Raw genomic sequence first — 122,228 nt, forward strand, 5'->3', positions numbered from 1 at the left:
GATACTTAACCCAGTTATCACCAAAAAAAACCATTGAAACCGGGTAGCCTGAATGTGCTATGATAACTCCGTAAGACGTCATATAGATGTACAGGAGAAAATAAAATCATTACTAAATAGACCGGTGACAAAGAAAACTAAATAAGCAGCGAAATAAAACAAATATGGACGTGCAACTCAATGTTTCATTCCAGTATCTTGCTAAAATAGTGTAAAACATCCGTCAGTCAGGCGTGAACAGTACATGCCCCTACGGCCAGGGTCGAAGAAGGAGGTCACGTGATTAAGTATGAAGAGTCTGTGCAGCAAAAGTAGAGGTCATGGAAAGTCCGGAGATATATGGTTATCACAGGACAGTGACAACGTGTTCCTGAGCTTTTTGGCTCGTGAACCCCTTAAAAGAAGGAATATCTCCTTGGAACGTGTCATGACAGCTTTCATTTGCCAAACAAGTTGTGACTGGTCCAACCACAGGTCAATCATATGTTCTTGAGTCTTCTGAATAGACCTTCGGTGCCCTGAAGAGGAGAAAATATCCTGCAATTTGTGAAAATTACAGTTTGGAGAAATCTCTAAGTATACCTTGTTCCATTTTTAATCATCTCGCAACACCTAAAATATATATTTTGTGGGATCCCCTTTTTAAATCAGTTTTCTCGCTTACATTGTTTGACCAGCACTAATATTGTCATCAAATAACCTTTGTATCTGATAACTGTTCCAACAGACTTCCATGCCTCCATTTTCTTTCACCTTTTCCTACTTCTTTATTCTTAACACAGGCTTTCTCCGCCTTATTTTACTGTCTCTGTATGGAATTTTTTTTAATTTTTGTAAAACCCTGACAAATACCTTTACACACAGCACCAGCAGAAAGTTGGCCCGTGCACCATACGGGTATGAGAATGGATGTAGACATAGAGGCCCTGAAGAGTATCCAGGAAGTTAATTTTGGAGGACTTCCATGAGGCATTCTGGAAAGATCCACTGTCAGCCAAATCAAATTAGAGCCTCCAGAGTTGTGAGAGTTTGCAGCCGAATGAGATTCAGCCCGTCCAACTCCTCCCAGGGTGTCTATTTTCTGTCCATTATCTGCTCATCTCTGAACAGATTGCATTCACAGAAGACCCCATCAATTTGGGCCTGTGATTGCACTTGTACTTTTCCGACACTAGGGGTCTCTCTAAGGATTTGATGAATAGGAGCCAAATTGCTCAGCAAACAAACCGGACAATTAGAAAACCCCCTCAGTTCCAAATTAAGCTCACATCGTCAAGCTCTGGGAGGGCGGGTACCTCATCTGGTGCTCGTGACTCCATCAGTGCAGCATGGAAGCGGTGAGCAAGTTTGTCTTTAAACTGAAAAAGAAGAGGGGTTCTCAATGACATCACCCCTTTTCTGTCTCTCTTTTCGTTTCAGTTTCAGTTTCAGAGGCTTAAAAATCTTAAATATGTTGGCAAAGTATATTGAAAAGAAATATAGCGGCTACAGGGGGTGGGGGGGGGTATGATTACTGCTCCATTTCTCTGTACTGTGCATTACAATTTTTTTTGTCTTTTGTGTGATGTGTTTTAAAATTTCATTTTCTAGTCCTCCATTAGTGAAAAGTAACAAGTTATATGTCCTCAGCTACATTTCAGAGGGAAATACAGTGGTATGTTTACTTTACATATGAATATTTTCTATACAAAATATAATACATATTGTCCTATAAGTTATACTGTACTACAACGTGGCGGTACAAAAAAATACATCGAACTGCAGGCGCTGAGTCTGGTCTCTTTCAAACATCCATTTAAAAATTCATTTTATTTCCCCCCCGCTGTATGCTGCTTTAAAGCCTTTGTCATTCTGTCAGGATTCAAATCTGGAGGGGGAAATACACTCCATCCTCTATTCTGAATCCAGTTTATATATTTTGTTTCTCTTAGCTGTTGGCAGCTCTGCGTGACTGCACTTAAGGCCTAGTGGTGCTTTGAACTAATATCAGCATGATGACGTGTTTACAAAGACAATGCTAAGATGCTGATGTTAAAGGTATAATGTTTACCGTTTTCACCATTGAGTTTAGCAGCTCAGCCCGCTAACTTTTGCTAATTAGCACAAAGCAGCGATGGACAGCTGCTGCTGCTGATGATGATGATGTTAATGATGATGATGATGATGATGGGGTTGGTTTTGCTGATATTGTGTCATAAACTAAATTATTGGACAAAATTAAATTTTTGATCTGATGTTGGTACAGTGAAAAGTCAGAGAATAAAACATTTAATTCTGAGGAGGACATGAATGCCTGTACCAAATACCATGGCAATTTATCTAATATCTGTCTAGACATTTCACCCACAACCACAAATGTCAACCTCATGGTGGCTCTACAGTTGAAGAAAAGTCAAAGGATTGCATAATTATAGTTTCTCTGAAAAATGAATGATAATTATGATCTGTGGCTGCTGAATGTAAAAACAAAGCACCCGTTTGCTGATAAGTGCCTTATCATTATGTCAGGTTTTGTCAACAACTCACTCACACTGCTGCCCCCATATGTCTAAAAAAAAAAATCAGTTCGTCTATTCTTTTGAATCATTTCTTTGTGTTTCGTTGTTCTTATAACTAAGATCTCTGACTACTTCTTCTGCCACTTCAGTCCTCGCAGCAAAGATGCAAAACGATGCCAGCGCTGTTATAACCTCATCAACACTACAATGAGTCAAGTCAAAACACAAAATTAACTTGACAGGAACCTTTTTTAAGAGTCAGGTCGTCACCCAACATAAACAGTTAAGATTATTTTCAAGGACATGTTTTGAATAAATTCACAGATTTTTCAATCAAGTCAGATTTCAGCTTTATCACCGCTGCTGTGTTGTCTGAAGTGCCGAATGGTGCCATAAAAGCGGTCTGTCAGTCTGTTGTATTTGCTTCTTTATTGAGTGTGATCGAGTTTTGGCCAAACGTCTGGAGCCAAACCTAAGCTCAGACCATATTAAGTGTGCGTGTTGCACATATCTGGAGCTTGTCTGACAAAACCACCCGGCACTGGGAAATGTGGGCGACAACAGTTTCTGTTACACAGCTGCAGCTATAAGGCATTGATGTGACATCATGTCTTCAATTATACGGAGATGATCGCGGGCTGACGGGGCCACTTGTCACATTTGTCAAAGGAGTCAGAGCTTTCTATGAAACACTGGGTACTTTTTCCTCCCTGGAAAACAATAAAAAAACAATAAAAAAAAAAAATTCTGCAGGATGACTAATGTCATATATAAAATATAAAAGTAGAAGATTTCTTCTCGGGTCTTCTAACTCTTTTCTTGTATGTACAAAGGACCCCTTTTCCTTATTGTTCTCAATCTTTCAGAAAGCCTTCAATCTCAAGTCTTATTTTAGATTCCTCTCCTCACTGAACTATAGAAACTTTTCTTGGAGACTGAACAAAGTGCACACATTTCTCACCCACTTACAACTAAACAGGAACTTTAAAAGTATAGCCTTTAACTTTTGTATGTGTGCCATGTGTATGCATGTCCCTCCCGTGAGTGTAGCCATACATGGGTGTGCGTTTGCTTCACAGTTTATGCATATATGTGATTTTCTGTTATATTTGTTCCAAGGTATCAATTTGGTGAGCAGGGCTTGACTTGGTGGCCAGTCATAAACTTCTATTCCAGTGCTGCCTGTGCAGTGGCCTTCACCACAGGCAACTATGTGGCTGGCCGCCCGTGCAACCACAACGAGAGACATACATTTGACTGGTATGAGTCACTGAAGGTTTGCTACAACTCTCAGACTCAGGGCCACAAAGAGGTGCATCAAGCTGTCAGGCTTCAAAGTAGCTTTGAGTTTCAATGCGAATTACTTGGTGGTTATTTTTATTTAAAAACTTAAAAGCTAATGTGATGTTTCTGAATGGACCGTCATGGGGTTCACAGAGGACACTGAGGCTGGCCCAGAAATTGAATTATAGTAATTGAGATAATTATTCAAAAAGTTAAAGTTGAATGAGAATAAATGTTATTGAATATTATACTTTTTGGACTGTCTCTGTATTGAAAAGCCACATAAAGAAAAAGGTGTGTCTGCAGTTTACCTGAATTTACAGTGGGTACGGAAAGTATTCAGACCCCTTTAAATTTTTTACTCTTTGTTTCATTGCAGCCATTTGCTAAAATCAAAAAAGTTCATTTTATTTCTCATTAATGTACACTCAGCACCCCATCTTGACAGAAAAAAACAGAAATGTAGAAATTTGTGCAAATTTATTAAAAAAGAAAAACTGAAATATCACATGGTCATAAGTATTCAGACCCTTTGCTCAGTATTGAGTAGAAGCACCCTTTTGAGCGAGTATAGCCATGAGTCTTCTTGGGAATGATGCAACAAGCTTTTCACACCTGGATTTGGGGATCCTCTGCCATTCTTCCTTGCAGATCCTCTCCAGTTCCGTCAGGTTGGATGGTGAACGTTGGTGGACAGCCATTTTCAGGTCTCTCCAGAGATGCTCAATTGGGTTTAGGTCAGGGCTCTGGCTGGGCCAGTCAAGAATGGTCAGAGTTGTTCCGAAGCCACTCCTTTGTTATTTTAGCTGTGTGCTTAGGGTCATTGTCTTGTTGGAAGGTGAACCTTCGGCCCAGTCTGAGGTCCAGAGCACTCTGGAAGAGGTTTTCTTCCAGGATATCTCTGTACTTGGCCGCATTAATCTTTCCTTCAATTGCAACCAGTCGTCCTGTCCCTGCAGCTGAAAAACACCCCCATAGCATGATGCTGCCACCACCATGTTTCACTGTTGGGATTGTATTGGGCAGGTGATGAGCAGTGCCTGGTTTTCTCCACACATACCACTTAGAATTAACGCCAAAAAGTTCAATCTTGGTCTCATCAGACCAGAGAATCTTATTTCTCATAGTCTGGGAGTCCTTCATGTGTTTTTTGGCAAACTCTATGCGGGCTTTCATATGTCTTGCACTGAGGAGAGGCTTCCGTCGGGCCACTCTGCCATAAAGCCCCGACTGGTGGAGGGCTGCAGTGATAGTTGACTTTGTGGAACTTTCTCCCATCTCCCTACTGCGTCTCTGGAGCTCAGCCACAGTGATCTTTGGGTTCTTCTTTACCTCTCTCACCAAGGCTCTTCTCCCACGATTGCTCAGTTTGGCTGGACGGCCAGATCTAGGAAGAGTTCTGGTCGTCCCAAACTTCTTCCATTTAAGGATTATGGAGGCCACTGTGCTCTTAGGAACCTTGAGTGCTGCAGAAATTATTTTGTAACCTTGGCCAGATCTGTGCCTTGCCACAATTCTGTCTCTGAGCTCCTTGGACAGTTCCTTCGACCTCATGATTCTCATTTGCTCTGACATGCACTGTGAGCTGTAAGGTCTTATATAGACAGGTGTGTGCCTTTCCTAATCAAGTCCAATCAGTTTAATTAAACACAGCTGGACTCCAATGAAGGAGTAGAACCATCTCAAGGAGGATCAGAAGAAATGGACAGCATGTGAGTTAAATATGAGTGTCACAGCAAAGGGTCTGAATACTTATGACCATGTGATATTTCAGTTTTTCTTTTTTAATAAATTTGCACAAATTTCTACATTTCTGTTTTTTTCTGTCAAGATGGGGTGCTGAGTGTACATTAATGAGAAATAAAATGAACTTTTTTGATTTTAGCAAATGGCTGCAATGAAACAAAGAGTGAACAATTTAAAGGGGTCTGAATACTTTCTGTACCCACTGTATATTGTACACTGAAATATTGATGAAACGATGCTGTCAAGACACTTTTTAACATTTCTACCGTAACAAAAATTTGTCGATATACTTTATTTTTCGTATTGTCAACAAATCCAATAAAAGGATTAAAACAATTGTTATCTGTGTCGATAAGGCCAAATATAACGTATTCCCGTGTGGCCTGAAAACACTTAAAAAACACATGAATGAGCTCCACTGTTATTCTGTGTGACACGTTTACTCAGTACAATAAACATGGATACTGCAATTTACTGCAAAGCCACAAGCACATCCTGCTGCTGTAAATACACGCTAGAACACCAAGTCCATGGCTGAAAGTGTTTCCCGGCAAATTCACACATTACTCCTGTTTAGACTGCAAAAAGTTGTGAATTTTTTTTTTTTCTGTCAAAAAATGCTTTGTCTGTTTGTTTTTTAGATTTACACCTCCAATTGGCACGTTTGGCCTCGGCTGATAGGATGAGGAATTTAGAGAGTATTGAGAGAACAACCCATTGTTGGCTTTGAAGGTGAAGGTGTCATCAGAGTTTCTGCTAATAAACTACAAAGCTGTTTTACTGTTGTATTTCTCTTCCTAAGTCTCATTAGTCATCAATGAAATTTCTGAGATCACAACAGTCTTCCTGAATCCCATCCCAGGCCTTTTGTAAAGAACTTTCTAGCTGACAGGAAAAATGAAATATATTGGAAAAAATGCTACCTGAATCATGGTGAGAGCAAAGCTGTCTTTGGAAACAATGACACTCCTATTGGGAGGAATGATTCCACATGTGGGAATGTGCTCTCACTCTGTTTAAATGATTCCAGACACGCTGCTCTCCCTATCGGCTTGACGCGGGGTTCACAGGCAGCAAGCATCCACGTGCATGAGGACGCACAAAAACTTCACACATACACCTCCCTTAAATCCCTTCTACACTTACATACTCGTAGTCAGACATTTTAGCAGTGCGCCCTTCTGAACTGCAGAGGTTTGTGCTGTAGCATCACTTGTCATTGACCTGTTACGGCATTACGCATCAGAGATCAAAGGGCTTTACGGCAAATGTAAACCCAGCTGTTCTGCCACCTCTGTGTTTGAGTCTTACTCCAAGTGTAGGTACCTCCACCGGGAAGGGGAATGGATCAACGTCACTCAAAAATGTTCATAATGGCCTTATATGTTATTGCAGGTCCACCCAGCAGCTTCCTTTCCTTAAAGCTAGGATTTGGTATTCTTAGACAGCCAGATGTTGGACTAAGAAAAAAGACTTGGGTGGTGCCAACCTCTGTTATTAAGAGGACCTGAATATAAATCTGTTTTAAAACTTTATTTAAAGTGGCTTGGGGCCAATCAACATTTTTTTATATCATAAGTTACGTGAAAGGGGTCACTGGTGGTAACGAATCCATAGAGAACAAGACCAATAGTCAACTCAAGTCGGCAACTGCAACCACTATAAAGACTATATGAAAATATATGTGTGCCAAGCTGAAGTCTTACATGTCAGCTGTTATGCAGGTCCCAGTTTTTCCCTGTGAAACTACAGTCCCTGAGTGCCTCATGACGCCTGCTTTGAGTGAGTACATGTGTATCTTAAAGGATTGCTGCTACCTGGGAATGTGGATTTAGAGTCATTCTAGGGCTGGCCAATGTTTCGTCACTGTTGAACTCTACAACCATCAACTGGAGTTAAGATGAATGGCATTTAGTCGGACAAATGCCCTTTCTTGTAATGTTAATGAACGTGAAAAATTACTTGTGTTTCACGGAAATCGGGCCAGTAGTTTTTTTGCATAATCCTGCAGACAAACAAACAAACCTCACCAAAGACTAGTCTTCATGGCGGAGGTAATTATCTCCCAGTCCCCCTTAGCTCTACGGAGCATTTTGTCATCTTTAAACGTATTGTTTTGGTTCACTCATAAGCTTCATTAATGCAAGCAGCAGTTTAGACCACTTTACCCTGTTAGCCCATCGTCAAAGAGCACACAGATAAGTTAACAACTAGATGTGGGACACAGTGCAGCTATTAGCAGTTAAAAACTCCAATGGGTTCCTCAGAGCTAGTGTTGAACGGAGTTTTTTTTTTAAACTGTGAGGAGCAGGAAAGTTAAAGGGGCGAGCCAGGCGGCACGGAGAAAGACTAAGGTAGAGGTAGCGTGAGGTGAAAGGGACAGATGAAATATAGTGTTCACCAAACAATAGGAGGTTAGCTCTAAATGGCTAGTTCATCGAGACAGACGCCAGCTGGAACAGCTGGAGGATGTGACACAGCTCAAAGAAGCTAGTTAAGTCCTTGTTCACAATTGCCGAGCAGTTTGCTTCAAAATAATACTCCTTCCTGTCGTAATAATTCTGTCTAAGCTCAGCATATATTATTAATATTCTCATTCTTAGGTTCCGTGTGATTTGGTGTTCAAAAATATTATTCAAAATGATTAATAATGTGTCTTTGTTTGTAAATAGCTGTTTGGTAGTTCACCACATCCCCTGTAAAGGTGATAATATGTCATGTTTTTCTCAATTATCAGCAAACAAATAAATTAATGCTGGTTTGAGTGGAAAATGTTTGCTCTTGTTGAAGCTATTTTTATATTCATATTGAGCAGCAATGCAGACATGCTCAGAGGATATGAGAAATAAACTTTGAACATACTGATGGAAAACTAAATATAGTTCATCTGCTCTCTACTCTTCCACCACAGTATGTCTTTAAGAATAAGGGCTTTAGATTGGCTCATTGCAGAAACTTGTGGAGGGACGCATTGGCACCGCAGATTACAGACACTGGAAAAAACGCTACATCCAGCTGGTGGTTACAGTAACCCAAAACCACCATGTTGGAAATCACCCAATTCATACACTGTGGGAGGTGACCATGGAAAAAAGCGAGCTACTGCTGCTACTGCTCTTACCTTTTCCACTATAAATGTCTGTTTTAATGCTGTTAACAATCACCATGGAGGGAATATATAAAAATAAAAATACAAAAATCGTTTTGCAAAGATGAATTAGTCTGATGTAGGCTCGTTTCCAAAATTACTCATCGACCAAATTTTATGGTACTTTACTCAAGCGATGCATTGTTACAGCGCCATCAGTGAAAGATACTGAACAGTCAGGGCCTCATTGCAAGTGGAACAAAACGGCCCATTCATATTTTCAGAGATGCGGGTGATATGAGTGCAGCACTCTATAATCTTCTTCATCTGTTTTTCCATATCTGCGGCCACAGTTGTCTCTTTGGTCCTCCATGGAAGTACACTGGTGTAATCAAGGATTTACGCCAGCGTGGTTTGCATTTTAGCCAATTTCTACTTTGACAACGTCTGTCGGCCACAAATCTTTCAGTGCAACAAATTCGAATCTTTTGGCCTCGCTAGGACAGCCTTTTATCATTTTACAGTCACATTTAATAGCCTTCATTACCCATCTTCATGTATAACCCATGGCATTCATTAGATAATCTGTCAAAATCAGAAAACGCTCTGAAGCTGCAGTTAAATGAACACTAATCAAATGGTGAGCAACAGTAAGATAAGTAGAACAGCTTTTAGTAAAGATTGTAAAAAGTGCAAGAATTATTTCAGCAATTTGATCCTCAATCTGCAACATTTTCCTTACACAGTTAGAGTTGGACAGCCCAGCAAGATGTGACTACGCAGAAAAACGTGTGATCCAGGCTGTGTAATTTGGAGGCCAATTCAGGATTTTAATTCTTGACAGTTAAAAGGACTTAAGACTTCAAGCTTTGACTCCTACTGTTCCTCACTTTTTTCTACTCTATTTTATTATTTTTCAATGTCTTTTCAACATGTAGTTACAGTGTGGATAAATGAAGAGTGTGCTGGCCAAACATTACAACGTTAAAGGAGTAAAACAACAACAATTAAGTACAGGCAGGATTACAGGATAAAAGTGAGTAATCAGGATGCCAGCAGCAGCAGCAAATAAATTATTTCAGCACAGAGCTCCTTGTTAATAATGTCTTAATTACAAATTCTGTTGAGACATAGTCTTTCTTTTTATCCTGTTGAATTTTATTTCGAAATTAATCCAAGGAGCTGAGGGATTTACCACATCCTCACATTGCTTGATAAATTGACTCATATAATTGTGAGACGATCTAATCGATGATTCAGACGTGGAATTAGTAGACAGAGTTGTGAACTTGAATTCCTCTGCATCACACTTTCCTCTTATTTTTTCAGACAATAAAAGCGATATCCATTCATGAGAAAAACGGAACACACCGAGGCAGGTTTTCGCCGCGATTAAAGAGAACACCTGGAACTCAAATTGTTACTAGTTTCATTCCTAGTATTGAGTTCAGAATGTCAGAGTCCTCTTTAACAGCTTATATGTGTCAAAACAAGCTAAAATTAGCCAAATACAGTGAGCCAGCTCAGCGCACAGTTGGTTTCAGTAAATATGACTATATACATTTATGTGGAGCTATTATCTTAAAAAGGTCAATTGCTGGTTGGAAAAGGAGTCTCCCCATTGACTGCTTTTATGACTGGAAACCCCGCATGGATACTCCCTCATTAACATGTCAGAGGGAATATACCCGTTAAAATAAAAAGTTAGCCAGCAGACATTTGCTTAGTCACTAAACTGTGAGCAATAGTTTGTGAGTGAAGTGATCTAGATTCCTGCCGGGGCAGCAAAAATATAATTATGTTCATTATTGATTAATATGTCAATTATTTTCTCAATTAATCGATTCGCTGTTTGTTAAAATGTCAGAAAATGGTGAAAAATGATTACCAGTGATCCAAAAGGTGCAGCTTGAAATGTTATGTTTTAATATCATGTTAATACGATAATACTGTAAATAATCCAGTCAATTAGACATGGAAAGTGCGTGTCATGATGAAGCCATCACTAAATCATTGGTTTACTTCAAATTAGCCAAAAAAGAGAAGGAACACAGAATAAACAAGCGTAAAGATGAATTTCACTGATAGCATTATTGTTATTATTATTATTATTATTATTATTATTGTTGTTGTTGTTGTTGTTGTTATTATTACTCTGTTCAAATTATCTATAGACATCACAATAATATTTTTTATCCTGAATTCCTTTTGCTACCATAATCATGTGGTGAAAATCTGATACGGTAACAGACCAAACACGTACATATTTGCATGTATGTTTTTTTAAATGAACTTTTCCTTTAAAGCTGCATTAATAGATTTTTAGCTGATAGGTCATACAAGAGCTCCAAAAGAAGTTGCAGACACAACAGTGGCATATTATCACTTCCAACTGATGTGCTAGCAACTGTCTACTCAACCAGACACAGATCACGTTTGCCATCCGAACAAGAGACATATTTCTGGCTGTAAATGTCCAATATTCACTCACGTTTTAGCTCCGGTTTGGTCTCCACCATCTACTGAGAGAAATATTTGGGTCTTTAGCGAGCTAGGTTTGTGACTCTTCTGTCACTAGTTGCTGGTCACAAGCTATAGATATTTGGCCCTGGGTAGAAGAAGTGTTAGCAAGCACATGTGGCACACCCAAAAATATGACCACATTTATGTTAATTGGTTATTTAATTTATCTTTGATTATATTTCCTTTTTCCTCTTACCTTTATGTTGGTCTTTTTTTATCAACAGTTGCCGTCAATGTTCAGTGTCAACAATTACTGCACAATGTGTTTGGCAGAAATGCTTTGCTGAAATTGGCTCAGTGCTTCTGCACAGATTTGTTGAGAATGAATACATTAATCTATACCATGAATTTGCAAGTCACAAAAAAAATATATAAATCTGAAAGAGACCAAAAAGCTCAACAGAACCGTATAGTTAAAGAGAATTCATACTCTATGTAGTCATTTGATTTAATGTATTAAATACTGACTAATGCATATTTAAGGAATGTTGCTGAGCTGCATTCATGTCAGATGATTTAACAGATTTTGTGATTTACTGTTTGTCAAACAGTACCCAATTCCCAGACCTCATCCTTCTTTAAAGATCGGTTTTCATCCGGACTCACAAGTTTCTGAGAATAACCTCATTGGAAACAATCGCTATTGTACAAATGTCAGGGCGAAACTGAATTCTCCAAATAATACTTTTAATGCGGCACATCAAAGATGACACAGAGATTTATGTTTAACCACAATAAACAAAAGTAATGAGGAACATTCATGGCCTATGAAAACAGCAACTCCCAAAGAGCCCTAAATCCAATATGGTTCACGAGTTCAAGCGTCTTCAATGAACAAGCCCTGCGTCTGCCAAGTTCCCTGCTTATCTTTGTTTTTGCTCTTTCTCTCTCTTGTACTTTCATTTCTCTCGTCTTCTTTCATCTGTTACAGCATCGCTTCACTTTATCTCTCTTATTTGTTGTTAGAGTGTAAAATCAAAGACCCAAAAGTTAGTACTTCTTAAGTAGACCGGGCTTTGATAGCTTTCATTTCGACCCCCGCGTACGATAACGAGACGCAAGTTTTGTCTTTTCCATAGAAGTCTGTCAGCCTCCACGTTCAGTGTCAGCCAGTCCCTCTCCACTATCAGTTTTTACTGCTGACAGTTGGAGACAACGCTCGAAGAGACTTTTTGCTCATGAAATACGAGATGCTTGGGGCATGTTTAGATTATCACAGACCTCTCCACTTAACTCGCCATAACACTCTGTTCACCACTGAATGGAAAGGCATTCATCACACATACTTGACAAGAAACATGAAAATAAGACGGCCTCCCTTCATCTATGTCACACTCGCAGGATGAGCGTTGCGATATCGGATCTCTGTTGGAGTAACTTTACAGACTGTACCTTTACCGCTGTCTGGAATTTACCCGTTAATCAAGCAGTTTGGCTGTGTTCGTAATTTATACGTTTGTTTTTGTATATTCTTTACTGTGCACAGTAAAATATGAAATATCTCAAGAACTGTGTACAAAACGTCAGCCATAGTATCAGTTCATCAGATATTTGCCGTCCTAATGGCTTTGGTGACTTTTTTTCTTTTCGAGATTGGTACAAAAAAAGTGTGTACGCACACACACACACACACACACACACACACACACACACACTTATGTATGTCATTTATCTTAATGGCTTTGGGAATCCTCTGAGTTTTCTTTTAGCACCACTAAGAGGCTTGTCATTTGTGGTTTTGAGTCTCGACAGTTGAGGCCAATATCATATCAGTGTTTGAATTTGTTTATGATCAATTATCTTTAAAATCAATGCCATTTATATCAACCTCAACTGTACTTTGTTTGGTGCTAATTATCAACTATTAGGATGCAGATATTCTCAACATTATAGCTGCTAAACAGCTGCATGTTTCTGCTCTAAACACAGACTTTTCTAATAAGTATATAGGTCTAATTTTGTTTAGAAATTGTTCCGATTTTTTAATGTACGTATTAATTCTTTGATAATATTGACCGACACTTAGTGGCGACACTGCTGTTTCCCTTGGTGTTGTTTGATGTTGCTCGTCTCTGTTTTGCACTCGTGAGTTGTGACCTTGCAGTATGAAACCTCACAACATTTTGAAAGCGAGAGTACACCTTCCCACACCCTAACAAACTCCCACTAGGTGAAGCTATCTGGGTACCACATGCACCTATAATGAGCATGCCCAGACAAACATACATTCCACTCGGTGGTTATGTGGTCTGCAGTGTCTCGTACACATCCCCCTCCACCCCCATCCAGCTGCACAGTGCTTTCTGGCTGGATAATTCATAGTAGCGAGGAGCTTTTGAGGTTGTGATCTGGGAGACGATGTCTGAGTTCACGAGAGTTGGTTGTAACTTTGTTCTGAGTGCAGATTCTGTGGGCGCATTGATGAAGGCGGCCATCATTCAATTAGAAGACCAAGGTTCAAGGGCTCCCTGTCAGTACACGTTGAACTTCCCACATGCTCCAAGGTTGCTGACTTACTATGTGGCAGTTGCAAATGAGATTTCATGAGAAAATTTTGTTTTACATTTAGTTAGAAGACATTTCCACAAAACTGAAACTTCATACTACTGACACTAGAGCAGGGGTGTCAAACTCATTTTAGTTAAGGGGCCACATACTGCCCACTTTGATCTCAAGTGGGCCAGACCAGTAAAATCATAGCATAATAACGCATACATAACGACAATATTTCTCTTTGTTTAAATCATTGGTGAAGGTTTTTGGATGATAAACCCTATTTTAAGGTCTTTCTACAATAAACTAGAAACATAAAGACCAAAAACTCAGACATCAGCCCACTGTTTATCTGCCCCGGCTCTCCTCTGCAGATTCCCTCGCTTTGTGATGCGTTTGACGTCAAACTCGTCACAAAGCGAGCAGCGAGCGCGGCTGCCTGTGGCAACGAGCGCTTCTTCCTCCGGAGCAGATGTCGCATTTACGCTGTTTTTGAAGCAATTACTGGATTGATTAAAAAAAAAATTACAAAACGTTTGTACTCATAAACCTCCATATTCTCATAGAAATGTAATTTATGTCTTTCTATAATTTTCACACTTAGCAAAGTCATCCGGCGGGCCGAGCTGGACCCCCTGGCGGGCCGGATCCGGCCCGCGGGCCGTATGTTTGACACCCCTGTACTAGAGCCACCAGGTTTTTCAGATGGTAGTGCCAGAACCAGATTGTGGTGATGACGTTTTTTGTGTCATGATGTAAAAAAAAAGAAAAAAAAGAATGTGTTCTTTCCTGTAAATTGTTTTACCATCAGATCGAGTAATAAAGCATCAGTGCAACCAGGAGTTAAACTGGGATCAGTGAGCAGGAGCTCAGTGTGGCTGGGAGTCACGGTTTCTTAAGTAGATGGTTGTTGTGTAGTCATAGTGTAGGCATGGTGCTCTGTGAATGTTTATCTGGTTGTTTAAAGAGATCTTGCTGTTTTCTAAAGGTCATATTTCAATGCTGTACCGCAAAGAAATTCCATTCCCATCCACTGTATTCATGAAATTTCAGAGTCAGATGGCTCATATTAACTCTAACTACCTAGTTACCATTTGGGAGAAACCATTTGGTAATTTGGGTGAGTCAATCTTTCAAATGAATTTGAAGGAAAAAAAAAGTTCAGTGGTATGAACCACTGTAAAGTCCCAAAGGACAATAAAACACACCAAATACACAGGACTACACTAAAATACACAAAATTGCCTGAGTATAGTAACTAGTGGTTTCATTTGCAGGCTTTAGGTTCTGTTGTCTTATTTTTATTCACCCCAGCATTTTTGATAGGTTCCAAGCTTGCAATAATTGAATGACTGATAGTATTGTGACATACATTTAAACTCAAAGCTTTCCTATAATAATCTGTGACAAACCACAAAAAATATTGTGATTCTCCAGAGAAAATAATAGCATTACAGAGTGCTTTGTTTCCAGTGATTTTACTGTACATTGTGTGCATAGATGTCCCGTGTTTGCTGTGGCGATTGGCGTTTAGATTCGGAAGGCTCCATAAAATCGCAATGACGTATCAGATGGTACTGCATGTGGCACAGCATGAGAGTTTTCAGTAGGACAAATTTTGATTCGCATTTAGTAAATCCACGACAATATCTTATTGCTAAACGGGAGACACTTTAGCGGTGAGTGACAGTGAAACAGTGTGTTGAATTTGGCGCACCGCTGAGGTACCTCATCGCCAGACGAGTGTCGTCTTGATTCTGAAAGCTTGTGGGAAGAGGTAACCTCGCTCGTCCACACTACTGCTCACAGTTTTCTTTGCCGTGAAATTTTGGCTCAGCGACCTGTTAGAGTGCGATGCGATGAAGTTAAGCGTTTTTGTTTTTTTCTAAATGTAGTTGCAACGGTGACGACGATTAGTTAATGGTTGTTCCAATTGTTTCAAAATGAAGCCGAGGTCTGTGCGAACCAGAATGCAACAGAGCGTTTTTTTCTTTGGAGAGTTACCAGACTCATACAGGCATGTCGGAAAATTAGGTCTAGTAACAGCAGAATAGGGAACAGGAGCTGCTTTACAGTCTCATCGTAGCCTATGCTGCATGCTGTCAATGTTCAGTTTTAAAGTTGTGTGCTTTATTAGTAGAGGCGCTTGCAAACTTTGTGTTGCCAGTCCTGGTCACAACACATCTGGCACAATTTACACAGTGCAGTGTGTTCTTCTCTTTATTGCATCTCAGCCAAGGAAACTCCACTAACCAGTCATGTCAAAACGCATCCTGGTTTCTCTGCAGCAGTTTTGCATGAGCTTGATACAAAATAAAACTCACGCCCTTCACCTTCCATTGCTAGCTTGTACTATCAATGCACAGAGGCCGCTATGTCAACACAGCAGAGATGGCATTGTTGCCTATTTGCCAATGACTGACTCTACCCTGCACTTCTAGTGTTTTTTTTTCTAAACTCATTTATTTTGAAGTTACACCAGTGCAAAAAAAAAATCTTGTCCACCAATCATGACCATATTAGCTGTGAATCATAAAATTGCGCATTTAATACAAATTTATGTTCATTTGTGAGAACATTCATTCTTAAAGTAAAACTCCAGAACTCCAGCGACTGTAAATCTGCAGAGAACCATGCCAGTCTGCTGTTTCTGGAAAGCGAGAAGAATTTTAGTCTGAAACTTGAAAGCTCACTGATTATAAGTTGCTTCCAACAGAAAAAACAAAGCCACTGGGCAACATTTTCAAGACATTCTTGTTTTTATAGCTGCTCTGGGCTGAGCTGTGCATAGAGTAGACACTTATTATAGAATAATTATACAATGTCATCTCAGTACACGTTGGTAGTAAATGCATCAGTTGTAATCATATGCTTCCAACTACAAAGAAGGCAGCTCCAAAGCCAAGCCCTCCTAAAATTGCAGACTGTACAAGGAACATGTATCTATAAGGAGTTTTTAGACGTCTGTCAGTACATTTTGTCGGCTGACTTTGCCAACCTGTTTGAAAAAAGGAAAATTGAAGACTGTACTTTTGAGATTTGTTCTTATGTCCCTCTCTGCCAGTGCAGGTCTTCTCCAATTCACCCAAACATTTTGGGCTTCAGTCCCAGGAAGCAACGTGAACAAGAGGTTCTGACGTTCTCTGCCAAATGACTTGAAACAAAATAATCCCCAAAAAAAGCCAGAAAGAATCTGCCAGAAACCAACATACGTAGCCAGGCTGCTTTCAGGAAAGTTTTCTACTGCTGAGCAAGCACAATACCATCGAAGTGGATCATAGATGCATATTGCAAACATTTCAGACAGTCCATCATCACTAAATTAACCACAGAGCTAATTCAATCTCACTTAACATTTTAAAAAGTGAACCTTTCTGCTCATGTCGAGTGTGATTGCAAAAGCATCTGCTGCAAAGACCAGGATCAAACTTTTTTTTAACTGCAGCAGTCATTTTTTACATGCTCAGTCATTCCTCTACTTTAGTCCAGACTTGAATCAATTGATATCCATGACATTTTGTGGAGTCATTCATAATCCCCAGAGGTTGAAGCTACAGTAATTCCTCTACTTTTAGTGTCAGTACCTCGCCAAACTTTCCCATTTATCTGGTGAAATATATCAACCAATATATTCTACCAGATAGATTGCCATCAAATTTTGTGTTGACATGATTAGTTCCTAAAATTACCTAAAAACTTTGACTGTTCCTCCAGTTACCATGAAGTTGACCTTTGTGGTTCTCAGTGAATTGTTTTGGCAACTATTGGAAGGATTGCAGTGAAATTTGGCATCGACATTCATGCCCCATTTCAGTGACTTTTGATAATATTGGTGATCTCCTAACTTCCATCTCATTAAATCATTTGATCAAAGCTACCAAGACACTGTTTGTCCAATACACCAGCTGAGGATCGAACACCTTCAAAATTACTGACATGCCCATCAGCCTCAGTTGTACTGTTTTTTTGTGCTAATTAGTAAACGTTAGACTGTTAACACATTCACCTGACATGATTAACGTGTTTAACATTTCAGCTGCTAACGCATGCTACCCTGTGACATTAGTATGCAGACATTAGCACCTCTGTGCCTAATTACAGACAGAGCCACTAGCTTGGCTTTGGACACCTCCTCTTGTTACAATCATCAGTACTCAGGTTTATTCCCAATCAGGTAGGAAAGTTGAAAGGAATTGAGAACCATCCTTCCCTTAACTGCCGCCAAAGTGCTCACGAGCAAGCGCTGCAAAGCGGCCAGCAGTACAAAACTGTGGTTTTACAAAGCTGCAACCAGATGTGAACGCATGTAAATATACAAATGCTCAGCAAATTTCTCTGAGTAAATACATCTTTAAAAATTATGTGGCCCTAATAAATCAGACCGCTGGTCCTGCACAGCCTGGAGTCGAAAACTACTAATCAAAGCCACACTTCTGCAAAACTGCGTCTTCTAGGCATGTTGCCATTGATCTGCATAAGTTTTTATTCTTGATCCCTATTATAGGGGATCCAAACCATTTCTATTTAATCAGTTACACCTGCACAGTGCTGTGGAAAATCATCACCTCAACGTACTAAATCTGCTCAGCCCGTGATTCTAATTTCTGCTTTGTGATAAAACATGTTAATGACAAATTATCTGAAATGTGGTTTGGCTTTGTGTGACAATGGCCATTACACTGTTAAAGCCGTCTTTCATTGTACACAAGGAAAAACAAATCAAGGGCTAAACTCTGTGTAGTTAACACCTGTGCTGCCATTATTTGTTCCAGTCATCTTTTACCATTAATTATCGTTAGACGTCAGAAGCCCTGCTGTCCTAAAAAAAAAAAGAGAAGAAAATCCAAGGGCTCCTTGAGGAAATTCCTACATTCTGGAAAACATTTAATTTTGGCCACTGAGGCATTTATATTAGCCCTTGCAGGGACTATTCAGGCTCTCATTTCACATTCTTATGCTGTCAGGAAACTTCTAAAATAACAGCTCCACCCCACCGCTTAATTTGCATATTCTGTCTTGCATTTGGTTTCGTGCCTCTGCTTCTGTATCTCCTGTTCTGTTCCTATTAAGCTTGTTTATCTTAATGTTTAGGGAATGAGACACTTTCATTTATTTGTTGCGTTAATGTATTGCATATCTGTGTCCTCAGCTTGATAAGTCAACGTAGTTAAAGGTGCTCCCAGGGTTCTCGGAAGGATACTGCTCCGTGTCCTGTAATTAGTTTGTTGTAGTGATGCTCCGCTTGATGCTGTTTAGACCTCTTCCAAAGCACAGGGGGCGGGCCCCGAGAACTTTCCCGACTGGTGATTTGATGAGCGGAGGATTTTCCAGTGTCAGTATCTTACAGTCGGTTCAGGTTCAGTGTTGCGGCGTTTGTCCTGCCTCCTCACGGTGCGCAACTCTCAGGGAGCGGAGTGGTTTGCGCTTTTTTCATGAGAGCCCTTTTACCATCAGTGTGAGAGCTGGGCTAAGAGGGGGAGCGGATCTGAAGGGCCCAGTCTGGCTGTGAGAGGCATCCTTATACTTTCACACATGGCGTTGTAGTATATAAGTACAATTTCTGTGGATTGTGGAAGGGACCGAATTTTAAAGAAAGTCGCCCAATTTTTGTATAGCTGCGGGCGCTCATCATGGAGATGGGAAGGTGGACCACCAGGTGGAAAACGAAAAGATGGTTATGGGATTCAACGCTAACCGCTGTGGTCACATTAATTTTAATCCTACAAACTGCCAACGTCGGAGCAGGTAAGAAGCTGCATATTGCTACACACACCTCAGTCACTGTGCCAACTCCAGGGCATCCCGGACAACTTGAGAGAGTCCCAAAGGCTGGCAGACAGCCCGCAGATGGCAGTAATCTTAGGAGGTAGCCAACGACTGGCTCTCAACTTTTATTTCAATTAATGCCAGATGCCGTCAATTCAACTCACCTCTGTACAGATTTTTAGTTTAGTAGAATTTACGGAAGTTACTAGATCTTTTTTTGTTTTATTATTTTTAATATTTGGAGTAATTATGATAATTTTTTCTTTTCCAAGTTCGTTGTTGGTTGTCACCAATTGAGGCAAAATCATGTGACTGAAATTTGATCCAAGATTTAATAACCTTTAAATTGGATTTGCTGTGTCATCACAAGTTGTGTCTCTAAGCTTTGTTGGTGACTTTGACGTTATTAAATTGAAACCTGTCTTAAACTTTCATTTTATACCATGACGTCGAAATTAATGTTAGATTTGAAGTGATTTAAAGTTTATTCTTGGCACAATCAGAGGGAGATGCTGGTCTCTCTTTCCTCTGAGTATCTAAGTGGCTAATGTCTGCCATCCAGGTGTGGTCAATGAGGAGAGGGCTGACGGTGTTGATTTCTTCTTGACACAAATAGCCCTGAGCTCTGCGTAAAATGTGTGCGTAAAAATTATCAGTGAGCAATGATGACGCTCATTAGTGGTATACTCTACACTCAGTCTGCTGCATAGTTTTGGAAGCTGGCACAGATAAGTTATCACACAAACAAATCCCTTGTGTATTTATATTCCACTCTACTTGCAAGTACTGCTGGAAACCGTTAAGGTTTTACGCATAACTTTTACGCACGACATTTGGTAATCTAATCAGCAGCCCACAGATAGTACATCACTTTTTTCACAAAATATCAGTATACTCTGAGCCCAATAGTTAAATCAAATTCACAAAGGCTATAAAATAGACACTAAACTTCACTTTTTGTTGTGATTAATAGGTCTGTGGGTTGCCTTATTGTTATCATCATTTGACAATTGTCAACAGAGTTTACGGTAGAACAGTATAACTTTAAACAATGACATTTTGTGACGGATTTTCAAGGTTCATATAATAACTGGGCTCCAGACTGGGGACCTCTGGGAGTGAAATTCATATTCTGGCCTGAAGTATCACCATCTTTCCACATTATCCAGGCTCCCACTAATTCCAAGAAGGGGCGTCGATGGAAAAAAGAAAAAAAAAGAATCTGGAGTATTTTCTCTGCTTTAAAAACACATATGTGGGTCACATTAAATTCTGTTATATTTCCTTTGTCTGTGAAAGGATAGAGACATCCGCACTGTACTGTAGGCTTTTGCCAGGATAAGTTTGTCTGTTTCAAAGTTGTACTTCTATTTTAATGTAACTTTTCAATATCTGTGGTTTTGAAAGCAGATCAATTACTATACAGACTTCCAAATACTTGAATTATTTTATCAAAGCCTTATTTAAAAAAAAATGGTATCCAATATCTCTTCATGAAAATGTTAATCAGAAGGTAATTATATATACAGCAGTTGGTCATTTGTGTAATGTGTCCTACAGAACCATCATCTTCCATTGTTTTTAAGTGTTGTACGCTTCCTATGATACATGAAGAAATAACTCAGCAGAGGGCAAATTGCAAAGGTGCCAAATGAAAAGATCATGAAAGCAAATACCACAATGGCATGCCTTGCCCATTGCCCATCTTTCTTCACTATGACAGATTTTTAAACTCACCATAATTGCATGATGTGCTCGCACACATTTACAGGCCTTCCAATGTACTTTAATTGCTGCCTATGCTTCCAACTCTCAGTAGATGGCAGTGACACGAAAAAGACCGACAAGACATCCCAAGATGCTGCTTCATGACCACAAAGCTACAGAAACATTAAGTCAGAATGTCATAGATTGAAATGTTAATCATAAGTCTAAACTTAAACATCAAACTGTATGGCTCCAATAAGTTATGGGATGGGGGGCTGCTGGAAATTGTGCCTGTTCAGCTGAAAATTGTATTTTAATGTGCTAGGGTCTGCTGGTGAAATTGCTTTCATGATTTTTCAGAGGTCTCTCGTGTCACTACATGCTTCAGTGCTTCAGGGGAAATCACACTTCTTTGTCATGTTAGTGCCTTGTTAACATGGCAGATAGTATATCACAAGTCCCCTAAGGCAGCCAGAAAGATGTGTCATTAAAAATCAGAGAGACTGACAAATTACCACTCAGACAAGACTGCGGAGAGTCTCTGACTGCTTTTGGTACCTTTAGCTCGAGAGAACTGTCTTCTCTCTCTCTCGTGGTTTTACATCCTTATCATTAGAATATGGTTTATTTCTTTTCAGGGTGGAAGGATATTATTTTTCATAGAAAAGTGTTCAGGGCATAGCGCGTTGGCTCGACCTCCTACGAGGCTGAAAAGTTAAAAAAAAAAAAAAAAAAGAAAAAAAAAGCTTTGCCTACTCATTTGGGGTCTTTAATGGTTTTGGGATATTGCCTGTTTTTCAGGGCTTCTGTGAAGCAATGGTTGTGGGAGGAGAAGGGGCTGAAGAGTTGAGGGTGCTGGTGGGTGGGTCTCTCTGTGTGTGGAGGAGGGGAAGGGGGGGTTCCTGGCCAATTCAGCACATCTGGAATATATGAGGCCTTGAGGTATGCAGTAATGCAGAAAGGCATTCTAAAACTCACAAAGAGACCTTTAGTCCAAGCTTTCTTTTTTTTTTTTTTTCAAGAACCAGTAGCTCTGTACTCGGGACAATATTCAGGAGAGCCACAGCCTATTTTCATTTTTATGAGGTATTTAGCGTGATTTGGTTCCTCACATTTGGATTTTATGCTGTCTGTGTTTGAGTCAGAAGTCAGTTTGGTCGTCTGTGTTAAATTGCTCGCAGTGGCAGTCACAAAGCCTTTTTGTACTCCTTCTCCCCCATCAGTTGATAAACGTTACTTTTACATTTCTATCAAATTCAGTCCTGTAGTACAGACATCCAACATTGCTTGATTGCAGAGTACAGCGCAGCTTGCTTTGTACTCTCAGCAAATCAAATTCATGAGCTGTGGCATCTGATTTTCTGCACCAATAACAGCATAGATGACTCCAATCAGCTCCGTCACTTAAAGAGCGGATCTGGACAACTTCATATGAGCTCAAACTCGAGACCCAACCCCCGAGCATGTGCTCAAATCAGGCGGGTTTGATTCACCTCTCAAGCTGTTATTTTTCTGGCCACAGGAGAAGTAGCTACAGGGATGGGGCCTTTCTTACTTTAGTCTCATGTATTATTTTAGTTGGGGGAGGGAGGTGGAGGGGGGAGTGGTGCCAGTGCCATAATGGTTTCAGCATGTGGACTTGTGGCTCCACCGATCAGACCCCCTCCTGGTCACTAAAAGCGAACAGGAACTGCGCAATCAGCACTTCCTGTCTTCCTGTGCCACATGACTTAGAAAATGGCAACTATTAAAAGGGCAAATATAATTATTTTAGTATCAACTATAGATATTTGTTGAAAGGTTTTAAAAAGAGGCACTGCACAGTTAAATGATATGGTAAAACTGTAGGCTAACACAGGCTAGACTATATTTTGCTTGAAATTAAAGAACATATGGTTCTTCCATTGATGTGGAAAAGGTTTATAGCATTACATTATGTTTCTTTAAATTTTTTGGTCACCACCAGCATATGTTATTTTAGTTAGTATACTTGTCTGTACTGCCTTCCTGTCTTTCTGGCCCAGAGAGTTTAGGGCAGTTTTATAAGGCCAATGAGGAGATTGTCTGCCGTTTAGACTTCAGGAAAGGCTTTTGTCTGATCCCTTTAAATAATTTTCCCATAAGGTTTTCTTGCGGTATCAAACACGTGAATCTAGTTTTTTTTGTGTTTTTTTCTTGGAAGGGAGATTTTACATTAAGCCTGTTATCTGCCTTCCTGTAAAGGCCTTATTGTCCCCTGTGGGATTTTAAGCTGAGCGTTCAGACACTGTTTATCATTGCTGGGCCTTTGAACAGGATACATCCTGCCTTTGACTCGGTGAAAAGACAATGTCAGTGAAATGTAAAATAATGTGATGACTGGACACAGTTGTGCTGGCTTTTGTTGCTGTGGTTGGTCTAACAGTTAAACTACCAGCTTTTAATACTTTGGGTGCACTGAGTTTGGTTTGGAGTGATTTTATTTTGATTTGGAGAGATTTAACTGCTCGTCATTTTATTTTCTGCATTTGACCTACATTTAACTTTTTATTTTCACCTTTTATTTTGGGGGAGAACACGTTTCTGGATGGTTTAGTCATCAGGCCAATACTGCAGTCCTAAAGTCTTTTAGTATGTTGCTGTTCAACAGTAGATACATGTACAGTGTTCATAAAGTGGTTTTGACCAAATAACAGTATGTTAGTAGCAATTAAAACACAAAATGTAGCGCATACCAACATGAATATAAGGTAATCAATCCCAATTTTATTGCAGACTGATTATTTAAAGTTAAACTATGTAGCCTAACTTTTGAAAGAGGACACTTCATCCTCTCAAAAAGTTAAAGTTTTATTCATAAGGAATAAAACCCAGCCTTTATTATTTCACTACATTCAGGGTTTTTGTATACTGTCCTGGTATGACTAGTAACTTGGTGATGGCTAATGCTAATGTAAGCGTAAAACCCATTTAGCCAAAATTACATAATCGCTGTAAAGAAGTAGGTTTGAAATACATTAAAGCGACACAAGAGCCAGACTGATAGATTGTTTAGGGTAATTAGCTTATTGAAAATTTTCAAACTCCCCAATATTAGCTTTAGTGGCAAAAACCCTCTATCAGCAACACCCCTCTTGTTGTTTTCATGGCGTCAGATAGCCAATATTGTATGCTTATGTGTATTTTATAATAAATGGATCGCTTCAGTTGACACTGAACGTACACATAAGTAATGAGACCTACAGTACTCCTTCTCTGTTGTTTTTCCTCGTGACTAATTCTGTATGTAGGTTTACTTTTGTATCCACGCCAGCACTCATAATGATCTTGAATTAGTGACCTCTGCTTACTGTATTTTTTTTTTAAGTAAATACCTGAGGCAAATCTGCATTAAATCACAAACGACGCTTTACTGGACGTCAGCGCTCCCAACAGTAGTCTCAAAACATACCCTATTAGGCCTTCTGTATTTCCCCCATAATCTCACTGTAACTAATGATGCGCCTCGAGCAATGGGAGAGACAGACGTTTAAGATGAAAAACAGGTACAGAAGGAGACGCCGAGGGAAAGACTAGAATGAAGCAACAGCAGGAGGGAGAAGAGCTGAGAAGCGGTGTTTATGACTGCACTGCACAGTAGTTTTACCCCCGAGTTCCAGGTCCATTCATAGAAAAGAAGCTTAGTAGTGTTAAGAAGCTTGTAAAGCTGCCCCCCCCCCTCTGTGTTCTCCTTATTCCAAGGAGCCGGTGATCAGCAGCAATGAGTTTTATCATCCCATAGGTGCTGTGGTTTTTTTGGGCTGAGGGGGAAGCAGTGGAGGTGAGGAGGGGGCAGGCCAATTATGTCTGCTGAATGGTTCCTAAGATTTTTTTTTTTTACTGCTCCTCTGCCAAGGCAGCTCATAAACGAACAACTGGTTGAACTGACAGATTTGGCCAACAATCCCTCCACAAGCAAAGGAGTGGAATGGGTGTCCATGTTTATTTATCATCAACATGCCATGTCCACTTACATTTTCTGTAAACTACTGAATTATGCTTACAGTGTACTCTAAAATTACATGCAACACACACGTTAATAATATAAAACAATAAAAAGCATTTTAATCCAAGTTGTATAACCCAATCATTTATATTTCATCGATGTCTGTATTTTTTTTTACTTTAAATTGAATTAGCTTAATCTACATCGTGGGAGCACATGCAGCTAAGATGGCTTTAGCAATCAGTTTAATGTTCATTATCTGTGTACATGAGTCTGAGTTTCCAGTAGACTAAGAATTTACTCTGACTTTTAAAAGTTGACCTTGAAACAATATCTCATTTACGAGCTGACACCTGATCAGAGTAGTAGTTTTCCCTAACTTTACAACTGCACATGAATGCAGCATCAAAGGAGAAATTCCACCTATATTTTCACATATACCTTTAAAAATGTCATAAACAACAATGACATAACATTAATATTTATAACAACTAATAACTACAAAAAAGCTAACCCTCACAGAAACCATTTTTGTGGTTGTGAGTGCACCACCCAAATAAATTCCACATCTGCGAAACGGTGACAGAGCACTCAACTTTGGACAAATGCATTCTCCAAATAGCTCATTGCTACGCATCATGTTATGTAATGTTGCTGCCCATGTAGCATTTGGTGATTTAATCACTTTACTGTTCTGCCTCCACAGCTGAACCAGTGGATGTACTGAAGGTGCTAGACTTCCAGAGCACTCCTGAAGGAGTACGGAAAGCCCCGGGCTTCTGCACAGTCCGGAGAGGATCCAAACCCGACATAGCTTACCGAGTGGGAAAGAAGGTTCAGATCAGCGCTCCAACCAAACAACTCTTCCCAGGTAAACTAACTCCGCACCTCTCACATGTTACCAGCATTTTCACTGAATCAGGAAGCTTTGTCTATTGCTGTTTCCAGACAATCAGTGCCTCTCACAAAATAAATAACTCAGTAATTAGTTGATATGCAAGACTTAATGGTGTTGGTGGATGAATAATTGGAGGATCATCATGAAGTTATTTCAATTCATCCAGAGGAGAATCTGACTCTTCAAAACATAAAGGCAATTCATGCCATGTCGGTTGAAGTCATACTATTTGAATGGCTGCTCAAACAAATCATTGCTCAGATGAAAGTATGACGGATGCTTTTGTCTTGAACTACTAAATGGCAAAATTTAAAAAAAGAAAAAAACATCTTAAAGAAGTTTCTATTTCACAATGAAATAACAAAAAGTAATAAAATGAATAACTTTAATGGAACCCTTCCCTCTAAACATCGGTGCTCCAAAACACAATGACATTCAGCCGTTATTTTCCAGAGGATCACAATGCATTTCAGTAGAGTTTTAGTTGCCTCCAAAAGCCCTGAGGGGATGAAAGTCACTCAGCACCTGGCGTATGAATTGTTATGTAAACAAAAGTAAAGAGAGCAATGCAGGATTGTTGTTATTTGATATTTTGGGGAAATCCACCATCTTTTCAGAAAAGTTAGATGTCGATTGATGTTTTGTGGGCTGATCTTGTTCCATAAAGTGTCTTTCTTCAAATTTGATTGCTGGCAGACTCAAGTATGCAAAATGTGGTTGACGTATTGAAATCTAAAGGGCAGTAAGTGTATTCCCTGACTCATAGTCTGTTGCCCGGCTGTTTGTCAATCAAAGAAATCAGAGAAACAAGAGAATGAGCTCATCTGAATGTTTGATATTGAACCGTAAAGGACAAGACTTACAGGAAAACCAATCGGATGAAAATTATAAATTATTTTGTGTTGTTTGTTACTTTTCTTCATCTAAAATATTGGGAAACAAAACACCCTATTGTGCAAAATACAATACATAATAAATTAACTATAAAATTCAATTATTTCTTTATGACTGGAGCACAGTGTAGAAAGAGCTCCCAGTTGCTTTCTTACTCCAAACTGACTTGGCAAGAAAGTGTAGAGAAATTTATTAGGATCTGAGTCCTGTTAAATAAATTGTCTCATTCTGTGCAGTGTGCGTTAGTCTTTACGGATTTGGGTGAGTTTCAAAGAACAAAAAGAAAGTGCAAAATATTTTAAGGCATGAGAAAGCAAGTCTCTGTAATTTTTGGCCCAAACCGCCAGCACACCTTGCATGTTCACTTATGGAAATTTGAAGAATATAATTAAGCCTGAGAGGTGAGGCGTTGGAGGTGCCATGAAGTAAGGTGTCGAAATGTCCTCAGTCAGAATAATTGGACTTTTATTTGATCAGGATTAGTTATTTTTTCATTGAACCGAGCTATTATGGTTTTAAAAATGTGACATTTGTTTGAGTTGTTGTATTTATAGCCCTTGTAAAATTAAAGTGGCTGCATCACCGCGACTGTGTCCTTTTTTGGACACGCCACGGTCTCTTTCTGCTTCCTTAATAAACACTGCCTCAGGTCCAGTTGTCTAGACTTCAGGGTTTAATGTGAGAAGAGAAAGTTAGAGGGCTAATAAACTCCTCATTACTCTCTTTAACAATACGATTGCCCTTGTTTATAGAAGTAGAAGATGCTTAAAAGACAGGGTATGAGGTAAAAGGGAGTCTGCAACACACAATGCTTTGCAATGTAATGCTTTTCATGTCAGTTATGCTCAAATACAAGTGCAAGAGCTCTCTATCAAGGCAGAATGGCTTTAACATTTGGAGAAATATGCTTATTTGCTTCCTCACTGAGAGTCATGAGAAAATTGATAATATACTTTCATGTCTGAATAATAAATATTAAGCACCAGTAATGAGTTAGCAATACGGCTAGCCTGGCTCTGTCCAAAGATTAAAAAAAAAAAAAATCCTGTTTAGTAGCACCTCTAAACCTCTCTGAATGTGCTATGGCTCTTTCGTTAAAAACTGTATCTAACTGTCAGAATGAATACGAGTTTTTTTTTTACAAACTTTTCCTTTAACTTAAGAAGGAAGTGTAGATCAGGAATGGAGAAAACACTCCCTGGAAGATTTATTTCATAACATTTAATTGAAAATACTGTTGTTGTACTGTGTGTAATTGTATTAATCTGACGCGGAGCAATATTGTAAAACTTGTACATTGACCAGAATTTACCATAAACCACGTATCTGATTTTCTTCACTAACATACTAACCTGCTTGCCTGCTGCTTGTTCCACCTTCAGGGGGGGTTTTCCCAGAAGATTTCTCTATCCTGTTTACCATCAAGCCCAAGGCTGGCCTCCAGTCCTTCCTGCTGTCCGTGTACAACCAGCAGGGCATCCAGCAGCTCGGCGTGGAGGTGGGCCGGGCCCCCGTCTTCCTGTACGAGGACCAGCATGGCAAGCCTGCCCCGGAGGAGTACCCTTTGTTCCGCTCCATCAACCTTGCTGACGGCAAGTAAGTGACTGACTGCTTCTCGAGAAGGCTTTAACACGCCGGAGGTCGGATGTGGGTGGCTGACTATGGTGCCTCTTGGATCTTTGCTTCTCTATGCCCCATTGCGTGGTCAAATTAAATCTAGGATTTTTTTTAGTGTTGATTCCATTTTTTTTAGTTTGATTTATGTGACATCAGCTCCAAAACAAAGCAGCATGTTTTGAGGTTCATTATGACCATTTTTTTTTATCAAGATTTATATTTAATGCAAAACAAAACCGATCTGCTTAAAATTATTTTCTCAAGCACTCAGAACATACTTACCTCTTCAAGCCTGGAAAACAGACACACGGCTCTGAATCTATTATTATTATCATATGTTTGTTCAGTCATTAATACCACATGTAAGAAGTCAGACACTAATGGCAATACATTGCTGGCAACAATTTAATGACAGCCTTTGCTTTTGTAGATTATTTACAACAGTGATACAGAGTGATGAGCAGGATCTTCATAAATCGCACAGCTGTCCAATGAAGCTGATACAAATCACTGTTAAATGTCGTCATCAATCACTGACATAAACGCTAACAGAAAGGCCTTGAAATGATTCCATGTGTTGTTGATAGTCTGCAGTAAATTATTACAGAAAAAGTGCAGTCATTGCTTTCAATTACAATTATGAGAAAAATGTAGCTTGAAGTAGTTTGCAGTTTATCCTTTCTGACACAGCTGGAATTCACCCTTTCCAAATTTGTACTAATGAGCTGCCTCTGTATTTTTGAACAAGATAAACCAGTGTTTTATCAAATACTGATGATTTTTAAATCAAGGCTTTTGCTGATTTACTTTGATACAGTCTTTCACTGAATGTAAATATTCTGTATTACCCTGCATACTCAAAAGTATGGAACATACTTTATTCAAATCAAAAGTCCAACATGTTGAAAAGTACACTTACGTGGTTTTGTGCCATGAGTTATGGGATTTTCGCATCGATGCAGAGAAGGAGTATGCCAACAATTATAATTTGTTGAACTTTGACCCAAGCTGTGCTGACCTTTATGTGCAAACCCAATCAGTGTTGACCACTTGATGAAAAACTAATTAGACAATTTGCGTTTCTGAATTTGCAGAAGGGTAAAACAAAACAAAAAAAACCCTCCTTCATATTGAAACCAGACCAAAAAAAAAATAAAAAAAATCTAGATTTGAGGGGAGATTTACTTCCAAACAGAGGAAGGTTCGCTCTTTTTGCTGCTTCCAGTCTTTCAGTCAGTCACGTTAGGCTAAGCTAAGCTAACCAGCTGCATGCTCTAAGCTTTTACAAATATTATACTTGTATCAAGAGAGAAAATAAATGCATTTCCCAAAACATCAAACTATTCTTTTAACCGGAGGTGAAAGCCGCTCTGTTAAATAGGAAATGGAAGAGCATTTTTCTTGTATTTCTGACCTCCTTCTTTGCTGCACAGATGGCATCGCGTAGCTATCAGCGTGGAGAAGAAGAGTGTTACCATCATTGTGGACTGTAAGAAGAAGGTAATCAGGCCGCTCGGCAGAAGCGACCAGGCCGTCATCAGCACAGAGGGCATTACTGTCTTTGGCACCAGAATCCTGGATGAGGAGGTCTTTGAGGTAAGACGACCATATTGAATCTCTTCTCACCCAGGCTATCTGTGTCGTGATGGTTTTAGCGTGTTTTCTGCCCAGAGGTAGAGGTAGAGGTAGAAGATGTTCTCCACTTGGGTCTGGTGTGTGACTGTTACTGAGTCAGAGCCAGGAGGCTTTTTCACTGAGGTTTGCACAATGCCTGGTGGCGCTGTGCTGGACGCCAAGAACCATTTAAAGCATGTAACTACCTATAAGACTCCAATTTGTTCTTTTTTACAATTCTGCCTGTATTTGGATTAAACAAACAAGCTACAACGTGTCAATTAGTGAGGTGTAGGTGTTGGTAGGTGTGATAAGTGTGTTCCCAAAATGTCAAACCACTGCTTTAATGTTCTTCTAGGTTGCATCAGAACAGAAGACTGAGTTTTATCATGACCTGCAGCAGTTTTTGAATATGATGCTCTTGTGGAGGTGTGTGCGTACAAAGTTTGAATGCAATGCACCTGTAACACTGAAATCTGTGGTAAAAATCTGCAAAAAGATATCTTTATCATTTACACAGGAGTGTCATTCACAAATATAAAGCATACATTCACCATTAGGTTGGAGTTAGTAGGTTTTGAGGGAGTTACAGAGAGCGATCTCTCCAGCTTGGACATAATTGAAAGCATACTGTGAATCTTATACTCAATGAATCTCATTGTGAAAAGGGACAATTTTAGTTTCTAATATTTTAAGTCCAAACGTTTTGGGGGCCAGACATTTTATTTGTCTTTCATTGACTTGAGCATAAGGTAGTAAATAGTGAATTGTATTGGCCAGTAGTACAATATTGGCTTTGTGTTCTTGGCGAGAGCCAAGGGTAATATCTGTGGAAAGGCTACTTACACAATGTGTTGTTCAATGTGTTCTTTTTCTCTCAACACTGGTAGGATTTGTTTGAATAGTCGTCTGAAAAATGAAATGACAGAAGTCTATTAGGCTGCAGTTGATTATACAAGACATGGTGTTGTTTGAGAATCACTCATTTGGTCACTATTGGTGTGAGGATTTCATTTTATCCGCTTTAATAACCATGACTATCAGACAGAATCAGACTCCACAGGTCCATGGAGGTCATAGCTACCAGGTTTAGCACAGGTAGCTTTGCGCTCAGTGGAAAATGTCAGCTGAAGGGTTGCACAAAAGACAATAGCCTCTCTTTGATGTCTCCGTGAGGAGTGCTTGCTGAGTAGAACAGCCTGCAAAATGTTTGCCTCCAGGTCAAAAAATTACTTTCTACTGTGAAGCCACTTGAAAATGTCATGCCTCTTCTCTTCACTGATAGGTTTCTGGCAAGCATATAGCGTTGTTGAATGTGCAGGTAAAATGTGCAGCCAATCAGAGGTCATGATGAAGTGAGTCCTGATTTACAGCTTTAATTTCGTACATTCACTATAATAAAATGATTTGGTTTTATAGCATTTCGAACGGAAGAGTGAATGCCACAGTGATTACAGTTGTAATTAAGATAAATAAAAGTGAAGAGGATAAAAGTAGACCTTTCACCAAGTCATTTCTATTTCTAAGCCTGGTTTAAAAGCAGCCATTTGGCTCTTTTAAGAGCTCTTTGTTTGAATGTATATTACACTAAATGGTGTTGAATTACAGAGTAATTTGTTTTGCTCTCTTTTTAAAACCTAGTGAAGAGAAAATGATTCCTTTTGTTCCAAGAGTTTAGGGTTTTTGCACATTGAAAGGTGGTTTTAATCAGTGTATCACACAATAGCAATGCTGTGGTGGCCCCAGCTCGAGCTGCAGCCATATCTTAAACTGTAATTATTTCCACTTCAAGTTTAATAACCTTAGATTTCTTGATTGCAAAATGGCTGCTTGTGGGCAAGCTGTACCGCTGATGGCAACAGTTCTCTCTGGCCACAGGGGTGTTGGTTAATTACTGCATATTCATATAGATAAAAACAGGTTTGCAAAGTAGATGTAAGCCATGTGTTTGGTTTAGGGTTTGCTTATGGGATTATACTTTGGCATCCTTTGTGAATATACAGCTGTTGTAGGTATACAACAGTCAGACGATCTCGGAGGTGATGGAAACTTTTGGAAGACTGCTGGCTGTATTGTCTCAATAAGTGCATTATGAAAATCTGAAACATCAGGTTCTGAGTCTTCCACAGTTTCATATGGAAAGAATGTATTATTGCTGTATCTAAATCTTATGGAGAAGCATCCAAACTTTGTTTAAAATCTCACATGATTAATTTATTTTGATTCACTGGCTCTGTATCCACACATTGACAGCTAATTATCAGATTAAAATAATAGCCTGACCTTTTGGGAATAGGCTTTCTGCCTGAGAATAAGTTAGAGGAGTTTTTAACTTTGCAGAAGGCCAGACCTCCTTCCCTCTTTCCCCCCCTTATTTCCAGACATGTTAGGCTATGGCTGTCCACTTTTGGGATTTAATTCTCCTCTGTAAGGCTATAACACTCACAAACATATCTTCTCAATAAGTAGTATTTCCCAAAATGATAAATAGTTTCATTAAATTCAAATGTTTGGGTCCCCCTGACCTCTTGACTGCTGTTATGGATCCCAGTGCAGTTACAGGTAGACAAAAGCCTTTTATAGTTTCTCACTGGCACTTTAACTGCAGCAAACCTTACACGTACCCACAGTCATCTTTGAACTTTGCCAAAGCAAACAGTCTTTATTTAAACCTGCGTTCTTTACGGCATATACCTGAACCTATCTTGGTAAATGGATAACCAGGAGCAAATCTAGTGAAGCTTTTCCTCCAAAGAGTTTACATATTTTTTCAATTTAATAATATACAATTAATTATAAGAAAATATTGTTTACCTAACTAATATAGAAATGGTGGGTTTTTATCTTAAACTTCAGTTTAATTACTGAGGGTGGTGATGAGTTCCCTCACTAAAACTGCTGTGAGCACATGGCTACCTTACTGCAACAGATTGCATAAGCAGGTGTCAAAGCTGGAAGCTCGGGGAAGAGTGAAGGCTAAAGGAAAATATGAGCAGTGTGTGCTTAGTCTTGGCTGGGATTGCACAGCTGTTTAAGAGATATGCTCACTGACCGGGTCTCCAAAAGCCTTTTTTTTCCCCCTTCCCTCTCTCTTTCTTCTTCTTCTTTTGAATAAAAGCCACAAGATATCCAAAAGTGAAATCATCTTTCCTTCTCATTTTTATGCAAATCCGTTTTTCAGATTTTAGAGGATTGAGTGGGATTCTTTTGTTTGTGCCGAATGTCAGCCTGTGTTTCTACAGTGGGTGGTGTCATGTCTGTGCATGCATTAAATAAAAGTGTGTGTGTGTCTGTGAAAGCCGGAGAGAGAGGTGAAGATAGTTTGTTTGTGTGTCTGTCATAGCAGATCTCTTCCAAAATGCTGTCCCTCAAGCAGCACAGTCTTTGGCAGAGGACTCTAGCAAGAGTCTGATGGGCTCTCAGTTTTAAAGTGAATCATTGTTTATGGTTGAGTTGGCAGGACGGGTTCTCATCAGCCTCAGTCACAAAATGCTTTAGTTAGGGTTGTGTAATAGCACTATTCATATTTAGTATTAGTGTTGCTGAAAATCTCATCAGTCACTGCAATTAAGATTTTTTTTTTCAACATGAAGTCAAGAAACAGATTCTTAAGTATGTTGTTATTTAACATTTATCATTATAAGCTAGTCTTACTTTGATAGTAAAGACTTTGATTACTTTGTCTTTGTACTTACCTCTTTGTCCTTTGCACTTTGACCCTCACTAAATGCTCTCTGCGCAGCCAAGAAGTAATGGACCCAAGTTGATTCTTTAAAGCTTTTGCTGATGGAAAAGAGCAGAGCGAGGAAAAAGAGACAGAGAAAGAAGTGAGGAAAGGGCGGGCAGACAAGCAAGCAGATGGTTCAAACAGTTCAACAGTTTTGTGAGCTACTGGCAGGCAACATGTTTTAATATTCGAAGGGTGCAAGACATTTGTATGCCCCCAGTGTTCAAAAAGAAACTTTATCCCGTGTTCTGGCCACAAAGTCTGCGTTTGATAAAAACACTGTACTGAAATCTGGAGAGTGTTAAGACATTTTTCCTCCTCCGTGCTTCTTGGTTAATTGTTGTCCTTGTACAGTTTTGAAATTCCATCTGTCTGTTTGTTCTTTCAAGATGTGCTTCCCTCCCAAAGTGTGGAAAAGCAGGCTTTTTTAGATGATATCCCGAGATTGGTTCAGAGGTGTGTGTGCAAGAGGTAAAGTAAAAAAAAATACTGGAGTAAATTATGGCAACAAAACATAATGTAAGGTGTGCACGGTATCTTTTTTTAAAAGGGAAAACATCTGCAAGAGTAACACCCATGAAACTGAATGCCTGGTCTGACAGATAGTGCTCCTAGAGATCCAGTGTCACAGACAGGTCACAGTGTCACTGTTAAAAGTTTCATTTGAACTTCTTCAGCACGAAGCAATTCAACGGAAATATGTTTACTTTTTTCCTGCGTAACTCGTCTCAGAAAAGGCAAGATGTCAGTGTACACCATGCAAACATGATTTGTGATCGTGACCCCCTTTTTTCGCCATCATCTGCATTTGTTCATTTGTGTTTTACTGGGTCAAACTGCAGATCCTTTGGGCATATTCATAAATGTGTGTTCCAGGTGTATTAATATCCCCCAGCTGTTCCTGGAGGCAAAGCAACGTGCTACACCTGGACACAGACAATAACCTTTCAACCATGTAATTATTTACTTACGTGCTGTTTTTTAGGCATTAGTGGAACGTTTGTGTGTAGAGTAGTCCTGCAAAGTGGAATCATTTGTTTTGTCTTTAGATTACTTAAATTGTCCAATCAACAGTGTAAAACCCAAAGATATTCATGTACAAAAATGTAAAAGAAGGAATGTTTGGCATTTTTGCTTAAAAAGTATTAAAATTATGAATTATATCTTTAAATTAATTAACAAGTAATTTTAGTTCTAGATTTGAGGACATAGATGCAGGCCATTTTTAATTATGAAATTAATTCAAATAAGTTTGTATTTCTGCTGATTGTAAAACATTGCAGTTCATTCTAAATTGTACTTTCTCGGGATTTTGACAAGTCCACTTCAGGCACTAGCAGAGCAATAGGGGTTTATGCAGGCAACTGTGGATATTTTCTTTGAATTTGCACCAAATGTAAAAATACTGCTGCATATTTCTAAGATCACTTCTGCCTGTCTGCGTGCTGACTAAACAAATTCAGTTCAGTTCAGTTTAATCCAACTTTATTTTATCCTCAAAAGCACAGATATACACAGTGGATAGGTAGAAAAGAGGATCACTGTTTGTTAAAAGATTAAAACCATCTAAAATATAAAGAAACAAAGTATATAGTTCTATTGCTGGAGCAACAGATTATTGAAGGACCATATATCAATGGTTAAAGTCAGAGCATCAATGGTTTTAATTCTTGCTAACCCCAGCAAAAGAGTTGTGGCAAAATGTCTTCAGGCTTTGAAAAAAAAAAAAAAAGCCTGAATCAGGGTCGTTTCCTCCAGAAATCAACACTCTGATGTTGATAAACTTTCTAAATGAAGTATGGGTTCAATTTTCTGGAGTCAAAAACAAACTACATCTTTGTTTATGTTTTCAAATTAGTTATACAAAGGCAGGATGGGAAAACCCCTGCGCCTCCTGTCATCTCTGATCCGGCGCCAGCAGGAGCTATCTGCATATAATCAAAGTCATGTCTGAAGTTTTGAGGCCAGTCATGTTCCTGATGCTTGTGTATGAAGTAATGCGTGCTCATAATCAGACGACATCTACTTGCCTGATCACAATCTCCCCCCGTTGTACCTGTCGCTCTCTGAGTGGCAATCAGACACATATATTTGACTTTTTAATAATAATACAATGTCAAAGGCGGATTTTATGGTCTGCTGAGGACTAAGCGGTAATCTGTCTGCCAGTCCATTTTTTAAAGTGATTCCTGTTCCTTGTGGATCAGGGTTTTGTGTTGGGAGGGATACTCCCCACAGCAGATGTTATGATCACAGCAGTGTCTGTCTGCTGGTTTAAACCTTTTAGTTTAAAATCAAATCTGCACGTTTGAGGTAAAAGCAGAACTGTGTGTATTTCAAATGTGTTTATTCACAAAAAAAAAAAAAATGGTTTGCCTGTGGGTGAAATGTTAAGGGGCAGACTTTTTATTTTTCAGTTCGTCTTTTCATGTACTTTTCTCTGACAAATGGTTGTTGTTACGCTGTGAGATGAAGGTTAACATGTGTCGAGGCGTGCTGTATTTACACAGACACACACACACACACACACACACACACACACACACACACACACACACACACACACACACATGCACATTGTACACAGACCCATTAATAGACTGATTGTAGTATTGCCTAGCCCGAAACAGATGATTTATCCCACAATATCTGTGCCAGCTCTGAGCAGGTCCAGGGCAATGCAGTAGATCATTCCTGGAATTCTGAGAAGGAACCTCAGCAGATGCCAAAGAGATGTGCAATACAACCCAGACAATAACATCAACAAGAGCACAGAGATGCAGACAAGGAAGACGGAGGGTAAAAGTAGAGGTGGAGGGAGGGAATGAGAAGCCGATCAGGGAGTGTGGGAGTGGTTGAATCACTGCCTGGCTTTATAAATGAGGCGAAGTGTGTGTGGTCTCTTGACGAGCTCTGTGTGACGTTTCTTGGACTCCCATGCATACTTTCTTGTAACAGTCAATGTATTGTTGCTTTATGCAGTACCCTTTATTTTCTTTGTGAATACGCACACAAACTAAGCTAAAAATGAAAGAGTGAGAAAGAAGGAGGCTGAAAAGTTACACAGGAAGAAACAGAGGAGGAGGAGGAGGAAGCAGACGGAGTTCTTGCCAAACGCCATGTGTCTATGTTTTTAACTGTCCTCTCTGTTTCCGACTTCAACTTTGGATCCATTTGTGCTCAGTCATAAAAAAAAAAAACAGTATGGTGTGGCTGTAACACAGTCAACAATCTGAAGTATTTATTGTGGTTTTGTTCTTTTCAGTAGAGAGTTCAGCAGGAGCAGGGTAAACTCTTTAAGAATGATATCCCCCCCCCCCCCCCCCCCCCCATGTGGTATGTGCAGGATAGTGTCTTTCTTAATGAGATCTAAGCTTCATTTTACACCAAGATCCTCAACACTGCATTTCTCAAAGTCCTAGAGCTTCCCCACCTCCGATACATCACAGACACTGTTGGATGGTAAAGGAACATTCACACAGGCTGTTGAATGAAAAACCATAACCGGTGTGTGATCAAAAAGTTTTGAGACTGTTTCTGTTCCCGACGGAGTAAAGCGCAGTGATGTGCATGGAGAAGGGGGAAGCAATGACTTTTGTGAGTCAGTATTCCCGGTTACATCGCTTGATCAACATCAGTACCTGAGTTATGCGTGTTTTTGTGGCCACTGATATGTGAGCATTCATGTTTCAAGACTGAAGAAGGCGTTTCAGGTCAGGAGCGCAACCAGTGGCCTTTATTTGACTGTATATTCATCCCCCAGGGTCAGACTGTCAGCACAGAGTTCTACCGTAACGTTCCTTGGCGTTTAAATTTTAAAAAGTCGATGTAAAAAGGCTGAACCATGTCGAGATGGCAGTTGGGTTCTCCAACACGACAACGCGCCCGCTCACATCGTGCTGAAAACATGGGAGTTTCTCAACCGTAACAACACACTCGTTGCTCCCCACCACCGCTACTCACCAGATTTTGCTCCCTGTGACTTCTTTCTGTTGCCTAAAACTTGGACACAAAATTTGATGCTCAAGTTTCAGGTCCATAATGAAATCACAGATGTACCTGAATAAGTGGTCACAAAAATGCAAGTAACACAAATGCTAATGCTGATCAATTGACGTAACTTGGAGTATTTACTCACGGAGGTTATTGCTTCCCCCAGCTCCATGCACATTACTATTACTATTACTATTACTATTAATTACTATTACAACAGGAACAGTTTTGAAACTCTTTGGTTGCGCCCTGTATGTGTGGGTCTATGTTGGAGGGTGGATCTGCAAATGGACAAAAAGCAACAGATTATATTTAATGGCACAACTTCTAACATCAGTAGGTGGATTGGACTTTACTGAACACTATTGCATTCATGTCAAATATATGTATATCTTCTGGTCGTTATTATTTGGGTTGTTCAATAGCCTGTTGAACTTTAGTAGTTGCATTTGATAGGAGCATAGGAACAGTGAGTACCTAATGTGTTCCAGAGACCTAAGCTTGTACAGATGTTGCCTCCTAAAATTTAATGCAATCTGCATGTATGTGCTTCCTCTTTTGGGGCCACCCTGTTTGTGGCCTCTCTTCACCTTCGCACAGGTTATTTTCCCTGTTTATTTGTCCTCTTTGTTGCTGAGTCCAGGTCTGAAAGAGGTCAGCTGAGGTGCCTATATGGTTGATGGGTATAGATAACATTCTCCAGATCAGGGGCATAACAATTCCCGTTTTAAAAAAAATCCCTCAGGAGACTATCATGGAAAAAAAAACCTTTGGTTGATGGAAAGGTTGGGAGCGGGGATCTAATTTCCTTTTCCAAAGGCTTATGAAAAACAGACGGCCTCAGATAAGTACAGACCTCGGTTATTTATCTGCTGTGTAAGGGGACTTGCCGTCCCTAATGGCTGAGTGAAGGGGACTGTACAATAGTTCTTTTTAAAAGCTAACAGACTCCCCCAAAGCTTGATTCGTTCCATAAAGATATATGTAATTAATAGTCAAGACTCTGCCGCCTCTGGTACTGTACAGCATCTGCCTTGTTGTTTTATTGTCACATTTTATTATCACCACGCTGGTGCAAACCTGGGGCAAGCAGGCTGGAAGGAATAGGTGCATACTTCGGAGTCATTAACATTTGGTTTCTATTTGTAATGATGAAAGAAGAAAAATGGACAGTGTGAGTGGTGTTTGGAGAAAGTGGAAGTATTTTTTGGGGGAGTTTTAGGTGATTGACGGATAAGCTCTGAGTGCAAACATATGACTCCTCTGTCACACAACTACCTTGTTTCTTTGATTTAAAAGTCAAACAAACAAGCCTCCTGCTAATAAAATGCAAGGAGAAAAAGTAACTGCAATCCCCCTTGGGATATTTCCAGTCATATCTAATCACGTAGTTTTAAATTTGTCTCTGAATATGTGCTGCTAGCAGTGGTAAACCGAAGACTTGGCTGTGTACTGACCTGATAGTACAGTTTACAACTGTGCACTTGATTCTGGATTAATTGTGGAGGGCTTAAGCGACTATGAAATGCTGTTTTGTTCCCATCTGCAGCTCTGAAGAGGTCTGTTTAGGTATTTTCCGTACCTCTGATTTGCTTCTCCTCAATAGTAACACTGGCCGATGCTCCTGGGTATTGGAGCCATTCGCCAAACCAAACTGGAAAATCCTAATTTCTCAGAAAACAAGCTGAAATGTATAATACTGATGGTCATAACATAGACATATGGAGTTGTAAATTATCCAGCAAACTCCCTGTTTTATATCGAGGACCACTGAGGATAAAAGAAAACTCTGGCATGGGAATTTGCTTTGGGAAAAAATACTCTCTGTCGTCTGTAAGATTTTGACTTGGCTTCTGCTGACACACTTCTTCTCCTCTTCCAGGGTGACATCCAGCAGCTGCTGATAGTGGCTGACTCCAGGGCAGCCTATGACTACTGTGAACACTACAGCCCTGACTGTGAAACCCCCAACCATCACGACACCCCCCAGGCTCAGGAACCTGAGGACGAGGTCAGTATTTTGAAGGGGGGAAAGCAAGACGGACCGAGGTGGATTTAGGAGAAGAAATCAGATGGGAGGAGGGGTTGTACGAAGGAAGAGGGGAGCTTGGAGGAAGGAGGGGGAAGTTGGGCAGATTTTACAGATGGTTGGACTGAGGAGAGGTAGGGAGGGAGGAATATTTGTAGTGAGGGAGCAAGTATGGGAGCCGGAGTCTGCGATTTAGGAAGGATGATTGCAGGAATTTGGAAAGATGCCTTTGGACTTGGGTGTTTTTAGTGAAAGCGAGGAAACAAAAGATGAAGTAAGAGAATAAAACAGAAGGCTTGAATAGATAAAATATTTGGTAGATCAATATGAAAGACAGGGTGATGTAAGAGTGGAACTGAAACGTCCATTCTCATTTATGCTCAGGGAAATTATTATCTACCAACTGGAGATCGTTATACTGCTTAATCTTCAAACAATGCCACAAATAGTTTTCCCCTTTTTCATCAAGCGTGCATTTGGAAGGACGTGTTGCTGTTAAGTTTGTCTCCCAATTAAAAAAGTTTCATGTTATTTCATGCAACATTTGCTGAGTCATGAGGAGCCTGGGGTCTAACGCTCCTGAATGGATCCAATTGTGGTGACAGTAAATAACCACGCTGTCAAAACTCACAGCAACAGGAAGCTCTGTAGCTTCAGTCAATTTCACGTATTACCCCGTTATCGAATGAGGACACAAAGTACCTCGCAGGGTCACGGCGTTCAGTTTCTGAGCAGAAATTATATGAAGTTTGACATGAAAAAGAAGGTGCAGGTGGTTAGTAGGGTGAAGATAAAGTGAAAAGTGAAGATATGAAACAATGCTAAGGGTCCATGGGTGGGTAGTTGGGGTTATTTGAGTTAAACGCATCAAGTTTCGACAATCCCATTTTGAATTAGAATATTTGCCCTGGTTTAAGCCGGTGCACTTTCAGTCTGCCAAAAAATAAACAAAAGGCACAAAAAACATTTTCTTCAAATTACGTGAATAGTTTTACAAACATTCCTCCAGGCATAAGCACTCAGAAGGAGTGAGGCTTGTATGAGTCTCAATGTCAAATCTAATCTGTCTCTTTCTCTGCTCTTTGTTTAAGTAGTGGGAACATGCTGACATATCAAAATACAAATTTTATTGCCAATGGCTCCAAACCATCGCTTGTTGCTTCTTCAGCCAAATCTCTTAATTGAAATACAGTGCTTTGTGTCAGGGTTTCTTTTTTCTTTTTTCATCCTCACTTTTTTGGGGGGTTATTTTGCTAGTTCAAGCCTTTCTGCCGGCTGACATTTTCCTTCAGTATTTCACTAAATAACTGATGAGCTCACACTGGAAACTTTTCTTTTTTTCCTGCCACGAAGTCTGAGCCCACTTTGGAGTGGCCCCGTGATTTATATCACTAACGAGTTCAGCAGGCTCTGCCCAGACTCCCAAGGAAATTTAAGCTTTTCCTTCCCCATCTAGACTTCCAGTACCTGGAAAAGTAGACTTTAGATCCCTGGTTTGAAAAAAAAAAAAAAAAAATCAGGAGGAGGTTCTCTATTCAAAAATATTGGCTGTACAGTGGGTACCAGTCCTGGAAAATATTGCTTCATCATCAAGTTACTTTTCAGCGCCAATACAAGGAGCTTGTCAATTCTGAATAGACAACAGGGAGCAGTTTGGTTTCAGGAACATTGTAAATCTGGTTTATTCATTGTCGGTTTCTGTACAGTTCTAACAGGAATGTCCTTCCTACATTCCAGCTCCAGCATTTTCAAAAATTATTTACTCCTTCAAAGGACAACTCACTGTTGTAAAGGTCAAATCTCACAGTGCACAACAGTTTTTTTTCTCCTTGTATCCCTCAATATTTTCAAGCCGAACCTCTAAAATCCCCCCAAAACCGTGGCTCTGCCCTGAAGAGGCTCCTTGACCTGAAGCACGCCGCCTTTGCAGTCATCAGCCACAAGTCTGCAGCTGGTTCAAAAGAGGAAGAAAGTGTGATTCAGGAGGAGGAAGGGCAAGCTTTTTTTTTTTTTTTTTTTTCTTCAAGGGCGCACTTCAGTATTTACATCCTTCATCCAAGCCAGTGGTGAAGTCATTCGCCTCAGCCAAGCCCTTCAACCCCATTAATCTTTATGAATCCTTCCCTCATACTCTATCTTTCTCTGTATTTCCTTTTGACCCTCTCCGTCTCTCCATTTCCCCTCTCAGTCAGTCCAGTTGGTCTGGCCAGGGCTTCTCTCCTCTGTGACCTCTCTCTGTCTCTCTGGGCCGCTGAACGCAGGCCAGGCCGGCGTTGCAGCAGGCTGTGGATCTTGTATTATTTTTATGAGCTTAGCAGTTGTCCTGGGACTAATATTCATCCCAGTGCTGATAGAGTATTGCATATCAGGGGCTGTTCTGTTAACTTAATCTACCTCGCTTCTGATCTGACAGTTTCGGGAAAACTAAAAGTAGCTACTAAATTGGCTGAATTGAATAATTTTATGCGGGTTGTGGGCCTTGTGCCAATATGTGATTTAAAGGAATAGTTTAACACTTAAATGCATATTTCCTTTTTTTTTGTCAAGAGTTAGATGAGAAGATTGATAGGAACTCTCACGCCTGTACGGTAAAAATGAAAGACTCCTTCCCGGGATGTTCCCCAGCTCTATAAAGCATTATGGGGAACTGCATTCCCCCCCCCACCTTTGTATTTACTTAATAGGACATGGTCTGTGTGGGTTATCGCCAGAGTTAAATTGATGATTATCATAAAGACTGGAAGCAGTGAGAAACAGCTTTGTAAAGCATCAATTTGCATTTTATACTTAAAACAAGCAACATTAAATTGTTACTCAGTAGGTTTTAGAGATGCTGTCAGGTGGTGTTACTTATTGACCTTTTCGAGATAGCCAGGCTTGCTGTTCTTGTTCTGCTTTTAGTTTTAATGCTAAGCTAAGCTAAGCTAAACATCTTCTGGCTCCAGCTTTGTATTTAACGGCAATACATAAAAGTGTTATACACGTTCTTCCCAAGAGTCGGATGAGAAGATGGATAAGTGCATTTCCCAAGTAACCAGTTCAGTCTTATGAACATTGCGTGGTGTTTATTATGATGTTTCCTCTCTGCTGGGTCAGGTTGAATTCATTCTCAAAAGTAAATAAACAGCTGGATAATACACAAAACAGACCACATCATAACTTAGTGGAATGTTTGGAGATCCAAAAAAAGCCCCATCCTTTTCTTAAAAGTGGTGAGGTATTAAAGTGGTTTTACCCCATGCTACTGTATTCTCTATTCTCCCCAAGATTAACCAACATGCAACGAGTCAGGACAGCTTGACTTTTCTGCTTTGAAGAGCCTTTTAATGAAAGCCGCGGGCCATTGTTGGGAAACAAATTAAGCAGCAGAGGCAGATAAGTTTTCACTGGCGTTGCATTAACCCTCCAACATCCTGTTAGAAGCAAACAAGAATCTTAATTGTTGTTGGCTTGTTTACAGACATTAACATCTTTCACATGAAGCTCGGGGAGTTTGGGAGAAAGGGGAAAGCATCAATGAAGCCATTATGGATGAGTGGTTCATCCATATGCAAAACTGTTCAGTTTTCTAATATGGATGGAAAATCTTCCCCTAAGATCATTTGACCATGTTATTTCCAAAACTGCATGATGACACAAAATATTTGACTGATTTTGTGGTTTAACTTTGAGGTTGAAACTGTTCCGAGAAGCCTCAGTTCTTACACGCCATGTAAATAATGTACATTATGTCTGTCAGACATTGTGCTGGTTTATTTACATGACTGCATCAATTAATCTATTCCCCCCCTAATCGCTTTTCTGTTACAGTACACTAACTATGAATATGGTGAGTTCTATGACTACAGTGAAGGAGAGGTAACCACTGACCCTCCACCAACTGAAAGAGCCAAGACTGAGGTAACACTTAACTAGTGCAGTTATCTTCTGTTGTTCAGCTTTAGTCTTTCATTTTCTCTCTTGCCCTCTTTTTCTCTTTAATCCTGTTTCTTGACTACATGATTTATTGTTATTATCTTTACTGATGCATATCCTACTAATCACAAATGCATCTGCTTCTAAAACAATAAGTGTCCGCAACTGTACTGATGATAGATAAATGGTATTAACCTCTGCTGTGTTGCTGCTGCTGTGAAAGGATGTGCAGTACACAGATTAAACAACCGTGTTTTACCCATCTCAAACTTTCCTTGTGTTGTTTCTGCTCTGATTTCAGACAAATGTTGGTGGAGACTACTACACGGGTGAGTATGACTACACCACAGTGGACGGAAGTCAGCCGGAAACTCCCACTGAGACTGCAGGACAAGGAGAGGTACGTTTTTAGACATGCATACTTTTCAGAAAGATCAAGGGGTACATTTTTTATTTATGTTTGCAGGGTGTGACGTGCATCATGTTGCAAAGTGTTTGATAAAAGAGTTGCGGGACAATGTCCTGAGAGTTATAGGATATCAAATGACAAAGCAGTTTCGAGTGTTTTATTACGTCAGCAGCGGTCAGTGGAGGCCCAGATGCATTAACAATTATTTCTGCTCACCCAAATGCCACATGGATTATTCATACTCATGTAATACGATACGGCACAATGAAGGTAGCAGCTGTCTATAATCAGTAGTTGGTTGATGTTTTTATTTATCCATATCTGGTTTCTTGATTTTTGTGAAATCAAGGTTCGGATAACAGAAGTGCTTTTTCAAACTTGCCCTGTGGGTTACATTTTTTATTATTGTGGAAAGTTCTTTCTGCATCGTTGACTTAAAAATGAACATCCAAATTCCTATTTTAAAATTTCTGATTTAATGGTTTAACTGAAAATCCAATAAAGCTGTAAGGCATCACCAGCAACAAAACATATTTTTATGATGGCGAGGTTGAAACCCATCGAGGCCTCACTAACATCAAACAGCTTACTTCACTCCTTGATTTCCATGTGAAACCGCCTCCATCAAGCACGAGTTTGGATAAAGGCCGAAACAGGAAGACTTTGTCATTTAATGAACCGTGACCGATGGAAAATCAGTCGACAGACGCATCTCCTGCGTTTCTGCCATATCCTGAGTTTGGCAGATCCTGTCTTAATTTGTGCTAAACCATCACATAAAACACAAGATAATGAGGAACATTTGGAGGTTCAATTAAAACAATACGACCGCGCGCTCCGCCAGGCAAATGACTGCCGATTGCATCGTGATGTACCTTGAGGTGGATAACGCCGCTTCAGTTAGCTTGAGACATGACATTCATTTGAAATGACAGATCAGGGGTAAAACCAAGGAAACCAAGCACATGCTGTCCCTATGCTGGAACACTTGTCTGATTACTGAGGACTGTGATGCACTGGATGACATTTTAGACAATGCAATGGAGTCATACACGTAGCCTGTAAACAATTTACAAAATACTCTTGATGGATAGCCCAACTAAACATGTGTTCGACTTTCGTGTTGACAAAATATATTACTACTGCGCCACCTTGATTTAGCCAGTATATTGTGGTTTGTTGCCACGTTGTGGAATTAACTATTTATATTTATGATAGCCAATAAATGCAGTGCGTAATAAATACGATTAAAGAGTGTTTGGCCAGTGGGCGGAGAGAAGCAGACGAGAGCTTTAAAAATGACTTATTACCTATGTGGACATGGAAGCACTCTTGCAGAGTGGTTAACCTCATATAATTCTCTTGCATTTGATAAGATCCCATGAAGTGACGTTTACTTTTGTGAGTTGCTGCAGTTTCCATAACTTCAAGTTGTTTGCAACAACTTCAGCACATTACTGACAAAACTGTGCATGAGAGGCTGGATATTTTCTAATTCTTATTTTAGATTTTCCCTCAAGTCACTGATGTCTAATGGAGCGTTTGAACGTAACACTGATTGGCATCTTGCAACAAGCAGATTTACAAAGCAGTGCCAGTAAATCAAAGTACATTTGTTCCCGTACAAACACTTTTTCCTGAATGCCTCAGATTCTGTGCAAATATTTTCCATTTTAGATAATACTAAACTTTACACGGTTCTGATTTTCACCTCATTGGGTCTTTAACAGTTTAAAAAAAAAAGTTTGTGTCGAACCATTTGATTTTGACTTTTTAACTTTAAGATTGAATAATGTCCAAAATGTCCCATCCGTCCCTCATATTGTAATGTTTCAGTTCAGTGTACAGCTCGAATATATTTTGTTCTATACACCATATTTTTTTAGTTGTACCGTACTTTGCTTTTTAAAAACAGAGAAACAGTTACTGATAAAAAAAAATGTGATGATAGATGGTAATGTTAACACCCATTAACCAAACATATGTGTTTTTTCACATATGTGTCGTCCCAACCTCGGCACATGGACATGTGCACAACTAAGTTGAACCTAAAGGAAGTTTCACTTAGTTGGCATCTGGTAATTTTGCTAAAACAAAGTGCTAAATACTAATGCTTTGACTGTGATTATGAAAACATGTGATCATTGAATCTGCTCACATGGTAACGATGCACTAACCGCACCTCCATGTTTCCTCCCGTATTAACAACCCCTGCCTCATCTTTGCAATGCCTGGATCGATCCCAGAGTTACGGAGGGGAAATAGTGGATGATTACATCACTGGCGTGGAGCAGGTCGGAGTTGAACCCACTGTCCCCGTGGAAACCGCACCCCCAGTGGACACCCTGGAGAAGGTGGATCCTGCTCCTGACGCGTACGAGTTTAAGGAATACGACCTGAAGAACTACGACAACAAAGAGTTTGTAGAGAAACCGTATGACTATGGCGATTACGGGGATTACAACCCCACTGACACCAAGCCTCCATCTGAAACATACGAGGAAGAGTTCGGTCCCGGTGTTCCAGCGGAGACAGACATCAGAGAAAGCAGCGTAAGTGCTGGAGTGGTTAGGAGTGATGGTCGGTGGAGGGGGAGTAAGGAGGTGGTGTTCAGGAATGTGGAAAGATGGAAAAGATTCTGGTATCGGTGCACTTTTTTGTTTGTTGTTTCTAATGGTTGTAGCTTGAAGAATTCGGCATAAACAAACACAAAACTGAAATACACGAGCAAGCACAAACACACACCTTGTCTTATGCGGATAAATAGATGTCGACCCAGCTGTCAGGACAGGCACGCCCTCTTTAACCTCTTGACCCCGGTGACCTCTGCTGTTTAGCAAATACATACTTCTCCCTGGTTATCCCACCAATAATCCGCTTAGATTTGCTGATGACAAATAAAGTCATTGCAAATATTTTTTCACCAGATCCTTGTAGATCGATATCTAAAACCTGACAGAAAAATCTGCTGAGCCAGTGTCTATCGTGGCTCGTTTCCAGCCCTCTTTCTCGCCCCAGAATCCAGATTCTGAGGCAGGAAGTGACACAGCCTCGATCTGGATGTTGGCTGGAGATCTGTCTGCTGTGGGTTCATCTCAACCACTCCATTAGTGCTATGGGCTCTACAATCTCAGGCCGTCTTTATGACTTTCTCATTAAGTCCCGGTTTTCTCTGAAGGCTAAACTGTACAATCGAGTGGGTTTTTGGGCACACTGCTGTTGTCGGTTTGTGAATTCTTCTCATGTGAAGTCATTGTATGGATAGTGTCAGGTAACGACCTCGACATTTGTGCACAGTTGGGGTCTTTTTTTTTTCTGTTTATGGCTTTAAGGAATCTTAATAAATAGAACTCAGACCAAATTCAAAATTATGGCTTCTTCCAAAAATGATTCTTGAGGTTTGATTTTTTGCCATAAGGCTGAAAAAAAAAGCTGCTTTTTGCCATGACAACTACCTAAATCCTGTACGGCTTGCTGGACACTAGTGAGCATTTTGTTGAGCTCTTCTTTGCAGTTTTGTCTGTGTTTTTAAGTAACCTCTACAAAAGAGATGACCTGAGACATCAGGTAGGACATCTGCTGTCCATTGGTTTCACATTTTTGGCATTTAAACCACTGATACTCCATCTTTACACATAACGGTCTGGCTTATTATCGTGTGAAGAAACTCACTTTATCTTTCTAATTTCAGCAGATGGGTGGAGGTCAAACTTACCTGGGAGAAAAAGGAGAGAAGGGTGAACCTGCTGTCATTGAACCAGTAAGTGAAGCATCACTTTCATGTGTCTTAATTCTGATAATAAGCCATTCTGTTAAAGGAGAAACAGTCCAAGTGGTGTTTGATTCACTAAATAAATTGTGTTGCAAATGTTGAAAGTTACATTAAAAAATCCGCCAAAGTTAAATGTAATAGAAACAAAAACACCCACTTGAACTATCATGTGGTTGTGCTGTAAGACATTAGCTAGTTAGATGCTAATGGAATTTTTTTTGTCCAGATCCATTCAGACATTTGTACTTCAACTCACAGCTGATGTTAATTTGATAGCAGAGGTCTATATGAACGTTACTGCTGTATTTCTCTGCACTGGTGTATACTGTATATACTGTACGTCTATCTAGTTGATGTTTTCTATCTATCTTGTCAACAATCAAGCTATATTTATATATATATATATATATACTTTAACTAACAAAATGTTCAGATAAGTGCCTTTCATATCACCTTAGCGCTTTGGTTGCATGCAATGATTTATGAGTCCATAAAAGCCCTGAATCAGATTCTCTGCATATTTTCTGAGAAATATCTCTTTCAAATTTGATTTACATCCATATGTATGTTTTTTTTTTCATTTTCGTTGCAACTGAACTTTAGCTCATGCTTTCCCCTAATGCAAAGGCCGTCAAGGGTATCTTCCCCTCTAATGAGATTTAACTTTCATCTTTCATTTGAAGGCCACAGACAAAACAACTGGCACCGTCTCCACTAAAATGCCACATAAGTGCTTTAGAGAGCCATCCTTTACAATTTACCGCCTCAGAATAAACATGGACTGAAATAGCAGCTGCAGTTACCATCTCTCCTCCCATAGCATCTGTACCACGAACGGCTCTTGTCCAAAACTTTGACCACAGACGCACATTATAGAAAATACAACGTCAGATAGCGGCAAAATTGTTAGCGTGTTGAGTAAACTCCTCAACCTCAAACCCAACGCACCCGCTGACTCCCATCCCACCCCCCCCCACCCCCCCCACCCCCCGGTTCCTCCATTCTTCTCCTTTGCCTGTGGATTTATGGGCTGCCCTATAATGCTACTGTATCCACTTTTTTTCCTTTTTTTAGGGGATGCTTATAGAAGGACCCCAAGGAACCCCTGGCCAAGCAGTGAGTATCACGTTCTCCCACACTCCTGTCTGCCTTCCACAGATGGAGAACAGCTAAAGAGGGAAAAAATGTCTTTATGGAAAGAGCGTCAGCCCTGATCGCCAGTGAAGCTTGAGTTGGGAGAGACAGTCAGAGTGTGTATTTGTGCATGAATGTGTGTATGTCTGCGTCTCCGTATGTGAGAGAGAGAGAAAGAAGCAGAGGGGAGTGTTGGGGGGGAGGGGGGAGATATTTTATCTTGAGGCTTATTTCTTTCAAACCCGTGTCTTTGCGTCTGTCTTTGTTGGCCTGTGCATGTGAAGCAGTGGATAGACTTGACTGTGGTGGGAAGGCTGGTTAGCAGTAGTTGGGGATATTATGATAAGTGTATGTGTGTGTCTGGTTTCAGGGTATTCCCGGTACCCCAGGATTGCAGGGTCTCCAAGGTCCTCATGGAGATCCTGGTGAGAGGGTGAGTGAAGGCCGGCCTCATTTTACAGCTGATTGCAGATGTGTTCAAGAAGCTCTGTCACCCATTTTCTACTCCTCATGAATGTTAAAATTTACTAACCAGTTATATCTTGCTAAAAGAAGAATATATTGTATGTACACTAATCATTTAAAATTCCAGGTATCAATTAAAACATGTTTTTCAGACCGTTATTGATGCCAAACACTGAAATACTGACTTCAACCTCAGCAATTCATCTTTCTTGAAGGATTATGGGGGTCAGCATGTATAAAAAATACCCCTGCATTTGTTATCCTGCTGTCTTCCTTCTTTACGGAAAAGCTGTGAAGTACCGTTTCAGCGCCTTGGAATGAATAAAACAACTGGACGCAGCTTGCTACTGCAGCAGTAAGGGGGGGGATTAGTGAGGAGAGCTGGAGGGAAATGAGATGCCTATAAACTGTCAATATAGTAACAAAGAAAAAGCTCTGAGAAGAAGCTGTGTCAGTGTGCTCTGCGATTGGTGAGAATACCAAGCAGTTTTCTGTTAAAATATGTAGAAGCCTAAATTGTCTCCAACTATTTTTTTTCCCAGCACCCTTTATTCGATTGATTGGATGACACAAAATAAGTGCCTGTCCCCCTCGTGAAAGCTGGATCTCAGTTTGTTTTTCCCTAATGTGGTGATTGCCCTACACCCCTCTTCCATCGCCCTTTTAGCGGATCTATTCTGTCTCTGTAAGTTTAACCGTTTAGTTTCCAACAACAAAAAAAAAAAATATGACTCCTCACCAGTACAAAAGGCTTATTGTTCCACTGGGTCAAAGTGATCAAAACATATTCTGTTGATCCAAAAGTCGCTCCCCCACCCTTCATTTCCTCCCACGAGAAACAGTCTCGCTGAGGATTGACAGGGGGATTAAAAGTGACTCGTTTCTTGTAGTCTTGCGGTTTTCCGTTGCGCAGTACCCGCCTTCACCCGACGTTTGATCGGCTCATTTCTCTCGCGACCACCGTCTCCCTTCTTTCCACTCAAGCACCACTTTCCCCAGCCATGCAGGGCCGCCGTTAACACTAGATGCCGCTGCTATGCTTACAATAACAGCAATGGATGGAGAATAGTCACCACCACGGGTGAGAAGGCAGATGGGAACATATGGCAACAATTTGAACCAGTCTTAGATCGCTGCACATGACGAGACTGCTAAGTAGATTCAAGTTTCCCTGGAAGCAGTGGGCACTTCTCAGGCCTGACCTGATTTATTATAACTATTGTAAGCTTGCGTCCTTATTAAATCAACATCTCGTCACGTTATAATTTAACTGTCTGTTCATAGTGTCATTGTGTTTAAGTTCAGCAAATATCTCAACACTTTTGGATACAGTGCCATTAATCTGGCACAAACATTGATGATCTCCGGAGAAAGAATCCTAATAACTTTGATTATCCCCACTAAATGCACCCCAACATTTTATCTGGCGCCAATGATGCTTTTCCACCTGTTCTTAATGACAATGCTCCTCTAAAATGATTAGCTGAATCCATTTATCTTCATGCCAGCAGCATAACCTCCCATGCTTAAAGTTGTTAGCATAGTAGGACACCAAGGTAGGCAAGGTTGGCGTGTCAGCATGCTAATGTTAGCGTTGAGCTCAAAGCACATCTGAACCCAATTGGAGGCAGACAGAGCTCAGATTAAGATGGGAGATACCAGCTGAAGGCTGACAAGTCATAGCCGCGAACTCGCAAAACGCAGCTCAGACGGATGAAAGCTGCCGAGCTGGCCCGGAGACTTCCTCAAATAGCCACCATAAAAGAATGCATCCTTTTTTTTTTACATTTATGTAACACGATCTCTCCTCTGGTGCCACCCATAGGCCGCACATTTTCTAGGCAACTTGTGGAGAGCATTTAAGAACAGAAAAAAAAACCTCTCCCTCTGTTTTGCATTCATTGAGTCATGTTGTTTTGTGGATTTTAATGAGCATTATCGCCTCCCAGGGCGGTGACTGAGGATTTATTTTTTTTTAGTCTTGTTACAGTGTCAGTGCTCTCCTGCAGGCAATATCCTGAGGCCAGCTTAATGAAAATACAGGTTTTGTCTTTGCCAGTGATTGAATTCCCTCTCTTATTCTTTTAGTAGGATTAGTGCATTTTCCATTTAGAATAAACAACAACAATGCTGAAATTATTGTTGTAGATAAACAAGGGTTTGCTGTGAACAGATTTGTTTTTCAGTCTCTGCACTTTTGCTGTTGTAGCTGTTGTTTGTTAGTACTGTTAGCATTTTTTTTTTTTTTTTCAATTTGCAGAACCTCTGCAGGGGATTATTAAGAAACAGCAAAATAATCATGTTATTGCATGGGAAAATATGTGGCTAGCTTATTAACCACATCTAATTAATCATTACCAGCAAAACTGGTCCACATGTTAACAAAACAATATCTTATTATTCAAAATCAATTATTTGAGGATGTCTTTGCTTACAAAAATACTGTTTAAGTCCTTTTAAATAGCATTCTTTTAATTAATGGAGATTGTATTTACTTTGGTTGTAGACCTCAGCTCCAGCTGCATTATGCAGTCACACAGAGATCTGATGTTTTTCTACGTAGAGAACAAACAACTCTCTCTCCCTCCTCTGATTCTCCAGGGTCCTCCGGGGCGTCCTGGTCTTCCTGGTTCAGACGGTGTCCCTGGGCCTTCAGGTACCGTTCTGATGCTTCCAGTAAGTCCCGCTGCTTTCCATATGCCCACCGGGCTCTCTGTCCTATTTCCCTCACATACTGCACACCCTTCATCTCACGCATTAGCCCGTGAACTCACTTCATTTAGTAAGTTTACCTCATTGCATCAAGCAGCAGCCCAGAAGATCGCAGCCATATTTTCTTTGGGTTACAAATCACTTACCTTGTAAATGTCAGCCAGTGCAATGGAGTGGAACCAGTGACTGAGGCTTTCGAAGGCTTGGTGACACACATTTGTTCACATATGCGTGTGTGTGTGTGTGTGTGTGTGTGTGTGTGTGTGTGTGTGTGGCAGCAGTTTTACTGATTTACCAGAGCACAGCAAAAATTTGAAGACCGTCAGTATGGGAGGCGTTAGTTGTCTCTGTCTGTAAAAACAAGACAAGTCGATTTGTTTTTAATAGTGATACTGTTGTGTTTTGTGGCTGACAGTTCCGTGCAGGCGGCGAGGCACACAAGGGACCTGTGGTTACTGCGCAGGAAGCTCAGGCTCAGGCAATCATGTCTCAGGCTAGGGTAAGTATCAGTGCCATATAGGACCTTAGTGCATCATTCTCAGTTTAGAGAAGGATATCCTTCTTGTAACTGTGTGCTCTTTGTAGCTTAAATTTAACTTCAACTGAATGCAACTTAAAATTTAGATTTCAATTTGTTTGAAAATCTGTCGTACTCGAAGTCAGCACTCTCAAGTTTACAAAAGACTAACTTTAAATGACCTAGAAATCATAGTAACAAAAAATAAAAGGGACAAATACTGTTTTTACAAGTCCCACTCATCCTATAAATTGTCTAAATTCCAAAATATAAACCTATGTCAGGTTAGGTCGTATATAAAGCCACAACAGATGTTCACACCCACTCAGGGTTCCTGACGGGCCGAGGGCTGTTGAAAAACAAGTTGAATTTGGGGGCTTTCAGCAAGGTGTGATCTATAGTCGAACAGATGGAGATCATTAAGTGCTGCACAAACACTGAATATTCACTCATTCACAACACTCCATGGAGCTGGAGCGCTGCCAGAGCTGGTGTTTAGTAATGTCTAGAAAGCACTTGTCACCTTTCTATATTTGTCTTTTATGGCAAAAAGTTTTTGCCGGAGGAAGCAAAAAGGCCCTGGAATGTACTGTGAGTAAATTATAGGTTCAAATTGTAATCCTTTGGAGCCATTTTCAGTTTTGAAATGTTCTTCAGGGCTTCTGTGCTAGTTTGTCTTCCCCTATACCTGCAAACAAATCACCGCAATGCATGTACGCTGACTAACATGTGCAGTTCACTCTTAGTGGAGCGTACTATCGGGCATGAATTGCTTTCCCTTGAATTAGCAAATTTTTGTCATTCGGTAATCACGCTGCAAATACATTCCAGACAACTTATTTGGCAGTACCTCACTGTGGTAAAACCATGAGCACAGGCAAATACTCGAGAGGGAAAGTGTGAACAAGAATGAAGTAAAGTTTGCACACTGTAAGAGTTCATGCTGCAAAATGGGAGAATTTTCTATTAGCGTGTCCTTTATTGTTTACAGATCCCTCACGGTGTTTTGATCAGTTAATGTCCCCTTGTTACAGAGATGACATGTAGCATTTTAACATGCATACCACATTTATTTTGTAATACTAATAATACAAACAAAGCTAGTCTTTGTTTTGAGAAAAACTACATCAGTAGACATAAAAACGCATTTATATGTTTACAGTAAAAGCAGCGTTATCAAATCAAGTAGAGATGATCTCAAGATCACGTCACTTCATTTTAACAAACTGAGGGCTTCCTAGTATATAGACATGGCAGCACTTATAATTATAGCACATATTATTCTTATCTCCACAGTTACGAATGGTGGCTTATGGATTTGTTTTTGTCTAATCCACAGTTAGCAATGAGAGGTCCTCCAGGGCCAGCGGGGATGACAGGAAGATCCGGTCCTGTGGTGAGTAGCTTTACACGCAAACATACCTCTGGTCATTATAGACCACCAGCAGATTTTATTCCATCAATACATAATATCTACTTTTTATTATTAAGTAATAAAAACACAATCACTTTTTTTGTACATATTGCAATTACTTGTAATAGTAAAAGGATAATTTCTTGCCCAATCTTGTGAGCTGATAATAGTAATTGTATGACCGGTGCAGTCTCAATCTAAACATGAATATTACTTAACTCCTGTAATTCTTGGATACCAGAGAGATTTTGTGCACACGGGAATATGCTTCGGGAGTTTTTTTTGTTGTTGTACTTGCATTATCCAAGTTTGAAATGTTACATAATGTGTGTTTGGATTTGCATTAGGTTGTAGTCCACCAGAAATGATTTCCTATCCAAATGATGAAATGACGAATATTTGGCATCATTGATAACATCCATTTACTAAACTGGCATGTGTTTACATTTTTAAACAGGGAGGTCCTGGTGCTTCTGGACTGAAAGGTGACAGCGGTGACTCTGGACCACAGGTTCGATTCTTTTTTTATTTCCTGGATTTGTACAGTAAGCCTCATTATTTTTAACATCTGTAAATCTCAATATGAACACATAGTGATATTAATGACGGTGTTTGATATCTATATGTCTTCTCCATAGGGACCCAGAGGTCTTCAGGGTTCAACTGGTCCACCAGGAAAGGCAGGAAAGAGGGTACGAGTAGTTTCCAACCTGGCTCAACTAGAACATTTCTATACTTTTCCTTTCTTTCTTTTACATTTATTGATAAATCATCCTAAGAGCTCTATTGCACCAGAAGAATAAGTTTACACTCCTTAATTTTCTAATATTTCAGGATAACATGAGCACAAAGATCAATGCAGAAGAGTTTGTTTAGTTTCATGCATGGCTCTATTTCAAATACGTCAGCTGCACCCAATAAATTCATAAACTTCTGTTTATATAACTGTAAACTGGTTAGAAAAATGATTGCATCTTCCCAGTGTTTATTCTTCACAACCAACCAAGATTATTGAATATTTTTCAAATGGGATTTCCATGTAACATGACATGATATTTGCACATCCTCCAGGGCCGTAATGGAGCTGATGGTGCTCGGGGAATGCCAGGAGAGGCAGGGGGCAAGGTAAAGTGCACATGAAGCTTTTCCAAAAAACAGTCTGCATTTGAAAAGATGCTTTGGATTCACTGTGTTTGAATAATTGACAACTGCCATATTGATTGATATACGTTTCTTACCGTGCTCTTTCAGGGTGACCGAGGTTTCGACGGCCTCCCTGGTCTTCCCGGAGAGAAAGGACACAGAGTAAGTACGGAGAGAGAACGTTTTTGTTGGATGTAAAAATTCAGAGGACGAATATCAGTAAAGACTATCTGCCTCTAAAAATAATATCCTGCAGTCTGTTATTTCTTGACCCATTGACACAGTTATTGCTACCCTGTACCCTGTCCTTACTGCAGCGTCAGGGTTTAGTAATTCAAAGGCCACTTTCCATCAATCTCATGTGTACACTCCAGTGTTGACAGATGTAAGTTCTCACCCAGCGGAGCTCATTACGGCATTTTAACCCAGTTACGAGAGGTGGGAACTGCTCCAGAACCACCAGTGCCGCCTTTAACCAGGCCTGGAGGCAAATGAGGAGTGCTGAGATTAGTGTTTGTGGAATTTAGGCCTACATATAGTGCCCAAAAAGAGAGCACAGAGATCACAGAGGGGTATTTCTAGACTGGCTTCCATGCCTTATGCTATGTTGAGTAATTACAGGGCCACCAGAGGTAGGCCAAACCTTATAGGGCACTCTAAATAGTGGAAACCATATAGGTCCATGCCAGTTGCGGTCACCAGGCTTACTGTAGATTAAAGGCAGTTTAGTTGCCCATTTTTTGTTGCTTTCTTTACAGCATCTTCTGGGTGTGTTCTGTGAATTTTTTAGTGAAAATTTAGATCTTTTTTTTTACTCTTAGCTGCAGAGATAAAGCTTGTGAACTTTGTTGTAACCCCGCACCACTCCCAATCTTTGTTGATATTCTCTGATCCTTTTTCTCTCCAGGGAGAACATGGGACGACAGGTCCTCCAGGATCTCCAGGAGAAGATGGTCCAAGAGTAAGTTACCATCTCTGCCATCCTGTTTTCAACTGTCTCTCTAAAGTTACTTTGCATTCCTTAATAACCAAGTATTTGTCTTTCTGACCAAAGGGTGAAGACGGCCAGGTTGGACAGAGAGGTGTGGCTGGAGAGAGTGTAAGTACAGCTGATAACACAGTGAGACGGGGGTTGTTAAACCGAAGCTTTTATAGGATTTTGAGTACGATAAGAATCTGACCTCATGCTACCCCCTTCCCTCGCCGCTACAGAATCCCTCACTCTCATTCCTTAACATTAATTTTGGCAAATATTCAAAAGCACGACCTCGCCATCCTCCTCTTTTCTGCAACTGTAACGACATTTCTGTGTACGAGGAGCATTGCGTTTGTAATCTCGACCTTGCCAAGACAGAACGTCTTTGAATAATAGATCTGAAAATAGAACTAGGAAATGTGTTGTTCTGTCATTACCAACGAGAAACTGGCATATTTTGCCTCGTGCGGCTTTAATGGACCATAAAGTTGCATGAGAAATAGTTTGCTCCCAGTCGTAAGACAAACTCCTTTTAAAAGAAACGGTTGCAGAGCATTTCATCAGCCACTGTCAATAAGATGAAAGAGCAAAGTAAGTGCACTGATTTTAAGCACTTAACTTAAGATTTTGAGATACAAAAGAACTTTCATACGAACTCCAAGCCTGCAGTTTCCATAAGTGACCACGTGAGGTCAGTATTATACATGTTCAGGGTAATCACAGAGCACTTTTAGATGACTTCCACTGCATCTGATGTGCAGCATATACATAAGCATATGTTATTGGCAACCTCTAGTAGATCGTTTTTATAAACGATCATGAATCTGTGTTTCGGTATTATTTTATATGATGTTCTTTAGCTTGTGTTTGTTTTGATATGCAGGGTCCTCGAGGTTTGCTTGGCCCCAGAGGGTCTCCCGGTACTGGAGGACAGCGTGTAAGTATGCCTCCTATATCAATGAATCCTCATAGATTCATGTGGTTCTTGCTCAACAGCGACTTTCATTGTGAAATTCTGATCTCTTTAGGGTCTTCCTGGACTTGATGGACAAGGCGGTCCCAAAGGAAACATGGTGAGAAACATTAATGTTTGGAAGCAAAATAGAAAAGCAGGTTGTCAGGACACATTTATCAGGACCACCCAAGCAATGAGTTTGTTTTTGAACGTGCCTTATTGCAGGTCAGTGACCTTTAACCCCCCCATGTGACATAATTCATCATCAATAATGATAGCAGATGGTAGCAAGAAGTGTCTTACACTTTTTATATTTTCTTCCATCGATTACAGTCTGCTGACTGAGGGGCTCAACGTCAGGAAATTTTAGTTAGTAATATACAGTATATAGTATAATATAGTATAAGCCTTGCCATAGTTTAATAAAATACACCTTTTTGGCTTTATATACATAAATTGAATATGGCAGAAATATGACATTTGTGTTCGTTTCATCCAGCTGTTCCTCTACAAATGAATGAAAACAGTTTGAACAATTGTGCAAAATGACTGCAGTCAACTCAGATAATCGCAGTCAGGCATTCATGTAATAGTTGTGACAGGCCTGTGAGGGGGGCCTTAAGCTTTTGTAAAGGATGAAACAGAGAATTGTGTTTATGTCAGCGGTCCCAGCATCCATTTATCTTCCCGGAGGTTCTCGTGGGACTTCTGAATGACGTGAGCAGATTATTGGTCAGGACAGTTGGTAGAGCCCAAATGCTGTTTGTGGTCACTGAGCTGAAAAAACAAGCAGCTGTAGAAGAGACATAGAACAATAGAAAATGTGGTCTGTTTCTCATTATTTTCCTCAAAAGTTGGTAATGATCACGCCGTATTCTCAAACATGTAAAAAAAAAATTGATTACATCCAATGCGATAGACCTCCCTTAAGGGTTTATAAGCCTTTGTGGCACACGCACGCTTCTCTAACATATGGGTGTTTTTAAGGCAACCTTTATCAGAAAAAAAAAACATGTTTTGGATTCTAAAATGAAAGCCCGAGTTTCCACTGTCAGGGAACCTCAATTTCTCTGAATAAAGCTCTCTGTCTGTTGCAACAGCTGGAGTAAACTTCTTCACAAGGGCCTCAACTGTTTTTTTGTGTGTTTGGTTTGTGACACACTGAATGTCAGCAGGGAAGCCAAACTAGCCTTCATTCCAATTAGTCTTTGTAGGGTTTGCTCTTCCTTGTACTTATATAAATGAGTATTTGCTTGTATTAATTTAAATAATCTGAATTAATCTGCAACATTTTCAATAGTTAGTTCGATTTAAAGGATTGCATTAGAATGAATACAGTCAATTACAGTGATTGGAAATATTAATTGCATCCTGTATTTTGTTTTCTTTGCTGTGTTCAGGGTCCACAAGGAGAGCCAGGACCTCCTGGGCAACAGGGTATGCCTGGTCCACATGTAAGTCCTCTCTGTCTCCCGGTATCTATCTGATCTGATCACTCCGTCTCTCTTGCTGCGTCTCCCAATGTCTCCTTTCGTACTCCGTCTCTTGATCTCTCTCTTCCTCTTTCTGTCTGCTCCATCCTCTCTTTTCCATATCCACCGTGCCACAGGGAGTACTTTAAACTCAAATGATCACCCGCACTCCTGTTTTCTTAATCAAAAAGTCCACAGTCGTATTTTCCTTTTTGCTCTCCTTCATTCTTCTTTTCCCTATCCATCCTTCACTCCTCAAGCCACCATCATTCTGTCACAGAACTCACATCTAACACGAGCAAAGCCTTTTGCAAGTGGTCTTTAATAAATGTTTTTTCAGGACCACAAAGAAAAATAACTCCCTTTCTGTCCTGCTAAGACTCGACATATTGTATTTATTTAATAGCACTGAAGCCGACCAATTTGTCCGGTTGGTGGCAAGTATTCCATTTTTGAGTCATCTTTAATATGAAACAGTGCTCCCCATATTTTAGCCAGGGGTAAATGACCACTGCCAGGTAAGATTTTCAGTCACAGCCTGAACAGAATGGCGTCATTCCCCTGGAAAGTTTTAGTAGGAACCTGTCCTTATGGTATACAGGTTGAATAAATAAGTCATTGGTTTTAGTTTTACCTGGCCAGAGGCAGATTGATGGCTTCCAACGAAAGCGTTGGACCGTTGAAAAATAACACCACTCGCTTTTTTGTTTTTGTTTAAACTGTTGTTAATTGCGTGGGTAGAATTGTCAAGTCTATAAAATGACTCCAGGAAATAATGAACCTCCCTTTGCACAGCTGAATGAACATATCTAAATACATCTGAATAAGCAAACAGTAGAGGGAGGAAGGTGAATACATTCTAAACAAGCTAATTACAAATTATGGTACACCAGAAAAAAAGATGTAGACTTTCACACATTGATATAACAGGTGTTCTTTTACACATTTCTTTTTGTCTCCTTAAATATGGCCGACTTCTCTTATAACAAGTGTTTCTCTATTGTCTTTCAGGGTCTTATCGGTCCTCAAGGTCCAATCGGGCCCCCTGGTGAAAAAGTAAGTAAAGAGGGAACCCAGTCACCCTTTTGTCCTCCCCCACAACTCTGCTGCCCCGCTCAGTGAATGTCTCAGTCCGGACCGCATAAGTGATTCTGCAGATTTTCTGCTGAGCTATAGGCCTTTACTTGCTTCTCCGAATGCATCGATCTATCTATCTATTGTTTTTCTGTCTTTATTTATTGCTCTCTGTCTCTGTAGGGACCTCAAGGGAAACAAGGTCTGGCTGGCCTTGGTGGTGCAGATGGCCCTCCCGTAAGTAACACGATCTCATGTCTGTTTTTCTGTCATCCAGACAAAAATCCAAACATGATCAACATGCTGAATCTCTCGTATTGCTTTCATAGGGTCACCCGGGCAAAGAGGGTCCCCCGGGCGAGAAAGGAACCGCTGTAAGTATAACATCATTTTGTTGTTAATCTGTTTTACCGTGATAATTCTCAAAGATTCATCAATAGTGTCACAACACAGGAAAAACAGCAGGTTTGGGAGTTTTTTCATATAATTAAATTTTGTATTTACTGAGGCTAGTGAGCCAGAAGGGTGAGGTTTAATATAATTACACAATTGAAATACTATCAGGTAAATTGTCTCAGAATGGAAATACCCTACATTTTCCTAAATGTCTTGGCTAGTGACTTGTCATTTTGTCCTGTCTAGTAAACAATAATGACTAATATATAACTCATCAAGGCAGGTATTTCAAGAGAGTTTATGAAGACAATTAACACATTTCATGTACTTAAGCCCAATAAATGGTCTCATTTTTAAAGATGGTGATCATAAATTGACTCCAACAATAAATAAAGTACATAATGAAAATGATTGGAATCGTACTGTTATTTTACTCAAATATGTAGCTTATCAGATTTGAAATCCATTTCCTCAGAGGCAGTATTGCTTGTTTTGTTGTTGTTGTTTTTGTACCTGTCCTGTTGCAGTAAGTACTGTAGAAGAGACCACTGTCAAATTTTGAACACAGTTTAAAATGCTAAAATTGAAAGCAGTAACTCATTTTAATATCACATAAACAGTTTTTTATTGTACTGTATTTGTCAAATATTTGATCCCAACTTCTTAGCATTAGGATCCATTATTCATTCAGAGTTTTGTTGTTGTTATGTTTTTTTCATTGGACATAGTTAAATCCAATAAGTCCCCAAACAGTTATTGACTCCAACTTGTTTTTCTGTCATTTTTTAATTTACATTTTTAGGGTCATCCTGGTCCTATGGGATCCATCGGCTACCCTGGACCTCGTGGTGTGAAAGTAAGTGCTATCATAGTCAGACAGTACCACTATGCCTGATAAATTTCCATTTTTCCTTTTAAACTTCATTCTGACTGTATTTTCCACTCTCTCCAGGGCGCTGAGGGAATCAGGGGCCTTAAAGGTGACAGAGGAGAAAAGGTAAGCACCTCTCCAGCCTCCTCTTTCTACTCTACACGGTTGACAGATGTCATTCCTCTAAAAAAAACTGACCCATCAAAGTTGTAATTCCTTTGCACATGAGGCTTCCTTTGAATCCAGCAAGTGGAAAAACACTGAAAGGCCCATCAGACTAGCAGTTAAGTCCTCATGCCACTGAGCTGTAATGGAGTGTGGAACATTAAACCAGAATGAGGCTGTTTTGTAGTGCAGTTTTAGGGAAGATTGATTGGTTGCCATTGTTTTCTTGGACTGCACTGGTCGAACTGAGCCTGTTGTAAGCTCTGTGTAGATTTTCCACTCTGTTGCCAGGAATTTGAAGTTCTCAAGAGATTACCTTAAAATACTAAGCATGTTGTTAAAAGCTCCTTGACTTTGATACTTCTGTCACACAAAACAAACCAGTGGAGACAAATGTTTGGCCAGTTTCGACATACACATTAGGCGTAACCTAATAATATTTTATTGTAATGCGATTTGATGTCTGCTTTAGTGGTTTAAATTGTAACAATATATCAGAAACTTGGACTCAGAATACACTATATTTTATAGCGTTAACAGCTTTCATGAAACAATGATGAAAAAAATGGAAAACTGCATTCTCAATTTGAACCACCTGATGTCAGCAGAATAACAGAGACGAGGAAAGACAAGACGCTTATTATTAAAACTGCTAACGTGAATGCTACATTCAAATGGCCACTAGATGTCAGTAATAATCTTTCCTAAGGAGCCCCGGTCCTCTTGAACTTTCTTTCAATAGTTCACTAAGACTGCCATGGTAAACTTTCACAATAAATTTGTCACTCAAATAATCACTTTGGAATTTGACATGGTTTAAGATGTGAAATATTTTGTCTTTCATCTTCAGGGAGAAGATGGATTTCCTGGCTTTAAAGGTGACATGGGCCTCAAGGGTGACAAGGTGAGTCATCATTTCTACAGAGAAAACTGATGGTTGCGGGTGTAGAGAGTCATGGGCAACTAAAACAAATCCCATTTGTTATACTTGTTTTACCTGCATTCAGGGTGAGGGTGGCGTACTAGGACCCAGAGGAGAGGACGGCCCCGAGGGACCCAAGGGCAAGTCAGGACCCAACGGAGAAGCTGGTCCCTTGGGATCCGCTGGAGAGAAGGTAAATTATCCACACAAAAAAAAGAAAATTGAGATTTTCTTGTGGATTAATGTGTTTTATTGTGCTGAAATTTAAGTTTAATTGCATAGAATGACAAAATAAAACGAGTTACAGAATAAATAAGAATTAAAACATATCAATATAAATACTGTACATTACTAGATTGCACAATAAGATACAGTATTAGGAGTCTAATAGCTGTTTTTAATGAAAGGATAAAGGTCTGGAGAGAGTATTGTACTTTAGCTTTGTAGCTGCCCTGAACTTTAGATTTTTTTCTCCACTTTCTATCAACTCTACAGAAGTCCCACTTTAATTGGCCTTGTGTTGCCAACATTTATCCATGGCGCTTTGACCTGGTCATAGAGTATTTTACTTCGGTGTGCTGCAGTATTTATACATGAACAAATTAGTAATGAAGGTTTCAACAAGATTGTTGCAGTTCAAATTCAAGGATAAGGATATAAGTGATGGATCATCCCATTTTCTGGCTAAATTAGATTATAAAAAAAAAAAACAGAAATAATCATTAACTGAGGAAATTCTGACGAAGAAAACCAGATACATTAGCAAGCTAATATGAGCTAATATCAACTTGTGCAAAAATATACTAATTTAATTTAATTCCTTTCTCAAGGCTGCATCTTCATCCTGAGATGCTTAAAATGAGTTTTCACCGCACAGCAGAAGTACAAATTAACAGCTACAAAGTCAGAAGTTTTTCCTCAAATCAGTCTTAAAATATGTGACTCAACCAAAGCTGAAAAACACAGGGGGCAGTTACATCCGATTCGGTGTTATTCTTAACAACCATGCACAATCTGAAACAACCAAAATGGACCAAAGTGAATTCACATTTGGGTGAGAAGCAGGAAATCCTTTCCACGAATGATGTCATGTTCATAAACATGGTATTAAAACATTTTCCCACACCAGAAGTAAAACTTTATGGTTATAAGTTTATTGCTTTGTTGCAGTGCTTCTGTGAACTTTACTGCAGCCTCCAGCAATGTCTCTGGTGGCACAACGAGAATTCAGCATCTTTGTTTTGTTTTTTCTTTCCTCCTCTGGTTTTTTTTTAGGGAAAACTGGGAGTCCCTGGATTGCCTGGATACCCTGGAAGACAAGGCTCTAAGGTTTGTGATGAGAGTAAATATCATTCTCTCCTGGAGATCAGTGCAGCGAAATTCTTCGTATGGATCCTCCCACCTCAGGGGGAGGTCAAAGATCACTGTCTTGGTCAAGGGCGATTTAGCCTAGGAGACATTGGAAAACACAATAATGCAGCCGGTTGAAGGATTATGTTTGTGTTCACTCACCACACTGCTTTTCAGTGTCCAACTGTTCTTTATATATTTGTTTACCTGCATTTGTGGTAGTTCTCCTATCTGTCTGTGTATAATCCACGTGTGTATTGCATGTGTTTAAATATGTGATTGTATGTCTGCATCCTCTCAGTGTCTCCAGTGGCTGATCAACACCCTTATTTAAACCTGCTCCCACATACCTTTCAAAACATCTGCTGTTTTGCTGACTAACCCTTCTACCCACGAACACAAACCCGAGCAGACACCTCCTGCACACGCTACACGACTCTTACAGGAAGCATAACTGGCATGGTCACCTGCTGTAGTCATCAGCCGTCCTGCCTCCTTAAACTGCAGGCATTATCTAACGGGCTGGCATATTCCTTGCACCTTAGCAGCGCTGACCGTTGTGCTTAAGGCTCCACTATTCGAGATGTGCTGCTGCAGCTGGTTCCTCTCTGCTGCTGTCAGCACTGACACCTTGGCACTGATATGATGGGTCAGATACAACTACTCTCACAACATCCAGATAGGCAAGTGTCTGTTCGTGTCAGCAAAATGGGAGCTGAGCTTGGCCCACAAATTATTAAGAGGCAAATCAGACAAAGTGGAGGAGATACAAAAGAAATCCAGTGAGATAAGGGTTGTCTTTCTAATCTATTAATTATAGTCATTTGCGATCAGCCGTTCATGTTCCTTCAGTTACCTCATATAGAAAATTCTTTATTAGTAATAATTGTAAAAAAAAAAAAAAACCTGGAGACGTCACACCAAAAGAAACTAAAAGTTACAGCACGCTAATTAACAATACCAGACTAAAATAAAACAAACAAAAAAAACAGATAGTAATACATGTGACATAATTAGGCATACAGCAAAAGCAGAAGACAGCTGAGAAAGAATAAAGATGAAGTGAGGAATTACATTTTCTTTTTAGACTTCATATGCCTCCAAAAAATGTTTTCGAGACAATAGAGGCATCCTGACATTGGCATGGTAAATAAATAGTGCCACAGTTTTCTTTATTTATTTGAAGAGTTTTCTTAGAGTTATTCTGAATTTAAAAACCGTGACTCCCACGCCAGGTTAAAACTTTTATGAGGCTGTTTGTGGTAACTTATTTCAAAGCTGCTTCTCTTTATGTTTCTCAAGAACTTAATAAACCTTTTCTTTAACCTCTATTTTTCCTTAACTGAATCATAAAATTGAAGAGATGAGGTGGTATTTACCATGTGAGATCAAAACCACAAAATACATGTCAATTCCAAGTATCATCAAAGTAAAAAAAAAATGTCACATTGTCCTCATGAGTCGGTTCAGGGTCAAAGTTTTGGCCCGTTAGCAGCCTTTATCCCCCTTCCATCAGGCTGCGCATGAATCCCTCCACTGGCTGTGATTTTGGCTGCTGCACCCCATCACACTCTGTTAACAGCTTTCCCACGCCGTTAATTCTGGATGCCATTTGCAAAAAGCTTCAGTGGACTGTCTTATCTCTGTGGCGCAAGTCAGGCTTGTCCAGCAGCAGCTCTCCTTTCAATTTACCATAACTGCACCTCTCTGAAAAACAAATTAAGCAGCATAGATCTCCCTTTTCCTGCTGTCTCCACAATGTTGGGCTGTTTACCTCTTGCAATTCTGCCCACGCCACGTTGTTGTGGTGCCCTTGCCTACACTGCACAGTATTCTGCCTCATATACATATGGATGCCAGCATTGTTGAGCACTATAGAGATGCATTGCGTCACATAATGTTTTAAACTCCAAACACCTCAATATGGACATGACCTTGGTGTGCAGCTAAGACAAAGACATGCTTCATTTAAATTGATTGCATATATATATTTGTGCTACCTAATTCTGCATAAAGTAAAGCTGTATTAGTAAGCTGCTCGGTACTCCTGTTATTCATCCAACAGTGATTGCCCTCCTAGTATTTGTTGGACTGGCACCATCGGTGCTATCAAACAGCACAGCCTGCAAAAGCCCAATAACTAAATTGCTGATGGGTATCAAAGGGGATCCGCTGTTTCCCCGTCCTTTGTCTTTATTTGCTCCTGCTGCCTTTTTTATCTTCCTATTTTGCTTCCCCACTGTGCTAACAACCTCACAACACCTGGGTCTGTCTATGTGTCGGATAGTGATGAGGAGACCATCCCATTGGGCTCCTTAGTAAGCCCTAAAAGACGGTGTTCTTTTATCCGTGGGGACCCACAAATTATAAACTGTAGTGCTACGGTAACAATCTGCTGGCTAGCATGGCAGTCTTTTCCATGTAAGGACTTCCTCTGTTAATTAGCTTTGGTCAGAAAAGTGCAAAAAGACATTGTTACTGGACACAGACTAACGTAGTTGTTTCCGATTTTGTACCCTCCACTTCTCTAATGTGTTTCCTCTTTCTGTCACTCCTTCTCTCTCTCCTCCAACTTTTTCTCTCCCTTGCCTTGCAGGGCTCCAACGGCTTCCCTGGATTCCCCGGGGCAAACGGCGAGAAGGGAGCCAGGGTGAGCAAAAATTCATTATTTTCCCCTCCATTAAAAACATGCATACTGACTCACTGAGGGCTTTCCTATTGATTAAAGGGAAGTAAGTATTAGATGGTGTAAATACTGGAATGTAGCACATCCAGTGAGGTCTGAGACACATCATTTAACTGCTAGTTTGGATCTGATTGAGGACGTGAAGGAAAAAAAATACCAATAAGTATCAATCTAAAATCTACTTTGTACTTTGTTCCATGCACTACACAGTTATTGCACATGATTAAGTTAGCGCTAAAGTTTGTTTATGAATACCAAATATACCACTGACTATAGAATCTGGATATGATTGTTTTAAAACTCAAAAGTATGTGGACACCCAAATGTGTTTGTTGATCATCTCCCTGCAAAACATGTGACATTAATCTGCTACTTTAACAGCTTTTATTCTTCTTGCAAGACTTTTTATAAGATTTTGGTTCCTGGCTGCAGGAATGTACTTCCTTTTATCCGCAGGAGCATCAGGCTAAGGCTTGTCGTTCCTTTTTATCCCAGGGGTGTTGGATGGTGTTGAGGTCAGGACTCTGTGCAGCCCAGTCAAGTTTTTCAAGACCAAACTGTGAAAAACACCTCTTTATGTGCTTTACTTTGTCATGTCTGAAGGGCGTTCCCCAGAAGGTTGCCAAAAAAAAGTTTAGCTCTTGAGGGAGGACTGACATCTGTATTCAGCTGTGTGAGCACAACAGTCGAATTGTCCAGTAGAAGATGAAGGCATGAGAGTGAGGCTTGTTATATGATGTGGCTTATTATTGACAAGACAAGCTCGTCTGTGCTCTCCGTCAGACATTGAGAGGCATGCACACCTGGCCCCAGTACGCCACAACTGACAGGTAGTTCAAACTGTCAAGCGCCTGTGGGTAACCACTTACTGCGGCAATTCGATTATTTATTTTTGTCCAAAGATGCTCGACTGGTTTCATTTCATCGCCGACTCAAACTCCCCCAGCAGCGGTTTCTGTCCGATGTTCTAGTCTACGGTATTTGGTTTTATAAAACCGAATCAGCTTAAACTTCTTAAAAAGTACTTGCACTGGCTTATGGTACAAGGTGTGATTTTGTCCTAAATCAAAGCTTTTGTTTTTCTTTCTCAGGGCATCGCTGGAAAAGCTGGCCCTAGAGGGCAACGTGGCCCAACGGTAGGCGATTCATCTGTCTGCCAACTCAGCTCCAGTGATGGACATAAATGATTTATTGTGTTGAAATGAAAATCTCATCCTTTGTGTGGCAGTGTATAGGGTATATTTTTTGTCTTTTTAAGAAGACCTGAACTGAGTAGTGGGAATTTATTAAAGGGACATCAGACACTGATTTGCTCCCCTTTATTTAATTACTTGTTGTTTTGTGATGATTTCTAAATTCAGACACAGTACTGAAAATGCTATTTTTATTTTATGATAATTGAATTGTTTTGTATACCATGAAAATAGGGTCCACGCGGTGGGCGCGGTGCGAGAGGACCAACAGGAAAGCCGGGTGCAAAGGTGAGAGCTGAGGCCTTTTTTTTATTTTTATTTTTATGCCGGGGCCAATGTTGATTAATTTGTCTACATATTTATGATTGCATATAAAATATACATGAAAGCAAACACAACATAGACAACATCAGTAGGTTGAATTCAACATGAAAAATGGAGACAATGACTTTGCGATTCTCACACATTACGCAAAGCTTTAGCTCTGTGTGTTTGTTGTTAATCATGTACGAATGTGAAAATATACATAAGTCATATTAAGCATAATTCTGGAGTGATAAATCATATGGAAATATTCATGTGCATGTGCATATAGACTTGCTATGCAACCTCAGAATCCGTGCTTTGCATATATTTTGTTCTCCCTTCGCACTCTAACAGTTTTTGACAAAGTTCACAACGCCTCTCTGTGGTTTCTCTTTCTCCTCAGGGCACCTCAGGCAATGACGGACCTCCCGGCCCGCCTGGAGAGCGGGTTAGTATTGGATTTTGTTTGATCAGTACCTCTTGTTTTGAGTTAGTGACAGCAAAAGTACATCAGGTGCACTGCGCTTCATACAGCAGCTATTTGTCACTTCAAAATCTGAGTTTCTCCAGCTGCTGGTTCAATGATAGATTTTATTTTTGTTTCATTTTCCTGAAGAGACCTAATCTCTGATGCTAAAATCCTCCATATTTATAATGAATAAGGTTTTATAATCACAACGGTAAGAAAGTTGGATTTGCCACCTAACATCCAATTATATTCCAATTACGTGTGTCATGCCGTGTTTCTCTTCCACTCTTCTTTCTACTCACTGCATTTGCTTTCTTTTCATTTAAGGGACCTGGTGGACCACAGGGACCTGTCGGGTTCCCCGGACCCAAAGGACCTAATGTAAGTAGCTTCTGTCAAACTGTCAGCGAGCTGTCATCTTCCACAAGCCTGTTGACACTTTTCAAATATTAATACACAACCAATGTCTTCATTGTTATGAACTGTTCACCTGTTCACCTACAGGGCCCAGCGGGGAAAGACGGGCTGCCAGGTCATCCTGGGCAGAGGGGAGAGACGGTGAGTGGGTAGCTGTGTAGATGAATGCGTGTTATGCTGTTTTGACCCTGAACATCATGTCTTGCGGCTTCCCAGATAGTTACTGTGACCGTTTCAATGAGCTGAGATGAGGTAATTATGCAGGACATGTTTTGTTTGCTTGTAGTAAGGACTGGTTTGCTACAAAAAATTTAATAAGTTATTTTTTGCTGTAAAAACGAAACAGGTAATTTTCTCTCGTATTTGGCATGAAAAAAATATAGCACTGGAGAGTATAACTAAAACGGCAACCAAATTGTGTTTTATGACACAATGGAAGCAGAAGCAGTAGAAAATGAAACATGGACGTGGTGATGATCTGATTTAGTGCATCATATTAAATACTAATTGACACTAATTTCATCTAAGATTATGCATTAATTAATCTCACTTAATGTTATCAACCAATATACAGTCCTATACGATATAATTTTTTTTCTCCTAACATCTACAAAATGTGCTGCATTATGAGAGTCAGCATTTCTAATATTATGATATATTTATTTAATTTTATTAATTTTACTGAGCTAAGTTTTCCATTACGTTTTTTTTTTATATATCTTTATAAGGAGTTTTTTAAAGTCTTGTTTTCTTCAACAATTTTTACAATTGCTTGTTTGCTGTAAAAAATGAAGCAAGAAATTTTGTCTGTTATTCAGCCCTAAAACAGGTGGTAAAGGTAGTTACTTTATTAATCCCCGAGGGGAAATAAAGTGAATCTTGTGGTACTTTACTTAATTAAAAGCATCAGATGATTACATAGCACACAAAACAAAGTAGAAAGTACATGATGTATAACTCAACAATATCTTTGTTTTCCTCCTCAGGGCTTTCAAGGAAAGACTGGACCTCCAGGACCTGGAGGGGTGGTTGGACCACAGGTAAATACTCTATACAGCAAGCTTCACTATTATTGTTAGGTTCCACCAAATGCTCTCTATTGGTGGGGAGTTATGAAACACAGAGATTTAACAATGTACTTTTAACAGTAGCTGACCCTGACAAACAACACCTTTATGGGTAGACTGTAATCAAGATGCATTGGATGGGTTTGAAAAGGTTTTGGATGCCTTCAGTGAGATCTTTTGTTTTTCAAAAGTAATGAAGCATAGGCTGAAAATAAATGATTCCATGTCATTAAGTCATAAGTTGGTGAAAAAGTATGATTAGTCAAACACGAAGAGATCTGAGGTCCAGATACTGCTGTAATGTATGCTGCTCATCAACAGTAGTTAACACGAAGGTACATTTTATAGCACACTGACCTTAAAGTGTCTCTTCTTTCCTTGATAGGGACCAACTGGAGAGACAGGACCAAGCGGAGAGCGAGGACACCCAGGCTCTCCTGGTCCACCTGGTGAGCAAGGTCTACCTGGATCAGCTGGAAAAGAGGGTGGAAAGGTGAATGAGCACACATTTGAGATGTTTGGCTATCAAATTACACCAGTCATTAGTATTTATATATATACTTTATTATCCCAAGTGTTTTTTTTTTTCTCATTTTGTTTGTCATCTTCTATGTTAGACGACGACTACGGAAATTAATGTCTGGCTTCTTAGTTTTTGCCCTTGGAAGTTGTAATTGGATTGTGTTTCTTTGCACTTGAAGTACAAATAGCATTGTACTGGAACAGATTTGTTTTCTAATATTATTCATGGGAAGAAAAGAAGTGTGATAAATAGAGATCCAAACCACTTTCGAGTTGTGGCCAGCAGTTACTCTACACTGAACTGGATGATTTAGCAGCAATTAGATCAAACAGTGCGTTTGTATTTATTGAAATGTAATCTTTATCCTTGTTCTTTAAACAACTTGCATCAGAATACATGTTTTTAAATTGCTTTTCTGAACTCTATAAGTTTTTTTGTTTTTGTTCTATTTCTTTAGTAAAAAAGTCTCATTGGTAAAAATGTGCAGGTTCAAAAGATGACTTTTTAGTAGAAGTTAATGGGAGGTTCAAGTGTAGCAGACATATTTGTATCTTAGTGTTCAAGAAAACTAAAATCCACTGGTACAATTAAAAATGCTGCTCTTGTTATGTTACTTTTTATTATTCTTTTAATAGTTGTTTGTTAACAATTGGCCCCTTTGTTCTTTTTTGCCATTACCTCTTAATCACTTTCCAATGTTTGCACATAAGAAGGTATAATTTTAGCTGTTATCAAACAGATCAATCATTTTAATTGTTTAAATCTGCTATTCTCACAGATTACAGTCTTTCTCTTTGTTTACTCCTAAAGCAATTCTGTGTTTTATTCTGACCTGATGATGATGATTGCCTGAGAGGATTATTCTGTCTCCTTCCGCAGGGTGATCCAGGTTCTCAGGGTCCCGGTGGCAAGTCCGGACCACCCGGCCTGAGGGGCTTCCAGGGGGCAAGAGGTCTTCCAGGGGCCATGGTAACGTACATGACCACCCACAGATTAACATGCAAACACATTCACATGTGCACATAGAAGTGTGTGTCATCCCACACCCTGAGCATGCACCTGGCTGAATTTAACTCCAAACCCCCAATTACCGGTCTAACAACCTGCTGTTAAACCAAATGTCAGGCTTGGCAGTGGAGCTCACTGAAATGTTCAGAACAGGCTCACATAGAACTAATAAAGAGGCCTGAGCCAGACACAATATTGACATATTTTGTCATTGTGAAGATCAGCAAATCTGAAGTAGGTTATAGCATATTGGGCTTTGGCGAAGCATTTTAATGAGAATAATTCCTTTGTAATCAGCTGTAGTCTGCTTCTTAGAGCCATGCATGTCTTCATTTAGACTTGCGCCAGTAGCAAATCCTTTCCTTTGAGGAATTCTTGTTTTGCTTTGGATCGAAGAATGAGTCAGAGCCCTTTGATTCCAACCCACAACTCAGCGATTGCATTGCATGCACCCTAGCCTGCTGAGAAACCCGAATTAATTCTCCAAAGGAATGGGAGTGAGTGAGAAAAAGTTCAAGGTGAGACTGAGGATCAGCTTGGGGGACTGTGGCTGAAGCTCATTTCAAGGCTGGCCATTAGGAGAGAATACGACAGCACTGCCCAGACTTATTACAACCGTTATGTTTGCCCCATGTGTGCAGAGGGATGGCTTTCCTTTTATAACCGCAGCATACACACACACACACACACACACACACACACACACACACACACACACACACACACACACACACACACACACACACACACACACACACACACACTTTGAGCAAACACGCGTATCCTCCCACTTTCCCTTAAAGTTATCCCATCCAAATGTACACCTGTTGTATGAGCGAAAACTGACATGATAATCTCCTTCTGTTTGCTGAGAGAGTGCAGATACTCGCACACACACATTCTGCCTGCAAGCACACACTCACACACACAGTCGGTATGCATAAAGAGTTGCACACATACACGCACACTCTCTCTTCACCCCATCTCTCAGTCTTGAGGAAAGGCACAGTGGCGATATATGAGCCAATAAATAACTTTTTGTGTGTCTAGCAAAGAAAGATCCGTCCCGTCTTCTAATGCACCGTGGTGAAAAGTGGAAGCCAGGGGAGGTAGAGCGCCTGCTTGGCAGCCTCTGCACCCCCTGGCTCTGTTAGAGTCTGTAAATTAGTTATTATAATGAAAGTCTTTACTGCCTCTGGTGAACTGTGTTTTCCATATGCAGTCTCAAGCCTCCTGGTGCTATGATTCAGCACAGGCATTACAATTCAAGGACCGGGATCTTGAGCAGATGACAAGGGGCCAGAGAGAGATGGACTATACCTGAACTTGTGGCCGACTGTGGGCTTCACAAGCTTGTCATCGCTTATCTTTTTTTTATTTCCTTTGAAGCTCATTCAGTGACTCATTTTGCATTAATAATCCTTTTTTTTTTTTTAAATACACCTACAGATCAGGCTATAACAGAATGTCACTGAGATTTCTTGATTGCATAACGAGAAACTCAACATCAGGCTGAACAGCAGTGTTTTATTGCCCTCTCTGGCCGCACGTTTCACATCCATTTCACCTTCGAATATATGGAGTATAGTTTGGTTTTTGGGTTCAGATTTTCAGAGGGATGATGCTCTTTAAAGGGTTCATACCTCTAAATTTGATGTAGATTGATACAATTTCTTTATATATACATATATATATATATACATTACTATTTATGATTAGCCTTTCCCCTGACACCTATGTTCATTTGGCTATCAAAAAGGTTTTGTTTTTATGTTGCCATGTTTTAGAGTATCTCTCTTGAAGATGTCTGTCACTAGTAGGTGAATGTCTTTTAAAGCAGGATAATTCTGAAAAATCATAGAGAACAGTTTCCACAGAGATTTTCCAAATTGGCAGGTACTCTGTGCCCTCCATATATACATGCTCATACACAGGTATCCACATAAATCTACACACACACACACACACACGGACATGCACACATACATTCCCACAGTAACATTTAAAGGCCCATTTGACAGCTGTGATTATTGCTCTTTGAATGGCATTAAGTGACGGCCCGCAGTGAGCGCGATCTAACCCTCTCCTGTCCTCTGCTTTCAGGGTCCAGGTGGCTTGAAGGGAGGAGAAGGGCCTCAGGGTCCCCCTGGCCCCATCGTAAGTAGCCCGTTACTATGGTTACCTCGTCTCTCTCTCGCCACAGAGATTGCAGTGAAAAGTGACTGGTGCTTTTGGAAAATGGAGTTGCACATGTTGCGCGCAGCTCCGCTCTCCAGTCCTTCAGCAGCACATGCAAGTGTAAACTGCAGCGTAGAGGGCGTTAGAGTGGAGTGAGGTGGTGCGATGGAAATCCATTGTTTATTATTGTTTAATAGATGGTGTTCTATATGATTGTGCATTTCTAACATTAATGATCCAATGGCATTTTTCAAAATGTATTTTCTATGTTTATCAAGTTTAACACTTAAAACTTGCAGCTATTTCTTTTAGAAGGTAAACATCACATGTTTTAAGTATTAATTCTCAGCTGTTTAAATTAACAAGCTTACAATTATATCTACCACTGTTAGATAAAAGCAATATGCTGCTTGATTCATCGTGTTTTACTTTGAATCATGGCCTAATTGTTGCTTCATTGCTTAATGGAATAACAACTCGTTTCATCCCTGTAAGCTGTTTTCCTCGCACATTTAGTAGTTACTTTTTGCACAAATGGAGGAAGTTTCATTTTCACTCTTGTTATTTTTATTTATGACCACTACATTGAGAGAAATTATTCACAATGATAACCACGTGTAACACTAAGGATTATTTTCTGATACACCAAAAATAACAGTGAAGGTGAAAAAGGTATTCCACAGAGTTTGGGATCCTGAATGGGAGACGTATGGAGGGGTAATCCATAAATAAGTGGGTCACTTTTTTTTTCCTGCCTTTGAGCCTTTCAGTTAGCGATACATTGCAATGAAAAGCCTCAGGAGCTCCGGCGGTGATTCTGTACAGAACGCTGACTGACAGGAAGCTTTGAACTGTCTGACATTTTGTTCATGCGTTAAACGCAGGCTCCCGATAATTGCCCCCTGCTCACCAGTGACAGAGCAACACCAGATTAGATGACAGCGGATATGCAGAGCACAGATGAAAAGATGATGAAAGCGAGAAGAAGGGTGTTCTCTGAATGAGTGAAACCATTTCCACGGTGAAATGAGACAGTTTTCTTAAATTGGCTTGAAAGTGAGCCGTTGACTGAAAACATGCGATGGACTGTTTTGGTAGCGTTTGAAAAAAAATCCTTAAAAAAAGAGGCCAGTGTGCAATGCCCACGCACACAGGAGATCTGATATTTTGCTCCATCGATTTCCTGCCAGAGATCGAGCTGCTGTTGTGCTGTGGGAAAGTTTGTGCAGTGTGTGTTGCTTTTCCTGTTTTTTTTTACAGGGTTGTATGGGTTTGAAAGAGGAAGACCAAGAAAGAATAGCACAGGGGGGAAAAAAAGGAGCAGAAAGGATGAATGCGACAAGTCACAAACTTTTGTGTATCTGCGTGGTTTTGATTGCGAGCCAGAGAATCACGTGGGGGAGAAAAACATGGGCAAAATGAGAGGGATGGAAAGAATGTGAATTCATTTGAGTCAAAGAAACTGTGTGTGTGTGTGTGTGTGTGTGTGTGTGTGTGTGTGTGTGTGTGGCCTGGTGGTTCCAGTTTGGCAGGCTATGGATGACAGTTTGGAGCTGTGTGTGTGTCACCAACAATGTCTGTCATGAAATGGGCCAGGCATATGAGTGCCAGGTGGCAGCTCACATCAGCAGCTGAATCAGCGCGTGTGCTTGTGGGTTTTTGTGCGTAAATGTGTGTGTGAATCAGGGTGAGACTTTGGCCAGCACATATGCACATTTCATATTTTTTTTGAAAGCAGCCTTAGTCCTTTCCTAGGTAGGAGGATGCCGTAATGACCTGCTGACCAAAGATGTAGTCACAGCTGTAGGTGATTTGAGCCACCTTCACAGCGATGAGCACCCACCTGGCTGTCGTGTAGAGCAGCGCGTAATAAGACATGCTAATCTGAGAAACAATGGGGAGACCTTCATAAAGCCTTGGCCGTAGAAAGCAGCTCAGTCCTATTAGTTAGATAAGCATTTGCTCGTCAGAATAGCTCTCATCCCACTGAAGCTTTGAGGCTTTCGGCTGGGTCAATATGCTTTTAGTATTATTATGATTGTATGATTTTTATTTCTGTCAAGTTGCAGCTTACATTATTATTCTTGTTAGCACTCCTAACACCAATCAAATTAAAAGAAATCAAATAAAAAGATTATATTTATAATGTATGCTTTTTGCAAAAATAACATTGACTCCAAACTTCAGTGTTCGGCGTCCTCGAGAGAAACATTTCTGGTTGTGTGGACATAAAAAACAAGTGTTTCTGTCTTCAAATGAAAATGATTCTTTCGAATGTGTTGAAGACACTTCACATCATTGTGACCATATCCTGTGGAGATGGTATTCCACAAAAAAAATCCCTAATTAAGGCAGCTTTTCTAAAGAAGGCAGACTCGTCATGCTTGAAACTAGAGAAAGAAACTCTCTGTGGCTTTGAGCTGTTTCTTACCTTTTCTGCAGGAATTCGGCTTTTGTCGTTCGCCTCCACATAATGCAGCAGTGACTGATGAGTGTTTTGGTTGACAGGGTTCTCCTGGGGAGAGAGGTGCTGCTGGCCCTGGAGGTCCTATTGGTCAGACAGGACGTAACGGCCCACAAGGACCACCCGGCCCCGCTGGAGAAAAGGGAGCTCCTGTAAGTTTTAACTGTCTAACTTTCAGTTTTCTTTAAGCTCAAGTTTTTGCAATACCTTCGAATGAATGTGAGCACTGTTATTCGCAGGGAGAGAAAGGTCCCATGGGTCCTGCTGGTCGTGATGGCATTCAAGGTCCTGTTGGTCTTCCTGGTCCAGCTGGTCCACAGGGTCCCCCTGGAGAAGACGGTGACAAGGTAGAGTAAAGCTGTATTACTTTATACTTGAATTATTGATCCTTTATTTAAATATCCTTCTCAAATAGCCTGTTCAGACCTGGCACATGCATTCTGGGTGATCCAATCACAAGTGGACAGCTTGATGTACAAATGTGAACACAACCAAGACACGGACATATTGAGATCTGATCTATTCAGACGACATAATGAGGTGTTCTGGCACACATATGGCCAATAAGCAATAAAAATACCAAATAGAAAAAGTGCTCATGTACTCAGTACATGATTCTGCCAAGAGGAGCTGAACTTTATAGAAAGCAGGAGAGATTTAGTTGCAAACTGAACTTGTGGCTATAAAGCAGTTGGAAACTTTGTTTCACCAAAGTCTCCTTCGGTTTCAGTTTTATTTAATTTTTTAGTTTACTTTAGACACTCATCAAACCCACAGCTGTTGTAAAGCCCCCACCACCTCACACAGTTCTTTTATCCACCGCAGCACAGAGACCAACCCTCTCAAACCCACTGAAATAATCAAATAACCTGAGCCTGAAGATGTGAGCAGGCTGTGCCTGACGGTTCACGTTGTAGATTAGAGTGTTCAGACATTTACAAATGTAAAATGCGTTGACGGCACATTATGAGGCTCGAGTGATTGGTTAAATGCTGGTTGTTTAGACTCCTCTCTCTTTGCGTTTCTGTACGTCTTTCCATGTTTATTTCCGTGTTTATGTACGTGATATACGGGCTCATTTGCGTATCGAGTGGGTAGGTGAGATCCAACTACAAGTGATCACTCAGGATGCATGTGGAGATGCATGATCATGTCAGGTGTGAAAAAGAAGTACTTAACGCTGTCCACTTGTGCATCACCAAGGCCAGCAAATATCTTAATGCTAGGGATGAACAAGCTAAAAGATTTATAGATCGAAACAAAAGCACATAAAGCAATTAGTGAAAGGTCACAGCAGACAGAGATAGCAGAGATATCCTCAGAGTTCTATTTCAATATCTGTAACCATCAGCTCCTTCCTAATGGGATCAGAGCAACTACAATTTTTGTTTTAATACAAATCAATTTTGTAAACAAAACAGCTAGTATCTTCAAAATGTGCTTAGAAATGTAAGGAATGTCATATGCATATTTGTTTTATACATTCTTTTTTTGTTTCTTTGATATTTTTATACTTCTATCGTTATGATTACCTATCATTACACCATTTCAGATTCAGGCTGTTGCATAGTATGTCATACAAACATAATGCCTTCATATATAATACATATATCGGAAATACACTGCACACTACATGTCTGTCAGATACTGCTCAGCCTCAACTTTGCGATTGCAGAAAATATTATTTCTGAAAGAATAGATTGTTGCATTCAGTAAACAAAATACGTATGCTTTGGAAGCGTGGAAATATTTCTGAATGCAAATAGATGAACAAATACTTCTATTGAAATAGGCAATTGTTTACACACCCTGTTTACCGTCAGGCCAGCGAATCCCACATCCACAAACACTCTACCAGCGATGTGCGATTGTGCATTTGTAACCATCACATCCCTCCAATCCCAGTCACGTCTTCTATCACACCATTTTGTGTCAATCATCGTGCCAATGGGGTGAGACAGGGAGCCAATCAATTCATTGCAAACACACGGCCAAGGTCTTTGTGGGCCAATCAAATTAGAATCTCTTGAGAAATATTTACTGCCCAATCATGGTAAAGGTGACACTTTAAGATATTGACTAAACAAGAGCTTTTGTGTAGGAGAGATGTGAGTGTTGTTGTGTGTGTGTTTCACTACAGGGAGAAGTTGGTGGACCTGGACAGAAGGGAAGCAAAGCAGACAAGGGTGAACTTGTAAGTCTTTTTTTTTTGTTATATAAAGCAGTGAGTTTTAACTAATTATCCATGCTAATTGAGCAAAGAACATTATTCTTAGCTGCTGATTTCTCAAATGAACTGAATAAATGTGAAAACACAGGTTGTTTGGCATTGACTCCTCCACTGTATGTTTATTTTGCCCTAAACAGTCTGCAGCATATCAAATATTAATTGAAGTGTTGGTGTGTTTACTAATTGGTTACTTAGTTTCCAAAAAATCATATCTTCAAAAACTAAAATCTTCATCTGAAACAGCTGCATTTTTCAATTGAATTTTGTTTTAGTTATCGCAGGCTTCACTTCAAATAAATTAATAAAGGAATTCGATTTTTGCCAATACAAATGAAATTCCTTCAGGCAGACAGTGTGTGTGATAATTATCTGCTAACTTCCATTGTGCACAGACAACAGGTGTGTCATACTAATAGTAATGTTAATAGCGAGAATAACATTGTTTCCTCTGTTTTTAGGGTCCACCAGGCCCAACTGGTCTCCAGGGTGTGGTTGGAGCTCCTGGTCCCGCTGTGAGTATCACTTCTTCTGTTCATCTGATGGCAATGTTTACCCCATGAAAGATTACCGTACACTCTCAGTTGACTTTTACTGTTTACTTGTAAGGATTTCATAGTGAGGAATAAAATATGAAGTGAAAAAAGTGCCACAAATAACCCGTGCACACTAATGTTCGCTCCAAATGTTGTTTTCCCCTTTAAAACAAAGTTTTTAACCTTTATTTGGCAGAAACTAAAAAAAATTTAAAATCCTCTGCAACATTTCTGATGCCTTAAAAATGTTTAATGTTTGAAAAATTTACTTTAACAAAAGGCCTCAAGAAGACAGTGAAGGTGATCATACAAATCTGGGATATGGATTATACCAAAAGACTGCCAGCAAAGAGTTTTAAATTATCTCATGATGTCCCAGAATCATGTCTGATTTTGCACGACTTCACCCTGCTACCCTTTTGTTCAGCCATCGTCCAAAAGCAGCAATATGTACTCTATGCAGGTTTTCATTTTACTTAACCATCTCTGGCTGATGACGAGATGATCAGTTAAATTAGCTGTTAGCATTTATATGGATTGGAAAACTGGCCACTTGGCTTGTACTGGTGCTTGGTTGGAGACCCCTGTTAAAACAAGGTAGCGTAATTTAAATAAACAATGTTCTATTCCCCAGATGGACGGAAATTAAGTATTGCTCCAGCCAGGTCAGGGACACATTATGAATGCATTATTGCTTTTTACTGTCGCCTCTGCAGTCCAAAAACCTTTGGCTGCAGTCCCTGTTCATTTTGAAATGCCCATCCTTTTGTCATTGTAATGCTACACAAATTTCATTTTAATCACAACTTCTACTTGAGGCATCATATTTATATCAGGGTACCCCACAAAGACTTCTTTCATCAGAGTCTTTAACAACAGATGTGCTTTACTGGACAATTTTTAGCACCCAGTCATCAATTAAACTAATTACAAATTTGGAATTTATTCACGCATAGGATTAAACTTGTGACCTTTCATTTAAAAAAACAGTCTCACAACTCACAACGGTATGCCAGCCAGCCAGCCAGCCGGCTCGCCAATCATTTCCATGTATTACCTCATATGTCACCACAACCAGCTGAAAATACTGCCCTGTATGCTGCAGAACATCCTCAGCTCATCCATCTCATTAACACAACAGGGAAAGTCCTGCTTCTACAATAGCTGCTGGCTCGGGGGGCAACTAACAGCTCATTGCTGTAAATTATCAGGCCTTAACAACCACCCTACCAAAGATTCAGCATCTGCAAGACTCAGTGGGAGCTAGAATAGACCTGGTGAGACGGATTGCTGTGAGCAGGTAGTGCACCCAAGCTGAATAACAAATTATTTAACAGTTGTTTGTCCTGGTGAGTCAATCTGCTCATGTGTATTTACATCTTCATGACAGTTCTGACTCGTGCTGCGTAGCTTCAACACTATCTGCTTTCTGTCTTAATGCTGTTATCACTTATGACGATACTATTTACCCCACCTCTCAATCCAGGACAAATGTTGGTGTTTGTAGGGAAAACGAATGATCCAATTTCCTCCTCAGCCAAGGCTGAACAAGATTTACAACAGCTCAGTCTGTTGGCTGTTGTTTTCAAGATTCAGCTAAGGTCAAGCATTTGTAATCCAACAGTCTCTGGCAGGACAATATTGATCATATTGATCAAGATGTGGTTAACATCATACAAATCAAGTGTGATTTATTTAGCTGTAGCTAATTAAAACTCAAAAATGTTGTGTTGGAACAATCTTTGAAATGTCACTCTTTGGAAGAAAACACATATTTATGATGTAAAAGTTGGTTTCTAGCATAATGTGAAGCTGAGATTTGTCTCACAGACAATCTCAACATATATTCAGCGAGATGTATTTCAGGTGGATCATAAATTATACATCCCTTAGCTGTGTGTGTGGTGTCTGCAGGTTGAACAGTCTTTTATTCTACCAAGTACAATATGTGGCTATGCTGAATCATATGTCAAATTTCCAAATGGATCGGTACAAAAATTACTGTGGAGTCTTAAAGACGTAAATGTTCACAAGTTAACAAGGTTTAGTGAAAGAAAATGTACACTTATGACTTATGACTTATTATGTTTAGAGCCCCTAAAAGGCATCTTAATAATTAGAACTTCATTGAGTTGAATTTTTCGAGTTCCCTCTCTTTTAGATCTTTAATTCAGAAAACAGACTAAACAGAAAATGTTTTTGTGACTTACACTGCTTGCACATTTTCACATATTTACTGACTAACAGAGACCAGAAGCAGTTTATTTCAAGGTAAATGATGGACAGTAATGGACTTCCCTGTGGTGGTTAGATCTGCTTGCTATTGAATCAAAGATGCGTACATATAGCCACAAGTGTGAAGTGGACAGTGATGTAAATGATGTAATCATTTAGACAAACGAAAACAATTCTAACTTTTAAACAGTGAACAATTTAGTTTACAGAACTTTTTAAACCTACGATTTTTATGATGATTATAATATAAAATTCCCTTTTTTTTTCAACCTTTGCTGCCCATTGTCACTTGAATACATAACGTTCACAAGTGTTGGACCATTTCACTAATCATGAGAATCAAAATTCACATTTTCGTGACAATATCTGTTGCAGGCTTTCCTCTATTACGTGGCACTTCCATCCAATTCCCTGAAGCGAGCAGCGCTATTACACTGGTTTGGGAGTGGGGATTGAGTCAATAAAATAGTGGTGCGAGTTGTGCCTGTGATGATACAATAAATAACAAATTATACAGCAATTAAGCCCATCCAGACACAACTGTTTCTAGTCTCCCTGAAGAGCTGACTTTTTTTTTTTTTTTTTTTAAGTCTCTCTAAACTTCAGTCCATCTTGTATCCGACTCTTAGTCTCTTCGCTGTACTCGAGCTACCTTTAATCACCTAACATTTCCTTCTAAGCTGTTCTGCATTCAGTAGCAGCGCCCGAGGCTGCCTACATGTCCCAGGGCTCAGGGAAAGCTCCTCGAGCACTTTCAAGTGCTGACATGCGTTTGAACTGCAAACTCCTCGTCTGTCAGCACTTCACTCTTTCCCTGTAGTCTCCCCTTTCTATCCTCTGTAGCCCTGTGCACCTCTGGCTTCACAGATGAAGTCAGCATCTTTCACATACACTGTTTACCATAACCCTGTGGCTACACTGTATCCTGCTTTCCCTGATGAGAAGCTCTGGTTGGATGGCTGCTGTTTCCTCAGATACCCCAGCAGCACAGTGGATCACTGGCTTAAAAAAATGTTACCTGACCTTTGTCCATTTTTTGTTTTTAGTTTTAAATACATTCTAAATGATCAAATAGACATTCAGGTTTACTCTCCACTGTATGAGTGCAAATATCTGCTTATAAGTTGGCCCTGAGATGCACTGTTGACTTGTCCAGGGTGCGTGCTTGGAAAAACTCCAACACGCACACGCGCAAGAATACATGGGTTTAGAGCACTTAATGGAGGGATGAAACTGCCATTAAATGATATTCAGAACAGGCATTCAAGCACTGTAACTGTTCATTAAATGTGTGTTTGAATGCGTGCATTGAGGCACCCTCTGTTTGGATATACTCTGTAACCTTGAAAAAGATTAAAAAGAAATAAAATATCCCATAAGAGAAAAAAAAAAAAAAAAAAAAAAATTCAGATACACGTTGCATTTGCTGAAGCTCCAGCTAATGGAGATCAGAATAAAGATGTTTGGATTTTGTGACCTTTGACCCCCCACAGGGCAGCGATGGTGAAGCTGGACCGAGAGGACAGCAGGGTATGTTTGGCCAGAAAGGAGACGAAGGGGCCAGAGGATTCCCGGGTCTACCGGGACCCATCGGATTGCAGGTAAGTCTCCATTGACTCTGAAATCTTTTTATCGACACAAACACACATGTTGATTCTCAATATCTCACTCTCTAATCACATGGCAACCAGGTCACGTTGAGCAGGTATTCACAGTACTTTCCTTCTGTCAAATCCATCCAGAGCAGAATGACTTCCTCCACAGCCCTTAAACCGACAACACTTCCTCTCTCCTTGCGTCATTTACATTACATCAAAACAAAGCATAATTTATTAATGCAGCCTCGACTCCTAATGGTACTTTGTATTGCTCCTGGGCAAATAATGTTTTTCCCCCCCTCAAGGACTTTCTTTAGCGTGGGCAGTGCTAAAAATCCATCACCATTGCTAACATTTAGCATTTGGCATTTTGCCGTGGCGTTAATGGCGGAAGGGGTGGGGGTGGGGTGGGGGTGCTGCCATTGGTTTTTCCACTCAGACTGCATCATTATCATGCAGTAAACTGCTCCCCTCCAGTGCTCTCCGGTCCAAATAGGAGACCAGCTGCAGTGGTAGCCTGTGTTTAATCAGGTATTTTGATCAATGTGTTGTACAAATCTATTTATCTTTTGCAAATATGGAGCATAAAAGACATATTACAATACACAGTATTCATTTCCAAGAGGATTGTTTAGAGAAAAAGGGCAGCAACTCCTAGACAGGTTGGAAGTTTGGGTTTTGTAGAAAGAATTATGCGGATAATTGGATAGACACACTTCTGTTGGGTATCAAAGCCGTGACCTTACAAATATCCTGCCAACCCACCAGGACTCCCTGGAAACAGCAACACAGACTTTTGCATCTTAAAAATCATGGAGGATTGGAGGGCTTTTTATCAATAACTGACCCACAGTTTATATTTTCCACCTCAATACACATTGATCTGTGGCTATTTATCTTATTTTTAATGGCTGTAGTTTATAGATTTTTTTTTCTTGGAAACACGCACAGTGTTGAGTGCAGCACCAGTTCTTGGTATCAAAATGAGACCATGTAAGTTTCCAGAGAAGCATAAACATGTGCTTTTGATTCTTAATAAAACATTGAAAAAAATAACCAACATTATGCACCCATCTTTAATCTAATCCACTCAAATTAGGTTGTTTTTTTTCCAGATACAATTTAATGGTTAGCTATGGTGATTTCTGTTAGCTAAGATTAAGCTTTGTAAATATTGCATTTGTCAGATATTATAGAGTCAGATAATTGCAGTGATTGCACTTCTTGTGTTAGATTATATTTTAGGGTTAGGGTTAGTGGCAGTTGTCACTTGTGGCGACTGCTGTTGGTGTTCAGCCAAAGATACAGTCTCACTTAAAGATAATACATGTATATATTCTGGATTTGCTATTGCCATATGTTAGCTGGTCAGAAATAATAACTGTGTGCTGGTAATATTAAGAGTAATTATTATGGCAGTGCTGCCCTACTCTGTCTAGGCTAAAGACCAGGAGCAACAGGGCCTTTTCTGTTTGGGCACCCACCCTGAAACTTCTTATCCTCCTCTAAATCCCTTTAAAACATATTTCTATAAATGCACCTTAAAGGGTTTGTGGTGTAAATTGGACTTCTCACCTCTTGAGATCGTATTTTCTACAAAGGCACTTTCCCCATTCTATTTTAATAATTTAAATGATTTTATTTTTTCTTGTAAAGTCTTTTGTGATTTAATTTTTAAAGATTGCTATATAAATAAGGTTTATTATAGTTATCATTAGTAGTAGTGGTAGAAGTAGTAGGTGAAGTACAAGCACAAGTATTTCTCTACTTTGCTCAGTTCAGCCTTCCTTTCCTCAAAACTGCAACAGAGTGAAATATGAACAAAAGGCAAGCTCACTGACTCAACAAGCTAAAGTGGAAGAAACTTGCTTTGGTCGCAATGAATAAAGAAACGGTACACTTCAGAATATTTCAAAGTCAATTATCCAAGGCCTCACTGAGGATGAAATTAGAGCGAAGCCCCGCTGGTCAATAGGGCCAGATAACGTTGTTATTAAGAGCAATTGGCTTTTAATTGGGCATAATGCACTCCATCTCCACTCTTTTAATTATGTTTGGCTAAGCTGCCCTTCAATAGATGGCAGCAGCCGCTGCGAGCTCAGCTCTTCAATGCAATTATCTGTAGCATTAATGATTTTTGACTATGGGGAACAAATGGCTTCAGTCCGAAAGCCTTCCATCGTACGGGGCTGTGTTTGCTGTGGAATATTGGTTTCCTCGGCGAGCGGATGGATTCTTCAGATTAAGAGGTTTAGATTGGGGACGTGGAGGAAAGTAAATATCAGATTTGATTACACCAGAGTCCTTATAGTTCTAGGCTGGTGTGGAAAAAAGAGAGAAATGCCAAGTCATAAGTAAATGTTTATTGATATCCTCTAATGTGTGCCAAAGAGTACTTGTGTATTTGTGTGTTTGTATGTGGCATTTGTTAATTTTACTCATAATGTGCCTCTATTTTCTTCCAGTGCATTTACAAACAAGCCTAACAAGTCCACTACTGATCAAGAGTCTGTCACTTTTGAACATTACACATGATGCTCTATCATTTATTTTATCATTTATTTATTGTCCCATTACCTTCATGCTTTATTACTGTGACTAAAGTCCCAGTCAGAGTCTAATAAATTATCCTCTATCATCTCAAAGTACTGTAAATCAACTTAACAGGCTGAAAGTACACATATGTGATCGCAGTGATAGATATTTATGTCATTTAATTTTTACAGCAACTTATCACTGCTGCTTTCCACCCACCTATTGATTACGCACGCTCCATCACTGTAGTTAAACTAACACAACACATAATAACCACAATTATGCACATAGACAATAAGCTACAACAGCAAGTGAGAGCTTCTTCATTTTCATTACAGATACTCCCTGCCAAGGTGTATTCAAATTGTTGTATTCGAGCCTGATTGAATTTCAAACCTGGATAATATGCACCGCCTGCACTGTCCCCCTTTGTTTCCACTCTCCTGTGGACATAGATGGATGAAGTTCCCACCTAGCAATTTACACAGGCTGATTATACCCAAGCCTCCCATACCCTTTAATTACAAAAGGTGTCCTTTTTGACTAATTGTGTGTTTACACTCAGGGGGTTCTGCCTGTATTAATGCATTCTCTATCACCTTGCATCCTGAAGCCCCAGTATTCAACACACATCATCTGAAAGTACCTGTTAATGAGCGGCAAAAATAAAGTATTTATAGTCCCATCAGTGGATTTGTCTAATGTGCAGTTTTGTCTCAGGTGTTGCCTCACATGACCTCTTTTTCTGAGTTATGAAGAGTGTTTTTTTCTCCTTCGCAGGGTTTGCCCGGCCCTCCTGGCGAGAAGGGAGAAAATGGAGACGTCGGACCAATGGTGAGACTTTTTCTCTGTTGCAGCAATTCACATTGTTTTCACGTACAACCCAGTGAAGTGGAAGGAAATTTTTGCTGATTGTTCTGAAGTTTTGGCTGGAGGCTGGAGGCAGATGTTTTCGTCAGTGAAAAATGTATTGACACAAACGTTCCAATGGGTGAAACTTCGATGCTCTGGTTCTGTGCAGGATGTTTTTTTCTACCATCATTTATTAGTTTTTCACTCTCAATGGAGTCCTACAGAGTAAGTTGACTAGTCAGAACAAAACAGCAGTACATGTCTAGATATCGTATAAAGGTTTGATTTGATGACATAAAACAGAACAGCCTGTACTTTTTTCTCTCCCTTTATGGGGTCTAGACAAGTAACTCACAAGTTCAGTGACAGAGTGTCATCAGAAAAATGTTTCTTAAAATGATCTTACCTGCATTTGATAACTATTGCACAAAGCATGGCTACTGTTGTTTGGTGTGACATTACTTCCAAAGAAAGACACAAAAAGTTATGCAGTAAATTACAGCAGTAGGTCTGACATGTTGATGTTACAACTACTATCATAGAGGCTACTATGGTTTCACTATTATTCAAGTTACATAACAGTAAAATATACCTTATAGCACAGTGATTATTTAGCATTTATCTATTACTGTGTAAATAAATTCGGTTGGAAATCATGTGACATCTCACTATTCTAAACATATTTTCCTGTCTTTCTGACAGGGTCCACCTGGTCCTCCTGGCCCCAGAGGCCCTCAAGGATCGAGCGGTGCCAACGTAAGTTTCTTCGTTCTTCTCTGTAAAGCTTTAGTCATACTCTGTATTTCAAAACTGAAGTTTGTCCAAAATACATTTCTTTTATGTGACTCTCTTACTTATTTCAACCAATGCTTGATTTATCTGCAGGGTGCACAAGGTCCCCCTGGAGGTATTGGTGCAATGGGAGGTGTTGGTGAGAAGGTAAGAACCAAATATGCCAGATGACGCACTTGTGAAGAAGTTTTCATCGCCAAGAAATTAATATCTTTAGTTTCCCTTCGTATGTTTTGCAGAAAAAAAGAAACTTGTTTTGAGTGTTTCTCTTTCCACATCTAAAGGACACTGCCATTAATTATAGAGATGCAAAGTAAAAACAAAAAGAGGTGGCAGTTGATACTAATTAGTCAGCCAATAATGCTGGTTTGGTTAATGTCACTGTGATAAGAGATATTTCACACATTAATGCACATTTTCACTGTGACATCACAGGGAGAAACCGGTGAGGCTGGCAACCCAGGATCACCCGGAGAGCCTGGTATTGGAGTAAGTACACTGTGTCATGCTCACATCTCAAATAGTAGGTTTTATTTTCAAAGACAAGAGAACTGACGGTTTATACCTAATCCAGCAGCATGTCCTCGTGTACAGTTCCTCCCATATGTAACTGTGACTGTTCAAGCAACGTCTGTGAGTGCAGCTAATTAGGTTGTGTTTATTATTTGATGCTTCAGCTGTGGGGGCTGTTTTACCTCTGAGTATTTTCCCTCAGATTACGGTAGGCTGATACACAGAAACGCTCGCCACCTGAGGGCTTTTCAGCAGATAATTAACTCTGCCACATTTGTACTCCTCCACTGTTGATGCTGTCATTAATCGAAGCTCTTGTAACAGGCTGTTATTGGAAAGAAAGTCTGAATATGTCAGGAGGTTTTTTTCGGTGACAGCCGCATCATAACGGCATGTAGTTGTTTTTTTTTATTACACTTGGTTGGTGGTAAATTTACATCAACTACATCAATCGAAAAATGGTAAAAAAAAAAAAAAAAAAATTTAAATCTGTTTTATAATTTCATTGGTTTGCCTGCAAAAAAGTGTCTGTAGTTGTATAAATAAGGATATGTCTCAGATCTGGGCAGTACCATCGATACGGGCTGAGCAGTAGCCATTGCTTGTGTAATACCAGGGATCCCTCACCTTAGTTGTGGGTGTGAGCCATTCACCCTCTTTGAGTCTGAATCCATCAGATTGTATTGACGTCTCCGTCTGCTGCCTCTGTATCTGTTTACAGTGACAGATAGACCCGGTATTGCACGTCATATCGAGGTCAATTTTAAAGGTGCCACGCTGACGAGAGAAGCGCTCGGCTCTAATGGGCCAACTAATGACTCTGAGCTTGTATTCATGCTTCAGCTGCTGCTCTGAGTCATCACCAATGCTTTAAGGCCCTATTTGTGCTATTACTCTAATGAAATATGATGCTGGACCATTTAGCATTATCATTTCGTGGATGAAATTCAGATTTTCATTTGCAGCTATGATCAAATATCTATATATAAAACAAATGCTTAAAGCTCAGTTTTTATAACGGTTTTCTTTTTGGTGCCTTATTAGCATCTTGTTATCAAAGTGGTGTGGATGGCCCTTGTGTTGTCTTCATAGTGACAAGACTTTGATGCATTTTTCCTTCAGGGCCCAAGAGGAGAGACTGGTGAAAAGGGAGAAACCGGCCCCCCAGGTGCTGCAGGACCCCCCGGTGGCCGTGGTCCCCCCGGAGATGATGGTCCCAAGGGTAACCCTGTGCGTCATCCGCGCTGAAACACACACACACAGTCGTAATTGATGCATTATTAGAGCTGTCAGCGATAGCATCCTTGTGTCATATTTCTCTGTCGAGCTGTCTGCTTCCGCAGTTGTTGTTGACATGACGTTAAATATGAGTCAAGCTCAGTCTTCTCCGTGTCTCGATCTGTCTGCAGGGTCCTGTCGGCTTCCCAGGAGACCCTGGTCCCCCTGGTGAGCCTGGTGCTGGTGTAAGTGCTGCATTTATCCCTTAAATATGGTTTTATGTTCAGGATATTATAGCATTTAAAGAATATGCATTACAATAAGTAATGTAAATCATTATGTTTGTGAGTCTGAGTAAATATTGATAATTGAAATAGACTCAAAGGCCAAAAAAATGCCCTTATACATTTAGTGTTTGTTTTCCTCTGGTATGTTTATTCATGATAACTTCTCTGTTTTGTGTAGGAGAAATATTATTTTATGGGTCAGAATATTGTCCAAGCTTTGTCACAGCATGACAACTGATTAATGATGTCATGTCTTATTTGTGTGTTTTTTTTAGGGTCTTGATGGTTTAGCCGGTGACAAAGGAGACGATGGAGAGGCTGGACAACCAGTAAGTCTAACAGGAACTGAAATTGTAAAAAAAAAAAGAAAAAAAAAAAAATAGCCATGTAAAAAATTCGAAAGTATCAGCCAGACACATTGTGCTACTAAGATTCATTACATGCAGGGAAATAGAGTAGGTTTCACTCTTTGGCATTTACAATAACCAGATAATGTAGAGTATTTAGAATTAGCTGTATTTTGTATAAATATCTCAGTAATTCTGGTGTTTCTTAAAAAAATGTAAGTATAGAAAAAGAATCACTAAGAAGAAGATGGAGGTGAAATTTCAAGTTTTGGCATTTTAAAATATTTTGCAGTTTCCATCCTGTGAAATTGAGATATCTCTACATTTGTAAAAAAAAAAAAATAATAACCATTATGTAACAACACCCTCAATTTTTCTGAAGTGGAGTTATATCTGTTCTATCTGCTGCACTTTAGGGCCCTGCAGGTCCATCTGGTGAGGCTGGAGTACCAGGACCTCCTGGCAAAAGGGTGAGTATAGTTCCAGAATGATGTATGAGAAGATACTTCTGTTAAACTCTTGAGACACTCTCTATTTTTAGCCTCAGTGCTCTTACATGCCCCCAGCTATTTTATCACTCACTGTAGGGTAATAAATATTTATGATCATATGCTTAGATTTTGAATTGATCTCCATGAGTTTGACAGGAAATTATTTCCATTAGTTAAACGGAGAGTCTAGAATAACCAGAAATTGCAAATAGCGATCATCCTGTTAAGAGAATATTGACATATTGTGGGTTTAAATGACAGTTACGTGAAAGCAGGAGGAGTGCTGCTGCTGCTAATGCCAGGAAATTAACTTGTCATTTTGATTTCTGGCACTCAATGCCCTTTCTGTCACATCAAACTTGAGCTGAGATTATTTCATTTCACTGGCGCAGCCATTTTACGATGCCTTCCAATTACAGTAATAATGTTTTACAATTAACAATAAAGCATGCCATTAATGTACCATATGAAAGGCTGATACAACATGGCAAGACAGAAATGAGACTCTCGCATTTGAAGTCAGTTTATTTCTTTTTTGTTTACTTCAGCAGAGATGTTGCTCAGGAAAGTCTGACTTATCCTCCATAGCTTCAGAATCAACCTTCTCTGCTTAGGTTTATGTACAGTACTTAAGTATTTCCATTTTTATGATACTTTTTCCTTCTACCCCACAACATTTCATAAGAAAATGATGCACTTTTTACTTCACTGCATTTATTTTATAGCAGTAGTTACTTTTCAGATCACGTTGATTGAAAAGAGTGATTGCCCAGAGGGTGGAACAGATGATCCGCTGTAGCGACCTCTTAACAGTTTTAGAAAACAAAGACATTGATTGCAAAGATTAAATCAGTGGTTCAAAACCTTTTGTGACTCCTTACACACAATATAGCAGCATAAAACCCATTCATTTCCCATTAGTTGTCTCAGCCCCCCTTGATTTATGTCATGACCCCGTATATGGCCCTAATCCCTAGATTGGGAAACACAGGACTAAACTATCTTAAGTGTATAAAGTACCCCAGCAAACTACAAAGTATTTACAATCCAACATATGAGTTATATCACGTACTTCTACTTTTGATACTTTCGGTGTATTTAGCGCATCTTTTTTTTCACTTTTTCTTAAGCAGCATTTTGACTGCAGCACGTGATAAAAAAAAAAATGTGTGATGCAACTGAAACATTCATTTATCAACCTTATCATGACCACACTAGTTGTGAAGATACTGTACAATTCTGTGGGCTGTTGGACAAAAAATGATCACTGGGTAGATAACATAGCATTAGATAAAAGATGCACCTGTGGTGGTGCGGTACCAGAAATGCTTGTCAAGCATCAGGCTCACTAGTTTGCGTGTTTTCGATGCAGTTCTTTGGCTCATGTTAAATACGGACGGGATGGAGTGGTTGATGATACATTTTTTAAAACATTGGCATGGTAAGCAATTTCTACCCCCAGAATTTGTATTCAAAGGGGTAGTGTGCAAGTGACAGAGCCTACACAGAACAAATTAGAGCCCAGTTGCATGTCCATATTAATGGACTTTGCGATATGATTTTTCATCCTTCACCAAGGTAATTCGGGGTTAGTCTCTTTCCCAATATCTCCTCAAAATTGACTCCGCTTTGGTGCTCATTGATGCATGTGGTTGCTTGACTACATTAGCGCACATACACGCACGGGTGAATACACACATGCCTGCATAGACACGCACACACACACACACACACACACACACACACACACACACACATATTCACTAATGCACATACACGGTTGCCAGGGCTCATAACCTACATTGAAGACGGGTGGCTTTTGTTTGGTCTATTTGATTATGGTTTCTAACGGCAAATGTCAGCCCACTTACAAGGTTGTGACCAGAGGCTGTTTGGTGAAAATGCTGATGTCTTTTTATCTCAGTATGTTTGGAATGTAGGACAATTTGCTTGCATTGCTGTTGCTTGGTCCTGCATAATCCTCTCTCTTTCAAGGTCAGAGCGTGCTTTAGCTGAATAATTATGTACATTAAACTACCGTTTGTCAGCAAATATTGGACCATTTAAAGGAATAGGTTCCTAAAAAATGTTGACATAATGGGGCTTACTGAATCATGTTATTAATTATGATTATAGCTTTATTTTAAGTTCTCACCTACAAAATTCTAATAGTGTTTGATTGTTGTTTTTCTTAGGGACCTGTCGGACTTGCAGGTCAGGAGGGCAGACAAGGAGAAAAGGGATCCAAGGTAAGATAGAAAAACTTGCGTTGTACGAATTACAATCAATGTTTGAAGTGCAGATCTGATTCTTCAGTCAAGAGTTTATTTTTTGTTTATTTTTGGAGGCATTAAAGGATCTTAAAACAGCTATAATCAATACTTTTATAAAGCCTAAATATAGTATGACTATATGCAATAATAAAGGCATCTCTTGTAGTGATGAACCTACAGAGAATTATCTCCTGAATCTGCAGCTCCCCTAATTTTTACTGAGCTTTATAGTATCTTTCAGCTATTTTTTAAAATCTGTCCAGCCTGTAATTTTCCTATATTGTTTTCCTCCCACCGCTCTGTCATTTTTAGCCAGAGGAATCAAGTGATTTCATTGACAAAAATCCACCGCTCAGCACCCAACTGCAGCAAGACAAAATTATCACCTTAAGATCAGAGGCATGCCTGTGTGAAGCCGAGTAGCTAGGAACCTACCGAAAGCATTTGAGGCATTTAGGGAACCTCAGTAAATTGTAGTGACTAGCGATAGCTTGCATGTGAGGCTTTTAGCGGATTAATTGTAGCTACAGAAAACCTGGGTAACACTCTCCCCCTCTAAACTGAAAGAAATAATGTACTGTAATGTGTAATGTAATTTTCTTTTTCTTAAAATGGATTTCATAAAATTGATGTTGAAAAAAATACCATTCAGGAACCAGTAAGGTATCAGTACCAGTCCAATTCATATTAAACTGGTCTCACAGCAGAAGCAGTCATGTTTCTTGAGCCTATCAACACGTTTGATTGCTTTTTAAAATCCATAACATGCCAGTGTTTGCACAATCGAAGTGCATCAAAGAGGGAACATCTTTGTAAGCCTTAAAGAAATTGTTTGTCTCCAAATGAGATGGTTCAAAGAAATGCACAAACAGAAAACCTGACAAATCTCAGACACAGCCCAGCTCTCTCTTTTCTACTTTGTCACTCCATTTCTGATTTCTCCTCCTCACATGCACACATTCACATCCACATCGAGGTAAAGGATTAGAGTTGATTTGATGGAGACAAGACAAAGCCCGCATTGTGATCCTGGAGTGTCACATCCAGGCCTAATTGGTTGTCAGAACAATTTAATCCCCTCCTCCTAGTCAATATGACATCTCTGGAACTTTAATACATAAAAACATGCTGGTTCTGCTCAGAGCCAATAGATAAGACCTGGTCACATTTGATCTGTTTGGATGTTGCAAATCCTTGAATCCTGCATGGTAGAAAACATTGCAGAATATCGAACAGTGACTTTCAAATTCAGGATTAAAATTAAGTTGGATAAAGGTCTTGTTTTCTCTGAAGCAGAGACATATTTGACTTTAATCTTAACACATGTAGTGCAGAGACCATAGGACTGTCTGTATTGCAAAGTATTGTACCCTGTGACATTTATTTTACTGTTGTCAGTACTATGGAACAATGTTTTTAAGGCGTCAAGGATACACACATCGCATTCTGGTGAGAAACAAACTATGTTTAAAAGAGAACTCCAATTGGTACACTACATTTGCATTAGTCCAATAGACCGTTAAAGGAAGTAATATTGTTTTTTTTTTTTGTTTTTTTGTTGTTTTTTGCTAATGTCTCTTTGTTTTACAGGGAGAAGCCGGAGCAGAGGGACCTGTTGGGAAAACTGGACCTGTGGGACCTCAGGGTCCCCCTGGAAAAGCTGGTGCTGAGGGTCTGCGTGGAATCCCTGGTGCTGTTGTGAGTAGATTTTCAAAATCTCTTAGTGTTTATAAGCCTGGTGTTACCGGACCCAGATTCTCTCAGTTGCCTGAGTTTGGTCTCACTCCATTGAAGACTGTGCTTTCAAAATCCCTTAGGTTAATTTTGAAACTATTGGCGCAGTTTTTAACCAATCAGCAGTGACCACTGTATGATATATGTTGTGAGCCTAAACTCAACCACAGCAGCAACGTCATCGCACTTTGCCACCCCCACTGATCTCTGAATAGTCCGCCCTTCAGAGCGGCCGAGTGAACTTTAATGCAAACAGGGTTTCCGGACTATAATTACAGCAAACACAGAATCTGAGCAATTGTCAGGCAGAGCCAGGCTATCTGTTTATTTGGTTCAATTTTATTTATATACCGCCAAATCACAACACAAGTTATTTCAAGGCACCTAACAAAGTAAGGTCCTTACAACAGAACTTTACAACATTATAGAGAGGAACCTAACCTCTCAGTATTTCTCACGCGGGCGAAAGCTCGAGGGAAAACTTTCTTTGAACAGGAAGAAAACCTCTGAAACAATTTTCCACTTTACAACCAGATGACAAGGACATATCCAAGAAGTTATGAATGGATTCCATGTTTATGGAGAAAATTATATCATACTGTTCAACAAATATTAGAATTGTTTTTCTTTATTTTCAGGGTGAGCAAGGACTCCCTGGTGCTTCCGGTCAGGACGGCCCTCCTGGACCTATTGTAAGGCATTTTCTTCCATCTCCCTGTTAGAATACTGTCAAACCTGCAGCATAAACTCATAGCACAGATTGTTTGCATTCAAAAATCTGCTGGACTGAATGATAATAATGCATGCTTTCTGATTATTAGATGAGAATGAATGAATTTGAGATATGGGGTTTTCTGGTATAATATGCAGGTTTTTGGTATGATACTTGGTTTAGTAGCTCTGGAGGATAGATATGCAATGGTCACCATTAGTGCAGAGATCTCTGCTGGTCCCCACTGCAAAATAATAGCAATTCATTTTGCTGTCAGTTATGCTTGACAAACTGATTTTCTCTCCACAGGGACCCCCTGGACTTCCTGGTATGAAAGGTGACTCTGGATACAAGGGAGAGAAGGCAAGACATTATTACGATGCTAATCTCAAATTGCTTTATTGTGTATTTCTCTATATCTGCTCATGTGCCTTATCTGAAACCTCCAAAGTAAGCAAACATCTCGGCCTATTCCCTCTCTATCTCTTTGCACACTGTCTCCCAGCGAGATGAAGAAAGCTTCTGCTCTGCCAGGAGTTTTTCTCACAGTGATTTAATGCAGCGAATGAATATGTATAAGCTCAATAATATCATCTGTGTAATGGTCATTGGTTTAATGCCAGCATGCAGCAGTCAGAAGCAGATGGTCATAACTCTGCCCAGCAGCAGGTGCTGAGACGGACCACCAGTGTTAACTATGACGACCACAATAAACAAACAAATTATTCATAGGGAGAAATAAGACAGTACTGAGGTTGTCTGGCCGACCATTGTCCATAAACATACAGATGTATTACCATATTTGTTTCACTTTTGATTTTTATCTGCTAGTGTATGAAAATTACTTTTTGTCAGATGGATAATTAGTACAAATATTGTTTTGATTTGTGAATTATTTCAGTGCTTTTTTGTTCAAATTATTTGTTCTTTGTTTTCTTCTCCGCCTGTTCCAGGGTCATCCAGGTCTGATCGGTCTGATTGGACCTCCCGGAGAACCTGGAGAGAAGGGAGACAGAGGTCTGCCTGGACCTCAGGGTACTGGTGGTGGAAAGGGCGATTCTGTGAGTGTCCTGCATCTTCTTATTAAACAAAGAAAAATTGTTCTTTGGTATATTGTCACAAATAATCTTTAATGAAAAAAACTATACTTCATTTTCAGTTCCTAGGGCTAACTGCAAGACATTGTGGTCACATACATAGATAAAATATCATATTTTATTTTGGACCTGCATTTACTGCATGCTGAATAATCTGATCTGTTGTGTGTTAAAAGGGTATTGGTGGTTCACAAGGTCCTCTCGGCCCCCCTGGTCCTCCTGGAATTCCTGTAAGTTGCACTTCTTGTCGACCAAATGTGTATTTTCCACCTTCTGTTCCACAGCTGTTGTTCACCTCTTCATCTTTTTTTTTTTTTTTTGAATTATTAGGGTACTCAAGGACAGAAGGGATCTAAGGGATCAACTGTAAGTTTGTTCTTTGGTTCTTTTTCAGTATTTTGATGGTTTTCACCTACCACTACATTCGGTAAGAATGGGTTCTCTTTTAAATATGTCTGTGATGCCTTGTTTTCTTTCAGGGTTCAACTGGTCAGAAGGGAGACAGTGGAATGATTGGGCCACCTGGACCTCCTGTAAGTTACCTCTTTGTTGACATTTAATTTAAAGAGAGCTTACCAATATTTGAAATTGGTATAAATTTGTATTAACATTAACATTATGCGTCACTGGTGCTAGAACAATTAGTGAGTTATTCTAGTAGTAAATTATTAAGATTAATTAGCAATTATTTTGACCATCTATTAATTATTCATCATCGGTCATTTCATAATATAATATTTTTCTTTGCTTGTAGCATTGGACATTCAATATCTTTGAAGTTTTAAATGTTGAGTAGTGAGACAAATCAAAGTCAGCATCTGACATCATGAGGCATCTGACTATGGGATTGATTGATTATTTAGGAAATAATTGGAAGATTAAGAAATGTTGACAATAAGTGTTGGCATTCTATCCCAGGGTAGAAGAGTTTACAGGGTAAAACAAAAACAAAAAATAGAAATAATAGAAGCGATCTGCTCGACCTTAAACCTCTGTGCTGCAGGGTCCACCTGCTGATGTCATCCAGCCGCTGCCCCTCCAGCAGCCCTCCAGAAAGACCAGGCGACAGGCTGAGATGCAGGGAGATGATGCGCTGGCAGACTACGGCGTAGACGACGTGGGCGTGGAGGGAATGGAGGATGTCTTCGGATCTCTCAACAACCTCAAACAGGACATTGAGCGCTTGAAGTTCCCTCTGGGAACCCAGGACAACCCTGCGAGGACCTGCAACGACCTGCACCTCAGCCAGCCCGACTTCCCAGATGGTACGACCGAGATCGTGTTTATCATAGTATCAACAATCTCACAGGATTCATCAGTAGTAGAATACATTGTAAAATCAGTGCATTTTGTTTGTCTTGGCTGTGTCTCATAGCTCTGCTTCTCTCTCAGGTGAATACTGGATTGATCCAAACCAGGGCTGCATAGGAGACGCCATCAAAGTGTCCTGTAACTTCACAGCAGGGGGAGAAACATGCATCTACCCAGATAAGAAAGCCACAGGAGTAAGTGACTTCAAACACCTGGTTATATACATTATCAGACCATTATAGAAATTTAAAGTCACCATTTTTATTCGTGATATTTGCAGCTATTTAACAAAAGTCTGTGTAAAGCACATTTATTCTTGACATGTTAATAATCTCTATAATTCATACATTTTTCCTTGGTTTTTATTGTAGGTCAGAATATCCAACTGGCCCAAGGAGGCTCCGGGCTCATGGTTCAGTGAATTCAAACGTGGCAAAATCGTGAGTCAGCCCACACAGCTTCTTATTTTCTTTTTCTATTACCTCCCAGTAGACATTCAACAACCTTTTGAGATAAGTTTTTCAATTTTGCTCCTTTATCACTTTGTCTCACATACAGTAACTCTTTCCCACTAATGTCTCTCCTTCCTGTCATACGTCTCCCTCCCTTTACTCTTTACATCCTTCCTTTTCTCAATTTTCTCATTCTTTCTTTCTCTTCTGTTTGCCTGTTTCCAACTTTCCATCTCCACTCACGTCACTCCATCCCTTAATGTCCTCTTTCGTTTCTTCTTTCCCATTTTTCCTCTTCTCTCTCCCCTCTCTCTTTCTCTCCACCTATCCCCAGTTGAACTACGTTGATGGGGCAGAAAACACCATCAACACAGTGCAGATGACCTTCCTGAAGCTGTTGAGCTCCTCGGCACGGCAGAACTTCACCTACATTTGCCATCAGTCTGTGGCCTGGTACGATGCCAAGGCTGACAACTACGACAAGGCACTGCGCTTCCTGGGCTCCAACGATGAGGAAATGTCTTACGACAATAATCCCTTCATCAAGCCGCTGATGGACGGCTGCTCGGTAAACACTCATTTTCTAACTTTCGGTTTGCAATTAAACTTTGTATAAATCCCGTATAATCCCATTAATCCTTACAAATATGTATACTGTTGTAGGGAAATGTCATGAAGTCATGTTTATGGTGGACAGAATAACAAGAGGACAATCAAGTACCAGGCCAGGAGTCAGTATGGGAATATTTAAAAATAGGGACAAACTATAACTGGGCTGCACCTGCTATTCATAAATCACCATTATTTTTGTGAAATCCTTGCTTTCTTCGGAGCTGCTCGGCAGTTTTAAAAAGTGATTTACTGAACCTGGTTGCACCATTGTAAACAGATTGCTGAAAAACACTGGTAACGTCATCCAATCAAAAACACCTTCCTAAGTAAATGGAAATCCATGTAGCATTAAAAGCTGTAATATAACTTTCAAGATGTAAATATATTAAACCTAGATGCTGATCCAAGGTAAATCTAGGTGTGACTTTGTGTTAATTATGCTGTAAACCCATAAATATTCATGCAGTTTGGAGTAAAATGGAAATATGCAACAGTACTGGCATCAAGTTTTATAATTTGAGACGGATATCCTTTAAATTCTCTCCAGTGAGCATCACTATTGAACAGTATTTTGAAGTGTCAGGTCAAATACACACAAGACCACTTCATTAGGTAAACCCGTTCAACTGCTCCTAATCAGCCAATCACGTGGGAGAAACTCAATGCATTCAGGCATGTTGTCATGGTGAAGACGATCTGCTCAAGCTCAAACCGAGCTCAATGACTTTAAACTGGTTGTTGGCGCTGGTTTGAGTATTTCAGAAGCTGTTGATTTACTGGGATTTTCAAGCACAATCATCTCTAGTGCGAAACAGAAAAGACATCCAGTGAGCAGTTCTCTGTGCAGAGATCAGAGAGGAATGGTCAGAATGGTTCAAGCTGACAGAAAGGCAACAGTAACTCAAAGCTGAGAACAAGAAACGGAGGCTACAGTGGGCACAAGCTTACAAAAACTGGACAAAGGAAGATTGGAAAATGCTGCCTGGTCTGATGAGTCTCGATCTCAGATGGAAGATTCAGATGGTAGGATAAGTATCAACAATTCATGCTGGTGGTGGAGGTTTGGGCACCATAGCACCAACTGAGCATCACTGAAGCACCACCTGAGTATCTTGTTGTTGCTGATCATGTCCATCATCTATGCTGTCATGACAATACCAAAAACTCTGAGGAATGTTTCCAGTATCTCGTTGCATCTACGCCACAAAGATATAAGTTTGTTCTGAGGGTAAAACATAGTCCAACCCGATACTAGAAAGGTGTACCTAATAAAGTGGCCATCGAGTGTATGTCAGCCTTTAAAACACGTCATAAGTTTTAACAGTTAGTTCAGTTAGCTGCATAAAATATGGATTGTGATTAGTACTGTAGTTAGTAAATATTTAGTAAAAACTCACTTTTTCTGTGAAAAATTGTTTATGTGGTGCAACCTACATTTTATTTAGAGATGCATAAATGCTTCGTTAATCATTGCCATCATCATGCAGTAATGTAGGCTAATTTTGAACAGGAGAACTTCTCCTGCAGCAGACCAGCATCAGGTGTTGGAAACTGATTTTACTTCAAGAAAAAACATGTACTCTTTAATTTTGGATTCCTAGATTCATATAATTTGATGTTAATAGTACGTCTCATCTAGAAGTTTTTTCTTACTTTTCTACAAAAGATGAATATAAACCTGGAGGTTTAAACCTGCATAGGTTAGTTATAACATGTATATTAGCACTGCAGCTAAATATAACCTTCACTATAGATTGATATGTGTATTATTTTTTTTCTGGCAGTTCTTTAGCCTTTAAAATGTCATAAAACAGAGAAAGGATGAAAATCTTCACATTTGCAGGTCTGCAAGCTGCATATTTTGATTGATAAATGGCTTTAAATAGTTCACATATCATACCTATCATGGATTATTTGTCTGTCAGTCAACTGATCAGCTGATTGTTTCAGCACAACGCAGTATGTCAATCCAGCTCTCTCAACCTGTTCTCTCTGGGTCAGGGAGAGGGCTGGATCTTCTTCCCCTGTTATTTATTTGATATTTCCTGTAAGACATTGTATGACCTATACCTGGACCACCTTGCTAAACACCTGTCTGCCTGTTCTATGTGCCCTTTTCTGTCTGCAGCTGAAGCAGGGCTATTCAAAGACAGTGATGGAGATCAACACTCCCCGCATCGACCAGTTGCCCATCATTGACGTCATGCTGAATGACTTTGGGGACTCCAACCAGAGGTTTGGCTTCGAGGTCGGCCCCGTCTGTTTCCTCGGCTAGACACGCCCATACTCCCCCGCTGAAGGACAGGGTCAGAGGGTATATATTACAACACCCACATGCTGAGATCTGACAAGCTTTACCTTCTCTCCCCGCGAAGCAAAAACCTGTGTTTTCTTTTGTTGCCGAGAAGATCCACTCGAGCCCGAAGAAGAAGAAGAAGAAGAAGAAGAAGAAGAAGAGTGCCCCTCAGGCCCTGTCATGGAAGCGCTGACCAGGGGAAACTACTCCTCGCCCTTGTAGGGCCAGATTCACATGACTTTAACTTAGTAATGGGAGTGACATCAGGAAAAGGACATTTGATGCCGTGGCGGACAGTGGCGCACTTTCAGCAACAGAGAGAGGATCCACTCACCCAAAGCCCCACCCTCCCTTGTCCTCCCCCTCCCACCATGCCTCCCTCTCTGGATGCTCCGGGTGCTGCTCTGAATACAACCACAGAGGTGCTTTTGTGCAGAATCACAAAACACTCAAGGTGCTACAAAAAAGTGCTTTTTGATAAAACTGTAATTATTATTATTATTTTGTACAATATTGTTCCTTTCCGAATCCACTCTAAAAACTTGCATGTGACCCAGCTCTTAAAGTTTTAAATAAATATTCGGTAAAACTATATTAGAATAAATCCTATGAATATATTTAATGTCTGTTAGGAACAAATTTCATGAGAAGTATTATGTCTTTTGAAAAGATTCATGGCATACATTTGACAAAAGCTCCAATTTGTAAGTATGAAATAATCCTTTTGTAAATAATATAACTTCCATTATTGGACTTTTATCAGATATTAAAAACAAACTGGAACACAACATCAAACTCAAAAAGCCTAGCATAAAAGACAAACCAGTTGGTACAATATGCCCATTAGGAACTTAAGCCATAATAAAGCAAGATAGTAATATAAATATTCTTAGAAAGGGCTTATTCTTCCAGAGAGACTTTATTATACCTCAGTTTCTTTTTTTTTAAATGTGGATTTATTTAGCTTTTCAACCATGTTAATGTCTTTGGAACACAATCATGATGGAACATTATTTGTGGTTTCTAACTTACAAAGATAAATGAATTTTACGTGATTAAATTTGTCCAACTGTTCTTCACAAATCCACAGAAAAAGCCCTGTTGATACTTTCTTTGTAACAGTGAACGAAATGTTTTCATGTGCCTTGAATTGTTCATTCAAAAATATTAAAACTGGATTCTGAAAAATGTCGGGTTGAATGTCTGTATTGTTGGCTATTTGAGTGCCCAGATGAGTAGTGCTCTTTTTGTGATTCTGCGCTGCCTTCTACGTGTTACCCTCCTTCGCCATTATAATTTAAGATCAGGAGGATTAGTGGTTCCGAGCGTTTGGGTTCATGTCATTGATTCTGCCGAGCCCAGGCGCCGTTATGTCTTCCAGCTTGTTTTTCTCTGACTCAGATTTGACTTTGATCAAGATCTGTTTGCATCTGCCCCTCTTTAGCTTAAAGCTATGATAGCAAAGACTCCAGAGCCGCTTTTAAACCTGTGTAATTACAGTATGTCTACAACCTATGTACAACTGAAATAAATCTTTTGGTGCTTTGCCAAATGCACACTGCAATCGTTTGCATTCACTTGCAGATTGAACTGTATTCAGAGTCTATAGAACCAGAGTATGTTGCTGAAATGCATGGTTTCACGATGCATGAGATCAACACTGAATGACAACACTCACTGAATGGCTTCCCGTTTGCACCACTGGCGTCTGTAGAAAATACAGTCAGACCAAATGCCAAAGAATCTTTCCAGTAGCCTACTTACTTCAAAAATATATTTTCCTCAGGCCTGTGATCAGACATTGTTAGTATTCTCTTACAGGTTTCAAGTGACTGCAGTCAAAAACTTTGTGAGTATGACGAGTCAACATTCAAAGCACAACCAACCTCCAAAACTTTCACTTTTCTGCGACTGCACCGATCAATTTATATACCATACATCAAACAGCTCGCTGCGTGATTCCAGAGAGTTCGGTCCACACGAGACAGGCGGCAGAAATGGCTCGTGTATGTTTCTTGACATTTTGTGTGATTTTTTTGATTACCACCCTTTACTGTGAGATGAAATGCTTACGAAGCTCACACCGAGGATAATTTACGACATAATATTGACACAATGATAGATCCCAGCTTTTGTCTGTGCCGCTGAAGTGTCCACAGCAAATGCATACTGACAGTAATTATCTTTTCTTCCCAGGAAGTTTGTCATTTTAGCAGCGGCGAGTACGAAAGAGCAGATTACACTCGTGATAATGAGGCATGTAAAACCACTTGCAGAAAAGCAAATATGACAGCTCATCACACCCAAAACAGAAACAACAACAACAAATCTAGTTTATTTGTTGTGCAAGTGTTCCAGTAGCAAAGTGAAAGGGTTCGTTTTTATAAGCGATGCAGTTATAGGGTTTTGATTTCAGAATTACATCACAATAAAGAGGTAAATATCAGTATGGTCTCATCGTTAAGTGTTGGTTTTTCCAGCTGCAGAGACTTTTGGTTTTGAAAACTCACTTACTGTACCTCTGACTTTAGATCATTTTAGAAAACTGAGTAGTGCTTGCTTGACAGTGTCATGGAAACTCTTAAAGACATCTCTGTCATGACAACTACATAAATATGTCATGGTTGGCTTTGTAACCTGTAATAAAGACGTATTACAGAGTTAAAAGTAGGAGCCGATGTTACCTGCCCTCACGTTTACATCTTCTCAGCTAATGTCAAATTGACAGGACAGATCTTTTTTTCATAAACACACATATCTTCATGATATTGAACAATTAATTAGTAGGTCCTCTTGTTGGAATTTCACCGTTTACCAAGTCATGTGCTATATTTGGAATCTTTGTAGTGCAAAGAGAGAAATTTATATTTATCTTTATTTGTAAGCAAAATACTCACATATAATAAACAAACCTTTGCCTCACAGATCTGTTATCTCACATGCAAAAACATTATTTTTAATAGACTACATACAGAAAAACTATTAGTTTTATCTGCCTCCTCCATAGCTGATTTTATTTTGCCTCGTGAATCATTACATCTGTTCGTAGAGCTCTCCGTGCACCTCTTGAACCTGAATGCTGTATCATGTTTTGGTCAGTGGATGCACATATGGTGATGACTAATCATAAAGTTTGTGCCTGGCAATTTTGCTCGAGTTGGTGGCTAGTTTTCTTTCCCTTTTTTTTATTTAAATGAATACAGGGCCACCTGTTTTTCATTTTTAGAGACAGAATTAAATATTTTTCTGTTAAATGGATACAGGATGAAAACAAAAACTTAAGAGCTGCTGTGGGCAACAGTCACAGCTGATGAGATGCATTTCAAAGGGAAGATAGTGTAAGATAACACTTTTATAATCCCAAAGGGGAATTAGTGTTACAGCAGCTTACATGATAAACACAAAATACACGTAGAAGAATAAAAAATAGAATATAATAGAAAAGGAAAAGGGATGTTGTTGTATTTTTGTCTGTATGAGAAAGTGTTAAGTTCTCCATCCACTGTTCACGTTCTTCCCGCCCATTTAATCCTTTCCAGGGTCATGAACAGCTGGACGCTGCCACAGCAGGAATTAAGCCAGAGGACAAGAAAGTTTCCACTCACACGTCTGAAGACTAACGCAGTGAGACACACAATCACGTCTGAGACAACTGACAAGTCCGAATCTCTTTTGTTGGGGGATTTTAAATGAAACGACACAAAGCCCACACACACACACACGCAGCTCACACACAAACAAAAAAATAGAATACAGTCTGAGACACCCCTGAGCTACCCTTATTATTCTACCAGGTGTTTTTACTTCTATATAGTCTATTCATGAAGCCCTTTGTGGATGGTATACCGTACTGTCACTTATAGATCCTGCTCTATGTTTCTCTCTCTTTCTCTCACATATTCAGCTGATTTGCAGAAAGAAGCAGTCTATGTCTACTATAAGTAAATCATTTTGTTTTCACTTTGGCTGCTTTTGTTTCTTAAAATATAAAATTCTGCATATATAAAATGATCTAAATGAGCAAACCTAACATGATAATGTTGGCCACTTCCTTGTTTAGTCATGTACTACTCCCTATAAAAGGGACACTCATTATTCATTATTTATCATTCATCATTTTTTTTTAATCATCACTGACTGGTGTCCAACTGCTGACCTCACCTCTGGAAGATGTAGCATGGCTTAGTTACAGCAGCACTTTGTGAATATTGTCTATTTGATGTAACTTAATGCTACCACAGGGTTAATTGGTGTATTTTTACTTTGGTCCAATTCATGAGCCGAGAAATTATGAGATTTGAGGAAAAACTGCAAATTAAGAAATTAACAATAATTTAAACAGAAAACGAATTCTGCAGAGAAGGAGGCTGCTAGTGAACTTATGAACCTATGGAAGAACTGTGAGTCACAGCTCCCACACTTTCAGCCAGTAGCTGTGATTTATATAAGTTAAAAAGTTATTTTTGGTGCTGTGCAGTCTGAATATCTGTTCCCTTAAAGTATGACAAGCCCCAAATATTATTTAGAAACCCCAACCACGTGTTTTAGCCGTAAATTAAATTGTCATGTAAATCATATGGCTCTAAGCATGCAGTAGGCTTCATTTTTGTCCGCAGCAGGAAAACATGTAACTGTTACGCCTAGACAGGCCAAAGTGTGTCTATTTCACGTTTTGCCATGATGCTAGGTTGGAATATTTAGTTTGCAGCATTTGGCAACCCTGGGATTTAACAATCGTTGTCAACACATCTCTCTTATTTGCCAGAAACATTAAGGTGGTCATTTTTCTTTGTCTGGTAGGGCTGTGAAAGGAAACAGAAACTTCAGGTCAAGTTCAATTTATGTGATTTTCCCAAAATCCAAAACTCGCCTCATAGGCCTTTGCAATCTGCCCACCATTCAACACCCTTTACCACTCATAGTGTAATCTTAACACTCCAAATCTAACTGTGTGGCACTGGTTTAAACCCTCCAACAGATAGGGGCGAAATCTGTGCAGCTAACTGATATCAAGCTGCTGCTTCTCTTTGACCAAAGTATTTACCCTCCAATCCGTTGAACTGCTTAGTGACCAAGAGTAGAAAGAGCCTATTTTCTTGGAAAGATACTGGAAATGTTTTTGAACAGCAAAACAGAAAAAAAAAAAAAAAAAAAAAAGCAAGTCTACACTTGACTAGATAAAGGAAGATAAAGATAACTTGTTTAAAATAGCCAACACCGTGTAATTTTCAGCTATTTGTAGAGGAACACTGCAAACAGCCTGTATCGACTGGTGTCTCTTTTGTAGCAAGATAATTGCTTGTTCTTTCTGTTGATATTTCCTTGAAAGACAGAAATACAGACAATAAATCTGCTGTGTTTACAGTATTAGCATCTCTCAGCAGTCTATTGATTCTTTCTGTGCTACCTCTGTAAATAAACTGTTTACAGCAGTTTTGGAAGTGTATTTGTACTACAAAAGATACACTGGGCTCATCATATGTCATAAACAATTTGAACTTGGTTGAGCCACAAAGCAAGCAGCAGCCAGTGTTAATGCTGGAGAGAAACTCATCAGGAATGCAGGTCATTGCTCACAAAAACCCTTTGTTCAAGTGTGCCAAGTTTGTGTCTCTTTCTCCTGTCAAAGACGTTCGAGTTTTCCCTGTTCAAACAGTTTCACTGGGATCCACTCCAACAGTACTGTGCTTCACTGCTCAGCCTGATGCTGACTGGTGAGCTGGAAACGGCCTGGAGACACCCCCTGGGGTCTCGAGTTTATATTAGCCATTCTTACATCAGAAGTGCCTGGAGTGCCCAGGAAACAGCTGAAACCAAAAGCAAAAGCGGACCCCAACTCACCTTTACCTGAGAGAAATTGACATCCCACTGAGTCTCACTTTATAAAAATGTACACATCAAGAACAAACTGTCCATTTTCCTCAGACAAGGGAAAACATTGATTGGCAAACCAAAGTCAGAGTCCTCCCAGAGGTTTGAAGGTGACTCCTGCTGTCAAGGACATGCTCTTATTGCAGCCTGTAAACGGCCTCTCAGGGAAGGTCTGAATGACAGTCAGAGTACAAAAGCCGTGGCTCGGGCCGAAGTCGAGTGCTCTTTCGGTTCAAATGTTTCAGGCGCACTGTATTCTAAACGTCCAGAGGGTTTCACCTCCCCAGAGGGGGGTGGGAGAGTCGCAAGTGACTCGTGAAAGGAGACATGAAGCAAAGGTGCTCTAAGAGGAGGAAGTTAGACATGCATGCCAATGGAAAGTTATTGTATTTTTTGCTCATTGATTTGTCCCACTTACCAACACAGCCAGCAGTTGGATGTGCAGCACAGGATGTGACACATGGCTCACGGAGGCAACTAAGGAACTTAAAAGCCCTTCGTATCTGCAATTTGTGTCAGAATTCATACTCCTCTGAGTCTGAATCTGTCAAAACTTTTCAGATTCAGTGTGACTTAGACCACTGCAGTATCATTATATTCAATGTTCATTGTGCAGAAATGTCCTTACATCTACTAACAAGAGGGAAAGAAAACCACACTTCTCGGATTTCTGAATTTACCCGATAATCCACACATTTATAGGTTTTCTTTAGTATTATGTTATCAGTTCCAGTTTTATGTCTGTTGACACGTTGAAAACAGGAAGTGCTAATTGCATACTTTTAATGGTTCCATTTGCATTGATGTAAACTAATACAGGCAAATGAGTCCATTGCTGCATTCAAATTGTCCACTTGTCCACTAAATAGTGTAATATAGTGAACAAAATCCCCTCTGATTGGCCATATAGTGGACAAGTGGATAATCCAAACGCAGCACATGACGACTTTATACTTCCTGTTTACATCCACCAAAGAATCGCGCAAGCCACATAACTAAAGGGGAGCAGTTGTTGTCACACTTTCTTTGAGTAGACTTGGAAAACCTTTGATCTAATCTCTAAATCAAGAATTCTCATTTGAAAACTAGACATCTAGACTGTTTGTAAAATGAGATTTCTTCTTTAATTTCACAATTTTTTTTGCACAATAAAATGAGGAAATGTAGGATTGTTAATCCTTAGTTAACGCAATGTGTTTTTACAGATAGGGCTGTATCATCAACGTGAAATGTAAACATAGGATACGGGTGATTTTCTCCGACGTGTTTGTCCCAAATGATTGTGTACTATTATGAAAGACGTTTCTTCAAATGCTGCAGAAAATATTCTCGGACAACAGTGGAAAAACTAGTGAGGAAACTGGTAATGAAAGTAGTCCCGAACCCTCTTTTCAAAACATTTTTTTCAGTCTTATTTCAAAACAGACAAAAGTCTGAAGGTTTATGTTCAGACAAAAATTTGCCAGTGGTCTCTTATGAATCTCTACTGAAGAAAAACAGCTTGAGCATAGAAGCTGGGAAAAAAACCAGCTGTGTGTGTTAGTTTTGCCCAAACTGTGTACTCTGTTTGTATGCATAATGAGTTTTCCGCGGATTATTTAGTACCTCGTCTCAGTTAGTTGAAAGCAATGTGTCATATGAGAGTATGTGACTAATGGCTCTGGATGGAAAGGAACATTATAACAGCACTGTGCCACAAAATGCTTTGTGTCATTTGTTTCAGTAATATGACAGATTTTAAATTCCTCTACGTGATAATGAGATCTGAGTAATCAGGAATATTTCCTCTGTTTAAGAGGTCAGTTCACTGGAATTACAAAAAAATATGTTCATGCCATACATTCAGGGAAATTGTGTTTGCAGTGGTCATGACATTGAATGTTTTTCATTTAAAACTCCAACCACTCTCTTACTAGAAACAATGTCCCAGAGGATATTCTGAATTCCAAACCTTGCTGTGAAAAGATGGGGCATTTATTCAGTCAAAAAGATGTTCGAATCATAACCACTCACAGCAAGGTATTTAAGTGGCCATGAAAGGATTGTTATGACAAATATTTATACTATTTCCAAGACTGACGTTAAGAATAAAATAAAAATTCGGACTTTGTAAGTTTAAATAATGAAATGGAAAATCAAAATGACTGTTTTCACCTAATCGTAATCAAAATTTAGGTTTTTTTTTTTATTCCCTGGTAAATCAAAATATTTGTGATTTTCATTTTATTTTATTTTAAATTGATTACAAGTATTTTTATTTTTAGCATTCCTAAATTTAATCATTATCTTCCCCTTTTCTTGGCATATTTGGGCTTCCATAATAAACACAAGAGATTAGCTGAAAAATGCATTGTAATTTGTAGGAAGTGACCCTTTAACATTCAGTTTACAAATAAAACAATTAAGTAGCTCACAATAATTAAATAATGATTTTGTTGTTGTTGTTGTTGTTGTTGTTGTTGTTTGTTTGTTTGTTTGTTTCTTTTCTTGTTCACTCACTGAATTTGTTAAAAAAATAAAAAAAAAAGTAAAAAGTAAACAGCATATATTTCGCGTGCTGCTCTCTTTGTGTCCTCTCGCGCTCTTTCTCTTTCCCTGCGCGGTCACAAAAGCCCAGCAGTAGCTCTGATCTCACGCCTTTATCCTTCCTATTTTCTAGTGAATACTGCGAGATGCAACTTTTTGGAGCCGCACAGCTGCCGGTGGTTCCTCCTCGCGCAAACTCGATTCATTAAAAGTCAAGCGAGGCGGCTGGATGATGTCATATCCGTGAAGAAGGGTCCCTATAATCTAAACGCAGCTCCGTCTTTCGCTGGGTGCCTGCCCACGAACCCCCCCCCCCCCCCCCCCCCCCCCTCCTATACCTCTCTCTCTCTCTTCCCCCCCCCCCTCCCCCCGCCTTCCCCTCCTTCCAGGTTTCTCCCCGCTGCCCTTATGGCATGCGTAACGGGGACGAGTGGATGGATGTGCCCCCCTCCTCCCGAGGACGCCACGGTTTGTACCAGCGCGTAGTGGACGTGGTGGCGCGAGCCCACGGACAAAAACTTGCGTGAAAATCTTTGTTCCCGTTGCGGAGGAGGTGGAGGAGCAGCATGACCAGAATGTGGTCGCTGTCCGTGGTCCTGAACCCGCTGCTGTTTCTGCTGCTGTTCGGATACTGCCCTTCAGCGGTGAGTTCCCAATCGAACTGGCTCACGTTCCTGCCAGAAAACACCGGGATAAACTTGAGCACGAGCTCGGTCTCTCGCGTAACGTTAAGTTCAGGTGATTGGGGATGTCTTTAATTCGGGTGGAGAATTTCATAATGACCGGTGAATACTCAGAAACACAGAAATGTCTCGTTTCATTATTGCCTGTTTTTGGCGGATTCTTTGCTTCTGTATTCCTTGCGCTCTCCAGCACCGGCACTAATATGCAAAATCATGGGCAAAAGAATCATTTAAGTAGTGGTGGTGGAAGGCACACTCACAGCACTTTGTTTATTGCTTACATCAACCATATAGCACTGATATTGATCGTGGATTGTTGCCAGGCATATAACTCACTTTTAAAGGAGAGTTTTGTCTTTTTTTTTTTTTTTTTTTTTTTTTTTAAAGAAAAGAAAAGTATTGCTGCTGTGAAATATATCTAAATCCTCCCCAGACATAAGAAGAGACACTAAACAGCTCGGTACCATCAAATATTCTGTAAAAATCAGACTTTAACTGCATATCAATGGCTTTCTGATGCTGGCTTCTTCTTCATTCTACCTTATTCTGTGGTTTGAAAATGTAATGTTTTCGAGGAAGTGTCTGTGTAAGCTTCCGACATGGGAACGAGTTTAGGAGCATAATCAGGAATTAGAAGGAGCAGCTTGCAGATCACCAAGCCATTTGGACAAGAACAATGGTCGATTAGGTTCATCCCACCCATGCAGAGAACAGCCCTCGTGCCAGTGTCTTGATTGCAAAGCAGTGTCCTCACATTGTATCACCTTGCCATGATTGAAAATGGTGTGCAGAATTAATGTTGCCCATTTATTCAGAAAGGAAAAAAAAAAAACAGGAAATGTTTACAGGCTGACGAAATACTCCAAACTGCCTACAAATCAGTCAAAAAGTATCTATGAATGCTCAAAACAAAAGAGGAACCAGCTGTCTGGATCATTTAAGGAGAGAAAAAGTATTTGTACAGAGTTCCTCACCAAAAAAAAAAAAAAAAACAGCCTAATTGGAGAGTGCATCTGGCTTGGCTGAGCATCAGCATCATTTTAATATGAGGAAATGTGAGAGTGAGAAGAGGGGAGAGGATGTGCGTCACTCAAGAGACAGGACCATTTTAACAGATCAGTGAAACTAGCTTCTTTTCAAGAGCCTTTCAAAGCAGAGTAAGAAAAAGATGAGCTGAGGATGTTTATTTTTTTTCTTCTCCTTCTTTTATCCCATTCGGTTATGATACCAGGAAAGAGAGAGCGAGAGAGAGAGAGAGAGAGAGAGAGAGAGAGAGAGAGAGAGAGAGAGAGAGAGAGAGAGAAGGCAGATTCCAGCTACAGTTATGTTGCACCATGCCATTCAGTATCTCCAATAACGCTTCTCCAATAACGTCTGACTAAGACTATGGCAATGCTCCACACATGACCTCCAGATATTTCACTGCAATATCACCTTTTCTTCTGCCGTGGTTTTTGTTTTTCATGACATGCACACAGCACACAAGCGCTCAGAGGAGGCACATGTTGTACAGTTTAATAAATAAGACTGCAAAGGTAATAATATTATTCTCTTTATGTTTTTTATTGAATAATCACATAAGGACCAGCTAGATACCAGGGCATCACTTTAATTCCGAGCTCACAAACTTTACAAGCAAACAGTAGCAAGAGGGACAGAGATCAGGGCTGCAGTGCTTTGATGATACCTGAAACAATTTTCTTGAAATCTGATAATGTCAACGTAAGAGAGTTATGGTGGGAAGAAGAAGGAAAGCTCAGGAGATTGAAAGCACTGGAGATATATTTGTTATATTTTTGATTTCAAAATAAGATTTCAAAGCGAAAAGCAGATCCGCTGGAGGGAGTCGTGATGCAAGTGTTAAAAAGCAAAATAGTGACAAAGCAGTATAAACTGCAGAAGCAGATGATGGCTTGATGTGACATTTATTTCTCGAACAACAATACTTTTTATGGCAGCGATACAGCAGCGTCTCTGTAGGTGAAAACGATGAGTCAAAGCCTGAGCTCTTCCCCTTGGTGTGACGCTTTCGCCTGCTCAGAGGGGACATGATCTTTCAAGGCTGATTCCAAACGCTCTTTAAACTGCTCGGGCTGACAGGCAGGGATGAAGGGGAGAAGTAACGAAAGCCTGCACTATGAAAACAGGGCGCTTCCACTTTTATTTTTGATCTATCCATAAGCTTCAAAGGCTGGCAGACGCCAAAGTTCACGTATTTCACTGTTTCACGTGCGACTTTCCCCCTGGATTTAGCTTTAGAATGCACCACAAAATCCAAATAATAATTGGTGGTCTGCCAAAGAGGCTGGTAGTGCAGACAAATTCGCCATCAACAGTCAAAGGTTGCCAGTGTTTGGCTGGAGGCTTGTGTTAGTTTCCCATGCTGACAGTAAAAAGCAGTATTGTTCAAATACGGATGCTGTTTGTGTGCCTGATAGCTATTAACGTGTTCAGCACTTCAGGATGCTTTGATCAATATTTGGAGCAAAACTACTTTTTGCTCGGTACACTGACATTAGTTGATGGTGTCGTGTTAAAATATGCTGCGTCTGCTTATGATGTATAACTTTATGTTCTGTGAGTTTTATACGCTAGCGCCGCAGAGCATATTGAATGTAATAAAGAATAGGTAAAGCACCCACAAATCAGGTTTATCTGTTTCCCAGCAGGACTTGCAGTTAAGGCATTGGGAGGCTTAGTGAGGAGAAACAGAGGAATTTCAGCACCCGGGTTATTCATCAAGGCCAGGAAACACTATTTATTGTTGAAGAGGAAATTCACCGGGGAGCTTATACTGTGAGCAGAGGAATATCTTACAGAAGAAGCACTTTGTTCTTTCAAAGCAGGGACTCTTTATAGGTCGGTGGAATCGGTTGGTGTCAAACCTGGGGGGGGGGCGTGAGGCAGAAGAATGGATGACCCATGAGGGGAAGAAAAAAAAAAAAAAAAAATCAAAGCATTCAAGCCTGTGTGCCGCAATTTCATAATAGTGATATCATCGGTGTTGTTTATTTTGTGTGTGTGCTGTGTGTTTACGACTGCGCTCGTGTCTCTGTGTGCAGACCATCAGGCCAAAGGAGGGGTGGCAGGTGTACAGCTCGGCTCAGGATGCGGACGGCCGCTGTATCTGCACAGTGGTGGCACCTGAACAGAATCTGTGCTCCAGAGATGCCAAAGGCAGACAGCTCCGCCAGCTCCTGGAGAAGGTGTGTGCATGCACACAGCCACGAACACATTTCTGTTTTTACGTGACCACACACACACACACACACACACACACACACACGCTCGCACACGTTTACTGTAAGCAACCAGCACACCTGAATTCATCGATTTCCATCGTTATTCATGCTTCTTTTGTTGCCGTCATCCTCAGAGAGATTGCACCAGCCAGGTCCGTAACCCTATTTTCCACTTCTGCATATATTACATGGATGATATGGCTGCTTGTGAAGATGAGAATGCTCTTCATCTCACCTTAACAGAACTGGAGTGCCCCCTTATTTATTTATTTTTTGCAACAAACCATTCAAGGATCTGTTTAAGAGTTGAAGCATTTGATTGTAAATGTTATTTATGTCTGGAATTGGACAGTCATCAGAAAATCTGCTTTTTCAGAACCAGTGTTATCATTATTTTTACTTCTAGCACCATGAAATAAAAATATTAAATAAAAGTACAAACTTTGAATTGATTCCACCAGATTATTTATTTACACAACAGCAAACATCGGGAACTGAAGTAGAAACATCAAAACTAATTTATATTGTTTTTTGGGTTTTTTTCCCCAGTGATTTAATGCATTATCTACAAACAAACACAGCACAGCACTGGAGTCACTTTCCTCAATTGAGTGGGCCATATAATGAAACACAGCTACAGCCTACATTTAAAGTTGTACGCCAAAGGGTGTTCTCTGTCACTCACTGGGGCCTTTGACACTAATGTACTAAGCTGCCGTGGGGCATCAGTGAGGCCATTTTAGGATCCCTCTACCAAAGCCAGAAAAGTATGCAGAACACAATGTATGACTCTTGTACCACTTTGCCAATGATGTGCTCCAATAATGTTGGTTTGTTATAATTAGAGCCACAGACAAGACAGAAAAGGACCATATTTCTTCTTTTTTACATGCCCCACAAACCTAATAAGCTTTTGTTAAACCAGAGACACACTTTGAGATTTCTGCCTCAAATATTAACGCTGAAATATGTTCCCAAAACAAAAAGATATAATAATTTAATAGTGAAAAACACTCAAATTATTTTGAATTAGAGCACATTGAGTTGACTGTGGGTTTAAAAACTGCGATGTAAAAGTTTCGTGTCCTTGTGTAATTAATTCGAAGCGTTATTCTATTTGTTCGACTGAAGGGCTAAACATGGAGGACATTTTAATCTGGCAGTGGACGGAAAAATCAATGCTGCGCTGTTTAATTCTTTTCAAAAGGTGCAGAACATGTCGCAGTCAATCGAGGTGCTGAACCTGCGAACACAGAGGGACTTTCAGTACATCATGAGGATGGAGAGTCAGATCAAAGGGCTGCGGTCAAAGTTCCGACAGATCGAATCGGACAGGAAGACGCTCGTCAACAAAAACTTTCAGGTATGTTTTTGTTTGATGTTCAGCTCTGTGAGAAACATCACAGGAAAGGATCTCTTGAAGATACCTGAGGAGCATCTGAATTGATAAACTATCGTTCCCGATCAGGTCCACCGCTGCCTAGACAAAGACAAGGTTGTCATGAAAAGATAGACAGACTTTGTGTGGATGTGGAGCAATCCTGGTGGCTGCAAGTTGAATACCCATGAGCCATTTGTTTGACCCACGAAAAGACACTGAACTTTTTACAGCCGTGACCAAAGAGAAGAGTTGCATCGGGTAGATCTGAAACATACATACACAGCATACACATTTCAGTATGTAATAATAGTGGTAGCTAAAGTTCATTCAATAAAAAAGGTGTGTATTGTGATTGTGACCCGAAAAAACATGATGCTAACTTCAGATACCAGGCCAGCTTATCTGCTTGCATCGCCGAGATACCGGAGTTGTCTCGTAGTCTAAACTCTTTAGCATTTTCCCAAACGTTCCAGGTTTTTTTTTCCATCAGTCTTGTGTCTCACTCGTTCTGTTCATGTTTACCACTACTTCTTCCTTTCACTATCATGCTTCTTTAGGATTTGAGATATCTGAGATATTCTAATTCAGATACTGACTCCTCTTCTGAATCCTCCTGAAACAAAATACATAGATTATAAATTCAAATTCAAAGATTTTTAATTTTGGATTAAAACCACACAAAAAAAAATGTATTGTGAAGGACATTGAATGTATAGCATTTTCATCAAGGGGAAAGAATTAATCAAATTTGACAATGTAATTGTATAATAATACTATATTTACAAAAACAATTTTGCCTAATATCATCCATTAGTGAATTTTTGTTTGTTTGTTCGAAAGCTTCTTTCTAATTCTCCCCTTGTTGCTGCTCTTAATGTGATGAACTTTTAATACAGAGAACCTTTCCTGCAAATATTGTTTTCTGTTTCCATCAATGTGACTAAAGGATGCCATTTTCACTCGCCTTACAATGCTTTTTTTTTTTTTTTTTATCAAAATCAGTTCTTGAGAAGTGAAGGGAGAATCCGTGTAAAAAGCAAAGGAGACAAAAGATTGTTTGAATTCATTAAGCATCAAGACACGTCTATAATAAGATGCAGGTATTGCAGTACTTACATATTGCCAAACTGAGAGATTTATTCTGTCATTTTGTCTATTTCAGGAGCTAAAGGGAAAGATGGAGTCCTTGCAGCCGCTGATCCCCGTCCTGGAGCAGTACAAGACGGACGCCAAGCTCATCTCACAGTTCAAAGAGGAGATCAGAAACCTGTCTGGTTTGTTGATGGGCATCCAGGAGGAGATGGGAGCCTACGACTACGAGGAGCTGCAACAGAGGGTCCTAAGCCTGGAAAATAGGCTCCGTAACTGTATGAGCAAACTCAGTAAGTTCATTGCAAAAAAAGAAGGAATAAAAAGCTGATCCAGACGCGATAATCTCAGATTATTTAATGGCAAAGGGATCAGAGGCACTTTTCTTACACGTACTGGCAGACTGGCATTTTAGCTGCAGAGCAGGGAACAGAGCAGGCCGCTAAAACTCTGTTACTGGCTTGAAACGGGCCCCATTTACAGATACATTTTTCCAAGCTAAAGGTCAAACGTGGTCACAATAAAGTGTGATTCAGGGTTATTGAAAGTGATGATTGATCAATTAAGAGTAGAAGTTTATTTCTTGAGTTTGATTCCTTCTTGTTGCTCCTTCGCCGCATGGAGTTTGGCCCTAAAAGCTGTGTTTGAATCGCTCCACCCATTGAGGTTTAACTCTGCTAATAAGACCCATTCTGCCTCAAGAACAGCTTTGCCTGTGATAAACAATTGCATTAGTAAAGCTCCAATTTGCAATTTCCAAAAAAAAAAAAAAGACGGTGCCTGTCAAGAGTGTAAACATAAATAAGTAACACGTGAATACTGATCGGATGCTGCTGGAAATCCATCGGCGCTCGAGATTATTGCTTAAGCATTCATTGTGCATGAGCTTTGATTGATTAGGTAAAATAGCACTTCAATACTTAAAAGGGAACTAGCAAGCTTGCATGCGAGTGATAGCTTACTGTCATTTGGCACAATTAAAGTGTCTGGCAAGATGAATTAAGTGCCTCTCAAGTACTTCAAATATTAAACCATGCGGGATAAATGAGCCACCCAGTGCTTTCAGATGTATTCCAGTCATTACATCATAACATATGTGACCAGAGCTGTGCAATGTGTTTGCAGCATGTGGCAAGCTAATGAAGATCACCGGGCCGCTGACAGTGAAAACATCAGGAACCAGATTTGGAGCCTGGATGACCGACCCGCTGGCGTCTCCCAAAAACAACAGGGTGAGTTCATGTGCATCTCTTTATGTTTAAAAGGTCTTGGCTGCAACACGGAGCGGTTTAATGATTTACACACAACTGCTTCCCTCCTGTTGTTCGGAGGGAAGAGATGTTGTTGAATTACAACTGCAGCATAATCGCTAAAACCTTTTTGCACACTCGACTGCTGAGTTCAAACACAAAATTTGATTCCACTTGTTGAGCATTTTGATTGACATGAGGCAGTTTGGTTGGATTCTTTTAACTGAATGTGACTGACTGGAAAAGTTTGCAATTTGTTTTTCAGTTGCCACACATACAACACATGCAATACATTCAGCACAAAATTAGCTGATTTTGTCAACTATGCAATGAGCACCGTACTTGTGAATGGTTGTGTATTTATGTAATTATGGTTAGCCGTTAAAGGATGCTACCATTTCAACACAGGAATTTCAAAATAAATGTCAAACTCTTAATTGAAAAGTTAAACTTACCGCCGATACGATCCAAGAATAGAGTCATTGAGATGAGGAGAGGATTATCTTGTGGAGTTTTCATGTTAACATTCAATCAGTGCTCAAAATGGGACAGTACTCACCGGTCTGCAGAACAGCCACTTTAACATTGTACTCTTTGGGATGCCGTGATTTTTTTTTTTCTGGCATATCAGCACTTCTGACAAGGTGCTGGCACTCTTTATGGCTCATGCTAGTTTCAAACTGAGAGCCTATCTCATTATAAATGAGAGTCAGGAGCAGCAAGCTAATGTTAGCATCAGCGAAGAGCTCGAAGATGTAACTAAAACAACTGAGGCTTACATTTCAGTTTAACCCCAGAATATACAATAAGTAGGTGAACATCGTATTCATTATGAATAACAATGTTGTCTGTCCTCCCAAAAATTATTATGACACCATCAAATATTTAGTGACATATAACAACCTAATTGCCTGCTGTTTCTTATGAACACTCCAGTTTTCATATGAAAAAACAATCACATTTGGTCCACCAAATTTACACAACTTCCTGTATTCATTTCAGATTAAAAGCCCTTGTTTCAAATTAAAAGCCCTTCAGCGTTTCATACACAGTCCAGCCATATACTAGATTGTGAAATATTCTTGTTACTCTAATATTTGAAATTATTGCCCCTTTAATTAAATAATTTGATGTTGTGAAGATCTGCAACATCTCCTTGTAGTTATTCACTTTGCTGATACCGGGCGACACGCACGCCAACATGTGAATAAGGGGGGTACTGGCACTTGTTTTTTTTCCACTTCAAGAACTGCATTCAATGTTTATTGGCAAAGAAGCAATGTGTGTATCCTTGAGGCTTGCTGATGCATTCCTATCTCCATAAAGCATTTCCAAAGCCAGTTTTGTGAACACAAAAAGACGTCAGAGGTCTTTACACAAGGTAAATCCAGGGTCAGGTGGCTCTTCAAATTGACAAAATTAGTCACATAAAAGGAAAAAACTTATTTTAGTCGAATTAAAGGCTTTTGAACTTAATTTCTCTCTTGCTTTTAAAGTTTTCTATTTTGAGATCAATATTTTTTATGTTTTGAAAAGTCTTCATGCATTTGTGCTCTAACCAGTTGTCTGGATGGATGGATGTTTGGACGGATGGACGGACGGACGGACGGACGGACGGATGGATTTATTGTTGAATGGATGGATGTATTGCCGGACTAATGGATCCATGGATTTATGGATTCATGGATATTCCGATGGATGGATGGATGGATGGATGGATGGATGGATGGATGGATGGATGGATGGATGGATGGATGGATGGATGGATGGATGGATGGATGGATGGATGGATGGATGGATGGATGGATGGATGGATGGATGGATCTAAAATCTACTCAGTTCACCTTTGAGTCAAAGTGAACATTTGTTAACCTGGTTTACACAGACCCACATTTACTGCATGAATATATGAATCGGGCCACGCTCCATAGGGAGTCGTTCACAGTTCTTCAATCCTGCTGGACATAGACATTGGGTTCATTTTCACCAATCAGCAAGCATTGAAACCGGCCGACACTCTACCACCACTGCAACTTGTCCACCAAAGCATTTTTTCCTGAGCACAGCATATTTTAAAAACGATTTTAAATGAATGCCAGCAGCGTGACGAGGCGCTGAGCGTTTATTCTGCACAGCGCTGAACATTCAGTGTTTTGTTCCGGTTACAGCGAAGAAAACTGAATCTATGCGCAATAGTCTAGTGGAGCCAGGCTGAAGGCTTGTGCCAAGTTTGAAGAAATTACCTCAAAGTATTCATGAAATATTGCATTCAAAAGCCTTGAATGGACAAAAGGACAGATGGATAATCCAAAAATGTAATGCCTTTGGCCACAGGGGCATAAAAATAAAATTTTATAAAAAATAAATTGAAATCTCTCAGAACACTAAAAGTCCCAATCCTCCTGCTAGGATGCTGTATTCTTATTTTATGAATCCAAAAAAGTCTCTGTTTCCGAGGGTGGTTACAGTCACCCTGCATCAATCCCAGCGTGACCTTAACAAACCAATAAAAGAGAAGTGCATCATTGACCATTTGACCTCAAAGAAGTGTTAGGCCACCGGCTGCGTTATATCTCTTTTTTTTATGGAGCTTCTGTGTTCTGTGATCTCTTTATTTGAGTAGCAACTTTGTTTCCAATACTTTTTTATGGACATAATGTCAATATAGGTCAAATTTATTTGACACCACACCAGTGACAGCCAAAGTCAAAGGAATTATGTGTTAGGTTTGTCCATCTGTCAGCACCTGTCAGCACCTGTCCCAGGCTTGTGTACATATCTCAAGCAGAAGCCATGTCTATGTGAGATAGTCTTTCTTGTAAGTGACCATTACAGGAATGCTGTATTTATTTGTCCCCAGGTTTGGTACATGGACAGCTACACCAACAACAAGATAGTGAAAGAGTTTAAAACCATTGCTGATTTTGTGGCAGGAGTCGAATCTAGAACCTATAACCTGCCTTTCAAATGGGCTGGAACTAACCACGTGGTGTACAACGGCTCCCTGTACTACAACAAGATGCAGAGTAACATCATCGTGAGGTACAGCTTCGAGACAGGCCGCGTGGTCACGCAGAGGGCTTTGGAGTCGGCAGGCTTCCACAATGTGTACCCGTACACCTGGGGAGGCTTCTCAGACATCGACCTGATGGCAGACGAGCTGGGCCTGTGGGCCGTATATGCAACCAACCAGAACGCTGGGAACATCGTCATCAGCCAGCTGAACCCGGACACGCTCCAGATCATCAGCACGTGGAACACAGAATACTCTAAGAGGAACGCCGGCGAGACTTTTATGATCTGCGGGACTCTCTACATCACTAACTCTCACCTGACCGGTGCCAAGGTGTACTATGCCTATTCCACTAAAACCTCCACATACGAGTATACAGACATTCCCTTTCATAACCAGTACTTCCACATGTCTATGTTGGACTACAACGCCAGGGACCGCGCCCTCTACGGCTGGAACAACGGCCACCAGGTCCTGTTTAATGTCACACTTTTCCACGTCATTAAAACAGAAGACGACTCTTAAAGGGAGGAACATAATGAAATAAGGAAAACGTAGAAAAAGGAAAGGTTGTGCCTGAATGTTCTAATTTATTTTATTTATCTGTTAATTTATTCAATTTCCTTCAGTAGTTTGGCACACTTCATTAAGCCAACATTACATTTATTTATTTATTTATTTGACCACAAGCTATTTACCTTTTTCCACGAGGAGTTAATTGATTCAGATATTGTCCAAAGTAAAAGCATAACACTTTGTATATAAAATAAATGGCAGCACAAGAGGATAACTAATTCAGTACATTATGAAATGTACTGCAAACACACTTTTGGACTAAATAATAGCACTTTCACACGCCAACTTTTAGACACCTAACAATGAAACTCAAGTAATTTCCAAAGCTTCTTCCTCTCTCCAAAGTGAAAGCTTTTCCAAAAAGCAGTCTTCATATTCATAATGGTTTTCTCATTCAGCACCGCATTTATTCAGCCCCCTTAATTTATTCATTTTTTTGACTGTGTTCATTAATTGCTCATTTTGCTTCCATTCTTTTCTTGCCACTTATTCATCATGATCTGCTAATTTATTCCTGCTTTTCACTGCCTCCATTTAGCTTTCAATTGGTCTTTCCTGTACTTTTCCTTTCAAATGTTTTGCACTTGACCTTGTACAAGACAATGAGAAATGTGATGAACCATAATGCACCTGTATAGTTAATGTACTTGGCTTTTCTTTTGTCTATGAAGATTCTCAGTCATCCAGGTCATAAGATATCTTGATGTACTAAGTCAAAGTACTTAGCAAACGCCAAAATCTGGTTGCCTTTAACTTAGTACTGAGATATTAGCTTTTTTTGTAACTTCAGCAACAGTTTGTATGCCTTATTCAGTGCAGTACGTTCTGTAAGCCCAAGGATAACAGCTCTCGTGCATGAATGTTGGCTATCCTAATAGCATTTTTACTGTAACTGTATAGCTGTGTATTTTGTATTTGCACAACATCCCATTCTCCTCCTCTCTAGCAGTGGCAATGGTAAAGATCCATTTATACAAACAGCAGTAGGCTACATAACTTTAATAAGCATTGGTTTGTGTAAATAAAAAGTTACACATAACAAAAATAAAAAGTATTGTTTTCATTAAGGCATTTTTCTGTGGGTTTGTGTTCTTTGCATACATTTGGTTTGTGTGTGTTACGGCTGTAGTGCCATGTGTTTGTCCCTTCTGTGTTTTTTTTCTGCTCTCCTGTGCTTCTCCAGGTACCGCCCTCCTGTAGCATTTGATCCAATGCACCTGTTTCCACTTTGCGCATCAGGGTTGAAGATTGGGAGCAGAGATGCATCCATGCTCGTGGGCCATTTGGCAGCTTCCAGGTAATATTTTACTGTTTTTTTCATTGTTGTTGTTTATAGAAACTTTTTTTTTTTTTGTGGTTTTGTGGTTTTGTGGTTTTGTTGAGTATTATATTTTTGAGATAATTCGATGATTTCTGGGTTACTTGTTATTGTTACTTCCATCATCCCCTTCTTGACTTCTGGGGGACTTAATGTGCATTCGGGCAGCGAGGAATTCAGGAGCGTTCACATTGAGGGAGGTCTCACTTCCGAGTCTGGAGCGTTCACAAACAGGCAACATGGCCGTCCCCAGAAATTGTGCCCTATTTCTGATGTCAGAATACAGAAAAGTGACAAAGAACCAGGGGTCATAAATTTATCATTTAAGTGGTGACTTTCAACAGTGATCTGGTATTCTTTAACTCGATTCTATTCTTTTGGTTCTGTATTTTATTTTACATGTAACTTACAATAATAATTCTCATTATTATATGGTATAGAAATCTGAATGACATGGAGATTAAGTGAAACTATGATAATGGAATAATGAAAAAGGAAAACTATATTTTCTCACAGAACTGAGATGAAAAAAGAAGTGCATGGGTGCAAACCCATATGAAACATGATAAATACTTTAACAGTATCATTAGGCACCAGGGCTCAGAATTGTTACAACTTTATATTGGCTGCCAGTTAATGACAGACCAATCTCTTAACTCGGTTGGAAAACTGAAACACGTGTAAGTAAAACTCAACATGTCGACAAGAGGAAAGGACTCTTCCCAAGGTCCCAGAGATTTAAATTAACACCAAACCAAACAAGCTGATGTACTGCTGAGACAAGTGACTTTATCTTGTGCGTAAATCAGAATTCACTTGTTCTAAAATAAACATTATTAAGCCAGATGAGGAGATTAGTAAAATGAGAACCGGATAGGAATTCAGTGGCAAACATCAGTAATCTCAAATGGCATTTCGTAGATACAGTGAAATCCAGGAATAGAAGTTAATCAAGATGCATACAAAATTCTTTGCTAATCTTTATGAGGGAGGCAGGTCTTTTTACACCGTAAAACATTCGGCCGTTTCCAAGAAATGTAACGGAGTTTTGAGTTTTCAGGGTCATAATAATTGGAGTCTTGTCTTGTTTTGAGGCAAGTGATGAGGTTCATATGATACTAATTAATGTTAACAAGTGAGTTGTAAACAATTGAAATCTTCCCACTACACTGTGGCCCATTGATCACACTATTTTACAGCTCATTTGAGACGACTCAATTGTTAAAATTCATACCTTTTGAATGCAGACTCATGAGGGAGCCTTTCTGCAGTGTGTGTGTGTGTGTGTGTGTGTGTGTGTGATAACCTTGAGGACTTTTTTTTTTTGCCATCTAGCTGCAAAGCTAG

The 122,228-nt window shown here is 39.8% G+C and overlaps 2 protein-coding genes across 3 annotated transcripts; both read left to right on the forward strand.

Annotated features, from left to right (window-relative positions):
• The first annotated feature begins 19,033 nt into the window (after window positions 1–19,033).
• Window positions 19,034–101,496, forward strand: LOC138203175 (collagen alpha-1(XI) chain-like). 2 transcript variants are annotated; one of them, XM_069157875.1, is made up of 68 exons: window positions 19,034–19,377; window positions 25,776–25,940; window positions 28,244–28,457; window positions 29,912–30,074; window positions 39,695–39,823; window positions 43,652–43,741; window positions 44,058–44,156; window positions 46,412–46,717; window positions 47,857–47,925; window positions 49,012–49,053; window positions 49,442–49,504; window positions 52,138–52,212; window positions 52,664–52,747; window positions 54,105–54,161; window positions 54,637–54,690; window positions 54,818–54,871; window positions 55,251–55,304; window positions 55,431–55,484; window positions 56,230–56,283; window positions 56,377–56,421; window positions 57,182–57,235; window positions 57,327–57,371; window positions 58,654–58,707; window positions 59,737–59,781; window positions 59,983–60,036; window positions 60,129–60,173; window positions 60,998–61,051; window positions 61,148–61,192; window positions 62,082–62,135; window positions 62,239–62,346; window positions 63,429–63,482; window positions 66,100–66,153; window positions 67,281–67,325; window positions 67,617–67,670; window positions 68,092–68,136; window positions 68,485–68,538; window positions 68,662–68,715; window positions 69,561–69,614; window positions 70,027–70,134; window positions 71,044–71,133; window positions 73,276–73,329; window positions 75,859–75,966; window positions 76,054–76,161; window positions 77,955–78,008; window positions 78,503–78,556; window positions 82,306–82,413; window positions 85,726–85,779; window positions 86,500–86,553; window positions 86,683–86,736; window positions 87,025–87,078; window positions 88,225–88,332; window positions 88,512–88,565; window positions 88,883–88,936; window positions 89,371–89,424; window positions 91,641–91,694; window positions 93,309–93,416; window positions 94,091–94,144; window positions 94,474–94,527; window positions 95,118–95,225; window positions 95,438–95,491; window positions 95,592–95,627; window positions 95,741–95,794; window positions 96,265–96,526; window positions 96,654–96,766; window positions 96,944–97,012; window positions 97,359–97,592; window positions 99,765–99,950; window positions 100,045–101,496. In XM_069157875.1, the coding sequence occupies exons 1-67, from the start codon at window positions 19,263–19,265 to the stop codon at window positions 99,909–99,911; spliced, it is 5,475 nt and encodes a 1,824-aa protein (XP_069013976.1). In that variant the 5' UTR covers window positions 19,034–19,262; the 3' UTR covers window positions 99,912–99,950; window positions 100,045–101,496. The 2 variants fall into 2 exon arrangements, with proteins under 2 accessions (XP_069013976.1, XP_069013977.1); XM_069157876.1 differs by having other exon boundaries at window positions 47,860–47,925.
• A 7,193-nt stretch (window positions 101,497–108,689) lies between these two features.
• Window positions 108,690–120,634, forward strand: LOC138203177 (noelin-3-like). The gene is made up of 6 exons (XM_069157877.1): window positions 108,690–108,973; window positions 112,075–112,218; window positions 113,462–113,617; window positions 114,798–115,017; window positions 115,850–115,956; window positions 118,835–120,634. Exons 1-6 carry the CDS (start codon window positions 108,896–108,898, stop codon window positions 119,510–119,512), a joined length of 1,383 nt encoding a protein of 460 aa, XP_069013978.1. The 5' UTR covers window positions 108,690–108,895; the 3' UTR covers window positions 119,513–120,634.
• Window positions 120,635–122,228: the final 1,594 nt, after the last annotated feature.

Source organism: Embiotoca jacksoni, unplaced genomic scaffold (assembly GCF_022577435.1).
Source record: "Embiotoca jacksoni isolate LCO1_2020_lvr unplaced genomic scaffold, fEmbJac1.0.p SCAF_22, whole genome shotgun sequence".
Lineage (NCBI taxonomy): Eukaryota > Metazoa > Chordata > Actinopteri > Embiotocidae > Embiotoca > Embiotoca jacksoni.

What these genes read in the sequence shown, in the direction of transcription:
- LOC138203175 (XM_069157875.1), top strand. Translation starts at nt 19,263, where the DNA reads ATGGAGATGGGAAGGTGGACCACCAGGTGGAAAACGAAAAGATGGTTA. An exon ending in GTGGTGCAGATGGCCCTCCC is followed by an intron (nt 60,037 to 60,128) that starts GTAAGTAACACG and finishes TTGCTTTCATAG; the next exon opens with GGTCACCCGGGCAAAGAGGG. An exon ending in AGGGTCCCCCTGGCCCCATC is followed by an intron (nt 73,330 to 75,858) that starts GTAAGTAGCCCG and finishes TTTGGTTGACAG; the next exon opens with GGTTCTCCTGGGGAGAGAGG.
- LOC138203177 (XM_069157877.1), top strand. Translation starts at nt 108,896, where the DNA reads ATGACCAGAATGTGGTCGCTGTCCGTGGTCCTGAACCCGCTGCTGTTT. An exon ending in TCCGCCAGCTCCTGGAGAAG is followed by an intron (nt 112,219 to 113,461) that starts GTGTGTGCATGC and finishes TCTTTTCAAAAG; the next exon opens with GTGCAGAACATGTCGCAGTC. An exon ending in CGTCTCCCAAAAACAACAGG is followed by an intron (nt 115,957 to 118,834) that starts GTGAGTTCATGT and finishes ATTTGTCCCCAG; the next exon opens with GTTTGGTACATGGACAGCTA.